We start from the raw sequence: 112,975 nt of genomic DNA, 5'->3' as shown, positions 1-112,975 counted from the left end.
GACCAATACCCACTGTTTTTAATGTAGTTTCAGTAAGTCAGCGTCTGGGAGTATGTCTTCCACTTTTGTTCATTTTCTTTAAGATGTTCATCTTTTTCGTTTTCTTGACTACTCTAGGTCCTTTACATTTCCGTGCAACTTTTAGAATAAGCTGAAAAAATTATTCTAAACTGATTATTTATTGACAAAAATAATCCTCCTGGGATTTTGAGTAAAAATACACTGAAGGTATAGAAAAATTTGGGAAAGATTGATATCTTAATATTGAGTTTTCCAATCCACAAACATGTCATATCTTTCCATTTATTTAAATCTTCTGTAGTATCTCTCAGCAATGACTTGCAGTTTTTGTAATATAGAGCTCTTTCACATTTTCTTTAGATTTATTTAAATTTCTTTATATTTATTTGTGAACTGAACTAGCAGCTTTTTCATGAACGTAATTTTTACTAGAAAGAATGAGGACATACTAATTATGGTTATTCAGATTTGGGTACTTGGCAGATATTTTCTTGAAAATGAACAAAGTGAGCCTGTCACTTACTGAAAAACTGACAGTATTTGTGGTCAATGATCAAATTTGAGTTTTCAAGTAAAAATTAGAATTTTAGAAAACTGTGAACTTGACAGTTTCCCAATGTTTAAAGACTTTGCCGATGAGATAGGTGTGATATTAGTAAATAGTTTTTTTGATATTCTATAATAAAATGTGTCAACTTTTGGATAGTCATCATAACTCATGATGAAAATAATAAGAATAATGAGAACTTTTCACATATTGAGGTATATAGGGAAGCCATTCTGGTTTCAATCTAATTTGGTCTAAAACTTGTTTTTCCCAGAGCAGCCTGACTTATGGCCCACCAAATGTACATTGTACATCTACTTCAAACATTTTCCCAAAGCAAAGAATGCACTCTTTAAAGATAGAGATGAATGTCTTCCTTTCTCCGATGCTGATAGCAGTACCACTTTGAAGACAAGCTTTTCTTCCCAGAAAATGAAGGTCAAGTTCACCTGCTGTGTATGTGCTAAACTGTAGCAAAACATCTTGTGACTCTGGAAAAAAGAATTATATTCCTGTCATGCTTGACGTATGTTGTTTGTTCTGAAAGAGTATATAACCATGCTGGAAACCATGTTTCCCCCAGAGTGCTTTCTTCCCTGGTGGAGATAGCACTTCCGGGCTCGTCCTCAGCTCATTAAATAGCACCCTTTCTTTGTTGACTATTTGCGTCAACACTCAGAAAACCAATCAACATTTTTGTAACGTATAGGTAAAAGATCCAATCGAATTTTAAGACAGACCAATGGATTTTAATAGAATAGAATTTGAAAAATTAATTGATATGATTGCAGATTTCAAATTGCAACCAACCTTTAAAAAAACACCCTTTCCCAGGTTTTGGTATAGTATCAAGAAAGAAAATCCACAATTATCTGAAAAGGCTCTTAAAATACTCCGTTTTCTACAATATAACTGATGGGGTTCAGGGCAGGCTGCCCCAAGATGCGCCACTCTGGTATGTGGATTATTGTGAGCTGAAGACAATAAAGGCTCAGAAGACTCAGGAAGAACATTTGACTTTCCCCCAAGCTGCGTAAAAGAATTTTATATAGAAGGCCTATTCCAGGAAGGAGTTAATACCATATGATAGATATAGTATAATGTAAAATAGGTGTGATAGAAAGACACCAACAAACCCATTTTTGGCCTAGTGGAACTTTAACAAACATTTGCATTTCCATCTCCATGAAAATTATCTTCCTTCCCTCCGAAATCCCAAACCACTACCCCCAACATCCACCGTGCCTTTAGCTGAAGATATTTAAGCTGACAGCTTTGGCCAGATGGCTGAGTTACTCAGTTTTTCTTGGGTTTCTCCCATGTATACATGTTATTAAACTTTGTTTGATTTTCTCCTGCTAACCTGCCTTTTTAATTATTTGACCAGACGTAAGAACCTTAGGGAAAAGCGGGGAGGAATTCTCCCTTTTCCCCTACATATCTCTGTAAGGCAAGCTTGTCTTCATGTATTTCAACCAAAAGAACATATTGTAACAGTTTGAATATAGAAATAGATATGAGACTCCACTTTCTATGAGTCATACATGAAAGAGATTTGCAAAAATGTAAAACAATGTCATTCTTCTCATTAAATTTTTTAATGAAAGAATTGCGTAAAAATTATATGTTAACATATAATTGGCTTGTCATTCCTATTTTTAAATGAACTGAATGTTTTAAAAATTTCTCCTTTTTGATTCTTTTTGTTGTTGTTGAGGAAGATTTACCCTGAGCTCACATCTGTGCCAGTCTTCCTCTATTTTGTATGTGGGATGCTGCCACAGCGTGGCTGACAAGTGGTCCGCACCTGGGATCCGAGCCCACCAAAGCAGAGCACGCCAGACTTAACACTACACCGTGGGGCCAGCCCCCTCGGTTTCAATTCTTAATATGGTAACTATTGAGAGCTATAACTCACAAAAACAAAGGCTCTTTGGGGCACTTAATAATTTTGAAGAATGTAATGGGGTCCTGAAATGAAAAAGTCTGGGAAACTACTTTATTGAGGTATGCACAGCAACATCTTTCCAGAAGGGGATAGGACAGGAGCCCGCTGGGGGCCGTGGGTGGAGAAGTGAGGGAGGGGTCACAGGTACTGCAAGTTTGTCTGTAATATTTGTATATAATATTTATAACTTATTAATAATATGTTACATTATATATAAATATTTATTTACTTATTTTTATATAAAGGATTTCAGCTGAATATGACAAAATGTTAACATTTGTCAATTCTGGCTGGATGGTGAGAACAGGTGTCTATTGTATTATTTTTATGTACTTCTCTAAATGTTTTTAAGTTCTCAAATAAAAAAATTTATACAAAAGACATTATTCTTAAGAATGTAAAATGTACTGATATTTTTACAGTCCATAATATCTCCTCAAAATGAAATGAAATAATGAAAATGAGATTTTCATAATGAAAAATGTTATGGGCTTGCAGAAACAAACTATTATGGAGCGTTTGTTATATCCCATGACTCATAACAAGTGCTTTACTCTCCTTTTCTCATTTAATCCTGATAGTATCTTACAAAGTAGGTATTATGACAGCATCTTACAGCTGAAAAAAGTGAGGATCAGAGAAGTTAAGGAACTTCCCCAAAGTCTCCCAGCAAACAATCCTGGTGAAGCCAGGATTTGGGCCCTAATTTGGGCTTCATTAGAATGGACCACCTTCCACTTGATAACTCTAAATGACAGTTAGACAATATATTGTATTTAAATTGATTTAATGTTCCAACTAAAACTTTTCTTGGAAGTACTTCACCACATTGAAAAACAGAAAGAGATGCAATGTGCTGCAAGTACCCAAAATGGCGCGCTTTCCGTAGGGCTGCTCCTGATGGCGCGTTTGCAGTCATCTGTGTGAGCTGCTTGTTTCCAAAGATGAGGTATTTTACATCAGAATCTTACTTGTCCAAATAAAATTACATGCCAGAGGAATTATACTTAAGCACAAATTCCTTCATTGCAACTTACAGGCGCTAATGATGATAGTGCCTATTCTAAATAGTTTTTTTTAAAAAGGGGCTAAGCAATTGTTCTAAGTTTCTGAAAGCGTGGTCCCTCTTCACGGGCTGTTTCTGCTTTCTGTCTTAACATCTGTTTAACTCACGTGCTCCTTTACGCTTGGACAGTTCTACCAATGTAGAATCATTTGCTGCTCCTAAATTTGGCAGAAGGGAATATAACCCGTTTCTGCATTAAAATTAATAGCTAATATAATACTTATTTATCATTTATGAACCAGGAACTGTGCCGAATATTTTACACACCATCTCATTTAAGCGTCATAACAACCCTACAGTAGGTAGGTACTATTAACAGTACTGTGCCCCTTTCGTAGATGAGGAAACTGAGTCTCAGAGGAGTTAAGTGACTTGCGCAGGATCACACACCTAGTAAGCAGTAGAATAGGGATTTGAGTCCCTATTTTATCTGATCCCAGAGCCTAAACTTACTATTCTACTTCATCAAGGAGATATCCTGCTGTCGGTTTTTCGTTTTTTAAATAGTAGTAAGTCCACAGAAAAGTTGCAAGAATAGTATAAAAAACTCTTACATCCCCTTCACCCAGATGTCTCTGTTGTTAATATTTTACTATACTTCCTCCACCCTCCTCTCTCTGCAACCCCTCCCTGGACCACCTGCTTTCTTGGACACCAGTAGGGTGAGCAACTCATCTTGGTTTGGGCAGGACTGTCCCAGTTTCGAGAGTGAAAGTCCTACATCCCATCAACCCAACCCCCATCCCCAGTTCCCCATTCTGGGCAAACCCTAACGCCAGGCATATCCCCTGTGCAACAACGCCCCACTTTGCCCCCAGTTGCTTGGATGCTGGATGCTGACATCTCCACCTAGAGAAGGAAGATGAGAAGGAAAAGGAAGATGGGAAGGGAAGGTTGTAGTTACTTATTAATTAATCAAATGGTCTGAAAGATGTCACAGGGCCTGAAAGGAACTAGAGTACTTAACTTTAGGTCAAGGAAAAATTCACAAATGAGATGGTACCAGATTTAGTAATATAATAAGAATAAGTGAAATTCAAGCAAACATTTTTACAATGATAATTATGTAATTACAGAGCACCTTTCAAGGTTCACCAATTATTCAAGTAGAAGTTTCGGTTTTATGTTGATAATAAACAGCAGTGCCTAGTCATTCTCTTCCTTCTTCATGATAGTTTAAAATATTTTCCCTTACATCCTCCCAGCATTCTTGTTCTTCAGGTAGATTATAAACCCTTCCCTTCTGAAATCTGGGCATCCTCCACTCACTATACGGTATAGGAAACTAGAGTCACAATAAAAAAAAATGCATGGAGATATTATTGCTATTATGCACTCTAAAGCTAAAGATTTATTTCATAAAGAGCCTCTGAGAATCACATAAATAAAAGCACATTTGAATTCAGTTGATTTATTTGAGGTTTTTTTTAAAAGCAAATGCAATACAATTCAATTATGAACAGATAATTTAAAACTTCATTCAAGTATTTTGGAGAGTAGGGAACTATGCTAATAATTACACTGCCATCTTGTGGCATTTTGCAGGTCGCATCCATATCTACCAGAAGTGTGAGATTCCTGATACTGCCCAGTGTGGAAGAAGGAATACGACGTGGGGCTTATGAGTGAAAGCAATCTGTTCCTTATATAAGTTATCCTGGTACACCCAAATGAATCATGTTTTCATAGGGACTTCCAAAAACAGATCTTTCGAGAGAGAATGAGTGAGTCCTATAGCTATCAAACTTTACTTCCCTATACCTGTATTTACTCTCTCTGACTCCTTGACCAGGTAGGCGCCCTGTTATATGCTGCCGTGGTACCGTGCATCCCCATCCTTGCACTCATCTCACCTCCTTGCAATTACTTACTTAACAGAATCTAACTTCCCTGCTAGAATCTAAGCTCTTGGGGGTGGTCTGGGGAGGAGCAGGATTTATTAATTTATTAAGTCCCTGTACCCCCCAAAATTTGCTAACTAAATACATTGTTTTATTGAACATTTAGCACCTACATTTCATGTGCATGCAAATGCATTCCTGTAAACCAGAACTACAAACCTTACTTCATCTCTCCTTTATCTGACCCCCAGCATTACTAAACTGCTCCTAAGTTACTTGCAATTCACTGTTATGTTCTAGGTTTTACAACCAGCAAGTGTCCATGTCGCAAACATCTGTCTTTGTATTACCCATAAGTAATTCCTAGCTGAATGGATAACTGAATGCAGTCACCTTATTTACCTAAGAAAAAGAACAGGCACATGCTAACTGCCACGATGGAGCCAGAGCTGAGTCCCCGAGGTCTTTCTGCTTTCACCTGGCCAACCTCACGCCGCCTTCCTTTATAACACTTTCTCCAGTGGCACACCTGGTTGGGGACTGGGCCTGACAGGTACCTCCATTTCTGCATTTCCAGGTTTCATGGGGAGAAGGGGCACAGCCCTTCTGACTGACTAGTGGTCTGTCACTTCCATTCTGTCAGCTGAGTATCTGGAGAACGAGAAGTCATGGGAACTTTCATTTTAGCCTTTCTTTTTGTTTTTACTTCCAGGTGCTCTACTATTACACCAAAGGCTTTAAAGCACAAACATCCCTCGGCATACAGATAGGACAGAAATTCAAGGTGTAGTTTTAGAAGTGGACCCCGGAACTTTACTGACCTTCTCAGTAGCTAGAAGAATATCATCATATTAACATTACCAACCCAGGGCACCACAGGCCACATTTACTCTCTATTTCCTCATGCTGTTAAAGAATCATAAGGAACTAAGGCAGAAGCTCAGCTCTTAGCAAGCAGTTGATTTCATTCAGTATTATGGCACAACCTGAGTTTCCAAAGTCTTATCCACACAATCTCAGAATTAGAACAAACGAAAATGTGGCAGCAAATAACGTGATTGCTTTAAATAACCTGCTTTCAGACCACATACACTCAAAATCAAAGAACAGAGATATTTAAAGTGTGGTCTGAAGCCTGGTGTCAGCCCACAAATTGCTTGTTACCAGCCTGAGTTGAGCTAAGTTCTGGAATTGAAAGCATGAGTTTGGAAATGCTTATAGCAATTTGACATTGTCCTGACCTTCAAGCCCGTGATCAGTGGCCCCAGCTAATTGAGCTCGTGTAGAAGTGTTTGGGTGCTACAGAACCTGGATGGCGAGTTCAACATGCAGTGTATGCTTCGAAGTAGACCTAAATGACAGGACCACATATCAGTCCATAGTGAATTGCAAATTAGAACACAAAACAAAAAACTGGTTCTTCACCACAGGTGGTTCAAGAAGCGCTGTTCTAGAACTTACGTGAAAGGAACTCTCAGCCACATTTAATGAGCTTGAAGTTCACTGTACCCAATAAACAACAAAATCCATAAAGGACCTCTGTAAAAGAAAAGTAATTCAGTTTGTCATTTCAGCAAAACCAGAACTGACACAGTGCCTTCATATACTTCTTTGCGAGCCATAGCACCTCTGTCTGCAGGTAAGGTTAGCAGCGAGGCAGGAAAGAAGGATGCTCTGCTCACCTGCACTCACGCTTTCTCCGCAAATCCACCCAGCAAAGAGGGCTGTGAGAGGACCTGGTGTGGCAGGCTGAGAAGTTGCAACAGCTGTCATGCCCTTGTCTGCCCACAGCCATGGCAAACTCCAAATTCTTACTGTTCAGAGGCAAATGTTTGCCATTTAGCTGTAAAACATGCGTGCAATCTATATTATGAGAGAAAAACACAAGGACTTGAGATTAGGAGTCACCAGACTGTCACAGGTCTCTAGTGAAACCTGGGTGCTGGAATGATGCCTACCCAACAGTACTAACTGTCACCAAGAGCCACATCCCTTTTGCAGACATGTAGGGAACCCAGCTCTTGGCTCTAACTAGGAATAAATCACTTGCTGTTTTGGTGATTTCATCTGTGCTGAGGGTAGAAGCAGGTCATTTGTGAGGCCCTGCCGTACCCTACTCTGACAGTTCAGGTGTTGCTGCCTCCCAAGGGCTCCTGAGAGAGCCAGGGATAGTCACCTGACTCCAAGGCAGGCATCCCTTAACTGACTGGCAGTGTATGACTTCTGCCACACGCCTTCATTAGATGAACTAAGGGGCCCAGAGATGAATGCTAGCTTGTGGTGGGCACTGGACCTGGCAGATCATGAGGACTAGGGGCTAGAAGCAGTCATTGGTAAGCAGAGGAAGTGGGTGTACTGAGAGAAGAGAATGGAGCAGCCATTTGAAAAGAAGCAGAGATAAGAAACCAGGTTTAGCTCCTACAAGAGAGAGTGGCTAACTGCCTGAAAATTTTTTTTAGTATCCGTTTCAGGCCTGTTACCGGGTCTGTTGCCTGCCCAGAGTTTCTGGTCCTCAGATTCCTTTCTTTCCATGCTCATGATGGGCTCTGTTCTTTACCATCCCTAAAAGTTTAGCATACCTCATTGTTGCTAGTTCCCACCGTGGGACACACATCACAGAGTCACAAGGATGCTTTGTGCCTGTGATATTTCCATTATCCATTTCCACAAGGCATTCATTGTACAATGCAGCATTTCATCATACACCCCTGGGCAAAGTGTCCAACCAACAAAAAGGCATGGCCTTTCTGAGGATGGTAAGACATCCTTTGCTTTCACGAGTCTGCTTTCCAACTAAAGGCGGCTCATTTTATTGCCACAATATGATTTCAGTTTCAAAATGCTAACACAATCAACTTAACTAAGTGATGTTAACATTATGGCAATGAAATTCCCATAGAATGTCCTAGAAAGTACTAGAATGCTTAACTTTGGACCAAGAAAAAATTCACATTGGAAGTCACAATTTTACCATAGAAGGAGAAAGATATATTTCCTTGCTGGTCAGTGAAGTTATCCATGGCTGAGGATAATTTATGTCTCATAATCTGCCTCTTAAAAGAAATTAAGTGATTTTAAACTGTGCTTCCTAGGGTGTGGAGTATGACCCAGCAGCCTCGCCCAGGGAGTCCTTGTGTCTCCTTAATAAACCGGCAGTGTTCACCTTCTCCCCTAAATTGACAAAATGGAAAAGACTGAGATACCCCAGCTCTTTAAACCAAGCATTCTCAAAAGGTGGTGATCAGCTCCAAAGGGGTGAACACTCTTTCTTGGAGGGGTGCAAAATTCTCTTTTTATGTACAAAGCACAATGGACATTCAGTTCATAGACAGATATACAGTATGTCTGTGGTATTAAATTTTCATGGGGGAGGCCATTCCAAAAATATCTAACAAGGCTCCTCATGGGAGCCTTTGTCTAGACTCAAGCTAAATTCTGAGTTTTCCACATGGAATGGTACAGAGAAGAAAATATTAAATTAGAAAGAAGCCAGAAATTCAATTCTGGTTTCAATTCTGGCATAGCTATGGAAATCACTTAATTTCTCTGAACCTGTTTTGTCATTTCTAAAATGAGGACAACCATGACTTTTATAGAGTTATTATCAGGCTCAAAAAAAAATGATGGGTATGACTGTCTTCTGCCCTCATTCTTAAGCCCTTTTCCCTGCCTTTCTGACTCTCTAGATCAAAATTCCTCTCTTCATTTCCTCCTGCAATTTCATATAATGCCACTGCTGTCAGGACCATAGCGTGGACAGTAGCCACGAAGATATTAGGACCAGCATCTTCTCAGAGAAACGTTTTATAACTAAAGGAAAGAAGAATGTTCAAACACCATCATGAGTTTTTTTGTGAGGACAGGAATCAATTAGTCTCAACAATGAATTGAGCTAACTTACGATTATAGGCTGCATTCCTTTGCGAATTTGTGATTTTTAGAAAAATGATTCTGGCTGGGATTTTACAATTTATAAAAACTCACTCATCTTGTGTGACTACTGATGCATACAATTTCCAATGTTCATTCATTCATCCCTCCACCTTGTTCCTACAAGGATTTAAGGTGGCTTCATATTCCAATGCATGTCACATACAGGCTGCTTGTGTAGTATCTTTTGGTCCAAGGTGCTATGTACAGTACTAATGCCCTCCATGTATTTGTGAGTAAGATGCTATACCATCCAAGGATTTCTTGTGCTTGGAGAGGAGCATTTACTATTTGTAGTTTGTTTATTGCTGAAGTAATTAAATCTGTATATCTAGTAAACTTTTGTTTTTGAGGAAGATTAGCCCTGAGCTAACATCTGCTGCCAATCCTCCTCTTTTTGCTGAGGAAGACTGGCCCTGAGCTAACATCCATGCCCATCTTCCTCTACCTTATATGTGGGATGCCTACCACAGCACGGCTTTTTGCCAAGTGGTGCCGTGTCCATACCCGGGATCCGAACCAGGAAACCCTGGGCCGCTGAGAAGCGGAACATGCGCACTTAATCACTGCGCCACCAGGCCAGCCCCTCTAGTAAACATTTTTGAAAACCAAGTTTTCTTAAATATTCATTACAATTTAATATCTTAAACAATATGAACTACAATTAACAAATTTAGTATGACTGATTCAAATGCTTTAGAAAGAGTTGGAAACATAAAACAATAACAAAATGTATTATTCCTTATATTTAAATCTATTCTAAAATATTAATACCATTGGTCTAATAATTTCTTCATTTTTAAAAATATTTATTTGTTCAAATATCTTCCTAGAGTTACTATATCTGTGTTGCTGCCTTGCTGAGGTTATAGAAATACTTATTTCCATGCCTCCTTGGGGTAACAGAAATCTGAGCACAGAGAAGGAAAAGAAAGAGGATCATCTCTGACCCCCTGAGGTCAAAAGTTTGGGGATGGGACCCCAGACTAGTTGCCTTTCCTTAGGTGATTCAAATGGAAGCTGCAATCATCTGTCTGGGCTCATTTGTATGCTTGACCTTTGTTTGTTATAAGATTTTTAAGCTCATGCCTTTCTCATAGGATGTGTATTTATATATGTATGTACACAACACTTTTTTTTTCTTTCTTTCTTCCTCTCCCCCCGCCTTCCCTCTTCTCTCCTCTCTTTCCTTATGCAAACATATCTTTTCTTGGAATGAACAGTTTACAACAAACTTTGATCATTCACCATCCTGGGTACATTGTTCTGACTCTTGCATTACTGCAAATTTGTTTATGCTGCAATAATATCTTACTATGGTTTGTACAGATTTCCTCTCTTGGGAGATGGACTCAATTCATTGCACTTAGCGCCCTCTTGAGGACATTGGCTGACCTACGATCTTGGAACACTGCTTTTCATGTGTGATCACGTGCTGATCAGTGGTTCCTGTTTCTGCTGTTTTCTGGGACTATTCTATATCACCAAATCTATGACATCATCTATTATAAGACGCATCCCACTTTTAGAGTTGTTAAAATGTGAAAAATGTGCATTTTAAAATGAATCGTTGAATTTCTATATTTCCTCATACTCTTCTTGATTAATAGAAAGAGTATATAACTACACATGACAGTCACAGACTTAATAGGAGAAGAAAATAAATACCTATACATTAACAGTCCCTTGCTTATTAAAACAATAACAAAGTATATCTTGCTACAAGCACATCCTATTATATTCATCCTTCTTTCATATCACAACTACCATACTTTGTTCTTTTCCCAAATGATTTTGTATTTTCTAGTTCCCTTTAATGTTTGTATGAATTTTAGAATCAGCTCGTCAATTTCTGCGAAAATGCTGTTAATATTTTTATAGGGTGTGACCTCCTGTGGGACATTTTCATCTTTTTTGTTGCAAACTTTCCTCATTTATATCAATACTTTCACGAAGTTCCTTTGACTGCATATCTAGAGTCTCTAACAGTGGCAGTGTTGCCATTCCCATGGTCAGGTATTTATTTTTTAACTTTGTTTACATTTGGTTCAAATTTCGTTCAAACATTATCGCTTTTTTTCTTTGCTATAGTTGTATCTTTTTTGACCAAGTCTCTCTTCCAACTACCGTTTCTGTAAAATGTCACATGGGTTTATCACTGGGAAACAAGGAGTCAACATCACTACATGCTTTGCTGTCTGTGTGTGAACTGAATAACAGAGGTGCAGTGACCAATCACAGACAGACTTTGAAGGAACTGACATGATTGGTCACTGATCATGATATTATCTGTTATTTACATAGTGGCTTGTGGACTAAAGAGCTGGCAGTGAAGTGTGTACTTTATATAATTACTTACAATTAATATATCATGGTAATTGAAATTTTATCTGTATTATTGGCGGATTGGCATTATTTAACTAAACCATGGTAACTGATGTCAGTGCATCTCAGAACCATAAAAAGCAAGGAAAGGCAGGGGAAATAGAGATTGGTAAATAGCTATAAGATGAATAAGGTCTGAGGATCTAATGTATAGCATAGTAACTATAGTTGAAAACTCTGTATTATATTGTTGAAATTTGTCGAGAATAGAACTTGAGTATTTTCTCACATGCACAAAAAAGATAAATGTGTGAGGTGATGGATGTGTTAATTAACTAACGGGGAGAATACCTTTCACAATGTACATGTATATCAAATCACCCTGATGTACACTTTAAATATCTTATAATTTTATTTGTTAATTATACCTCAATAAGACTGAAACTTAAAAAAATTAAAATTTAAAAAGAGGAAAGCTCATATATCCTTCCAGTCTTTTTTCCATTCATCTATGTGTATAATTCTTTCTAAAAATTGGATCATCTTTGTGGCATTTACAGTCTCTCATCCCAGTGACCTTCCAGTGGCTTCTTTTCTGTAGAAAAGCTAAAATTTACATTTTCCAGACTCCCATCTAGGGCTCTGCATTGTGATCTAAGTTCCAAGCAGAAGCGGAAGGGTTTATTCTAGAACACTACCATGGTGTGGTGGTTGTTTCTCCTGGCTATCTTGTTTTCAGTCTTCCTGAAAAATTTTAAGGCTATAAAGCTACAGTAATCAAGACAGTGTAAAAGAACAGACTAGAGAATCCAGAAATAGACCTACATAAATAAAGTCAATTGATCTTTGGCAAAGGATCAAAAGCAATACAATGGAGCAAAGATAGTCTTTTCAACAAATGGTGCTGGAACAACTGGATATCCACATGCAAAAAATTGAAGCTAGATGTAGACCTTACGCTTCCACAAAATTTAACTCAAAATGGATCATAGACATAAATGTAAAACACAAAACTATAAAACTTCTAGAAGATAACACAGGAGAATATCTAGGTGATGTTGGGTATGGAGATGACTTTTTAGATAAACTACAAAGGGCATGATCCATGAAATAATTGATGAGCTGGACTTCATTAAAATTAAAAACTGTTCTACAAAAGACAATTTCGAGAATGAGAAGACAAGCCACAGACTGGAGAAAATATTTGCAAAAGATGTATCTGATAAAGAACTGTTGTCCAAAATATACAAAGAATACTTAAAATTAAACAAGAAGAAATAAACAACCTGATTAAAAAATGGGCCAAAGACCTTAACAGACATCTCACCAAGGAAGATGTACAGAGGCAAATAAGCATATGAAAAGATGCTTCCCATCATATATAACCAGGGAAATGCAAAATAAAACAACAATGAGATACTTTTATACACCTATTGGATTAGCCAAAATCTGGAAGAGTGACACCACCAAATGCTGGTGAGGATGTGGAGTGACAGGAACTCTCATTCACTGCTGGTAGGAATGCGGAATTGTACAGCCACTTTGGAAAACAGTTTGGTGATTTCTTACAAAATTAAACATAACTTACCACACAATAACTTCTTTCAACAAGAAATTGAAAACTGATGTACACAAAACCTGCACAAAGATGTTTACAGCAGCTTTATTCATAATTGCCAAAACTTGGAAGCAACCAAAATGTCCTTCAGTAGGTGACTGTGGTACATCCAGACAATGGAATATTATTCAGCACTAAAAAGAAATAAGCTGTCAAACCATGAAAAGACGTGGAAGAACCTTAAAGGCATTTTGCTAAATGAAAGAAGCCAATCTGAAAAGGCTACATACTGGATGATTCCAACTATATGACATCCTGAAAAAGGAAAACTATGGAGAGAGTAAAACAGATCAGTGGTTGCTAAGGTTTAGAGATGAAGGAGAAAGGATGAATAGGCAGAGCACAGAGGATTTTTAGGGCTGTAAAACTACTCTGCATGGTACCATAATGATGGACACATGTCATTATACATTTGTCCAAGCTCATAGAATGTGCAACACCAAGAGTGAAACCTAATGTAAGCTAGGGACTTTTGGTGATAATGACATATCAATGTAGGTTTATCAACTGTAACAAATGTACTATTGTGGTGGGGGATGTTGATAATGGGGAAGGTTATGCATGTGTGTGGGGCAGGGGGTATATAGAAAATCTCTCTACCTTTCTCTCAATTTTGCTGTGACCCTAAAACTGCTCTTAAAAAAATTAAATCTTTTTTTTTTAAGATTGGCACCTGAGCTAACATCTGTTGCCAATCTTATTTTATCTTCTTCTCCCAAAAGCCCCCCAGTACATAGTTGTTTATTCTAGTTGTAGGTCCTTCTAGTTCTGCTATGTGGGACGCCACCTCAGCATGGCTGATGAGAGGTGCCATGTCCGCTCCCAAGATCTGAACAGGTGAAACCCTGGGCCGCCAAAGCAGAGCATGTGAACTTAACCGGTTGGACACCGGGCTGGCCCCTAAATCTTTTTTTAAAAAAATTCTCTAAGGTGACTACTACTCTAGAATAAACCTCTTTCCAATTAAACTAGACTGGATTCTGTTGTCTACAACCAAGAGCGATATAATATTTTATAGCATAACCTGATCTTTTCAATGAACTATAGACAATATTTTTTTTCCAGTAGAGACAAAATCTTAGAGAAACATGTTCATAGATATTTCAGGTGTCACATTGGAAAATTCCTCAAATAACAAGAGGGAACTCCTTGAGTCTAAGGCAGTGGAGAAAAATCTTGTCACCACCAAGGCCTTCATTTTTCCTTCTGTGGATCTCATATTTTGAAAGATTTACCCAGGGAAAGGGGGAAGAAAAGCAAGTATTGAGCACTTTTGGTTGGTTAATTTTATGAATCAACTTGACTGGGCCACCAGGGTGCCCAGATACATGGTTAAACATTCTGGGTGTGTCTGTGAGGCTGTTTCTGGGTGAGATTAACATTTGAGTAAACCGAGTAAAGCAGATCGCCCTCCCCAGTGTGGGTGGGCCCCATCCAAAACATATAAGGCCTCAATACAAGAAAAGGCTGAGCGAGAGAGAACTCACTCACTTTGCCTGACAGTCTTTGAGCTGGGGCACGGGTCTTCTCAGGCCTTCAGCTCAACCTGGAACTTATGCCTTCAGTACTGGAGATCTTGGGACCTCTCAGCCTCCATAATTGCATGAGCCAATCCCTATAATAAATCTCTCTCTCTCTCTCTCTCTCTGTCTACCTACATATATGTATACACAGGTAATACACATATAACATATATATGTGTGTGTATGTATATGTATACACATAAATACGTACATACATATATAGTCTACTAGTTCTGTTTCTCTAGAGAACCTTGACTAATACAAGCACCTACTATGGAGCAGGTGCTGTTACTCTGTTGAGTTGATAGAAATCCAGTCCAAGGGGAAAAAAAGACCATTTTTGTTAGTTATGATGAATTTATGATTTTCTTTAGGCTTTCTGAAATGTTGAAAATTGCCCACAAAACTTATAATTGTTACAACCTTTATGAGAAGCAATTTGACGGTATGTGTTAAAATCTTGAAAAGCAATCATACTCTTTTTATCCCAGTCATTCTGTATCTAGGAATTTATCATAAAGAGATGATTCTAGATTTAGGTATAGATATGCTATCACAGTGAGAGTTATAAAAGCAAAAGAAATAGTAAGAAAATAAATGAAATAATCACAATGTCCTACAGTAGGGGAATAGTTAAAGCAGTGTTTTTCACTACAAGATGAAACATTGCATAGCTATTAAAATTTGTGCTTTTGAAGAATATTTTATATCATAGAAAAATGCTCATGATAAAATACAAAACAAAAAAGCAGGACCAAAAAAGTATGCAGAGAATGATCCTAATTTTGTTAAAATTCAAAATACCCATACATTCTGAAGAGGCAGGAAGGAAATATCCCAAATGTACCAAACAACTCAAAATAGTGGCTACCTTTGCACAGGGGGATGCAACAGTGGGTGATTATATGGCTTTCCAGGACTCCAGGAAGCAGCTGGCAGAGATGCTTTTCTGAGACATGTGCAGTGAATCTGCTTTTTCCCCAGAGGAGGTTGTGACCCTGCTGATACTGAGCCTGGTTCATGAACCAGGAAAGGCCAGGGCTTGTAAATGTTTCCACCAGTGTTAGCGACTACACGGTTAGGTAGGTTCTCTCGTAGAGTGGGGAAGGCCCAGAGATGACTATGGTACAAAAGGAAATTTAGCCACTTGGGTCTGGTCACACTGTGCTTGGCACAGTGTCATTGGTGAGATTATGTGTTCACAGCTAAATAAATCAAGATCTCAATTAACCTTAAGGTGAGGGGTGTGTGTGTGTGTTTGCATTTAAATGGTTTCTTCCCAAAAATCTTCATCCACCTGAAATTTTGTACTTTTTTCTTTATAGGTTTCTCTATTTTCCTGTTTTCCTATACTGATCATGGATTGCTTTCAATCTCTACTATTTAATTACAGAAAGAACTAGCTAACAAAGGCAGGTCCACCATTAGGTGACATAGACAATCATCCAGGGCCGCCCAAAGCCCAGGGTGTTGCTAAACCACCGACTTCAGATGTTCAGCATCGTGGCATCTCAGCCTAGAAGCAAATGTGAAACAACCTGTTCCTGCTTCTCGTGAACGTGCTCCAGCTTCTCCCCTAAAGTGAACCTTGTTGTAAAACGTACAATATAAAAGTCTCCTTATTCAACTATTTGTAAACACGAGACATAGCATCTAGAGCATTTTCTCAGCAGAATTTGTTGAACTGCACTCTTTCGGCATTCACTAGAATAAATAAAACTATCACTTAAATGTATAAAAGATGAACTGCGATATAGTATAAAGTATATAACTTTATATGTAAAATGTAACTTTGCATGTAAAATGTAAAAAAAAAACCTGCAAGTATAAGTATTCCAACTATATTCTCAGTGACCTGGGTTAGGATTGAGAGAAGTTCAGATGAATTCAACCCATCAGAACTAGCAACGACCATCATGAGCCGGATAGAGAAGCATTTAGCAGGTGTCAGGGGCCACCTGCTAACGCATGGCAGAAGCTGATTTGGCACTTAATATGCAGCAAGAAATAATTGAAAAAGAAAATCACCAGTGCTCTGTGACTATAGAGCGTTAAATAAATATTAGATAATAGAATTATACACAATGCAAGCGTGCTTAAAAATAGGAGAGAAAACATGACAAGTGCAGGAAATTTGAATCAGATTGTAGAAGAAAGACTGAAATGAGACACCATGGATGAATACAATATGCCTCTTGTTGACTCTGCCTAGGCGCCTGCTGGCTCCAGAGCTTCTGTGCTCCATACATGCCCCCACCCCATGACCACCACCACAACACCACCTTGAGGACCCCTTGTGTTCAAGGACCCCACACTCGTAACTGGGATCTGAGGGATAATCCACAGTATTGAGCTAATTTCTGGCATTTCTCAAGCCAATATCCCTCTTCCAAGTGGTGCTCTAAGTTTCATTGACTTCTCATAGGAATTAAGTGGATTTTCTTAGGTAAAGGAGCAGGTTACATAGCAACAGCACAGGGTCGTGAACATAACTCACACTGCCTGAGAAAAGGCAGCACTTCATTGTCCCTATTGGCCACATAGAACTAGATGAAATCAGTGCCTGTCTGTGCAGTGTGCTCCTTTTCTATCACTAAGACAACAGACTCATACATGTGACTCACTCTCTTAAAGTCCAGCCGCCCGAGAGAACTGATGTTGCCCCAGGGCAGAGATGGAGAAATCAGCATTCTCAATGACGTGTACATTCTGAGTTGGAATCAGAGGCACAGTCTGGAACTACAGCTGTGAGAAAATAAGGAAGAGAAGTGTTTTAAACGAGCCCTAAAAGGATAATTCACTAAGTACCTCTGTTCAAAATGAATCCCTTCTCTCATAACTCCAAGCCACAATATAGTGAGACATTCATCATGAATATGAGAGCTAGTCATTAACAAAAGGGAGGCTGGCTGCATTGCCCAGTTGGTTAAGTTCAGCATGCTCTGCTTCGGCAGACCGAGTTTGGTTCCTGGGCACAGACCTACACCACTCATCAGTGGCCATGCTGTGGCAGGTGTCCCACGTACAAAATAGAAGAAGATTGGCGCAGATGTTAGCTCAGGGCAAACCCTGCTCAGCAAAAAGCTATGGAGAATATATCCTAAAGTTATATGCAAAAACTAAACATTCATACTTTCCTAAAAGGTCAATTATTTTCCTTCCTTGAGGCCTGGCAAGGGGTCTCCAGGAGGCTTTCCCTGGGTCCAGCTTTCCCAAGGTCACATGGCTAGGAAATGATGGAGCCAGGATTCAAACCGATGTCTCATTTCAAAGCCCTTGATTTTACTAAAGTGAGTTATTTATATTAAAAAGACATTTGAAAATTTAAAAATAAAGTTATTCAACATGCCACATCTTGAAAATAGAAATAAATAATTATCTGGATGTACTCTGAACTCGGATGCAACATTAGACTGTTTCCTGAAACTATCGAATGACTTCATTCTGCTTACTAAAAACTTAGCACTCATTTTGAACTCTGGCTTTCACTCGCAGAGCTATTTTCTATCTGACCCTGAAGATTCATTCTCCACTCTTCTCTGTCCAACCCAGCACCTCAAGAGGCTGATTTCTATGGACTATATAATTGGAGTCCCATTGTCTTTGGCTTCCAGTTGGATTAAGCCAGTGGGAGGCCCTGGCAGGAGGGAGAGAAGAAAAGGGAGAGAGGTCAAATACTCATTCCCGGCCCATGCCCACTGCACTCCCTTCTAGTGGTGCCTCACTTTGGGCAGTGGCTCCTGTCCAGTGGCGCCTCTTCCAGGCTGCAGTTCTCCCCAGATTCCGATAACACCCCTCCACCCATCCCTCTCTCCTTGCCTCTTCAGGGCTATCAGTGGCAGCCCTGGTACTTCCCCTTCCTCTGTGTATCCCTTATGGCTGCCCACACCTCTCTTCAATTAACTATTTGAGTGTGCCATCTCTTTCCTGCTAGGACCTTGACTGCTACAGTTACATCTCCATCACTAGTGTGCTGTCTGGAACAAACACACTGTAAGTCACATTCACAAGCTGAGGAGGCCTGGAACCCACCAAGGTGGAGGTGGATGGAATCAGGCCTCTGCTGCTGTGCTTGTCAGTGGCCTGGATGCCAACACACACTCCTAGTTCCAGGAAAGCAGTAGTCAATTGTGACAATGGTGCTGCGGGGGCCAATCACTTTAAATTATCCTTCACCCCCTTCAAGAAGAAGTCAGACCCTGGGATAAACCATCTCCACAGACTTAACAAGGATGAGTATAGTTGTGAAATCATAGGTGCTAATCACCACTTTCCTATTCTTTAGCAGTTTTCACAGTGTTTTATTTTTGAAAACAAAACATTTAATTAATATTTAGACACAGTGTAATAGAAGAGTCTTGGGAATGCAAAATACATATACGTTTATTTTCTGTGGGTTCTTCTCAGTTACATACATACATCCAGACTTATTGAGGTATAATTGACAAATAAAATTGTATATACTTAAAGTGCACAATGTGATGATTTGATACATGTATATATTGTGAAATGCTTACCACAATAAAGTTAGTTAACACATTTATCAGCACACATAGTTACCTTTTGTGTGAATGGCAAGCACATTTGAGATTTACCCTCTTAGCAAATTTCAAGTATACAATACAGCTTCGTTAACTACAGTCTATGCTGTACATTAGATCCCCAGAACTTCTTCATCTTCTAACTTCTAACTGAAAGTTTGTACCCTTTGGCCAACATTTCCTTATTTCCCCCACCCCTCGGTCCCTGGCAACCACCATTCCACTCTCTGTTCCTATGAGTTTGACTTTTTTAGATTCCACATAAGTAAGATCATACAGTATTTGTCTTTCTTTGTCTGACTTATTCCACTTAGCATAGCGTCCTCAGGGTCCATTCATGCTGTGAAAAATGGCAGGATTTCCTTCTTTTTTATGGCTGAATAATATTCGATAGTGTGTGTGTACACACACACGCACGCACACACACACACTCACACACATATATACCATATGATGAACACTTTGACTGTTTCCATGTCTTGGCTATTGTGAATAATGCTGCAATGAACGTAGGGGTGAAGATATCTCTTCCAGATAGTGATTTCATTTACACTGACCATTTAAATTACACTGACCACGTGCCAGGCACTATATTAAGTACTTTACATCAAACACTTGTTAAAAATCAACAGTGGAGGGGCTGGCCCCGTGGCCGAGTGGTTAAATTCGTGTGCTCCGCTGTAGGCGGTCCAGTGTTTCGTTCGTTTGAATCCTGGGGGCGGAGATGACACTGCTCATCAAACCACACTGAGGCAGTGTCCCACATGCCACAACTAGAAGGACCCACAACGAAGAATATACAACTATGTACCGGGGGGCTTTGGGGAGAAAAAGGAAAAAAATAAAATCTTTAAAAAAAATCAACAGTGGAAAGAATAAGAGATTTCATATGAAAATTCCCTCTCAAATATTTTAAAACAGCAGATTTGTCTCTATTTAAAATGGTGTCAAGAAGTTTTGTCTAAAGATAGGAATTCAGATGGATAAATGATGTGGGTCCTTCCCAGGTTTATTAATTAGGAGTAAGTTCAGCCGTGAGTGACAGAAAATCCAAAAACAACAAGAATCAATCAACACAGAAATTCATTTATCTCTCGTAGGAAAGAAGCCCAGAGGTAATTTGTCAGAGACCCAGGCTCCTTTTGTCTTTCTAACTCTCCTGTCCTCAGCATGTGGTATTCACCTCATGGTGCAGGATGGCTGCTTCATCTCCAACCATCATGTTCACCTTCCAGCTAGCAGAAAGAGGGATGGGGAGTGATGTCAGCCTCATGGTAGAGTGAGTTATTCTATTTGTCTCTTCCCTCTGAGTTACAACCAATCAGCTATCTGTTGACCAACAGAGGACTCCCTACACAGCACAACAGGATGCCTAAAGATCCATGCATCTGTATATCTGAAGGGGGGTGGACTGGACTCCCGAGGGGCAGTGGAACTAGGAGAGGTGCCTCCTCCCTCCTCACTCCCTGGTAGCAGCTGTCCAGGTGTGGATCCTCACACTGGCACTCATAACTGCAAGCAGACTCTGCAGGGGTGGAAACAACAGACACGGCTTGGTCCCTGCCCATTACCCAGTGGATCCAGTGTCCCTGCCTGTGAACAAAGACTGTGGGAGCCAAAACAGCAGGTGAAGCTTGGTCCCTGTCCCTCCCCCAGCACATCTGGCATGCATGCCCTCTCCCCCTTCCCTGGAAGTGGCCCCGTCTTTTCAACAGTGGGGACAGTATACAAAACTCAGATTTTCCCAGCTGGGGTGGGGTGCCCTGACCTGAGTTTTCAAAACAAACTTGCTAGTGCCAGAGATCAGAGGCTGTTTGAGTGAGAAGCAACAACAACCTCTCTCTGCTTAGCCTCTGCCTGCTGCCAGTGGTAGCAGGTGGAACTTGCAACCAAAGGCTTTAGGAATCATAGGAGAACCTGTGACCTAGTCCCCAGTGGTGGCACCCCTGACACTGGTTCCACTAGCAAAAGGAGCTACGTATAAGTCCCTGAGGTCCTGGGCCCCCAACAGTGACAGTGACACCTGTAAATCCCACACCTCTGGCAGTGGTGCAGCCAACATCCCCAGACAACCCCAGAGCAGCAGCATAGGTGGTGCATGGAGCAGCAGCATCCAAGCCCATGGAGAGCCAGAGGAGGTACATGAGAGCCAGGCAGCTCTGGAAGCAGCAGAAGTGGATACAGCCTGGTTACCCTGATGGCAACACCTGAGACTGCAGCAACATTGTAAGCAGCAAGGCACCAGCAACCTCAGAGGCACCATTGGCACAAGCTGACAACACCTCTAGCAGAGACAGTGGAGGGTAGGAAGCCCATGCTCTCACATACAACCAGAAGAGCTCAGACCAAAGTAACCAAAGCTGTACTCAAATTAAAAAGGTGGCTACTACAGCAAATGCACCATCAGAGGATGAATTCATCACATACAATGAAGAACTATAATAACACAGAAGAACAGAAAGAAAATGACAACTCTCCAGAAACCAGACTTGAAGTCACAGAAGATTACAATCTAACTGATAAAGAATTCAAAATAGCTGCCATGAAGAAACTCAATGAGTTACAAGAAAGCTCAGAAAGGCAGTTCAATGAGCTTAGGAATAAAATTAATGAACAGGAGTAATTCACCAAGGAGACTGAAACTCTAAAAAAACCCCAGTAATTCTGGAGATGAAGAACACGATTAAGGAGCTGAAAAATAATGTATAAAGCATTAAGAATAGAGTAGACCATATAGAAGAGAGAATTAGTGAGCTGAAAGGTAGAAATATTTCAGGTGGAGGAAGAAATAGAACTAAGGTTTTTTAAAAAATTAAGAAATATCTCACTCAATTAGGAAAAATAACATAAGGATCGTAGGTATCCTAGAAGGAGAAGAGAGGGAGAAAGGAAGAGACGTTATTCAAAGAATTAATAGCTGAGAACTTCCCAAACCTGGGGAAAGAACTGAACATACAAGTATATGAAGCCAAGAACTCCTAATTACATCAATGCAAAAAGATATTCTCCAAAGCATATAATATTAAAACTGTTAAAAGTCAAAGGCAAAGAAAGAATATTAAGGGAAGCCAGAAAGAAGGAAATAATCTACAGAGGAACCCCCATCAGGCTTTCAGGAGATTTCTCAACAAAACCCTACAGGCTAGGAGAGAATGGAATCATATATTCAAAATGCTGAAAGACAAAAGCTATCAGTGAAAATTATCCTTCAGATATGATGAGAAATAAAGCTTTCCTAGACAAACAAAAGCTGAGGGAGTTCATGGCCACTAGATCTGCCTTACAAGAAATGTTGAATGGAGCCCTCATACCTGAAACAAAAAGGCAAAGTTTTACAAGGTGATAAATAGACAGACAGAATCAGAAAATTGCAGCTCTATATCAGAATAGGTTAGTAAACACTTAATTATAACATAAAGCATAAAGGGAAAGAAAGCATCAAAAACAATTACTTCGATTTGATCGCAAATTCACAACACAAAAAAACGATAGTTTCTGACAACAAGAACAGAGATGGGAAAGAGGAAAAGGACAGAACCAGCAAAGGCTAATGGAGATAAGAGACTATCAGAAAAAGGACAATCTCATCTATGAGATCTTTTATACAAACCTCATAATAAACACAAAACAAAAAATCAGAGCAGTCACAAATCATAAACAAAGAGAAAATTGAGAAAAACACCACAGAAAACCACCAAACTGAAATGGCTGATGGAAATACAATGAAAAAGAAACAATGGAAATATAGCACAACCAGAACACAAAAGATAAAATGGCAGTATTAAGCCCTCACATATCAATAATCACTCTAAATGTAAATAGATTGAATTCACCAATCAAAAGACACAGAGTGGCTGGAAGGATTAAAAAACAAGACGTAAAAACATGCTGCCTCCAGGAAACACATCTCAGCTCTAAAGACAAACAGACTCAGAGTGTAGGGATGCAAGACGATACTCCACGCAAATGACAACTGAAAGAAAGTGGGTAGAGCCGTACTTATATTAGACAAAACAGACTTCAAGACAAACAAGATAACGAGACAAAGATGGACGTTATATAATGAAAAAAGAGACATTCCACCAAGAAGACATAATACTTATTAATACATAACCTATATATTTGGTACACCTAATACAGGAGCACCAAAGTATATAAAGCAACTATTAACAGAACTAAAGGAATACACTAACAGCAACACAATAATAGTAAGGGAATTTAACATCCCACTTATATCAATGAATAGGTCATCCAGATAGAAAGTCAACAAGAAAATAGTGGCCTTAAATGCAACACTAGGCTAGATGGACTTAATAGATATATAGAGAACATTCCATCCCAAAACATAGAATACACATTCTTCTCAAGTACCCATGCAACATTTTCAAAGATAGACCATATGTTGGAAAACAAAGCAAGCTTCAATAAATTTAAGAAGTTTGAAATCATATCAAGCATCTTTTCCGACCACAATGGTATGAAACTAGAAATCAATTACAAGAAAAAGCTGGAAATTCACAAATATGTGGAGACTAAGCAGCATGCTACTGAACAACTATTGGATCAATGGAGAAATAAAAAAATACCTGGAGACAAATGCAAATGAAAACACAACATAAGAAAACTTATGGGATGCAGCAAAAGTGGTACTAAGGGGGAATTCTAAAGCAATACAGTCCTACCTTAAGAAACAAGAAAAATCTCACATAAACGATCTAACACTATATCTAAAAGAACTAGGAAAAAAAAAGAACAAACAAAGCCCAAGTCAGTAGAAGGAAGGAAATAATAAAAATCAGAGTAAAAATAAATGAAATAGAGACTAAAAATACAACAGAACGGATTAGTGAAACTAAGAGCTGGTTCTTTGAGAAGATAAACAAAATTGACAAACCTTCAGCCAGACTCACTAAGAAAGAAAGAGAGAAGGTTCAAATAAATAAAATCAAAGATGAAAGAGGAAAAATAACAACAGATACCACAGAAATACAAAGGGTTATAAGAGAATACTATGAAAAGCTATACACCATCAAATTGGATAATCCAGAAGAAATGGATAAATTTCTAGAATCATACAACCTCCCAAAACTAAATCAAGAAGAAATAGAGAATCTGAATAGACCAATCACAAGTAAAGAGATTGAAATACTAATCAAAAACCTCCCAAACAAACAGAAGTCCAGGATCACATGGCTTCTCCGATGAATTCTATCAATATTCAAAGATAATTTAACGCCTATTCTTCTCAAACTCTTCTGAAAAATTGAAGGGGACAGCACACTTCCTAATTCATTTTATGAGGCCAACATCACCCTGATACCAAAACCAGACAAGGACAACACAAAAACGGAAATTTACAGGCCAATATTGCTGAGATGAACAGAGATGCAAAAGTCCTCAATAAAATATTAGCAAATCACATACAACAATACATCAAAAAAATCATACACCATGATCAAGTGGGACTTATTCTAGGGATGCAGGGGTGGTTCAACATCCACCAATCAATCAATGTACTACACTACACTAACAAAATGAAGAATAAAAATCCCATGATCATCTCAATAGACATAGAAAGCCATTTGACAAGATCCAATATCCATCTATGATAAAATCTCTCAATAAAGCGGATGTAGAAGGAAAGTAATTCAGCATAATAAAGGCCATATATGACAAACCCACAGCCAACATCATTACTCAACAGCAAAAAAGTGAAAGCTATTCCTCCAAGAAGAGGAACAAGACAAGGATGCCCACTCTCACCATTCTTATTCAACATAGAACTGGAAGTTTTAGCTAGAGCAATTAGGTAAGGAAAAGAAATAAAAGGCATCCAAATTGGAAAGGAAGAAATGAAACTCACTATTTGTGGATGACATGATTCTATGTATAGAAAACCCTAAAGAATCTACCAAAAAACTATTAGAAATAATTTAAAAATACAGTAAATTTGCAGGGTACAAAAATCAACATACGAAAGTCAGTTGCATTTCTATACACTAATAATGAACTAGCAGAAAGAGAACTCAAGAATACAATCCAATTTACAATTGCAACAAAAAGAATAAAATACCTGAGAATGAATTTAACCAAGGAGGTGAAAAAAACCTATATACTGAAAATTGTGTCATTGATGAAAGAAATTGAATAAAATGTAAAGAAATGGAAAAATATTCCATGCTCATGGATTGGAGAATAAACATAGCTAAAATGTCCACATTTTAAAGTAATCTAAAGTAATCTACAGATTAAATGCAATCCCAATCAGAATCCCAAAGACATTCTTCACAGAAATAGAACAAAGAATCCTAAAATTTATATGGAACAACAAAAGACCCCAAACAGCCGAAGTAATCCTGAGAGAAAAGAACAAAATTGGAGGTATCACACTCCCAAAATTCAGAATATGCTTCAAAGCTATAGTAATCAAAACAGCATGGTACTGGCAGAAAAACAGACACACAGCTCAAGGAACAGAATTGAGAGGCCAGAAATAAAACCACACATCTACAGACAGCTAATCTTCAACAAAGAAACCAAGAACATACAGTGGAGAAAGGAAAGTCTCTTTAATAAATGGTGTTGGGAAAACTGGAGAGCCACATGCAAAAGAATGAAAGTAGTCTATTAGCTCACACCGTACACAAAAATTAACTCAAAATGGAGTAAAGACTTATGTGTAAGACCTGAAACCATAAAACTTCTAGAAGAAAACATAGGCAGTACACTCTTTGACATTGGTCCTAGCAGTACCTTTTTATTTTTATTTTTTTGCTGAGGAATATTAGCCCTGAACTAACATCTGTTGCCAAACTTTTTTGTTTTTTTGGTAAGGAAGATTTGCACTGAGATAACATCTGTTGCCAACCCTCCTCTCTTTTTTGCTTGAGGAAGATTAGCCCTGAGCTAACATCTGTGCCAGTCTTCCTCTACTTTGCATGTGGAATGCCTCCACAACATGGCTGACAAGTGGAGTAGGTCCACAACCAGGATCCAAACCTGCAAACCTGGGCCGTCAAAGTGAGCACGCAGAACTTTAACCACTTGGCCACAGGGCTGGCCCCCAATCTTCCTCTTAGATGTTAGCCCTTAGCTATCATCTGTGCTAATCTTCCTTAATTTATACGTGGGTTGCCACCACAGTGGGGCTGATGAGTGGTGTAGGTCCGTACCTGGGATCTGAACCTGTGAATCCAGGCTGTTGAAGTGGAGCACGCCCAACCAGGCCATAGGGCCAGCCCCTTAGCAGTCTCTTTTTGAATACCATGTCTACTCAGGCAAGGGAAACAAAAGAAAATATAAATGAATAGGACTACATGAGACTAAAAAGCTTCTACATGGCTAAGGAAATCATCAACAAAACAAAAAGACAACCCACCAACTGGGAGAAAATGTCTGCAAATCACATATCCAACTAGGGGTTAGTTTCCAAAATATACAAAGAACTCATACAACTCAACAACAACAAAATGAAGAACTGATCAAAAAATGGGCGGAGGATATGAACACATTTTTCCAAAGAAGATATACAGATAGCCACCAGGCACATGAGAAGATGTTCAACATCACCAATTATTAGGGAAATGCAAATCAATACTATAATGAGATATCACCTCACACCCGTCAGAATATAATTAACAAGACAAGAAATAACAAGTGATGGAGAGGATGTGGAGAAAAGTGAACCCTTAAACACTGCTGGTGGGAATGTAAACGGGTGCAGCCACTATGGAAAACAGTATGCAGATTTCTCAAAAAGTTAAAAATAGAAATATTGTATGATCCAGCTATCCCACTAATGGGTATTTATCAAAAAAAATATGAACTTACTAATTCAAAAAGATACATGCAATGTAGTCATGATTCTGAGTGCCTAGGTAAAATACTCAGAGGTATTATTCTATTTTAAAGGAAGGAGGAAAGAATGGGAGTTGGGAGACAATTAGCAGAATCTGCCACACCAAACTAGACAGATTTTCTTCTCTACTCATTCTCTATTCTTGTCCCTTGTCTGCATCCCCAGTGCTGCTACCTCTGCCTCAGTTAAAGCCCTTATTCTATGTGACCTAATTGCTTCAATGACCAGCTCACTGGTCCACCTTCCTTCATTTTCACACATCCCCACTCTCCTTGAATCCAGCCAGCATTCTGCTGCCATAGGATCTTTCTCTGGTATTATTCAGATCACTTTGAATCTCCCTGAGGATAAAATCCAAAGTCCCCAGTGGGGCATGCAAGGCCCGTCAGATCTGGTCCATCTCTTTGATTTCTGGTCTTGCCACGTTCTCTACTTGTTATACCCTGATCCAGCCATGTGGACCTACCTGCAGCTTCCCATTGGTGCCATCCTTTCTCATCCTCACAGCCCCTTTGCTGGAGCACATGTCACTACCATGAGGATGTCCTTAAGACTCAGCTCAGATATGGCCTCTTCTGATCCTCTCCCCACTGGCCTGTGTCATGCCCCACCCTGTGCTTCCACAGTCTCCTCTATCAGAGTACTTACTACACTGTATTTAAAAGGTGTGTTTACTTATCTCCTCCAGATTTGGTCTCTCAAAGGGTAGCTCAAAAAAAATTTCCTGAATTTCTACAATGTGCTACCTGCTACGCTAGATGCCTGCAGTACAAAGATAAAGACTGGCATGAGCATTTGTTGCTTTTTTTTTTTTTTGGTAAGGAAGATTTTTCTTGAGCTAACATCCATGCCAATATTCCTCTACTGTATATGTGGAACACCACCACAGCATGGCTTGACGAGCGGCATGTAGATCTGCACCTGGGATCCAAACCGGCGAACCTGGGGCTGCCAAAGTGGAGTGTACAAACTCAACAACAACACCACTGGGCCCGCCCCAAGCATTGGTTGTTTTTGATGTCCCATAGCCACTGAACTTCTTTGGCCACAGCACCTCAACTCTCCTCTGGAGAACCAGGGACTCAGACTTCCCTCCGAGAATCAGGGCTGGGCATGTAGTGGAGGATGCTGTCAACAAATAAGAGGCATATACTGCAAGAGAAGCAGAAAGCTTATCTGGGGTCTCAAGAACTGCAACTCAGGGAGCACAGATTCAGGTAGAAATCCAAATAGTATCCCACTAAAGAGTGAAAATTAGGGGCTTTTAAAGGCAAAGAAGGGAGGTTGTATTACAAAGAATTTTAATTGGAGTTAGAGGCAAGGAACAAGTCTTGGCTAAACATTGATTGACTATTGATTCTATCTTCAGAAAGTCCACAATCTTCAGTGTTTGTGAACAGGATGTCCATTCCCCTGCTGACTTCTCAAACAATTGCTTGTAAAACAGTTGCCATTTTGGCCCAGTCCAAAGGTTTGGCCCAGTTCAAGTTTCAAGACATCAAGGCAGTTTCTCTGGAAAGGCAGCTCTGACTCTATTTTAAAACGGTTCCACTATAGTCAATTTTGACAACACTCAAGCAGTCCCTAGAAAACACTCATGTGGAGAGGAACTGAGGCCTTTGCCAAACAGTTACCTGAGTGAGCCATTTGGGAAGAAGATCCTTCTGTCCCAGTCAAGCCTTACATGACTGCAGTCCCTGCCAACATCCTGATAGAAACTCTGTGAGATCCTGAACCACAAACGGCCAGCTAAGCCACTATCAAATTCCTGACCCACAGAAACTATGAGGTAATGTTTATTTTCTTAACACACTAAGTTTTGGGGTAATTCATTACATAAACATCGGTAACAAATACAAGTCATGTTAATTTGATTTTTAGTTTTCCTGGAGAGGAAAATGAAAACTTGATGAAATAAATTTGTGTTGATATAAAACTACACAAAGGCTGTTTCTCAGCATTATTGTATTCTACCAGAAAACTGGTCTTACAACTTCTCCTCTTGGCCTAATACACTTAACACCGGTCTCTTGAGTTTTGACTCCCTGCAAGCATTTTGACAGACCTGATAAAAACAAATGAGCAAACTAATAAAACACACTTTAACTCCACAACTTTGTTCTCTAGCAAAAAGTCATTTTAGATTTAAAGAAAGGAATTTCTCTCGAGCATCGCTGAAATGTTTCAGATGACACTGAAATGGGCACCATGGAAACACAGCCATGTTACCCAAGTGATTGGATATAGCGCTGCACCATCCCCTACTCTTGTTACCATGGAATGTTGAAACTATAGGATGTGTTCAGTAGGGCAGAAGTCAGTCTGTGTTCCCTGAAGAATGCAATTTAAGAGAAAATCTCTGTGTGATGCAGTTGGCTCCTGGACTGACCAACTCAAAGGGAGAGTGGTGCCTTCTCATTTCATTCCTTCCACTATCCCAGCATTACCCAACATTTCCACTCAAATTATGAGAAATAAATGAGAAAAAGTGTTTCCAATGTCATTTCCTAATTTTTCTCCCTACTTTGAAACAGAAACCCTATTCACAACTCAGCTTTCCTAAACTGAATGTACTCTGCCTGTTTAGATACAACTCAATGAAAAGAGTCATCTGCTAGTTGTCAGAGGGCTGGTGTGGAAGGTAGAAGCAACTGGGTAGAAAAAATAGCTAACTGGCATCACTCTAACACAGTAGTTCTCAAAGCTTTGATCCTGGACCAGCATCATTAGCATCACCTGAGAACTTGCTAGAAACGCAAATTTTCAGGCTCCACCCCAGACCTACTGAATCAGAAAATTTGAGCATGGAACCCAACGAGCTGTGGTGGAACAAACACTCCAGGTGATTCTGATGTATATATTACAGCAGTGGGTCTCAAATTTTGATGCACGTTAGAATGACCTGGGGAGCTTTTATAACTCCTAATCCTCAGGTCAATTAATTCAAAATCTCAGTCAGTATTTTTTTTTAGACTTTATTTCTTTTAGAGCAGTTTTTGGTTCACAGAAAAATTAAGAAGGTACAGAGATTTCCCATATACCTCCTGCTCTGATACATGCATAGACTTCCCCATTATCAACATCCCCCACCATAGTGGTACATTGGTTACAATCAATGAACCTATAATGACACATTATTATCATCCAAAGTACATAGTTTACATTAGGGTTCTTTCTTGGTGTTGTACCTTCTATGGGTTTGGACAAATGTATAATGACATGCTTTCATCATTAAAGTATTATACAGAGAAGTTTTACAGCCCTAAAAATCCTCTGTGCTCTGCCTATCCATCCTTCCCCATTTCTCACCCCCAGACCCTGGCAACCACTGGTCATTTCACTGTCTCCATAGTTTTGCCTTTTCCAGGATGTCCCATAGTTGGAATCATATAGTATGCAGCCTTTTCAGATTGGCTTCTTGTATTTAGTAATACACATTTAAAGTTCCTCCATACCTTTTCATGGCTTGACAGCCTATTTCTTTTTAGAACTGAATAATATTCCATTGTCTGGACACACCACAGTTTATACAGCAATTCACCTACTGAAGGACATCTTCATTGCTTCCAAGTTTTGGCGATTATGAATAAAGCTGCTCTGCGAAGGTTTTGTGTGGACGTAAGTTTTTAACTCTTTGTTGATAGAAGTTATCGTATGGTAAGAGTGTTTAGTTACATAAGAAACTGCCAAACTGTCTTCCAAAATGACCGTGCCATTCCCACCAGCAATGAATGAGAGTTCCCGTTGCTCCACATCTTCCTCAGCATTTGGTATTTTCAGTGTTCCAGTTTTAGACCATTCTAATAGGCGTTTAGTGGTATCTCATTGTTGCTTTAATTTGCATTTCTCTGACGACATATGATGTGAAACATCTTTTCATATATTTATTTGCCATCTGTATATCTTCTTTGGTGAAGTGTCTGTTAAGATCTTTGGTCCATTTTTTAATCGGGTAGTTTGTTTTCTTATTGCTATTTTAAAAATTCTTTGTTTATTTTGGAGGTTTCAGTTGACATATTCTCAAGATCAGTGATTCTTTCCTTAGCCATGTCCAGTCAACTAATAAGCCCATCAAAAGCATTCTTCATTTCTGTTTCAGTGTTTTTGATCTCTAGCATTTCTTTTGGTTCTGTCTTAGGATTTCAATCTCTCTGCTTACATTGCTCATCTGTTCTTACATGCTGTCTACTTTATCCATTAGAGCCCTTAGCATACTAATCGTAATTGTTTTAACTTCCTGGTCAGATAATTCCAACACCCCTGCTATGTCTGGTTCTGATGCTTGCTCTGTCTCTTCGAATTGTATTGTTTGCCTTTTAGTACATCTTATAATTTTTTCTTGATAGGCAGACATAATCTACTCGGTAAAAGGAATTGCTGTAAATAGGCCTTTAGCAATGTGGTGGTGAGGTGTGGGGGAGGAGAAGCATTCTGTAGTCTATGATTAGGTCTCAGTCTTTTAGTGAGCCTGTGCCTCTGGACCATGACCTTCACAAGTGCGTCTCACTTTTCCCCTACTTAGGTGGGACAGGATGGCTAGAGTGAGCTGGGGCTGGGTAATTTTCTCCCAGGTCAGTTAGGCTTGATAAAGCCCAGCTGTTAAACTCGTGTTAAATAGTTTCTCCTGAAGGGAGAGCTTGTAAAGAACAGAGTGCTCTGTCATATTTCAAAATGGTTTCTTTTCCCCTCTCTTTGCCAAAAGGCCAAGGGAATTTTTCTCTGATATTTACTGCAGGAACCTCATCGAGCTCCTGGAGGTAAAACTCAGAAAAGTGTGGGGGGCCCTCATGGCTGGGTCCACCTGAAGATTTGGATTCTCAGAGTTGTCCACTCTGAGCTTCCAGCAATTTACCAATTATAGTTGAGATTGTCCTACCCCTAAACTGGTTCCTGGGTGAGGTTTCACCTCTTGAGGTTCTGCTTGGTAAGCTGTGATTCTCTGTATTTGCCTGGTGTTCCACCACATGCCTAGCTAGGTGAGCAGTGTGGGACAGGTTGCTGAAAGACTAAAGACCCAGAGACAGCAAACAAGACATATGGGTTTACTGGGGAGCTACTTACAGGGAAGGTCCAGTGGTGGCTGACTGGACACAGACATGCCTGCTGCTACTGCACCCTGAGAGAAGCTTGCTTAAGCAGGCAGGGGAAGAAAGGCTGCATGTTTGCCAATGCGGACTCTCCCTGTAGGACCTGCATTCAAAGGACCAGAGCCCCCTGGAAGGCCTCTGTGTTCCCTCACACCGCGAGGGTATTTGTGCAACCTATTCTACGAGAAAACAGCTGGGTTGGCCAAGCCCAGGGCTGTTATCATCATAAGTGCTGGCATGTAGTCCAGACAATGAGACTCAAGGACACATGGTTTTAAAGGGCACGTAGGCTAGTGCCCCTACACCTGGCCTGTCGGTCTCTCCAATTTGGGGAGCAGCAGTTTGCTTTGTGACCTCACTTCCCTGATGGATCTAAGAAGAAGTGTTGTTGATTTTTCAGCTTATTCAGCTTTTTACTTGTGGTTAGGACAAAATGGTGACTTCCAAGCTCCTGAGCCATTGGTATTTTCAAAAATTCCCCAGGTAATTCCAATGTGCAGCCAACTTGGAGAACCAGTGCTGGATCTTGACAAGAGATTTTCACATATTGAGGTATGGGGTAGCTATTGTGGTGCAAACCGGTTTGGCTTGAACTAGAGAACCCTGACTTATGGCCTATCAAACATACATTGTACATCTGCTTAACCATTAAAGTAAAGAAGGTGTTAAATATTATCTCAAACGCACTTTTTAAAGATAAGAATGCATACTTCCCTCCCAAGCCTACCAATATCAGTAATGCCCATATTAGTACTCCTGAACATAAATTCCCTTTCCTGGACATCAGAGTCATGTTGACTTGCTAATTTGCAATTGAACATCTCTTTGAAACTTTGAAGAATAGGTATCCTAGGCATGTTTAATGACTATTCTTTGTTCTAAAAATGTATAAAACTGTACTGAAAACCTTGCTTTTCTAGAATGCTTTCTTCCTTTGTGGCAACTGCCTTCCTGAATTATAATTCTCAGTCTGGCTCAAGAAAAACTCACCTTATCCCTTTTCTATATAGAATGGTTATTGGTTATTTTGTGTCAACAATCTCATCTAATATACGCTTCAGCACCCTCCTTCACCTTCCCAGCTAGGTCAGTTCTCCCTCTCTCCAACCCTCTGTCTCCCTTTCCCTTTTTTTTCTTCTTTTTTTGATTATGCTCTCTGTCCTGGTGTCTCTTTTCCTTGTTACTTACAGTGGCTATAAATTAAAACCGAGTTGTACTTTTATTATTTGTGTCTTTTGCTTAAATCTTACATTTGAATTTTTATGGTCATATAAAATAAAGGGCTTTGCTACTCTTAAAATTGTATTTCTTGCATAATAATGTAAATGTACTTAATGTCACTGAACTATATCCTTAAAATTATTAAAATGGTAAAAAATAACGATACTTCTCAAACTGGGTAGGATTTAAAAATTCAAATTTATTTTCTTTATATGTTACTTACTTCATAGTTTTTTCAGTCTATTCCAAAGAGAACTTGACGGGCCGTGTTGTCCGTGTGGATCAGCCTCAGCTGGGGGATATGGCAACCAGTCAGCAATCACCAGGCATCCAAACCAGTAGGAAAATGCCTCCCATGATGAGGAGAAAAAACAATCAATAGAAACAAACCAGAAATGACACAGATGATAGAATTAATAGACAAGGACATTGAAACAGTTGTTATAATTATAGTCCATATGTTCAAGAAGATAGAGGAAAGTGTGAGCATGTTTAAAAAGACATGGAAGATATTAATTTTTAAAACTCTTGATATTATATATTTTTCTTTTTTCAGAGTTAAAATATTCTTTTCTCTTACAAAATGATGTTGATAACAGACAATAGTTATCTTTTATAGTGTCCTTGTGTATCAAAATAAAAAGTTGGCAATCCAATGTCAATCCCCCAAATATATACTTTTAAATGCAAAAGTCTGTAAAATCCCTAAGTCTGGAAAGTGACTTACTGTTTATAAATTCAGCCTTTTTCCTTCTGACACCAGTATAGGGGGAAGCAATTGCCTGGGCCTGGCCAAGCACCGTATTCTCCTGGACTTTTGCAGGGGTTCTTAGGAAAGATGTTCCCTCCTTCTCTGGAATTGGGAGCTACCAGTAGACACTTTGCTGTGATGTGGAGAAAGCCTGACTGAGCATGAAGCCAGGCAGAGGTAACAGACTGAGAAATGGAAGAAGGGTGGAGAAATCCTGAAAACACTGGTGGAACCTCTGGATCCAAATTTTCCTGCAGCCATCTCCATTTCAGAATTCCCTGTTACAAAAACAAATAGATTTCATTTTTGCTCAAGCTAACTTAAGCTCAGTTTTTGTCACTTGCAGTCCAAGGGTCCTGACCTTTAACTCTGTTAAATAAATCCGTTCATATACATCACATAGCGTTAGTAAGATAGAAATCTACATAGGAGAAAACAGCTCTCAGAATAGGTTCTCTCCTGTGGTGAGAAGGAGCTCTGCACTTTTCTTCCATCACCTTCTGAAAGGGATGGAAACTCCCACTCCCACACTAATTTATCTGTTGTCTTTCACAAGACTAATAAAATCCAGCCTCCAAATTCTTCTCCCAGAACTGTGATATAGGTGATCTCTGCTAAGCACGTGCCCCAGCAGTCCTGGGTTACACTGAATTCCCACATTAGCAGGGAGCCTTGGTGTACCAACTCACAACTCGTTGCTTTCTAGTAACAGAGAAGAGGAAGAAACAAAATGTTTCCTTTTTATTTATATTTTAACTTGATCAACAGTTTGGGTTTTTAAAAAATAAGATCAGAACTGCAAATTATAAAGGTATAGTGGAAGGAAATTCTTTTTTGTTTTTTAAAGACTGGCCCTAAGCTAACATCTGTTGTCAATCTCTTTTTTTTCTTCTTCTTCTCCCCAGAGCCCCCCAGTACATAGCTGTATTTTCTAGTCGTAGCTCCTTCTGGCTCTGCTGTGTGAGACGCCACCTCAGCATGGCCTGATGAGTGGCACTAGGTCCATGCCCAGGATCCAAACAAGCCAACCCCTCGGCCGCCGTGGACCGTGCGAACTTAACCACTTGGCCATGGGGCGAGCCCCAGGAAATTCTTGACTTCACATAAACCTACCCTAAACTAAAACATCCAGATTCTCAGACCACAGTTGTATCAGGGTTCAACTCCTACAGAGCATTCAGGGAGAGTGAAATGGCACCAAAGGCCTTCTTTCCCATACCAGCTAGTCATGGTTATTGGTTATCATTTACAAATACCAGCATCAAACCATAAATCCAAATGCTGTCTGGGTGCAGGTAACTGCTTCCTTTTAAAGGCCAGAACAAAAAAAAATGCACCAGAAATAGAGGAAGCTCCCCTGTCAGGAGGTCCTACTCACCTTTCAGATCTCAGCTCCAAAGCTCCTTCCTCAGTGACCCTTTTCTGTCCTAATTAGGTCATGCGCCTCTCCTTACCATTACACTTGTATAGAATCCTGCACTTATTCTATTACATTAATGATGGTTTTCTTTCACAGACCAGTAGTGGGATCGCTGGGTCATACGGTATTTCTATTTTTAATTTTTTGAGAAATCTCCATACTGTTTTCCATAGTGGCTGCACCAGTTTGCATTCCCACCAACAGTGTATAATGGTTCCTTTTTGTCCACAACCTCTCCAATGTTTGTTACTTTTTGTTTTGGTTATTTTTGCCATTCTAATGGGTGTAAGCTGATATCTTAGTGTAGTTTTGATTTGCATTTCCCTGATGATCAGTGATGATGAGCATCTTTTCATGTGCCTATTTTTTGCCCATTTTTTAATTGGGTGGTTGGGTTTTTTGTTGTTGATATGTATGAGTTCTTTGTATGTTTTGGATATTAACCCCTTATCCGATATATGATTTGCAAATATCTTCTCCCAGTTGTTACGTTGTCTTTTCGTTTTGTTGGTGGTTTCTTTTGCTGTGCAGAAGCTTTTTAGTTTAACGTAGTCCCATTTGTTCATTTTTTTCTTTTGTTTCCCTTGCCCAGTCAGACATGGTACTTGAAAATATGCTGCTAAGACTGATGTTGAAGAGTGTGCTGCCTATGTTTTCTTCTAGAAGTTACATGGTTTAAGCTCTTACATTCAAGTCTTTAATCCATTTCGAGTTGATTTTTCTGCATGGTGTAAGACAATGGTCTACTTTCATTCTTTTACATGTGGCTGTCCCGTTTTCCCAACAACACTTTTTGAAGAGACTCTCTTTTCTCCATTGTATGCTCTTGGCTCCCTTCTCAAAAATTAGCTGTTCATAGATGTGTGGCTTTATTTCTGGCCTCTTGGTTCTGTTCCATTGATCTGTGTGTTTTTGTGCCAGTACCGTGCTGTTTTGGTTACTATATCTTTGTAGTATATTTTGAAATCAGGGAGTGTGATACCTCCAGCTTAGTTCTTTTTCCTCAGGATTCCTTTGGCTATTTGGGGTCTTTTGTTGTTCCATATAAATTTTAGGATTCTTGGTTCTATTTCTGTGAAAAATGTTGTTGGAATTTTGATCAGGATTGCATTGAATCTATAGATTGCTTTAGGAAGTATGGACATTTTAACTAGGTTAATTCTTCTAATCCAAGAGCATGGAATATCTTTCCATTTCTTTGTGTCTTCTTCAATTTCTTTCAACAATGTTTTATAGTTATCAGTGTACAGATCTTTCACCTCTTTGATTAAGTTTATTCCTAGGTATTTTATTCTTTTTGTTGCAGTTGTAAATGGGATTGTATTCTTAATTTCTCTTTCTGCTACTTCATTGTTAGTGTATAGAAATGCAACTGATTTTTGTATGCTGATTTTGTACCCTGTGACTTGACTGTATTCATTTATTATTTCTGAAATTTTAGTGGATTCTTTAGGGTTTTCTATGTATAAAATCATGTCATCTGCAAATAGTGACAGTTTCACTTCTTCTTTTCCAATTTGGATCCCTTTTATTTCTTTTTCTTGCCTGATTGCTCTGGCTAGGACTTCCAATACTATGTTAAATAAGAGTGGTGAGAGTGGGCATCCTGGTCTGTTTCCTGTTCTTAGAGGGATAGCTTTCAGGTTTTCTCCATTGAGGATGATATTAGCCATGGGTTTGTCGTATATGGGCTTTATTATGTTGAGGTATTTTCCTTCTATACCCATTTTAGAGTTTTTATCATAAATGGATGCTGTATCTTGTCAAATGCTTTCTCTGCATCTATTGAGATGATCATGTGATCTTATTCTTCATTTTGTTAATGTGGTGTATCATGTTGATTGATTTGCTGATGTTGAACCATCCCTGCACCCTTGGAATAAAACCCACTTGATCATGATGTATGATCTTTTTACTGTATTGTTGTATTCGATTTGCTAGTATTTTGTTGAGGATTTTTGCATCGGTGTTCATCAGTGAAATTGGCCTGTAATTTTCTTTTTTTGTGTTGTCCTTGTCTGGTTTTGTTACCAGGATAATGTTAGCTTCACAGAATGAGTTAGGAAGCCCCTCGTCCTCTTCAATGTTTCGGAACATTTTGAGAAGCATAGATATTAAGTCTTCCTTGAATGTTTGGTAGAATTCACCAGGGAAGCCATCTAGTCCCGGACTTTTATTTTTGGGGAGGATTTTGATTACTGTTTCAATCTCCCTACTGGTGATCGGTCTATTCAAATTCTCTATATCTTCGTAATCCAGTTTTGGAAGGTTGTATGGTTCTAAGAATTTATCTATTTCTTCTAGATTATCCAATTTATTGGGTATAGCTTTTCATAGTATTCTCTTCTAACCTTTTGTATTTCTGAGGTGTCCATTGTAATTTCTCCTCTTTCAGTTCTGATTTTATTTATTTGAGCCTTCTCTCTTTTTTTCTTGGTGAGTCTAGCTAAAGGTTTCTCATTTTGTTTATCTTTTCAAAGAACCGGTTCTTGGTTTCAATAAGTTTTTCTACTTTTTTTTGGTCTCTATTTCATTTATTTCTGCTCTGACATTTGTCATTTCCTTCCTTCTGCTGGTGTGGGGCTTTGTTTGTCCTTCTTTTTCCAGTTCCTTTAGGTGCACTGTTAGATTGTTTATTTGGGATTTTTCTTGTTTGTTGATGTAGGCCTAAATTGCTATAAACTTCCCTCTTAGAGCCACGTTTGATATATCCCATAGATTTTGGCATGTCATATTTTCATTTTCATTTGTTTCCAGGTATTTTTTGATTTCTCCTTTGATTTCTTCATTGACCCAGTTGTTGTTCAGTAGCATTTTCTTTAATCTCCACCTTTTTGTGGCTTTTCTGATTTTCTTCCTGTAGTTGATTTCTCATACCTTTGTGGTCAGAAAAGATGCTTGGCATTATTTTGATCGTCTTAAATTTATTGAGACTTGTTTTGTGGCCTAGTATGTGATCAATCCTGGAGAATGTTCCATGGGCATTTGAAAAGAATGTGTATTCTGTGGTTTTTGGATGGAATGTTCTACATATATCTACTTAGTCCATCTGATCTAATATGTCATTTAAGGCCAATGTTTCCTTATTGATCTTCTGTTTGGATGATCTATCCATTGGTGTAAGTGGAGTGTTTAAGTCCCCTACTATTATTGTGTTACTGTCTATTTCTCCTCTTATGTCTGTTAATAATTGCTTTACATATTTAGGTGCTCCTATGTGGGGTGCATAGATATTTTACAAGTGTTATGTCCTCTTGTTGGATTGTTCCCTTTATCATTATGTAGTACCCTTCTTTGTCTCTTGTTATAGTTTTTGTTTTAAAGTCTATTTTGTCTGATATAAGTATTGCGACTCCAGCTTTCTTTCCTTTGCCATTTGCATGGAGTATCTTTTCCCATCCTTTCACTTTCAGTTTGTGAGTGTCTTTAGGTCTGAAGTGTGTCTCTTGTATGCAGCATATATGAATCTCCTATGTTTTATCCAATTGGCCACCCTATTTCTTTTGATTGGAGCATTTAGTCCATTGACATTTAAAGTAGCTATTGATAAAAATGTCTTTATTGCCATTTTGTTACTTTCTTTTCTGGGTGTTTTAGTACTTCTTTTCTGTTCCTTTCATCTTCTCTTGTTCTCTTCCCTTGTGGTTTGATGGCTTTCTTTAGTAATATATTTGATTTTTTTTTCCCTCTTACTTATTTGTTTACTTATTATAGGTTTCTGATTTGTGATTACCACGAGGTTCCTATATAATATTCTACGTATATAGCAATCTATATTGAGTTGGTAGTCTCTTTAGTTTGACCTCTTTCTAAAAGCTCTACTCTTTTACTCCCCTCCTCCCATATTTTACGTTTTTGAAATCATACCTCATCTCTTGTTTTGTGTGTGTCTATCCATTACCCTCTTATCATTGAAATAGGTAATTTTAGTACTTTTCTCCTTTACCCTACATATTATCTTCATAGGTAGTTGATCTGCCACCTTTACTGCATTTTTGACTTTACTAGTGATTTTATTGCCTGTTTTTTTTTTTTTGATAGTTTTCTTATCCTTATTTGTGGTCTTCTCTTTTCCACTTAAATAAGCCACTTCAACATTTCTTGTAGCACTGGTTTCTTGGTAATAAACTCCATTAATTTTTGCTTGTCTGGGAAGCTCTTTATCTCTCTTTACATTCTGAATGATAACCTTGCTGGATAGAGTATTGTTGGCTGTAGGTTTTTTCCTTTCAGCACTTTAAATATGTCATGCCACTCTCTTCTAGCCTGTAGGATTTTGGCTGAGAAGTCTGCTGATAGCCTTATGAGCTTTCCTATGTCACTTGTTGCCTTTCTCTTGTTGCTTTTAGGATTCTCTCTTTATCTTTAATTTTGGACATTTTAATTATAATGTGTCTTGGTGTGGTCCTCTTGGTGTTCATCTTGTTTGGTGCTCTCTGTGCTTCCTGTACTTGGATTTCTGTTTCCTTCCTTAGGTTAGGAAAGTTTTCAGCTGTTATTTCTTCAGATAGATTCTCTGTCCCTTTGTCTCTCTCTTCTCCTTCTGGGACACCTATAATATGAATGTTAGTGTGCTTGATATTGTCCCAGAGTTCCCTTAGACTGTTCTCATTCTGTCTAATTCTTTTTTCTTTTATCTGTTCAGCTTGAGTGATTTCCTCTACTCTTTCTTCCAGCTTGCTGATCCATTCTTCTGTATCATATACTCTGCTATTGAGTCCCTCTAGTGAATTTTTCATTTCCAGTATTGTATTCTTCATTTCTGATTGGTTCTTTTTTATATTTTCCAATTCTTTGTTGATGTTCTCACTGTGTTCATCCAGTCTTCTCCCAATATCAGTGAGCATCCTTATGAGTTTTTGTTTGAACTCTTTGACAGGTAGATTGCTTATTTCTGTTTCATTTAATTCTTTTTCTGGGGTTTTGTCCTATTCCCTTACTTGGAATGTATTCTTTTGCCTCCTCATTATGCTTCTTTCTCTGTGTTATATGTATGTATTAGATGATGTATGTCTTCTGATCTTGGAGAAGTGGCCTTATGTAAGACATGCCTTTTGAGGCCCAGCAGTGTGCTTCCCTCTCGTCACCAGTCCAAATGATCCAGAAGTGACCCCTGTATGGGCTACTTGTGTCTTTCTGCTGTTGCAAGATTGCTTTTACTGCAGGTACCCAGGGGTCCAGCATAGACTTTCCCTCACTGGCTGGCTGTTTGTAAATCAGGTTTGGGGAACCCCAGCACCATGGGCTACAAGGCCTACTAGCACACTCCTGTTGCAGTTTTCCTGTTAATTGAGTAGGTACCTAGTGCAGCTAGTTGTTAGGCTCAGGGGCCTACAGTTGTGATAGGCCTCAGGCCTACAAGGCTGTTGTCAGCTCTTTTAGGAGTGCAGCTGAGTGGGGCTGGCCCTGGGCATGTGAGCACCCAACTGTTTCAGGCTTTGGAAGGTGGGGCCAATCTTCTTTGTGGCTGTTTGTGAAGCAGAGGTCTTCTGCCACCAATAAACCCCACCCCCCCACAGGTCCACACACACCATCAACATAGCCCTGGTCCATGCACACTTCCTGACCTGCTGGAACATACCAAGTTGCCCCACTGCAGGGGCCCCCACCTCTCCAACAACACCTCCCACTCTTCACCTGGTCCTCACACAGGTCCTGCCCCACAGAGGCAGACACACTCGCCTGCCTGTAAAGGATAAAGGCACCCAGTCTCTGCAGGCTAAAAGTAGCCTGAGGGCTTGCTGTTGCGTGGGGCTGGTCTCTAGGGCAGGCTGCCTGCCCTGGCTGAACTGGATTAAATCTGTGCTCTAGTGGGTGTGGCAGATCCCTGGGTTATCAGGCCAGAAGAAGAGCATCAATGGCATCTTCCAGGGTCTGTATCAGCACACCTGTACTACGTCACAACAATGGTGGCCACCAATGTCTCAGTCTCTGGAGAGGTCTCACTTCTCACTGAGATGCATCCAGAGCCTACCAGGTGAGTCTCTTTTCACCAAATGACTGTGCAGCTTTCTTTTTGGTGATGTTAGGTTGCTCTCTGAGACGTGAGTTTGTGTGTAGGCCCTTTATGAGCCAGGTTTTTCTGGCTTTTGTCCAATAGCTTTTCTTGGGGGTATTCCCCCATTGTAGTTAATAGCCAGTGAAGCCAGAGAGTTGGACATTCGTCTCAGTTGTGCTGAGTCTCAAGGGTGCTTATAGCAGTAATGTGCCCCTGCTCAGGTCCCCAGTTCTCCAGGGAGTGCTGCATACCTTAAGGTAGCTCCTGCCTGGCAGGCTGTGAAGCTCTGCCTCTCACAAAGGTGGCTCTTTTCTCTCCAGAAGGAATTTCTGCCTCTTCTGCCTCAGGCAGGACTGTCCCTTGTTGTGGGGGTTCTTTTTATTCAGTTTTCAGTTTTCTCTCCAAGGTAGTTTTTCCAAGAATAATTGTAACCTGGTTGTGTTTGTGGGAGGAGGTGAGTTCAGAGTCTGCCTATGCCACCATCTTGATGAGATCCAAGCTTTGGGTCTTAACGTGATGCCAAAGTCTCTCTCATTCCAGCCCACATGAGCTCTTGGCTCTGTGGCATCTGTGCCAAGCAGGATGTCCCCACCAATGTTCCATTCAGCCAGGAGAGGCTCTGCCCTTCTCCAGACCTGGCACAAAGCAAGCATCTACCTGACTGGGAGAATCTCCCAGTGGCCTCCCCACCCCACCAAAGAATGCATCATGCATCCTGCTGCCTGCTCAAATGGGAGACTGGAAAGGGGGAAATAAGGGATAAAAAACAAATTTCCCAAAAATCAGTCCCTCCACACAAAGTGTTTCCTAAGGCTCACTCAGATAGAAGCATGATAGTACCAGGAAAGGAGACCTTCTAGCAGCACACTTCAACAGCCAGCTGTAATACTCTAGGAAAAATATTGGCTGTTGTCGCTCCCTTCAAAAAAGTTAGTTTTTTTAAAACTAAGCTTTGACCACAAGTTAAACTCCTTGGAAATCATTTTCTCACAAGAGAAGCAAAAGAGAAAGTACCCAGATAATAGGGTATGTGTTGGAGAGGAAGGTGGTAGGGATCCACGATCCTGGGGAAAGTATCTCCCCTCTCCTAAAACCATCTACCTCAGGACTGTTGGAAGGATTCAAGGAGATTAAGCACATGAAGCAGACAGTGCTGGCTGCACACAGCTCAATCAATTGCATGTGTGCTAACATTGTTGTTATTACTGCAACGGGAGTCATCCCTAAAGAGAGCAACCAGAAACAGTCAACACCCAGCATTATTTTTCTTTCACTGTAAGTGCATATGGAATTAGAAGCAGTGTGCCCACTTCCACACAATTTTTTAAAAAGCCATTTCCTGAGATTTTTAAAGAAACACCCAAACCCACAATCTGACCCTAAAGGTTACATAACCTGACTTCCTTCCTTAAACCCATGTGGATAATCCAAGCTGTGACCTCAAACTCAGGTGCTGACAATACTGGAGGCTGAGTTTCCTAAACCGTGAAACAATTTCTTCTGGTCACAGCTCATGTGAAGAGCTAAGTGTGTGCATTAAGCTTACCCTTGCAGCTGTAAACCTCTGCATATTTAGCACTTAGAACTAAGAATCTGAGAAAACAAACACAGTGGAAGTCAGACGAGCATGTCGCTTGTCCAGAAAGAAAGAAACATAACCCCACTTAGATCCTCTGTGCTCCGCCTTCCCCAAATGGACAACGGAGAAATTAAGCTTTCTAAAGAAGCAAAACTATCAATAATAAGGATGCAGGAAGAACACCTTAAGTCTTGAAATAACAATAGACTCACAGTAAGTTGCAAAAATAATACAAAGATTCCCCTGTACCCTTCACCCAGCTTCTCCCAGTGGAGACATCTCATAGAGCTGCAGCACAACATCAAAAGAGGAAATGGACGTTGCTACATTGCTGTTAACTGTAGACGTCCTCCTTTTTCAGAGACTTTCAGAGGGAGACTTAGTTCCTGCTTTCAGGGAGAACAGAAAGAAGAGGGTCAAAACGCCATTTTTGCATTGGCTGTTTCTTCAGTAACTTTTTTTTTTCCTGAGGAAGATCCGCCCTGAGCTAACATCTGTGGTAATCTTATACCACTTTGTATGTAGGTTGCTGCCACAGCATGGCTGACGAGTGGTGTAGGTCTGCACCTGGGATCCAAACTTGCAAAATGAGCAGCCAAAGCTAAGCAGGCCAAACTTAAACACTGTGGCAGGGGGCTGGCCCCACAAGTAACTTTAGTTCAAAATAATCAACATACCATTGTAGGATATTTTGGAGCGGCCTAAATAATCAATATGCCATTGTGGGATATTTTGGGGCAGCATGCCCTGCGCCCCAGAAACAGGCTCCTGGCATACAACTGGTGCTCCATAAACATTGACTGATTGAATGAGACTTCAGGCAACTTCTCAACACTGGCTACCCACCCACCCTGGCCACACTGTAAGCCTATGAATATGACATGATGCTCAACAGTATCTCCACACACTGCAGTTCTCAGGCAAATACCTTGTGAACCTTTAAAAATCACGCAATTAGAATTGCCGCGTCGACGCAGCTACTGTTAGCCTGAATTAGTGGGCAAGGCAGCATTTACCTCATGGTGTCCTGAGAGAAGAGAATACACTGCAATGACAGCTCTCCAAAGTAGTGTGACTTCAGGCATCTCAAAGTCTGACTCCGGACCTTGCAGCAAGGCGCAATAAGAGAGCTGGCAGACAGACCTTCCCCCTGGCAGGGGCGCCCTCTCTCAACACTCTACGACTACACTTTGCTTCGACCTACCTTTAGGCTGCATCTTGCCCAGGTTTGCCTCTTATTCTCATCAGGGCGCCTTGAACTCTTCGCCAGGTGGTTACGGGCTCCCAAGTACACGCCAAATCTCCCCGATGCCCACACTTAGAAAATGTCAGGAACGCTAATTTACGAGAATCAAGACCTCATCCCCCTCGACCCTCCGTCGCCCCTGCAGTTCTAAGTATCTATAGTGGAGTTAGTCTCAGAGAAGAGTAACTTTACCAGGAGAGGCAAGGAGAGGGTCACAATGAATGAGCGCATACAAAAGAGTCCCTGACCCCTCGGGCAGAATGAGCACCGCAGAGTGCCCGGGCCCGGGGGGAGACCGGGCGCTTCACTCTCCTTGTATTTGTAGCTATGACCTAAACTTCTGGCTACTTGCATCCGCCCCATAAAATCAGAAACAACGCGTGCGAACTTTGTCTTCCCTGGGCGAGACCCAAAGAAAGGGCGCGAGCATCATCCACAGGACTCCAGGATACCGCGGGCTGCCTACCCGCGGCGGACCCCGCCCCCAAGGCTTTCTCTCTCGCTTCCTCCAGTCCCCATGGGCAGAAGCAGGCAGAGCAGCCGCGGCAACTCAAGGACCGTAGTCCGGGGACGTCAGACAAGAGCAGCAGTCTGCCACTGGGTATGCGGAGCTCCCAGGTGCTACGGGATGACTCCGCCCAATCCATTCCCCGCGGTTGGCGTAGGGCCCCGCCCAGCCTCCATTCGCTTCTCCAGCAGTTGGCGACCGCGCGACTGCAGGTGTTTTCGCTGGGGACCGGCGCGGGCTTCCCTTCCGTTTGTCAACTCGGTTTCCATTAATTGGTGCCAAGCAGTATTCTCCTCTAAATACTCGTCAGGGTCAGGATGCTTCCCAGGGGAACCGACCCTGGAGACATGGTCTCAACGCAGTCCACCTACCGGGGGACGCATTCCAGGGTGTGACCTTCTTTGCTGCAATAGCAGAGATCCCAGGCAGGGCGCCCTTTGGTGCACTGTGCAGCCCCCTCTCGGCATGAAGGCTCTAGAACTGCGGCACTGAGTCTCAAGTCAGCAGCTATCGCGTGGTCTCTTGGCTTCTGTTTTTTTTTTTTTTTTTTTTTTTTGAACAAAGCTTACACAGCTGAGTATGATCTAGAGCCGCTTCTGGCTGAAGTTGCGGCTCAGTTCTGCCAAAGAGGTCTCGATCTCCTCGACCCCCCGTTTCCATAAGACCAGGAAAAATGGCAGAAGCTAACCAAAAGAGTAATCCTAGCTTTAAATATCAGTTACAACATTTACTTGTTGCATAACTATTATTTGTAAAATGGGCATAATAACACTAATTATAGCGTTAAAAGATTAAAAGAATTATGTCAAAGCAGACGGCATAGTGTCTAGTACAAAGTAAATTCTCAGTAAGTTTATTGTTATTAGACATGGCCAATGGCCTAGTCCAAAAACTCAAGCTGGGCCAGATTCCCTCTCAGCAAATTGAAATAATAAGAGGTCAAGATGATTAATAATGGGAGTTGAAGCTGAAAAGATGCCATGATCTGGATTTAGAAATGGGCCAAGCCAAAGTAATAACGAAACAGGAAATGAACAGTTTTCAAAGAAAGTCAGTTCCTTTGTGAATTTAAATAAACATTACTTCAAAGAAGATACACAAATGGCCAGTAAGCACATGACAAGATGCTCAACAGCATTAGCCATGATGATGATTAAAACCACAATGATATACCACATCACACCCACTATGGTGACTATAATCAAGAAGGTAATAGCAAGTGTTGGTGACGATGTGGAAAAACGGGAAAACTCATACATTGTTGGAGATTGTAACACAGTAAGTCACTTTGAAAACCAGTCTAGCAGTGCCTCAGTTATCATAGTAATCGTATGATCCAGAAATTCTACTCCTAGACAAAGGAGACATACAGTCAAGAAAAATGAAAACATATATCCACCAAAAACATTCATAGCAGCATTATTCATAATAGCCAAAAAGTAGAAACAAACCAAATGTCCACGAATGAATAGATAAACAAAATGTGGTATATCCATACAATAGAATATTACTTGGCAATAAAAAAAGGTATACGCAACAACATGAATGAATGTTGAAAATGTTATACGAAAGAAGCTAGTCACATATATGTGAATAATTATAGTCGCATAGTATATGATTCCACTTATATGAAATGTCCAGAATATACAAATACAGAGACAGAAAGTATATTAATAGGAGTTGCTTGAGAATGGAGTGGATGGGGGTAACAGCTAAAAGGTATGGGGTTTCTTTTTGGGGTGATGAAAAGGTTCTAAAATTAATTGTGATGATAATTGCACAACTCTGTGCACATACTAAAAACTGTTGAATTGTACACTTTTAATTGGTGAATTGTACGGTATTTGAATTGTCTCAATAAAGTGTAACAAAAAAGGTTCATATATAAATAAAAGACAACTTAAAATTCTAAAAAGTTTTATTATGGAAACAAAAGGAGTGTAATTAAGCGTGAAATAAATCATTTCATTCTTGATAAAAGTACATTTAATGTTACAAAATCTTAAGTAAACTAGTTTACAACCCAACTCTCTTAAAGGATTAATAATTATTAATATTTATTGAAATTAACTTTTATTCTTTTGCAAAGATAGAACCTTAGTTACAGAAGGAATGCATTTAATCTAAATATACATTGTCATAGATATGATATGAAGCAATTGTATTTGTCCTTGTTAAATGGCTGTACAAAGCTATTAAAATATGAAAGGTTGGTTATGAGATATTTCAAACTATAAGTCTGGAATGCATGTTTCTTTCTGATACTATTATTCCATTAAATACAGTGGTCAGATGTTCAGTGTATCTCTTACAGAACTGCACATAGGATTATATACGTCAAGATTAAAATGCTATAAAACAGGGGCCGGCCCCGTGGCTGAGTGGTTAAGTTCTTGTGCTCCGCTACTGCGGCCCAGGGTTTCGCTGGTTTGGATCCTGGGCACGGACATGGCACCGCTCATCAGGCCACGTTGAGGCAGCATCCCATGTGCCACAACTAGATGGACCCACAACTGAAATATATACAACTGTGTGCTGGAGGGATTTGGGGAGGAAAAGCAGAAAGTGAAAAAAATAAACAAGATTGGCAACAGTTGTTAGCTCAGGTGCCAATCTTAAAAAAAAAAAATGCTGTAAAATATGAGACTTATAAACAGAAATGATTGAAAGATGTCTTTATGCTAAATTCAGCAAATCTGGTTCCAAAATGCCCTTTTTTATTATGGAAAACCAGTAAGTATAATGGTTAGAAACCTTAAGGGACAGAAAATAGTTGAGTCAAATACATGCCTTTGCATTTTTCACGTCTAATTTTATTTAAAGTGTTAACCCTACACATTCAAAAACTTACTAATGAGCTATTATTTCAATAAGAAATTTTTAAATGTTACTTGTAACTTTTCAGAGCTGTAAATTTAATACATACTGGGATCTAAAAATATTAGCAAATAGCAACAATAGAGACTATATTTTAAAAACTGGACAAATGGAGAGAATACACTGAGATGTAAGTCAGAAAGTACTTTACAAAAGGTTCTTCAATACACAGACTAATTCATAATATGTGCCCTTTAAATATTCATGCATTTAAAATAAACTTAACAAAAAAATCGACTTACATACAACTTTTAGAAACTCCACTGATTTGACAGAGAGGTGCTGCTTTTATCCATTAAAGGCATCAAAATGTTTTACAGTTCAAAAATAGAAAAAGACTACAAGGAATTTCTCAAAAACGAAAGTTTAATAAAATGGCTATTCCATGTGCCCTTCAAGAAATCAGTAATTTTTTTGTAAAGCATATTTTTCAGCCCTGACATGTAACAAACACACTGACCTCCAGTTCTGCTTTTCCTTAAATCCATCTGGACTGTACAGAAGCGTGCCATAACACTGAGGCCATCAACGATTTGGGTTAATATCCTGAAAAAACATGCTGTCTATATACAAACAAAGCAATGAAGAAAAAAGTTCTGATGTACAATACATACTGCCTAGGTTGTAAAACCCTACCAGTCTAAAAAAAAGCACCAAGATGCAGATGCCAAAGTTAGAAAAAATATAAACCAGCAGTCAATATCATATACTTTATCAATTAAGTTTTATTTGTTGGATTGTTTGGCATTTGGGAAGCTAGATAAATTAACTTAGCAGGCTAGAAATCCCATTGCTACCCTGAACGCTCGCTTACTAATGAATTAAAGTTAACAGTAAAAGTAGCCTAGTGAGGATTCTCTCTCTGTGCTTAATGATGAGGAAAACGTTACAAAAGTATTCTCATGGAAAGAAAGAAATGGATAATATTTTTTGGAAAATAAAAAGTAAAGTTTGAAATAAAGAAGTTAAGGCACTTAATTCAATGGTTTTGCAACATCAAGGGCAAAGTACATTTTCTATTTCTTGAGAAATCCTTCTACCCAAAAATCATAAACTTGGCTCCTTTCAGAGCAGATCTTTATTGTCATACATAACCAGCATAAGTTACCCAAATGGAATTCCTTGCACAATTCTTAATCATTTGTTACTCTATGAAAAAGTAAGGGAATTAATTAAATGCTCCTCACTCAAAGCTTTCTAGTACTATTGTTTTAACTAGAACTAAAATAGAAGCAAATAAGCTTCTCTCTCACATCTAATATTATTATTTCTATAATAAAGATCACACTTTCCTTTTCAACTGATGCTGAATGAAAAATTCATGATTTAAAAAATCAATGAAAGCCTTCTCTAAATCTATTTTATTTAAGAAATAAGTTGAGGGCTGGTCCCAGGGCCCAGCGGTTAAGTTCACGCACTCCGCTTCCGTGGCCCAGGGTTTGGCTGGTTGGGATCCTGGGCGCGGACATGGCACCGCTCACCAGGCCACGCTGAGGTGGCGTCCCACGTGCCACAACTAGAAGGACCCACAACTAAAAATACACAACTATGTACTGGAGGGCTTTGGGGAGAAAAAGGAAAAATAAAATCTTTAAAAAAAAAAAAAAGAAATAAGTTGACAGAAGCAAAAGAAACTACTATGTCAAAAACAACCCCCCCCAAAACAAACAATAATCAAAACTAATTCAGCATATCTGATCATAACGTAAATCAATAAAAATTCAATTAAATATTTCATGTTACATGGAAAGGAGGTTGTTCTATTTTTCTTTTCAAAATAGGGAAACGGACTTTTCAATTACATCGTTTTCCATGCTCTAATCACAGTATTACCATGTGACTATTCACTGTGTACTTAGGTAACTGTGGTAATATTTTCATAAGTGTTGAAGCTAAATACTAGTGACTCACTATTAAGATGTACAGAGAACCTGAAATACCCTGCCTGTAGTGATCTTAATTGTTAAAAATTATACAAAAGCATGAAATGAGAACCAATAAAACTAATGCACCAGATATGACACCTCCATTCAACAATCTTAAAATTCCAAAAAGCAAAGCATCCTAGACTAGTCTAAGAATGCATGTGGTTTTGTACTTTTAAAATAGGTATATATATTACAGAAAATAAAGATAATGCAAGTTGCTCCCTTTAATGTAGTAATTTAGAGTAATGAAACTAATTTTTATAGCACTCTAATAAGTGAAAATTTTGAAAACTTGTTCATTAAACAAATGTATAGACTAAAACTAAACATGCATCCCATCTTATTAAAATGATACATCTATCCTGGATCTCTTTATAAGGTCAAATTAATCATTTTAAAATTTCTTTTAATAAATGATTAAAAATATGAAAACATTTAACTTAAAGGAACATGGCATTTAGATTGTGAAACTGTGCTGTGAAATTTATTATAATTGTCATTTTGTCTCAATTTCGACGACTATATAACAGTTTCATAAATAATAGCACTTGTGTTTTATAATAAATATAACTGTATGCAGAGGTATATTTAACAGCATCTGCACATATCTCCAGAAACTGTTGCTCATTTTAGTGTACATATTCTTATTCTGATAAAAGATTTAATTTTTTACTTAACCTTGAGTAGAAAACATGTGAATAGATTATATACCCTCTATCCATATTTTTTAAAAACCTGAACGGCATTCTTTTAAATGTCTGTTTTAAAAAATATATAGATAACAATAGTTATTGTTTTATCATGATTAAGTTGGTATCAAATTTATGAGCATAAGCAAAAAAAGCTAACCACTTAATAGTCATAAAATAATAAAACGCAATATCATGCACCATATAGTACTAAGAAAGGGCTCATTTATATAAGCAGCAGACGATGACAGCAATATCATGGAAAACCTGGGTATATCTTTATGAATATCCTTAAAAGCACTTTCCTTTATCTAATTTTCATTTTAATTTAAATGCCACATATTTTCAGCTAACATTTAAATTAGTTTTTTATTGTAATATTTCAATTCTATTATAACCCATGAAGTATCTTCAGAAACTACCTTGAGTTGTAAGAATTCTTTTCTTCTAATCTAAAATTATATCACATTAAGAATTTATTAAATGCTATGTTTAAGAGATATACTCTGACCTTGAACATATTAAAATTCAAGATAAATGTTCTGATAGAATGAAGATTTATGAGGAAAATTTTACAATGGTTTAGAAGGTAAAATCTTGACAGACCACGTAACAATAAGGAAAACACCCAGCTGGACTACTGCAGAGTGGTAGATTTGACACTTTCCCAAAGGACAGTGATGCTCGCTCTTCTGTTCCTCACAGAACTCTGGATCCAGTTAAGAGCAGGAGAAAAGCAGCAGTAACATTTCAAATGTCCATACTCTGATTTCCAAAGATGCCACAGAGGTTGAAGAAAATCGCATTTTGCTGCAGGTGGTATAAGTCTTTGAAATGAAGACTCTGCTGTTTTTCAAGACTGAAAGGATATCACAGTGTTGATTTTATATACAAAATAAGACCTGTTCCAATATACTCTAGTGAAATAATTCACATATGGAGAATAGTTAATTTTGACCTCATGACAAAATCGCCCATATTTTGAGTAGGTTAACTTGTCACCTTCTTCACAAACCACCTATCAAAAGATATGAAACATAGTATTAAAAAGCTTAATAAACTTACAGGAGAAATGCAATCAATGTATAAATGATTATATTTATATGAAAACACATATTATTACTCAACATGGACTATCTTACATTGTTTAGCAAACATCTCACATTGTTAAGCAAATAGAAGCCTCTTCATAAGAGTCACGTCAACTAGACTCTTGAGGTTCCCATTGAGATTGAGAAACCAGTACAAAGTGTTGCCAATTTTTTAAAGATTTAACTCTAAAATTTAGAGGGCTGTATCTCCATAGTCCATTATCATTCCTGTGAAGAATCTTATCATGCAGCCTACCAAGGCTGAGAAATGAACATATTATATTCTTTTTTTTTTTTTTTAAAGATTGGCACCTGAGCTAACATCTGTTGTCCATTTTTTTTCCTTCTTCTTCTTCTTCTCCCCAAAGCCCCCTAGTACACAGTTGTATATTCTAGTTGTAGGTCCTATGTGGGATGCCGCTTCAGCATGGCCTGATGAGCAGTGCCATGTCCACCCCCAGGATCCGAACCGGTGAAACCCTGGGCCGCCAAAGTAGAGCATGCTAACTTAACCACTTGGCAACAGGGCCAGCCCCGAACATTCTATTCTTAATGTATATTCAAACTCTTCTCCTTTTGTGTAGAAATGACTCACAATTATCTAGCAAGCAAGTAAGTTTTCACGATTTATTCAGTGCAAATCTTTACATTCTCACTTTAATGATATTCACTAAGACAGCTTAGCTAGCTTGAAGGTTTTTCTATAATAAAACACTAAATATTACTCCAATGTCTAGGAAAGATGTCAGAGAGCCAACTTTAAAAGAACGGATTAGCTTTAAGTCCTTGTGCCTGGCATTACATGAAAGAAGTAACCTGATCTTCAAAATGGAGCAAAAAGGTAGCTAAGAGCAGAATAAAAAGGCTCCAGATAGGAACCAATAGAGTAGTAATTACTGAATACCTGATGTTTAATGAAATTTCATTTTGTCACCAATTAAGCCAAAGATCACAGACATCAAGTGCCAACAGAGAAAATTCAAAATACATTCAGCAGAAAATAGAATACGTTTATATTACGAGATTAAGGGGCCATGAAGAAAGAGAAACATGGAAATTATAAAAACTAATTTCTCACCTCCAACTGGCCTGGGATGATAAGGCAAAGAGCTATTTAGGAAGGAGCAGACAAAAATCTTGGCTGCAACCTGAAGAGAATATGCCGCTCCAACTTAGAATGCCCTACTAAACTTTCCCTAAAGTCCTCCACCCCCAACTTTCCCAGGAGCAAAGGTACCCATTGCAGACAACACTGATTACCAGATATACAAACCTCCCTGTCAGTCTTCTTAGCTGCCAGATATACCGTACATACACTGCAGGCTGACAAGTAAGAAAGCTTGTAAAATACTGGAAATCAATGAAAAATTAAGATAGAGCTAAGTCTGAACAACTAAAGTGGCTCTGAATACACTAATTTTTGTGACTAACAGGGACTCAATATACAGGACAGTGATAATTTAGTAAACAATTTTTCTAGCCATGTATCAAATTATAAAACATTTCTCAACCTAAAACATGACAATGCAACTGCTCTTGAGATTATCATGAGTTACAATCATCATTCAAGTCAAATTATGCCATCTTTTGCTTATAAATGTTGAATATGCACAAGTACAGGCAATGAATAAGGAAAAATTATATTTAAAACTATTATTTTTGCAAAAATATCCAACTTTTCTTTTGAAAAATACTTCAAAAATACTACATTGGAAAAATACTTCAAACTACTTTTAACAAACTCCCCCACTGATATCTTTTAATTATATTCTTAGTTAAGTTCCAAAAGTAAAGTTTGAAAATTACAAGTTTAAATAAAGTTAGTTTTCTCAAAAAGATTTAACTTTCTAAATGGTTACTTACGTGGCCATTTGCAATGTCTAATAAATCTTTAACCCTACAGCCTCTCGTGGTTCCCACCTCATTGCAGATAGCATCCTCTACAATTAGGTAATTAGTCTTGTAGGATGTCAGTATTTTATAAATATCCTCAGCAGATCGTTTTGAATAGATTTGATAGATCTGAAAGAATATAATTAAAACAGTAATTTCAAAAGACATTTAAAACTTCTGTGAATCAAAACTATACAATGAGCATCTACTATGTCGTTTTATTTTTTTTAAGATTGGCACCTGAGCTAACAACTGTTGCCAATCTTTTTTTTTTTCCCCTGCTTTTCCTCCCCAAATCCCCCCAGTACACAGTTGTATATTTTAGTTGTGGGTCCTGGTTGCGGCATGTGGGACGCCGCCTCAGCAGGGCCTGACGAGCGGTGCCATGTCTGCACCCAGGATCCAAACCGGCAAAACCCCGGGCAGCCGAAGTGCAGTGTGCGAACTTAACCACTCGGCCACGGGGCTGGCCCGTACTATGTTCTTAATACTGAGTACCATCTGTGGAAAATAAAGATATTCACTAAGACTTGATTCCTGCCCTTAGGAAGCTTATATTCATATGCTATTGGCCATTTGTCCATCTTCTTTGGAGAAGTGTCCATTCAAGTCCTTTGCCCATTTTCCCCCCCAGCTTTACTGAGATATAACTGGCAAGAACATTGTCTAAGTTTAAGGTATACAATGTGTTGCTTTAATAGACTTATATATTGCAAAATGATTACCACCCTAACCTTAGCTAACACCTGCATCATGTCACATAATCACCATTTTGTTTTAAATGGTGAGAACATTTCAGATCTACTCCCCTAGCAACTTTCAAGTATAAAATACTGTCTTATTAACTATAGTCAACAAGGGATGTTTGTACCCTTTAACCAACATCTCTCCATTTCCCCCACCCTTCAGCCCCTAGTAACCATCACTCTGTTTCTTTGAGTTCAGCTTTTTTAGATTCCACATATAAGTGATACCATACCACATTTGTCTGTCTCTGACATATTTCACTTAGCATAATGCCCTCAAGATTCATCCATGTTGTAAATGGCCTTTGCCCATTTTTCAATTGGTTTTTTATTACTGAGCTATAATAGTTCCTTTAATCTTTTTTATTACCGTATATCAGAGTATTTTATGTTCATTTTATACATGAGATAAAGTCAGCAAGGTTAAAAATAATTTGACCACTGTCACAAAATACTGAATAAGCCAGGATGCTTAAAACTCAAGTCTTTATTGTGTTGTTTTTTCATCACAATTTTGCTGACCTTATTAGATAATAAGCTCTGAATGTTATTAGATAATGTTTTTCAGTTTTTCTGAAATGCTAACACTGGACTAGCTCTTGTTACCCTTCAGAAAATAATGAAATCACAAATGTTAAGCCAAAAAGTACCACATACTATTTGTCCTAAATACTGAGACTTGAAATCTAGATTGGACACAATCCCAGTCTATTTGCTGAATATTAGTGGCCACCTACTCCATGTTATGGTTGCTGTCTATCCAGCACCTTTATGTCCAATGTCCACTGACATGCTAGAGATACTCGCTTGAACATTCTGTGGTACACAGAATGCTAATAAATCAAGAAGTTTCTCATTCATTTCACTTTGCTAAATAAGTGTCAAGAAGAACGGTTTTATTCTATCCAGCCTATATTTATTTATAGTTTTTTACATACATTTTTATTTATTTTTAAGTTTTGGGAACTGTAACATACCCTTGGGGCATTAAAAACACTTCTATGCTTCACAACAACATGGATAGACCTTGAGGGTATTATGTTGAGTGAAATAAGCCAGACAGACACAGACGAACTCTGTATGACTCCACTCATAGGTGGTAGTTAACATACGGACAAAGAGAACTGATCGGTGGTTGCCAGGGAAAAAGGGGGTGGGGGGAGGGCACTACGGGTGAAGTGGTGTACCTACAACATGACAAATAATGATGTAAAACTGTAATTTCACAAGGATGTTAACTTTCATAACCTTAATTAAAAAAAAAACACTTCTGTGCAATCGCAATAACATTACTATAGACTAAGGCAGGGTACCTCAACCTCAGCACTGTTGACATTTTGGGACAGATAATTCTTTTTTTTTAAAGATTGGCACCTGAGCTAACAACTGTTGCTAATCTTTTTTTTTTTTTCCTGCTTTATCTCCCCAAACCCCTCGTACATAGTTGTATATCTTAGTTGCAGGTCGTTCTAGTTGTGGGATGTGGGACGCCGCCTCAACGTGGCCTGATGAGCGGTGCCGTGTCTGCGCCCAGGATCTGAACCCTGGGCCGCCGCAGCGGAGCGCGCGAACTTAACCACTCGGCCACGGGGCTGGCCCCTGGGACAGATAATTCTTTGTGGGGACAGAAGGGAGGCTGTTCTGTGCATCGTTGGATGTTTAGCAGTACTCCTGGTCTCTACCCACTAGACTGTAAAACCCCTCCTCCCGTTGGAACAATCAAAAATGTCTCCAGACACTGCCAAATGTCCCCTGGGAGCATAATTATCCCAGGTTTGAGAATCAATGGCCAGGATATTATACAAAGATTAGTCACATGTTATGAATTATAGATAATGTCTTATTCAAATTATATGGTCTCATTTGTGGAGTTCAATCTGAATTTTAATTTCACAAGAAATTTATTCAGTACTTGCTATGTACTAGATACTATAGAGAAAGACAAAGGTTTGGGGAAAAAACACGGTTCCTACTCTCATAGCCAAGTCACATAAAACTCTAAAATGTTTAAATTTAATTAGAACTCTGACCTAATTATATGTGATTCTGAAATTCTATATTATGAAAATGACTAATCAAAAGACAACAAAGGAAACAAAGGCTTGTCAGAGATAGTTGGTTTAAATCCACAAAAAATAAGCTCAGAACTATGCTATACACATGCAGTCCAAGCGACAACAGCTTTTCAAATCAGGTACAGCAAATGCTAATGAGAGGCAGCTGCTGTCTCTCAGCCAAATCACTCCCAGGTAGACCTCCCCATCTCTGACTCTCCCCTGCTTCAATCTCTTCTTTCCGCTATGACCAAAATTAACTCTCTCAAACAGATCTAAGCATTCCACACTCCCAGGCTTATTAAAGATCTTTGATGACTCCAAAATGCCTCAAAGGCAAGTCTAAACTTTTCAGCATGACCTTCCAGGTCCTTCAGAATTGGCCTCATTTTGTTTTCTAGTCATGGCCATACAAATTTCATGATTCATGTTACTTTTTCAGCCTAGAATCATATGTATTCTCTTCCCAAACAAGTTTCTACTCGTTCTTCGAAGCCCAGATCAAGGGAATGCCCTTTATGAAGACTCGGATTTTTGTAGGCAGAATTGATTGCTCCTGCTTTTGAACCCCTCTTTGTACTTTGTATGCTGATATGTATATGTGTGTGCACCTACAATTACAATTTAATAGTACATAATAACAGCTAACACTTAAATTTGACTATGTTTCAGGCATAGTGCATTATCTTGTTTAATTTTCACAACTGGGAGGTGAGAACTATTATTATTTCAGATTCAGAAATTTGCTCAAAATTAAAGAAATTGAAGACAACACAAATAAATGGGAAGATATTCATTCTCATGGATTGGAAGAATTAATGTTATTAAAATGTCCATACTACCCAAAGCAATCTACAGATTCAATGCAATCCCTATCAAAATTCCAATGTCATTTTTCACAGAAATAGAACAAACAATCCTAAAATTTGTATGGAGCCACAAAAGACCCTAAATAATCAGAGCAATCTTGAGAAAGGAGAACAAAGCTGGAGGCATCATGCTCCCTGATTTCAAGCTGTACTACAAAGCTATTGCAATTAAAACAGTATGGTATTGACTCAACAACAAAAAGAAAAACAACTTAATCAAAAAGAGGGCAGAGGATATGAACAGACATTTTCCCAAAGAAGATATACAGATGGCCAATGGGTACATAAAAAGATGCTCAACATCACTAATCATCAGGGAGAAGCAAATCAAAACTACACTTAGATATCATCTTACGCCTGACAGAATGGCTATAATCACCAAGACAAGAAATAACAAGTGTTGGAGAGGCTGTGGAGAAAAGGGAACCTTCATACACTGCTGGTGGGAATGCAAACTGGTGCAGCCACTATGGAAAACAGAAGAGAGATTTCTCGAAAAACTTAGAAATACCATATGACCCAGCTATCCCACTGCTGGATATTTATCCAAAGACATTGAAATCAACAATAGAAAGAGACTTATGCACCCCTATGTTCATTGCAGCATTAGTCATAATAGCCAAGACATGGAAGCAACCTAAGTGCCCAAGAACTGATAATTGGATAAAGATGTGGCATATGTATACAATGAAATACTACTCAGCCATAAAAAAAGACATAATTGTCCCATTCGCAACCACATGGATGGTCCTTGAGGGCATCATGTTAAGTGAAATGAGGCAGACAGAGAAAGACAAACACTACATGATCTCACTCACACGTGGAAGAGAAACAAACTTACGGACAAAGAGAACAATTTAGTGGTTACCAGGGGAAAGGCAGAGGAGGGTGGCACAAGGGATGCAGGGGCACATTTACATGGTGTTTGACAAATATAATGTACAACTGAAATTTCACAATGTTATAAACTATTTAGACCACTATAAAAATTTTTTTTTAAATGGGCAGAGAATCTGAATAGACATTTTTGCAAAGAAGACATACAGATGGCTAACAGGTACATGTAAAGAAGCTCAACATCACTAATTATCAAGGAAATGCAAATCAAAACCACAAGGAGGGGGCGGCCTGGTGGTGCAGCGGTTAAGTTTGCACGTTCTGCTTCTCAGTGGCCCAGGGTTCGCTGGTTCGGATCCCGGGTGCAAACATGGCACCACTTGGCAAAAGCCATGCTGTGGTAGGCGTCCCACATATAAAGTAGAGGAAGATGAGCATGGATGTTAGCTCAGGGCCAGGCTTCCTCAGCAAAAAGAGGAGGATTGGCAGTAGTTAGCTCAGGGCTAATCTTCCTCAAAAAAAAAAAGAAAAACCACAACGAGATACCACTTCACACCTGTTAGAATGGCTATCATCAAAAAAGCAAGAAATAACAAGTTTGGTGAGGATGTGGAGACAAGGGAACCCTCATGCACTGTTGGTGGGAATGTAAATTGGTGCAGCCACTATGGAAAACAGTATGAAGGTTCTTCAAAAAATTAAAAAGAGAAGTGCCATATGATCCAGCAATTCCACTTCTGGGTATCTATAGGAAGAAAATGAAAACACTAATTCGAAAAGGTATCTGCACTCCCATGTTCATTGTAGCATTATTTACAATAGCCAAGACATGGAAACGACCTAATTGTCCACCAATGGATGAAGAGATAAAGAAAATGTGATACATATAAACAATGGAATATTATTCAGCCATTAAAAAAGAATGAAGTCTTGCCATTTGTGACAACATGGACAGACTTTGAGGGCATTATGCTAAATGAAATAAGTCAGACAGAGAAAGACAAATACCATATGATCTCACTTACATGTGGAATCTGAAAACAAAACAAAACAAAACCAAAACACCGAGCCCACAGATACAGAGAATAGATTGGTGGTTGCCAGAGATGTCGGGGGAGGGGTAGGGAGTGGGCAAAATGGATGAAAGGAGTCAAAAGGTACAAATTTCCAGTTACAAAATAAATGAGTCAGGGGATGGTGTATGGCATGGTCAATACAATTAATAATACTGTATTGTATACTTGAAAGTTGCTAAGACAGTAGATCTTAAAGTTATCACAAGAAAAAAAAATTGTAACAACTTACGGTAATGGGCGTTAACCAGACTTACGGTGGTGATCATTTTGCAATATATACAAATATCAAATCATTACATTGTACACCGAAACTAATAAAACGTTATAAGTTACTTATACCTCAATAAAAAAAAAGGCGTGGGAATCCAAAAAAAAAAATAAAAAACTTACACGAGGTCACAAAGCTAGTATGTGGCAGAGGCAGTTATTGAGTCCAGATACTCTAATTTCAGAGTCTGCATTTTTAGGGTCTAACCTCTAGACTAGAGACTAACTTCTATATTGCTATACTTCTTCCTTAGCTTAGAGTATACTTAAAAGCTCTATGAAATTCTCCCAAATTGAAAAACAGAATATTTGGAACTCAGGTTCAGTTGGTCATTGCCTCCATATATGGAGTTACCATTTAAACCCATATCAAACATTCAAAATAATATATTCTCTGAACAACAAGTAATTAGATACCATTCTAATGTTATACTGAGTTATTTATAACAGCCCATATTGAAAAATAAATCACAGGGAAATAGAATTTTAGCTTAGAAATACAAAGTGTATCAAGACATTAACAGCCTTCCTTCAATAATTCGATCAAGAACAATGGTATTTTCAGAAGAATGTTTCTCTTTGTGAAATATTACATATCAGTTCCCTTGAAACTTTGTGGAAAATTAAGTGTTTCTCCTAGAAACATATCAATACTACTCATAAAACAAGGAACTTACTATTTTGATTTTGGCTCTCCTCTTAGTTAAATGTACTATACAGGTTTTTAAAAATTAAAGTTGATTAACTCTTCTAAAATTGGTTGGATTTTCCTAGCTAACCAGGAACATATGCATCATTTACATAACTATACTAAAGAGTGATATAAAAAAGATTCAAATGTTAATCTAAAATGCCTTACATTTTCATTTCTCTTGAGAAGATCGTCATCATTGTAAAGAGGCAAGCTTGTTACCATCCATCCAGTGCATAATTTAATTGCACCCATTAACTGTGGACTCCCTGCAAACACAGCTGCAACCGGAGCTTGCCTTCTGCAAAGAACCATAAAGTTTTACACACTGAAAAGGTAAGTATACTATTTAGGTCACTGACTTATATCAACTCTGAAATACCAGGAAACTTACAATATATTGTACACTTAAGTTTCAATGTCAGCTTTCACTTCATTTCATTTATGGATTCATTAAAAAAAACTGAGCACATATTATGTGCAAGGAATTATTGTGAAGGCTGAAGATACAGAAATTTTTTTAAAAGGCGCAGTGGAGACAAGATCCCTAATCTTGAGAGGGAGCACAGGGAGGACAACAAACATGCAGGTCAGGTGGTAATAACGCTATTAAAAAATAATGCAGGGTAATGGGATATAGTGACAGGAATATATTATTTTATATTAGTATGGTCAACTCAATGGTGATACTTTGAGCCATGACCCAAAGTCCCAGATGGATGCCACTTAGAAGACTAGGAAACCTAGAAGCAGGCCCCAAAGGGCTGCTCTAACGCCTTCACTTATTTATTCACTCCCTGTATTCAACATTCAGGATCCACCTGCTATGTGCTAGAGATAGTGCCAAGCTCTGGAAATAAAAAGATGGTACACAGCCATTGTCCTCAAAGAGTACCCACTAATGGGGAAACAAACATCAAACAGAATAATTACACTCCAGTAACATAAATGTCCATTGTCTGATGTAAATGTCCAATGTTCTGCTTCTGAGAATATTGTGGTAAATCACACACACAGATGTAACTCCCTCTTTTGTTAATGACAACACAAAGCTACACAGTCAGTGTTCCACAATGGTAAATACAGTTCCCAAAAAGTATTAACAGGCAATGGTTAAGGGTGATCTAAAAAACAATTTTTATACATATGAGGGGGGTCATTATGTAACAAGATCTTATAATAGGACCTATTCTCATTTCTATATACCTATTCTATAAACCTATTCCTCGTTTCTAGAAACACCTTTTGTCTTATTTTCCCGGCCCTTGTTGATAGTGTTTCGACTCCTCTTTCATGGTTTAGTTTCTTCTTCTATGTCTTTAACAACTTTCAATGAGTTATTTCATAGTCTCTATCCATGCAGTAGACTGATCACAAAAATGGCTGTAATGACTCTTCTCCCTATAGCTATGCTCTTGGAAGGAACTCTGGCCCTGGTCATGTGCCTTGTTTTGGCCAACAGAACAACAGCAAACATCATGTGAGATGTAAAACAGGTTTGAAATTGAGACTTAGCCTCTCTTGCTGTTCTTGGGAACTCTACAACCGCAACCTTGTGAACAAGCCCAGGCTAACCTGGGCTGGATGATGAGAGGCAGGTTGCCAAGTCAATTTCACCCCTCAGCTGACACCTACCTAACCTTAGACATGTGGGAAGCTATGCCAAGCTATCCAGTCTCAGCTGAGCTGGCCCAGACCAGAAGAATCCTCCCCACTGCCCCCACTCAGCTGACCCTCAAAGTGGTGCAAAATAACAAATGTTTATTATTTGTAAGCCATTAAAAGTTTTGTGGTTGTCTCCTATGTAGCAAAAACTAACTGACACAAATTTTATTATCAGAAATTGCTAGAGGTCTAATTGTGCTGTTCATCACAAATGACATCTGATTCTTGCTGTGTTGGACTGTTTCCTCAAGTGTTTTGTAATCTTAGAGCTCATCTTCATGAAACTATATTTGTGGAATCCTGTGTAGCCTGGGTTGAGGATATTCAGGCAGTCCAGACCACTTTTTATGATAACTTCTTGATTTGGGGTTTCCTAGATTAGATAAGTGAAATTTCAAACTACAACCTCATGTGAATTCAGAACCACTGCTAGAAATTCAGAGGAGAGACTTTTTTTTGCACCAAGAACTGAGACCAAGGAAAGACATGGTTTCTTAACCCTTGATGGATATTTTGCTAGTCTGTCCTTTCACTGATGGTGTAGCCCTTCAAGGGCTCCTTAGTTATATATGTGTGTGTTGCAGGAGGGGAAAAGGTGTCTCAATTACAATTCCCTGCTCCCATAAGCCCAAGACCACATCTCCTGTCCTCCGAGGGCATTAAAAGCTGTGTGGGTATTAAAATTAATCTAAAAAATTAACCTTGGTTACTGAGATTAGCAATCTACCACTCATCCACCTCCAACCCAGGGCAAAAGAGGCATCCTCCTGACTATTTAAATAAAAGGATATTTGTTCCTTTTTATTCCACATTTCTAGGTGTTTGACGAAGAGAGTCTCAAATCTCAAAATTATTCATGCTATATTTTAAATGGAGAAGAGTTCAATTAGAAAATTAGAATTATAAATCCAATCAAAAACTAAATATCCCTAAAAACACAGGGTAAAATTCCTGAGTTTTATGAGAAGAATTTGGAAAAGCATTAATTTATTATTTCCCCTGAATCTATTAGATAGCATGCAAAGAATAATTAATAGCTTAGCAAGTCTTGGGCAGTTCAATTCTTACTTTATCCAGGTCATAAGTTCCACTGTATCTGGGTCATAAAATTCTTGTAGTTCCGTTAATTCTGTCATTAATCTTGGAAAAAACTAAAATGAAAAACAAAATCCCCAAAAAGTGTGTATAAGTAGCTAGAAAGCTTAAAACTGTTCCAGAGTATTTCAAAAGACTAAGAGACCACCTTAAGACAAACAATACTACAACTCTGTCCTTACGGAAAAAATGCTATGGATCTCTTTACTAACTTTCAGTAACCTGCTCATTCTTCTAGGGCCAAATATTCTAAATAATCTGTTTTACAGTTAATTTACTGCCTAGACTCAATAAATAATTTTATCATTACTGAACAATTAATCAGCAGCTGTATCTTTCATTCACATACATACTAAAAATAAATAAATAAATTCCAGGTCAAATAATTCACAGATTTATTGGCAAATAGTTCCATGCTATATTATGATAAGCCAAAGAATTTATATTATTTTATAAATATTTAAATTTTGGAGTTGCCAAAATAATTTTTTTATTTTTTGGTGAGGAAGATTGGCCCTGAGCTAACATCTGTTGCCAATCCTCCTCTTTTTGCTTGAGGAAGACTGTCACTGAACTAACATCTATGCCAATGTTCCTCTATTCTGTACGTGCGATGCCACCACAGCATGGCTTGATATGCGGTATACAGGTCTGTGCCTGGGATTTGAACTAGCAAACCCCAGGCCACTGAAGTAGAGTGCACGAACTTAACCAATATGCCACCAGGCTGGCCCCAAGCCAAAATGCTTTTTAATATTAACATTTATTTATTTAGCAATTTCTTTTGCCAATTATAAACTGAATTAATAACAGCATTAGACTATGGCAGATTGCATCAGATGGCATTCTAAAAATGTTTTAGCTCTTCTATCATGTTCCTAATGATAAAATAGAAAAGTTCCTAAGAATATTACACTTTATTTTGTTAGAATAGTGTCTCAATTTAAGTATACTGCACATACATATAAATTTATCACTACCTTGTAGACAAAGTACATTTTAATGATATAAAAATCTGATTTTCTTACCTCTTTCCATAAGCTGAGACCTATTATAGTGGGCACAGCCATGCTCAAAATAAGAGCCTAAAATATTAAAACAAAAATGGTTATGGATAAATACATTTCAGAATGTATTTAGAGGTACTAGACACTGACTTTATGCCCAATCACAGATTCTTACAGTTATAAAAATTTCAGTTTCAGAGAAATTGAAGTCAGCACAGAACCCAGTTCACAGAGTGAGACAGGTGAAGACTAATGAATTAAAGACACACTATGCTGAAGGCAGAGTGAGACATACATGTTTACTGTATAAATTTAAAGTAGGATATAAAAAAGGTAACACTCAGTAATATTTCAAATAGCAAATTAATATTTGACAATTTTGCCAGGAATTTAAGTTATGAAAGGCTTACAGAGAACACTGAACTGCTACCTAAAAAGCTAATAACAGCAGCAACAAAAAGATAATGAATTAACACAGGAAAAATAGCTAATATATATCAATATACTAGAATGCTAAAATAAGAATGTTTAAATTTCTCTGGAAAAAGATTTGCAAAATACATGACTATTATTAAAGATAATCATTCATTATCTTCCTGCTAATATCTGTTCTTCTTCCTGTTGTCCATGTCTGTGGGTGACGCCATGATGCATAGTCATACAAACCAGAAACCTAGGAAACATCTATGATTTCTCCCTCTTCCTCACTCTCCCATACTTAATCAAGCACCAAGTCTCATTAATCTTTTCTAATTATTTTTTTTTTAACTATAACTATAGCATAATATTAGTTGAATGGGCTTTGGAGTCAGAAAAACCTGAGTGAATCATGGTTTCTACTCTTATAATAAGCTACGTGATCTCAGGCAATTTATTTAACCAGTTCTAGCTTTAGTTTCTTTGTCCATAACATACAGATAATAAAATTTAGCCAATAGGGTCTTTGTAAGCGTTAAATAGTATGTGAAATGCTTCAAAGAGTACCTGAAGCATGGTGAGCACTCAATAAACAGAAGCTTTTATCACTTCCATCCACCGTGGCTTGTACCTGGGTGACAGCCTCTTTCCTAGCTTGAGTCTTTCACCCTTACACCTGTCCTTCACAGAACTAAAGGTGAGCTGAGAGGAAACGGTAAGTCTGACTCTCTCACACCCCCACAGAAATATCTCAATGCCTCCCTATGCCTTGGCATGAACTCAGACGCCTTATGACCTTACCCTCCTCAACTTCTCCAGTCTCATTTCTTGACCAAACCTCACCTCACATTTTATATGCCAACAAAACTAAATATATCATCCTTTTTCTTTGCCTCTGTTTTCTTTGTTTGATTACATCATGTTCTTTGCTGACCTGTGTTTATTCCTTCTACCATGAATACCTTTTCTTTCCCCGTCATTTGTCTAATAACTCACCATCTTTCAAATCTCAGTTTAGAGAGTATTCTTTGAATCCCTAAAAAAGCTGAATTAATAGCCCTTCTCTGTGTTCCAAGAGCACGCTATCAATACTTTTTTTTTTGGCACCTGAGCTAACAACTGTTGCCAATCTTCTTTTTTCTTTTCTTTTACTTTTTTCTGCTTTTTCTCCCCAAATCCCCCCAGCACATAGTTGTGTATTTTCAGTTGTGGGTCTTTCTAGTTGTGGCATGTGGGGGACTGCCTCAGCATGGCCTGATGAGTGGTGCCATGTCTGCACCCAGGATCCGAACCGGTGAAACCCTGGGCCACCGAAGTGGAGCCCGCGAACTCAACCACTCAGCCATGGGGCCAGCGCCATTAATACTTCTTATTGTTTTTACGACCAGGACACTGTAATCTACTTGATGAAATTAATCAAGTTTTACTTATCTTTGTATTTGAAGCACATTGCACATAGCAGGCACAGTGAAAATGTTCTATTCACATTGAAAACATATCATAGTTTTAAATCAAACCAAGAAAGATACCATAAAAATGAATTCTTGACAGCCTCTCACAGTACTGATTCCCTTTATTTTTACCTTTTATTTTTTAAGCTGTCAGCATTCAAATGCATTACTTTTATAATCAGAAAAAAAAAATTTTTTCACAAGATCTCTTTTTCTGCCTCTAAGTCATATAGTCATGCTATTTCAATTGTATTCAATGTGATTTCCATTTACATAATTGTAAGAGAAACAAGTACTTAACAGAAAATAACGACTCACCAATAACACTGGGTGTACAGTTCGTAATCGAAGCCACTTGAAAAGTGTCATCCAAAGTTCAGGAGAACATACACCAAATGCTGCCAACATGCACACGTACGGAGTCCAGAGGTATTTCAAGCTGGAAAGACAAAAGGAGGCACATAGGAGATATCCTATGACCATCATTACCTGATTTCTCTTTTCTGAGTTCTTTCCTACCACAATGTTAGGGAAGAATGAAAAAGCTCAGCCTCTAATTTTCAGCAGCAGATTGTTATTCATTTCCTAAATAATCAAGAAGACTAAACTGAAGATGAAATAAGAGCTTTAATATAGATGAGAGTGCAGTAAAATTACACTCTTGGAGAGAATGTTAACTGTTATACCTTTTCAGAAGGCAATTTGGCAGAACCTATAAAAATTTTAAATACTCCAAGGCAACCCCATCTCTAGCAATCTAGCCTAAAGATACATTGGCCTAAGTTCATAAAGAAACACACAAACACATACAAGGGTTTTAATTGCAGCATGTTGTTTTAATAGCAAAAAAATTAGAAACTGTCTTTCAATAGGTATTAATTAAATAAATTATGAAAAACAAAAAAGCAAAATGCGAAATTTCGTGTATACTGTTACCCTTTTTTTTGGTGATTTTAAAAAAAATGTAGATATATACAGTACAGTCAAAAATAATATCTGGAAATATATTGCTAACAGTGGTGACCTCTGAGGAATGGGATGGAAGGATTTTCATTTTTCACTTCATAGTTTGTTATAATCTCCATGATTACTTTTGAGATTAATTTTTAAAAAACAAGGGCTAAAAACTTAGGGCTCCTAAAAAGATTATAAATCCAGGTGTACAGAAAAATGAACTTGTGCAAATAGAAGACAGCACATTACTTTATGTTCTAAGTTGTAGAGGAAACAAAAGGAACCCATCATCCTAGGTGATGGTAAAAGAGGAAGAATTTAGAAAAATTTACAGATGTCATTGCTTCTTACAGATTATCAAGGAAAAACATTTCAGGAGATAACTTTTTTGTTTTTTTTTAAAGATTGGCACCTGAGGTAACATCTGTTGCCAATCCTCTCTTTTCTTTTTTTCTTCTTCTTCTCCCCAAAGCCCCCCAGTACATAGTTCTATATTCTGCCTGTAGGTCCTTCTGGTTGTGCTATGTGGGATGCTGCCTCAGCACGGCCTGACGAGCAGTGCCAGGTCTGTGCCCAGGATCCAAACCAGGGTAACCCTGGGCCACCGAAGCAGAGCACGTGAACTTAACCACTTGGCTATAGGGATGGCCCCCAGGAGATAACTTTTGTAATTAACACTAAGGAGAACAAGATCCTTTCATGACATTTCTTGATGTCAAACTCAAAGGAAACTAGAAGAATCTAAGGACAGAGTATAAATGTGAACTATTATGGTTTTATAAAACAGCAAAGCTATGGAATGGGGAAAATAAAGTAATATTCATTCATCTAATAAACATTTATTGATCATACACTGCAGGCTGACCAAAGTACTGGAGAGGAAAAAATAAAAATAAGACATGGCTACAGACCTCAAGGAGATCTTTATCACGATGGAATAAAACTGAACATTTGGGAAACAATTAGAAAATAGGTATAAAAATTTGATTTACAGTCTAGGGTTACGTGAAAGCAAAATGACCAATTTGAGAAGAATGTACTTATTGAAAGTTTTTAAAAAATGCTTACTGACTTGGGCCTTGAGAGAAATAGTGGACATATACAGAATACACGTTGCTAAGACACAGGAACTGCATTAGTTTCCTCTGGTCAACCAGTATTTCCTCCTAACTTCCCCATTTTTGAAAATATCAACCTATTCTTCCAATCAGCAGAATCAATACTAGAGTCTGGTTTATAGCTAGGAGACACCATTCACATTGAATTATATGTATATAACATCCCCTGGAACACAAACCCCCTGCTCTAGACATTAGACCATTGCACCAAGTCCACTGATTTCTCTCTATCCATCCCTTCCTTACCATTTTACTGCAATGGCTTGCTAATTAACACCTCTTCCTGTAGACTCTCCTCCAATTCCACCAAATGCCAGATGAATCTTCCTCAAACATAACTATGATAAAGACATTTTCTGTTCAAAAATCTTTATTGGCTCCCCAGTGCCTACTGAAATAAATGAAAACTAATCTAAATGTTTTCAGGACCCTCTAAAATATGGCCTCGACTTACCTTTTCAGTTTCTTCTCCTACTACTTCCCTAAATATGACTAATGTTTCAGCCAGAGTTTGCAGAACAATCAGTGTTTCCATCCCATAATGCACACGTTTCTCCCTCCTGGTACAACTGCACCCTTTTCTAGGACTTAAAATTAACTTAAGTTTTAAGGAGCTTAATAATTCCCCCTTTGGCTTCTGAGCTGCAACTCTTGCCAGCGTCCCTCCACCACAGTCTGCACTACTACTTATTCAGTTTCCAGTTCCCCAAAATTTTCGTTTTGGCCCCTTTCCTCCATCTCCACTGTTCCTTGCTTCTAGATTCTATTGTGACACTTTCTTAACTGGTTTATCTTCCTCTAACCTTATTTTTCTCAAACCTTTCTTAACCACTGCTGCCAGAGAGATCTTACTAAAAAGCATATCTGATCATGTCAAATTTCTGCTTAAAAAATCTGATCTGATCCTTGCTTATGTTTCCAGACATAGCCCTTGCTACTTCCCTCATACTGATTGCATACTATTAGTTCCAAAAGAACACTTCTTCTACCCAGATTTTTTTTTTTTTAAAAAAGATTGGCATCTGAGCTAACAACTGTTGCCAATCTTTTTTTTTCCTGCTTTTTCTCCCCAAATCCCCCCCCAGTACATATTTATATATTTTAGTTGTGGGTCCTTCTAGTTGCGGCACGTGGGACGCCACCTCAGCATGGACTGATAAGTGGTGCCATGTCCGCGCCCAGGATCCGAACTGGTGAAACCATGGGCCGCCGAAGCAGGGCGAGTGAACTTAACCACTCTGCCATGGGGCCGGCCCCTACCCAGATTATCACACACACACACACACACACACACACACACAGAGGCACACGAGAAAACCGACAGCCTGGCCAATCTTTATTTATCTCTCAAGACTGTCGCCCCATTTAGGAAATCTTCCTTAAACTGACTTCCCCTACCCACCCTCCACAACTGAGTTAGCACATCTCTTCTAGCTGACCAAAGGACCCTATGTATACCTTTCCCATAGTACTTTATTTTGCACTAACTCTTGGTTTACTTATCTAGAATAGGAAGCCTTTGAAAAGAAAGAGATTTTATACTCTTTTTTTTCCTGCTTTTTTCTCCCCAAATCCCCCCAGTACAGAGCTGTGTATTTTCAGTTGTGGGTCTTTCTAGTTGTGGCATGTGGGATGCCGCCTCAATGTGGCCTGACCACTGGTGCCATGTCTGTGCCCAGGACCTGAACCAGCAAAACCCTGGCCCGCCAAAGAGAAGCGCGCAAACTTAACCACTCGGCCCTGGGGTGGGCCCCTAGATTTTATACCCTTTAATCACTACTGCCTACCTAGTCGAGAGCCTGGCATCTACTAGGTGACCATGCATCTTATCTGCATGAACAGGCGATTATGCTTTTATAGGTCTAGAGAGTAAATTAAAGAATTAGGGACAAATGATAGAATAATGCAGATTGGACATTCAAAAAAGGATCTTGAATTTAAAATGGCAGATCCAATAATTAAAAATGATGGGAATGATAAAAGGTTCTTTTGCAGAGAGAAATAAAACTGACAAAGTAAAGGGGGAAAAAAGGTAAACCATGCTTCAAAATTCTACTATTACAAGGCGACGAGACTCAAAACATGAATCACTTATAATATTAATGGTTTAACACATTTCTTCATCCTACTTATTAGGCATTATGGAATGCTAACTGTTAGACTCAACCACTACTCTCGTTTCACGTTTCCATAAAGGGATTCCCACTAGTCATGAGTTTGGCAGTCTGATAAAGTCTATGGACCCCCTATAAGAAAACATTTTTAAAGGCATAAAATAAAATATACGGGCTTACAAAGGAAACCAATTATGTTGAAATATTTATATAAAATAATGAAAATAAATTTGTAATACAGCAATATTTGTACTTCCTTAGAACATGAAACACAGGTCTAATAATGACTAATTTTGAAGTAGTGATGTGTATAAACAGTATTTCAAGAGATCTGTAAAAAATTAATCTGTCAAAATAGCTATGCTTTCTGTTGGGAAAAGCACCACAGGAACTGCTAAAATTATGGTGATTCAGTATCTATAGTCATAATTAAAGAGAATTTAACTTCAGAAACCTCATACTAGATCAATATTCTTTACCTCTTCCTACTTCCACTCCCATCCCTCTCCTTCAGAGCCTTAATAGCTCCTGCTCTTGCAGTGATTTATGAGATCTGTGAGTGTGAGAGAAAGAACTGGGCACACACAGCTCAAACACTTCCAGGCTTCTATATTTTGTGTCTTCCTTCTGCTGAGTGAACGTATATAGGTGCAGCAGGCTTCCCAATGCTCTGCCCATTCAAGAGGCAAAGCCTGAGGTGGGAGCAATAAGCTCATTTGGAGGTGAAAGATATTAAAAGCCCTTTTGGCGCACATGAAGAAGTGTTCTCCAATGCAACTTTTATCAGAACCAAAGTTATTTTCCTCTCCAGCTGACTTACTCCTATGTCTTATTCCTCATCTGAGTCCAAACTTCAAAGAAAAGGGTATCATTTATCAAACCCTTACTCTCACAGCACCATTTACCTCTCCTTCACTTATCAAAGTCATAATTTTATTTTTGTGTGGTTAACATGTGTCACCTCCATTAGGTCATAAGTCATAGAAGGTTAGAGACTGTGTCCAATTTTGTTCACTGCGGTACCTCCAGCACCTAGTACAATGCCTGGCCCTTGAAAGACATTCAATAGTTTCTGAACAAATGAATGAAATGAATATGTAAACGTCAATTCGTTGTACTATAAACATCTTTGTAAATTCTAATTAGAGTAAGAAAGTTTGTAGATTTTGAGTTTTTATAAAGCAGATTTGGAGTTTTTACTAAATATATTCTTGAAAGTATCCACTTAATACCAATACAAAGGACAATTCTTTGTAAAAACAAATGGATCAGATAAAGTTCACTCACCCTTCTATAACCATTGCAAGAGAGCCCAATAAAATAGTGTGAATCACGTGATAAATTATTTCTGGCCTTTCTCCAATTCGTCCATCTTCAAGAGTAACAGTTTCTTTCAGGGACTTACCACTACAGAAAGAAAATGTGTTTTTTTTTTACTACTTCAAAAATATGTATTTGAAAAGCCCAAATTTCTTCCTAAAAAGAAATACAGGTGATTCTTAAAATGTGAAATTATATTTTTCTAGTCAAATACCTAACTTATCCATCCCCAAGTCCTTGAAAAGAGCTTTTAGAATTGAAGACAACTGATCAGAGAAGGCCAAATATGAAAGTTCAGGAAATACAATGAAAAAGATTTTTAGGTTTCTTTTCCAAGGTCAATTATCATTCAACTATTGATTGCTAAGTCAATATAGCTAAATCATAATTTGAATAACTAAGTTCTCAAAATTAAGATATTACATACAACCTCCTTTCAAATATGATAAAAATACTTAAAAATAGTCAAATTTTATAATTTACAATCATTTATACTACTAGCTTCATTTAAATTAAATAGAAGCAATTATTCTTACATTAAGTAAAAATTTGTAAAAAGTAAAAAATTAGTCAATATGTCTATAAAAGTTTAACTGATGATTTAAATATTACTCTTAATTATACCTAGACATTACATAGTTATTTATTTATTTATTTTTTGAGGAAGATTAGCCCTGAGCTAACTGCTACCAATCCTCCTCTTTTTTTGCTGAGGAAGACTGGCCCTGAGCTAACATCCGTGCCCATCCTCCTCTACTTTATATGTGGGATGCCTACCATAGCATGGCATGCCAAGCGGGTCCATGTCCACACCCAGGAACCAAACTGGTGAACCCCAGGCCACCAGATTGTTAACACAAACATGGAAAGTGAGTCCTGAAATCTGAACATGTGAACTTAACCACTGCACCACTGGGCCGGCCCCAACATATTTAGATGCATAAGCTTAAATTTGAAATTTATCTGGTTAACTTAATAATGATATTTTACATATTTATGAAGAGAGAATGAGATTAGAAGCCCTAAAACAAATACACAAATATTGGAAGGATAGTAAAATAAGTTATTTTATATATTTCCATAATATATCAGTTAGTAATGTGATTGATTCTCATAAGTACTTACTTAATTCTCCTAAAAATAACTTGTAGCATAGAAAAAAAACAAATGATTAACACTAAAGTATAGAAAGGTAGCACAGAGGACTGTGTCAGCCGCAAAAAGAAAGCTCGAGACGGCGCCTGCAGAGATTCTTGACACAGGAGCCAGTTCATCGTAAAGTTCCTGTACGAGACAAGAAGCGTGATATTAAAACCAAAAGTGTTTCAATTACTGAACATAAAAGTGTTTTTTATCTCAGTAAAAACTAAGACAAACAAAACACATTTCCTAAATCCATTTATTTATTACAACAAGGTACTAAAGGTATGAAAATAATAGCATTAGTAACCCTTCTCAACAAACTGCCCCAAAAATGTAAACCTGCTGCTTTTTATTATCAAGTACCACGACCATCTCTAGGACCCAATCAGTTTTAAAGAAGTTTCACTTTCTATTTTTGTCTGGAAGACAACAAAAAATTCAGCTGTCCAACCTCCACATCTACACGGTCCAGTATGGTAGCTCCTAGCTCCATGTGACCACTAGAACTGTGGCCAATGCAAATGGAGATGCACTTTAAGTACAAAACACATCCCAAATTTCAAAGATTAAAAAGAATGGGGAAAAAAGAATATAAAATAACTCATTAATAATTTCCATATTGTTTACACATTAATATAATGTTTGATACATCAGATTAAATAAAATGTATTACTAAAATTAAATTCACTTGTTTCTTTTTAATTTTTTTAATGTGGCTAGAAAATTACATCTTTGGCTCACATTATATTTTTATTGGACAGTCCTGCTTTATATTGATAAATGTAACCCAACTAGGACCCATTTTAAAAAGAGATATCTAGGGGCCAGCCCTTGGCACAGAAGTTAAGTTTACACGTTACGCTTCAGCAGCCCGGAGTTTGCCGGTTCAGATCCCAGGTGCGGACCTATGTACCTCTTGTCAAGCCATGCTGTGGTAGGTGACCCACATATAAAGTAGAGGAAGTTGGGCGTGGATGTTAGCTCAGAGCCAATCTTCCTCAGCAAAAAGAGGAGGATTGGTGGCAGATGTTAGCTCAGGGCTAATCTTCCTCAAAAAAATAAATAAATAAATAAATAAAAAGAGATATCTAGGGGCCAGCCCAGTGGCATAGTGGTCAAGTTCACGTGCTCTGTTTCGGGGCCCTAGGGTTCACCAGTTTGGATCCCAGGTGCAGATCCACACACCAGTCGTCAAGCCATGCTGTGGCAGCATCCCACATACAAAATAGAGGAAGACTGGCACAGACATTAGCTCAGCGACAATCTTCCTCAAGCAGAAAGAGAAGACTGGCAACAGATGTTAGCTCAGGGCCAATCTTCCTCAACAAAACAAAATAAAAACAACAAAAACATTTAAAAAAGAGATATCTAACTGTTAAGACAGAAATCATAAAATATGAGATGTAAACCTTTCAAGCTATAAGAATCAGGATAAACTTTTTTTTGACCCTGAGCTAAATATAGTCGGCCCTGCGGGTTCTGCATCCAAAGGTTCACTCAACCTTGGATTCACCCAACCATGGATCGCCTACAATGGGTGCATCTGTACTAAACATGTACCAACTTTTTTTCTTATCATTATTCCCTAATCAATACAGTATAACAACTATTTACATAGCATTTACATTGTATTAAGTATTATAAGTGATCTAGAGATGAGAAAGTATACAGGAGGATGTGCAAAGGTCACATGCAAATACTATGCCATTTTAGAAGAGACGAGCATCTGTGGATTTTGGTAACCAAGGGGTACTGGAACAATTCCCCTGCAGATACCAAGGGACCACTGCAGGATCAACAAGACTCCCAGTTATGTGTAGTTTTATCTGCATTCTCACTCCCAATCCATCTCCAAACTCCTTTTTAACCTTAATCCCTAGGCCTGGGGCAGAAGGTAAGAGATGGAGTGAGTTCAGGAGTGCTCATGGATGGCTCAAGAACGTCTGCCTCACAAATCACTGGGTTTAGAATAAAAGGTCAGAGTTTCACAATGGGTCAAACAACAATACAGTTTTGTATCAAAAAGGCTGGCATCAAAATATCTTGTACCTATGATGAATGCAACTCTTTTTTTATCTGCCTATTAATGTTTCTAATTCTACACTTGATCTTAGCCAAAAGGCCGAGAAGCGATTAAAGTTACTAATTCTATAAGCTCCAATTCAAATCCTAATTAAAGAAGCATTCTTTCCATAATCCCCCAGTCTCAATCTTTCCTTCCTCATATTCCCATGGCACTTTACTTATCCTTCTATTATAGTGCTTAAAGCAATCTGTCTTGTGTTAGACTGGAGTCATTCTGTATTCCCCAGAGTGCCTGGCCTATAACCCTGCATATCCAATAAATATTTATTAATATTTCTTTAGTGGTTCTTGAAGGTCTGTCTCAGACTTCCCTGAAATTCTGGTGAACTACAAATCCTAACATCCAATGGGCACATTTGAGCATAAGGCATTTACTGTTTATACTGCCCATGCCGTTATCTGTATAAACCCTATCTAATGAGATGGCAATATTCTTAAGGACAGGGACCACGTCTTATTTTTAAAACACCTAATGTGTTACCTTGTGAAGCAAATACCTGACATGCTGAACAAAGGGGTGCTACATTACATGAACTGAAGAAGTACTGGGCAAAAGCCACCCTTAATCATAGGCTCATTCTAGATTCTTCCAAAGTCAAAGGGAAAGTCAGTGGAAAAGCTAGTCAATCTACAACCAACTTTGACTAATTGCCTGCTATGTGTCAGGCCTATCTATAAACCTAAAAACGACATGGTCCCTACCCTTATGGAGCACAAGACCTCCTAAAGGATCCTTTTATCTTAGTAGATATCCATACACGATTTTTACTTCAGAAAATTCCTCCAGTGTTTAAACCATGTGAAACACTTTACTTGCTAACTGTGATATATCACAACATGAAATTCCATGCACAGTATCTACAATCCCATGTAATCAGAGCAAATGACAATAAGGTTCTAAGGTATATTATATGAACTAGAGAAATGTGTAGGAAAATACATATTTTCTGTCATGCAAGTGGATCTATCAGTACATAAAATAATTTCCTTTTAGATTTTAAAAATGGATTTAATAAACAAACCAAAAAAAAGGGCACCAACACTATTTTTGAATTTAAAAAGTCAGCTTCTGGTCCAGTCCACTATTATGACCCCAAGATGAGATTCTTTGCTCTGCAATAAACATCTTATTGCCCACCCCCTTTTTATGCCCGCAAAGTTTTTTTTGTGTGTGAGGAACATTATTGTTGGACTAAATCTGTGCTAGTCTTCCTCTATTTTGTATGTGGGATACTGCCACAGCATGGCTTGATGAGCGGTGCATAGGTCCGCACACAGGATCCAAACCCATGAACCCCAGGCCGCGAAAGCAGAGCGCATGAACTTAACCACTATGCAACCAGGCCATGCAACCACGCTGGCCCACTTCACCACATCCCCCCTGCCCCCGTCAACTTTTTTTTTTTTTAAGATTTTATTTTTTTCCTTTTTCTCCCCAAAGCTCCCCAGTACATAGTTGTATATTCTTCGTTGTGGGTCCTTCTAGTTGTGGCATGTGGGACGCTGCCTCAGCGTGGTTTGATGAGCAGTGCCATGTCCACGCCCAGGATTCGAACCAACGAAACACTGGGCCGCCTGCAGGGGAGTGTGTGAACTTAACCACTTGGCCATGGGGCCAGCCCCAACTTTTTTAATGCAAGCATTTTGCTGGTGTAGTCATTAAAATTACCTTGGTTCTTTAGTCATTTTAAATTTATTGACCTTAGATTGTATCATTATTCCTCATCAAGGGAGAAAGTAGCCTCAAAATATTATGATGCTACTGAGGCATAAGTATATGTACTTTACAAAAGACCTAAATGAGATATTTTTTTTTTAAGATTTTTTTTTTTTAAGATTTTATTTTATTTCCTTTTTCTCCCCAAAGCCCCCAGTACATAGTTGTATATTCTTCGTTGTGGGTCCTTCTAGTTGTGGCATGTGGGACGCTGTCTCAGCGTAGCTTTGATGAGCAGTGCCATGTCCGCGCCCAGGATTCGAACCAACGAAACACTGGGCCGCCTGCAGCAGAGCATGGCAACTTAACCACTCGGCCACGGGGCCAGCCCCCGAATGAGATATTTTTAAATGGAAAAAATATTAATGTTGTATTTCTTCTACATATTATAGTACCCCAAATCATTTATTTTCTAAGTGGTATGTAATTAGGAACATACTCTCTCCATTGATTATTTTTGCTCTTTATCTTCTAAGTGGTATAGAGTTAGGTAATCTTACATAATCTAAAACTTACTTAGTCATATTTAGTCCAAATTTTACTTCAAGGAATTTCAGCATATGCCCATGTTCTTTGTGTGGGACAAACATCTAGAGGAGAAGAATGCTAGTTACAAAAAAGAACTATTAGCCATGCTTACAGGAATATGCTTTTGTCCAATACTAGAAACAGAAAATACAGCAAGACTACAGAACAAAAAATATGAAATAAATAATAATACATGGTGTGACTACAAAACAAAAAGATTTATTGGCATAAGTCAATCATGTTACCTTATAGTTAAGGAAAAACTTATGAGGTAGTAAGAAGATTTCAACCTTTTCCCACCTGGATTAAAGAACTCACCCACTCTTCTGAACACCTTTTATTCATCTTAATTTATCCCTATATCATTTAATGTTAATTGGGTAATGATGACATTTTTAATTAAGTGAAAAAAAGTGTATTTCTTTTTTTAAGTGTATCAAGAAAATAATCAGAATCCTATTTTCTCACCTAATATACTAAGTATGATCATTGTTCAACTCAAAGTTTTACTGTACCAACTCTATTGCCTTGCTATCTCATTACTCTGATGAAAATTTAGTCCAGTATAATTTCATTACTCAATTTGCTCTGCTACATGAACCTCACACAGAGTTACTTACCTTCATTATAATATTCAATGTCACTGTTAAAGTACACACCAAGTAAAAATTAATCACTTTCATTATTTTAGCTATAAAAGTTCCTTTCTTCACCTGTGGGGGGAAAAATCATACGAACAAAAAAGTGAAGTATAAAAGACTAACAATTTAAAAATTAATCACAAGAATGACAAAAAGGCAATTCTAATTACCTGAAGGCACTTAGCAAGCATTAAGGCTACCACTAAACTTAACAAAGGGGACACCAACAATGCTGAGTTCTCAAACTGCAGTAAATATCCCAGAAAGAGAGAAAATATATAGATTTTATAAACTTCATGAACCTGTTGGGACAAAAACAAAATGAATGAGAATAAAATGAACTTTATTGTACATATTTTCATTAGTTTTAGAATAGATTTGATTACAATTATAAAGTAAATGTGCTATTATAATTTAGGAAAGTACTGTGCAAATGTTCGATTTGTATTTTTAATGTTTGGTATGTAATGAATTTATCACTTTCTCCTTAAAAAGAACTCTCACTAACAAAGCTAAAAGTTTTAAAACCATGGACGCCTAAGTCAGACTGGAAGAAACTTGTTTAGTCCGAGGCTCTCACTTAATTTCACTTGGCTTACCCCATTATTAAGTCCATCTATGCAACAGCAACCACATAGATCAAAGATCATAATCTTTAGCAGCAGTTCCCAAATCCTACCCAGTGAAAATGTGCTGCCACGAAGTGTAGCACCAGAGAAAAGTAACTTTGCATTTGGTCCATTTCACAGTAAGGATAAAAAAGTTAAATTCAATGTCCTAATAGAAGATCTCCCAGAAAATTTATATGTCTTAGTAGATTTCTTTTCTAAAATTCAACAGTATAATAATTTAACCTACCACAAAATTAATCCCTTTTAGAAAGGGAAAACTAAGACAAATATAGGCATTAGTTAGGGGGGAAAAATAAAGGGCAGAGTGTTAAAAGTAAAAAAATAAAAACCAAAAAACAGAAGGAAAAAAATCCCTAAGAGGACAGAGCCATTCAAAAAAGATACCTTACTGTTGGGAGGCTGAAGCAAGGACTGGGAGAGGGCACAAGAGGATCTCCTGGGCGCTGATAATGTGCTATTTCTTGATTTTGGATGCTGGTTCTACAGGTCTTGAGTAACTGTCTCTTAGCTCCAAATTTGTCCCTCTATCCCCTGCTTTGTAATGCTGGGGCTGGGAATCCACAATCTACATTTCTACTCCTCCAGTCGGCTCTCTATTAAGCTCTGTCAATACGAAATGCTAGAGAGAGATTACAAGGTTGGAGGAAAAAGGAGAACTTATCGCTTCCTGTCCGCTTGCAGTTCCTGTGAGCATCACTAAGGTGCTGCTTCACTCCAACAGAGCAATTTCTTCCTGCTGAAGCTGCTGAATGGAGCTGAAGTTTTTCCAACACTTGAAGAACCAGCTTTATTACATCCTCTTACCCCAGAGACCCCAAGAGCAGTTGGCCAGAGTCCCATCTGGGACTCTGGACTCTCAGAGGTCTGGATCCCATTTTCACAGGGCCCTTCTTTCTAGTTCAGTCAGAGACACCAGCAAAGCTGAGCAGAAGTCCCTCCTCAAAAGTCTGAGTCTCACCTCCACGGGGTCCCTCCTCTAAGTTTCTAAGTTTTAATAATTCCAAATTCTTCCTTTGTTCCTTCAGCACTAGGGGTGGTAGCTGCTTCCTACACTTGCTATCTCCATGATACTTTCAGGTTCTTATTACCCTTTCAATGAACAAGTGAACGCCTTTATACTTGGTTAATGACTCTATATTAAATTCTCTCTATTCAAATAAGCTAAACGTTGGTACTCATCAGGATTCTGGACCATCTGAGTATATGAGATAAAGAAAAGATAGAGAAGCGCAAGAAGATCCCCAAATTTCTGGGTGAGACAACACAAATACTTAATAAATGTTTATAAATAAAGAAAGATAAGAAAGGGCAAAAAATAAAAAGATAAAGAAACAGAAGGAACCAAACGTCGATGGGAACCTTTAACCACGACCAGCAGGAGTACAAATTGATATAATTTATAACCTCCATTCTGGAGAAAGCCTTGGTATCCAGTTAGGCTGAACATGCACATATCTTTTGCCTGGTAATTCCACTAGGAAGCATATCCTCTAGAGAGATCTTGCACTTATGTGCCAGGTGACAGTGTAAGAATTCTTACAGCAGCATACGAACAATAAACTAGAAAAAACTGAAGTGTCCATCAACAATAGAATGCATAAATACAAAAAAATGAATGAAATGTAGCTCTGCACATCACCGTGGATGAATCTCAAAAGCAAATCAGGAAAATTAAACAATACATTATTTACAACATATTTTTTAGGAATACATAGATAGTTAAAAACTACAAAGAAAAGGAAGGAAAGGATTAATGAGATTCAGGACAGTTAGCCTCTGTGGGAGAGAAAGCAGGATTTGACTGGGGAAGAGTTAGAGAGGGGCTTCTGGGGTATTCAAAGCCTCCACTTCATGGCTTGGTGGTCAAATTTTATTCTACACACTGTCTATACAGCATATATTTACTCTTTTGTACATGTTCTATATTTCACTTTTTTTCCTAAAAGGAACAGAAAGGGAAGGAGAAGCGGCTAGAATTGGAGAGGAAGCACAGGGTGACTTTGGTTAAGCAGACCATGTCTAAAGGAATTTCAAACTGCTTCTGAAAGGGCTAGAGGAGAATGAGTTTAGCAATCTTTTGAATAGAGGTATAAATCAGAACTTATTCAAACATTTTCAAATAAAGCTTAAAAGCTAAATGGTTTTAAGATACAATGCTATAAAAACATTTATTCTCCGGCTTTAAATCACAATTTCAAGATGCCATAATACCTTGTCACTTTGCTCTAGTGAAAAACTATCTAGCAGGAATAGAGATATTGCTTGAAGAAACAAGAGATAGTGGCTGTATTCCCACATCATCATAAAGGTGTAAGTTGAGGCACTCATCAATAAGTAGCAAAACCTCTAGGGAAAAGAAAAGAAAGAAACTAAACATCAATAGCTTTATCACTAGAAAAATTCATAAAGCTATTACCTCAAAGTGGCGGCTCTACTATTGCTTCATCTTTAAGCTATATAATTCTTGAAACTTTGTTTTTAAAACACACAATTATTAGTAAATACTTACATGAACAACAGATCTTAAATAAAGCACTCTAGAGAGAAATCAACCACTTGTTCTTCAGAGTTCAACACCATATTGAGAATTTCAAGAAGGGAAAGGGAAAAAGAAATTCAGTGCAATTTTCTTTCATCCCCAAAGAGGTAAAGTAAAAAATATAAGAAAATGATAGCCTTCTTTGGGTGGTAAACATGATGTAATCTACACAGAATTCAAAATATATTATGTTGTACATCTGAAAGTTACACAATGTTATAATCCAATGTTACTGCAATAAAAAAAATAAAAGAAAATGGTAGCCTTTACTAGACTTTGCTGGTGGGCTTTTGTTATTGTAAAAGTAACTCCTTTTGCCCTAGAAAATATTTTCACTTCCAAGTTGCTTCATATTTTCCTAAGAGCTTCTATTTAATTTATCTGTTTACAGCTCAGCCTATTTCATGGCCCATGGAAAAAAGTCCATAACTTTTTTCATTTCCTCTCAGCAAAAGTGTGGCCTTACTTTTCGCGAGTGCCTGTACCATCAACCAAATAAAACTCTCAGCTGTATTCCTCTGCTAAAGAACTAAATACAAGGATTTCATTGTCTTACCTGAAATATGCCTGGATAAAATGAGTCCTGTCCTTTTTTTTGGTGAGGAAGATTGCCCTGAGCTAACACCTCTGCCAACCCTCCTCTATTTTGTATATGGGATGCCTGCCACAGCATGGCTTGATGAGTGGTGTATAGGTCTGCGCTCGGGATCTGAACCTTTGAATCCTGGGCCGCCAAAGCAGAGCACACGAACTTAACCACCACACTACTGGGCCAGCCCTGGTAGTGTCCTTCCAAATGTCACCTCCCACATGATCCCTCAGTGAGAAACCAAGTCTGTGACAAAGCCACTGTCCCTTAGCATATTTCTAACAAGTCTCTACTTCCTCCAGGGAGTTACATTTGTATTCCCAATTCCTCCACCAGCCAGGATGGCAAATGATTTTGTGCTAATAAGAACAGTTAAGGACAATGATGATGAGAGTCAAGTCAAGAAACCTAAGAATCGTGTTCTCTAAAACTAAATCTTTCAGACTCAGCTGACTACACTCAATGATAAATTCCAGAGTCAGAAATAACTCAGGCCATCAGCAGATATAAAAATTTTCCAGCATCCTGAATAAGATTAAGACCAAAGAACAAAATTTAAGCGATGGAAAAATTCTACCAGTTGGTCAAAGAATAGCAACTGCAAGGCCCAGAAGGGCTCAGCACCAAAAGAACACATAAGCTTCTGCTCTTCCTAGCACCATAGCTCTAAGAGAACGCATCAGGAAACCTTCCAGCGTGGAGCAACCAGAACTGTAACAACCAGGCCTGAAACCATCATTTCCAGAGAAACCAGTTCCAGAAATCAATGAAGGCTCAGATCTAGATCCAGCCTAATAAACTTACTGGCCATTTGGAGATACTTTGGGGATACTGGAGAAAAGCTACAATATAATGAAACAAACTGTTAATCCCAAAGGTTTATTCTCAAACTACTCTAAGAACATGGAATGAAAACAACATAAACATATACGAAACACAATCTGGTCAATTAGCTAAGTGTTTCCTTTCTCTGAACATTCTCAAAATTCTGTGTACTCTTGTCTACCCCTTACCTTGATCACTTCATTTTCAACTATGCCTTTACTGTGGACTCTTTTATACATATTACTTAAGTAATGTACTAAATGGGTTTCAGTAATCAACCACAGATATCTCTGGATGGCTCCAGATAACTGCACAAAAGATTTGAGCTGGGATATCTGGATCCAACTGGGACCAAGAGATACAGCCCCTAGAATGGGAAGCATAGTACAAAATATGTGGTTAAAATATACACATTGCTGGAATACTACTCAGCAATGAAAAGGAGCAACCTACTGATACATGCAACAACTCCAATGGAGGATGAGGATATTAGGCTGAACGAAAAACCCAATCTTGAAGCATAATCCACTATATAATTCCATTTATATAAGCTTCTAAAGTGATAAAATTACAGTGATAGAGAACAGATCAGTGGTTGCCAGAGGCTAGGGTAGGGGAAAGTTGTGACCATTAAGGGGTAACATATGGGAGTTTCTTTGTAGTAATGGAATAGTTCTATATCTTGATTATAGTGATGGTTATTTGAATCTACATGTGATAAAAATTCACACAAATATATACCACTCCTCCCAAAAAAGGAGTGCACATAAAAAACTTAGAGTGAAAAACACATAAATTAGTTTCAATTACCTTTTTAAATATTTTAAAGATTGGCACCTGAGCTAACAACTGTTGCCAATCTTCTTTTTTGTTTCCTCTGCTTTTTCTCCCCAAATCCCCCCAATATATAGTTGTATATTTTCTTTTTCGTTGTGGGTCCTTCTAGTTGTGGCATGTGAGACGCCACCTCGACATGGCCTGATGAACAGTGCCATGTCTGCTCCCAGGATCCAAACTGGTGAAACCCTGGGCCGCTAAAGCAGAGCGCACAAACTTAACCACTCGGCCATGGGGCCGGCCCCAGTTTCAATTACTTTAAGATTCACAGGAAGTTGTATAGAGAATTCCCACGTAACCCCTCATCCGTTTTCTCCCAATGACAATATCTTACATGACCATAATACATTGTCAAAACCAGGAAACTGACCTTGATACAATACTATTAATTCAGGTACAGATCTTCTTTAGATTTCAACACAGAGCACACACATACACAAACGTGAGTATGCAGGATGGGGTCAAGGGAGGTGAATATGATTGAAGAATTGGGCAGTTTTGCTTTTTTAAAAAGTGAGTTGTTAGGCTGAAGGGTTAAGAATACACTATACTTAGCTTTTTTTTTTCCTGCTGTATGTTTCATAGAATCTTTAATACTGTCACTCTTTTAATATTTGCATATAGATATTTTGCTCTTTTTGTGTACTCTTGAGTACCAGATGAGTGGCTAGTTATAAATAATCAAGTAACTGATAAATCTAATTTTTCCCCTTTACCTTAATATTAAGAAAGAAAGAAAGAGAAGGAGAGAGGAAGGGAATGAGGGAGGATGTTATGGAGTACTTTCAAAATAGAGAAAAATAACTGTAGTAAATTTAAAAAATGAGAAACAAAATGTGACCTAAAATAAGAGTATAGCTATTCTTGGATCCCTTCAAAAAATACAGTGTCATTGGTAAATAATAGTGAACTGGAAGGAAATACATTTTCACTATATATCCACTGGCACTGACTGAACTTTTTGTTTTTTACCATATGTGTAAGGTGTATGTATTACTTTTTTAACTAAAAAAAAAGTTAGAATAAAAAAATTAGACAACTAGAAGGACCCACAACTAAAAATATACAACTATGTACTGGGGAGCTTTGGGGAAAAAAGGGAAAATAAAATCTTTAAAAAAAATTACAAAGAATAAATACATAACATAGCAATGAAAAAAGATACTCACAAAAATATCAAATGTGGTATAGAAGGGAAAAAATAATTTTACACTCGACACTACCTTTTCCAAAATTCCTTCTTTTAAAATAAAAAATAATAATTTTATTAAAAAGATACTTGATTAAACCTTTCTTAGGGAACAAAAATTCCATTTTAGTTCAAAATAATGGTAAATACAAAGAAGCTTAGGCAGTTCATTTTGCTATATTAAATCCTTTATTCAAAAATTGAGGAACTATCCTTCTCTTGAAGAAGGCTGCATAATCTAACAGGAGAACACTCATCATAGACTCCCTGACTATTGCAGAAAATATTCTTGCTCAGAAAGCTCTTTATACAAACACAACAGAAGGAAAACTACAAATCTGGAATGTGTTCATGTTATTTTACATAAAAAAGGAAACCTAGAATTATAAAAAACGAAATAAAAAGTTTGCTATGCTTGGGACAGTTGTCATCACTGAAAGGAGGAGAGAACAGTATATTTTTCAGAGATTTCAAAAAGGAACATAAGTGCATCTTATTTCCTAGCCAACTAGTTTTAATAGAAGCCTTTCCTTGGTCCCTATCGTCTCTTTTTCCAGCCAGGAATTCTTAACCCAAGATAGGCAGACTCTCAAAGGATTTCTACATTTCAGTCAACTTCAATATAACTGGTTGTCTTTATAATTGCATTTATTTTATGTTATGCATTTAAAATAATTATTCTGAGACAGAGTCTGTAAGCTTCATCTGATTGCCAAAAGGGTTTATGGCAACACCAACAACAAAAAAAGTAAGAATCTAAACTATATGGGACAGTCTCCTGAAACTCACTAACCTACCCATACCTCAGTCACAGAAAACATAAGGGTAAACAGAAAATATGCAGTGCTACCAGAAAAGTTAACACTGCTGTTACTGTAGTCACTTCTTACATCTTCATTAATATTTCTTTAACTTATGATGACTAAAGGCCATCAGTGTTTCAGAAGTGATAGAAATGGCAAAATTATGAGAATTTTCAAAATAAGATATTCTTCATATATTTGTCAAGTTACTGCATTAAAACAATGTAACATCTCCTTTCACTTAGAAATAATTAACTGTCAGATTACAGAGTACCAGTGCTGTAACAAGACTACTTAACTATATCCTTTATTATATAGTTACTAGGCTTCCTTGAACATAACTCTTAATATGGTTAGCTTTAAAATTATGTACCACATTTGCAATACATCAGAATTCATTGTGACAAATAAATTTGTATCTTACCTCTCCATAAGTATTTAAGTTGCTTTTTAAATAGCCTGTAAGTGCAGCAACTTGACATGCAAAATATGGTAGTGCCCAGTTTTCTCTTAAAGGAATGGAGTATTCAATTCTTGTTGTATCTACCCTAAAATAAACCACAGATGAACAGCAAAATAGCAAGACATTGTATTTGTAACACTGTACTTTTCAAAGCACTTTCACACATATCTCATTGTTCTCCATAACAATCCTGTGAGACAGGCATAGACAGAGCCACCACTGCATATACAGCGTCTGTGAGCAAATTAATAGTGTCTCACGGGCCCCCTCTTACCTCCCACCCAGGAAGACTCAGAGCTGCTGCGCACTGCTTGATGAATAGATGGGCCTCTGTGAGAATTTGAAAAAGGCATCCCTGTTCTGGGCAGACACAGCCTCAGGCTACAGCACACAGCTTGTTGCAGAGTACACTGAGTTCAGCTCACACTCTCCTTCCCTTAATGAGGTGGCTAACCTTCTCCAGAGGACAATGTACACTACATGATTAGCAGGACTGGCAGATCCAAAGTCCTTACCCCCCTCATATAAGGAATATGAAGCTCAGAGAGGTGATGTGACTTAATCAAGTCATATAGCTAGTAGATGGCATAATCTAGGATTACAATGCATATCTTCTAACACCCAGGTAAGTCTTTTCAATCAGCAGGTTGCCCAGAATTAACATTACAGTAGTCCTTTCTGTGATATATCTAGAGATCTTTGATAAGTCCCAGAATCACAAATACAGAATGTCTTCCTAGGCTCCTCCTAAGAGTCTCCTCAATCCACTTTCATGGAGAGCCTGCTGTCTCCAGTGCATATCCTCAAACTACAATGGGACTACCTTTCCAACAACCATTAAATTTGGATCTTGTACACTCAATGGCTATTTTCCACACAAGAAACAAAGGTGCTATTGCTTTAAAAACTTTCTGAAAATTGCTGCATAACTCTTCTAAGTAATGGAGATGGACATGCTTGCATACAATTTAATTCAAATTGTGGTACAGCCATAATATAGGATACTATTTAGCAAAAGAAAGGAATGAACTACTGATATATCCAACATGCCTGAATCTCAAAATAATTATGCTGAGTGACAAAAAGCCAGACCAAAAAGTACATGCTACATGACCACATTTTATAGAATTCTAGAAAATGCAAACTCATGTTTAGTGACAGAAAACAGATCATTGGTTTCCTGGGGACAGTGGGACAGAACTAGAAGTGGGGTAAGAAGAGGAAAGAGGGAAGGATTCCCAACGGGCACAAGGAAACTTTTGGGGGTGATAGATGTTTATATTAATTTTGTTGATGGTTTCACGAATGTGTCTAAATGCCTAAATTGACTGAATGGTACACTCTAAATATGTACATCTTATTTTACATCAATTATACCTCAATAAAACTGTTACAAAGTATTAGAAGAAAACCTGTCTTCTATGAATGTATACGTAATTGAATATATATATATTAAAAACAGGATCATATGTGAAGATCAAATGAAATAAAAGCTATAAAGAACTTAGCACAGTGTCTAGAACCTACTGAACAGTATTAGAGCTTAGCCCTTTCACAATTTTCTAACAAACTATTTTTTACTTAACAACGTATTATGAGCATCTTTCCATAATATATATGCCAATAAATATACTTCAAGAACATTGAATGGTTATGGCACACCATTGTATAGATCTATCATAATCTAACCAATTTCCTATTGTTATATGTTTAAATTGTTTTCAACTTTACCTATTACAGTTTTAAAATATATGAACCAATGCTTTTGTATAGTAATCTTTGGTTTCACTGTTTACTTTGACTTCTTTAATCCATTTGGAATTTATTTTAGTATGTGCACAATAAGTATTTATTTTCCACATTTAGTTGTTCTAATACCATTTATTGAACATCATGTACTCTAAAGGCTAGCTATTATCATACAATACTATTTCTGAAAAACTGTTGCAAAAGTTAACTTCCTAAAAGACAAAAAAAGAGATTCACATGTCGTTAAGATAGGCAGTGGGGAGGAAGGAGAGGATGTCTATTCTCAATTCAGAACTGTGCCAACCACTCCATCAGCCCAGAATTGGGAAACTGAACCTGGCAATCCCCATTCTAAAGGTTCACTCACCACCTCTACCCAACTCACTGATTAGTGCAGTGAAATCTTTAAAACTGCACCAGAAACACTGTTTGGAGAAGGGATAAAGGGATCCTCCTCTTCGAGTTACTGCAGCACAAACTGAGCAGGATCTCTGCCAGTTCTTCTCTATACCTGGACAAACCTCCTCATTGCTACCTTCTGCTACTGAACACCTGTGCTACTCACTCTCTTCCCCTCGCCATCCTTGATGGTAGTGAGAACCAGAAGGCTAACAGAGGGATATGACAAAATCAAATAAGACCCACTTTTTCTCCACAGTGGCAGTCTAGCAGATAGCAGCATAAACCAGCAGTTCAAACTAATAATTAGTTAAATCCATTGGGGTTCATAGACCTGCAGATACATTCACAGAGATCAGCAAGCTCTGAGTTTAATTTTGTGTTTTAATTTTAAACACACCATAATATAAGCATAGTCTGGATCACCTGGATGACTACCTTGTAACTTACTATGGCCGAAAGATTTCAGGACTCACTTTCCATGTTTGTGTTAACAATCTGGTTGGTAACATAGTACTACTTCAATTGGCTTGGGCTAATCAGAAAGTATGAGATGGTCTTAATACTAAATGATGTATTGCCAAACAAAAACAAAATGATGTCCTGATCACTATGGTAAAAAAAGATTTCAGAGTGGACTGAACAGAGTAACACGATGAGAACTGAGTCATCTCATGGGACTCAGCTGTGTAGGTTTGTCATACTCAAAAGAATCTGCTGGACTGGCACCATACTTAAGCTGAGAGTAGAACTTTGGCTTCAGGAGAACATAATTTTTCACATTAAATTAATATTTTCAGTTAATATTTTACTGTTTTGTTATTTCATTACTATATTGATTTCAATAGTAACATAAGTGCTTTTAAGCATGAGGAGCTTTACCTATTTTATGTTTTATATTTAAGTAGCAATATAATTCAAATTAAGTCAACACACAGAACCCATGAGAATTAAGTTTTAAGCATATATAGCTGAAGTTTGTGAAACACTGAGTTAGATTACATATGTAAGACAGTTTGGCACATCAATGTACAATGTGTGAAAGTTGAAAAACACCTACACAATACACTACCTAATGGCTGCATGTTCCCTTGTATTGATGTAGTACAACTTACCTAACCGCTCTCTCTATTTTTTTTTAAAGATTGGCACCTGAGGTAACAACCGTTGCCAATCTTCTTTGTTTTTTTCCTGCTTTATCTCCCCAAACCTCCCCCGTACATACTTGTATATATTAGTTGCAGGTCCCTCTAGTTGTGGCATGTGGGACGCAACCTCAACATGGCCTGATGAGCGGTGCCATGTCTGCGCCCAGGATCCGAACCGGCAAAACCCTGGGCCATGGCAGTGGAGCGCATGAACTTAACCACTCGGGCACGGGGCCGGCCCCTCGTCTAACCACTCTCTATTTAGGTCAATTAATTTTTCATATTATTACAAATACTAATACTATAATAAATAAGTTCAAGTAGTGAACTCTTTCCTTCTTTTCGGGATTACTTCCTTGGAATAAAATGGAATTCCTGGAAAAAACTAGCACCTAAAATTGAAAAAACTCACACTTCCACGAGCATCCTGAGTATACCAATATGATCAGAACAGAACCAGCATCATGGTTACCCTTACTTTCTGTTACTTGTACATCTGGGACATGTGCATTCCTTGCATCTTACCTCTTTATGATTATCAGTGTACACAGTCTCTTTTCTTTTTTGCCAAAGATTAAATTTAATATAGACTTTTAATCAGATATTTTCTTTGCTCTTCAAATACAAAGATGTTTCCAGTGAAAGTGATACTCAGGTATTTATTTGTAGATGAGAAGATCAGTGGGGGCCAAGAGCAATTTCTGTATTGTTTATATGTGAAGCCTAGGCTCAGGTTAGCCCATTTTGCTAATAAGTCTGTTCTAAAGGAATCATTTGCCTCTGATTTTTCCCTCCACTACTGTCTGTACAGTGCTGTTTCCTGAAATTTTCTTGAATTTTCTGTATGCCTACATCCTTCAGTTTGAACAAACAGGAGCTATGTTATTATTCTGCTTTCTCTCTCTGATGTTAAGTAATAAGTAACACAAAATACCATTAAGAACACTACTAATAATCATAATGTAATGGAATGACTAATATATTTTTATACTTTTCTAGGCAATCATATATAAATTCTAAAGCTGATGAATAAAAAGGAGAGCATATTCTTTCACAGCATTAAAATATATTTTGCAGTTTAAGATATCAAAATGCAAAATACACACATGAAAAAAACTGCTTGCTAAGAATGTTTCAATTGCCAAAAGATGCATTTTAGCAGAATACATCAGGTTAATTTTTCTAATTCTTACTCCAGCTACCTAGGATATACTTTGTCATTAAATAAGGCAATTTACTCACAATTCTCACTAAGATCTCTAAAATATTCTATTTGACAGAAGGTCTTATTATTCTTTAACACTGTTATTTTTACAGGGAAAAGTTGCCTGGGCTTCCTCTTTGAATTTCTGACAAAGAAAAGTCTGGGGATTAAACGGAATGAGTATCAAAAGTTCATTGCATGTGGTAGTCAGCCTCCAAGATGGTCCACAATGATCCCTGCCTCCTGGCATTAACACCCTCTGTAGTCACTTCCTACACTGCACTACAGTTAGTCTGTGACCAACAGAATACGGCGGAGCGATGTAATATCATTTCTGAGATTAGGTCCTAAAATATATCTGGCTTCTACTATGGCACTCACTCTACACTCTCGGATCACTCACTATAAAGGAAGCCAGCAGCCAAGATGCGAGCAGCCCTATGGAGAGTGATAAGAAACTCAGGCCTTCTAGGTCAAAAACCAGCAAGGAACCAAGGCTTCTTGTAAACAGCCACGTGAGTGAGATTGGAAGTAAATGGTCCAGGGCCATCAAGCTTTTAGACGTCTGTAGCCCCAACCAACTCTTGACTGTAACCTCATAAGAAGCCCTGAACCAGAACCACCCAGCTAAGCCACTCTGGATTCCTGACCTTCAGAAATTGTTTGAGATAACATCTATGGTTTTCAGTTGTTAAGTTTTGGGGTGACTTGTTATGCAGCAATAACTAATACATCACATAATCAAGTGATGCATTATAAAATAATGCTTGTTTTATACTAAATACCATTTCACTCTCAAAAGCAAGACCTAGTCTATAAATACTAAAATAACATTCTCTGAGTGTCCTATTAAATTTCCAACAATGAATCCCAACAGAATTTTAGAAAAGTATTATGTCAACTTAAAATATTCTCTAACAGGCACTTTCTGACATAATAAGAAATCATCTTAGCCGCCCTCAGCATCCATACCAATTCTTTAATACTATTCTATACTAAAAGGAACCAAAGCTCCATAGAGAAACGGCTAATTCCAAATCTTTCAGAGAATATACAAGGTGAGCCTGATGAGCCAGAAAACAAGAAAGCTTTCAAAGATGAATGAATTTGTGTCAAAAGAACTCAGAAGCCAGCCTGAAAGGATTCCTATTGACCAAAATTGTGACAATTTGAGCAACAAAAAGAATAATGATGGTAAAGGATTTAGTCCTACTAAATCAATGAAAATCCATTAAGTAGAGAAAGATATTAAAAAAGAGAACACACGACAAAGTTTTCTATCACTATCTGAGACAACTATTAAAACAATCTTACTTGAAAATTGGTAATTAAAGTGAAATTAAGCATTTGTCCTGACTTTCTAATAGTAGGTGAATTTAAAGATAAACAAAGAACCCTGGCTAAAGAAAAATTATACTCTTGAAGAATGAAGAATGTAGCTATTGAAAATAGAAAAATATAATTTTATAAACCCTAATGAAATTATTAATTTCAGCAAAGATTATCAACTGGAGTTACAACTGTTAGGTAAATGGTTATCAGGGAAAAGGACATTCATTGGGTGCCCCAAAACACCACACAGATTATTTTCTAGTCAAAAGAGGAAAACACAACTATTCAATGGAGAGATCAGACCATCACCCCTCAAACGAGCAGTACGTCTCAGCTTCACTAGGGGTAGGCCAAATAAATACCACGTAACTTCTAATGGCATAGAACATGAAAACATATTATCATTGATGTACTCAAACCAGAGTTGCTTATCTTGAACCCATTAAGCTTTTAGATACAACTTCCAACTTATAGAAACACAAGAAATAGAGGAAAAAGGTAGATGACACCACAAAGAAGCAACAAGAGAAATTCATACAGCGGGACATTCTGTAGGACAACTGACTCAGTCCCTTCAACAAACCGTTGTCATAAAAAAAGGACAACGTTATAGTTAAAGAGAATTAGGGAATATAATAATCAGATGCAATATGTGGTCTTGAATTAAATACTGGTTTGGATAAACCAGCTAAATAGGCTATTTTAGGGTCAACAGAGGAAAATATGGATTGAGTATTAGATAAGATAAAAAGTTGTCAAAATGGAAAGGCAGAGACTGGCAAATAAAGAAAACAGCACAAAAAACAGCATGTGCAATACACCACATTTTGGCAAAAAAAATACATATACAAATACATACACGCATACACATACACACAGACATTCACATAGAAAAAGATCCAAAAGAATAGGCACCAAGGTCTAAAAAATGCTGCGTGATCTCTAGGTGGTGGAAATGTGAAGTTATTATTTTATTGTTGCTGGTTTTAATTTTCTACAACATACATCCATTGCTTTTGTAATAATAAAGTTTGGTTCATCCCTGTATTTATAAGAAGAAATACACTTAACCCATAAACCTGGATAGCTATATTCGAAAACTTCTAAGGAAAACTTAAAAAATCCTTTATATAAAATTGTTGCCAGCATGTGACTCAATATAAACAAAGCCCAACAAGAGATACAGCCCTTAATGCTGAATCTCAATAACTTAAGGGTATCATATTTTTCATTTGGAAATTGTAGAAAGAAATGTGTAACAGAAGAAAAATTTCATTTTAAAAAATTTAATCATGTTAAGTGTTTTAGGCAAAAAAGTGCTATGGAGAGGAAGGAGAATATTCATCATTCAAAAAATAACTTTTTGAAACTGACCAATGACAAGAAAATTTTTGACATGTCTCAAATTAGCCCTCCATTTCAAAGAAGCCCCACTCCTACTCTCCATTTACTTGCTATTAAAGAACTGAGGCTGCTCTGGTCACCAAAAGGGACGGGTTTATTAATTCAAAGCACACTGTCATAGATTAACACAGAATCCTTGTCTGTGGTAGTTAACTTAATGATGTATCTGATGCCTCTTCCTTCTATTCATGAAGCTATGTCATCAATGTTAAATAAAAGAGGAAAGGAGGTTTATTCATATATGATAATGTTGCTACATCTGCAAAAAGAGAGACAAGATGGGTGTAATATTTTTCAATTGTTGCATGACAAATGACCACAAATGTAGTGGCTTAAAACAACACAAATTTATTAGCTCACAAACACAGCACAGCTGGGTGGACTGTCTGCTCAGGGTCTCCCTAAGCTAAAAGCAAAGCATCAGCCAGGGCTGCAGTTCTCATCTGGGGGCCTGCAGTCCTTTTACAAGCTCACTGGCTGTTGGCAGAATTCATTTCCTCCTCATTTCAATCCAGTAACGGCACAGTAAATCCTTCTCATGCTTTGAGTATCTCTGACTTCCCCTCCTGCACCAGTTGGAGAAGGCTCTCCACTTTTAAGGGCTCACACGATTAGATCAGCCCCACCATCTAATTTTCCTACATTAAGGTCAACTGTGCCATATAACATAATCACAGGAATGATACCTCACCATAGTCACAGATGTGGTTTAGGGTGTGGAATACTGGGTGGGGGAAGGGGGGTTATTTTTAGAACTGAATACAAAAGCCACAAAACATTGTAAAACTTAATTAAAAATATCTTTCTTACCTGTTAATAATGAACCATGCAACCGTTAGCATTCCTGCTAGCCATGTTCCACTCATAAGCCAACTTGTAACAAATAAAGCAGTAACATATATTCCTTGCAATCCAAAAACAATGCCAATATAGAAATACACTGGCTCAATAATCTCCTAATGGGAAGAAAAAAAGAGAGAGAGGAGATAATAGGATGACATTAAATAATTTTGAGGATTCATAAATATGTGAATAAATAAATATTAAAGTCAAAAGAAAAACACATACATTGCTACCAGTTGCTTGATACAAAACGCTGGCAATAAGTTCTGGATAGAGAGACATTTGCTGCACTGCATTTATAGTCTTCAGAGATACAGTTTTGTTATTGTGTGTCAGTTCATAAACACCTAAAGACAGAAAGATTTTTCTCCAGATTATTTATCCTGCTTTTATAATAATTAAACATGTCATTCAGGTCATTAAATATTTTAAATCATTATCAAGAAAGATCTCAAGATATAATATTCTGTGCCTCATTTTTCCAATTTTTTTATTAAGTACAAGAAAAAACAATACCTATATTCTGAGACAAATCTCCTCAATCATGGGCTCCCAAAAGATCAGTTTTATTTTAGAAAAATATTGTTATTAAAAATACAAATGTGGGGGCCAGCCCTGTGGGCAAGTGGTTAAGTTTGCAAGCTCTGCTTCAGTGGCCCAGGGTTCGCCAGTTCAAATCGTGGCTGTGGACATGGCACTGCTCATCAAGTCATGCTGAGGCGGCGTCCCACAGAGCACAGACAGCAGGACCACAGCTATGATATACAACTAGGTACTGGGGGGCTCTGGGGAGAAAAAGAAGAAAAAATACGAATGTGGCTATCATACCTCTTTCAAACGAAGGTGCCTTTAACATATCTTTATAATAAGAGTAATAAATGGCACTGTCACCTTGAAATGTGATTTCCCGTTCCAGCTCCTAAAAGAAAATGAAATGATTACTTAAATAGCAGTGTGCTAAATTTCAACTGCATTCTTCCTTCTCTCTCCTCATCTTCTAGATTAATACTATTTATTTATCCTTTTATTCAAAGATACGTTTGAACTTTCCTTTAATCACTAGTGCCTAAATTAATGAGGTTAAACTTTTTCAATAATCTGACAATCATTTTAATAAAACACCTAAGGTTTAAAATGGATTGTAGAGCCAGCCTTGATAGTCAACGGTTAAAGTTCAACACACTCTGCTTTGGTGGCCTGGGTTCTGTCCTGGGCGCAGAACCACCCCACTCTTCTGTCAGTAGCCAGGCTGTGGTGGAGGCTCACAAAGAAGAACTAGAAGAACTTACAACTATACACAACTATGTACTGGGGATCTGGGGGGAAAAAAGGAAGAAAAAGGAGAAGACTGGTAACATATGTTAGCTTAGGCTGAGTTTTCCCCTGCAAAAAAAACAATAAATAAATAAAATGGATTGTAACTCCTAAGTAATTTACCTATGACTTATAAGGAAACAAGATTTAGGAAACAGGTTTTCCTGTATAAGGAAAATCTAGAAGGAAAAGGAAAAGAAATGCCCTAAGGACAACAAGAACAGTAAGGCAGGTAATAAAAAATGATGGTTGAGGTGTTAGAACTCCATAACAAAAAGTTTAAGAAGAAAGTAGTATTTTTTTTCGAGGAAGATTAGCCCTCAGCTAACATCTGCTGCCAATCCTCCTCTTTTTGCTGAGGAAGACTGGCCCTGAGCTACATCCGTGCCCATCTTCCTCCACTTTATATGTGGGACACCTGCCACAGCATGGCTTGACAAGTGGTGCCATGTCTGCACCTGGGATCTGAACCAGCAAACTTAACTGCTGTGCCACCAGGCCAGCCCCCAAAAGTAGAATTTTCTATTGCAATTCCACTTCCCTATGTATCCAGAAAAGCAAGCCCTTAATTAGTACTTTTCAAGAGCAGCAGATACCTAATCAGTGCTTTTCAAATGAACTTCCAGAAATATAAGCAAATCTTAATATTAGGATATACAGAACCAACAATACAGGTAGTCAAGACATTGAAAAACCTTGTGCTTTTCACTGTGAATCAAGCTTTCATAAATCTATATTTTTAAATGAAATTCATTTATTTTCACGCATATTTATCAATTAACACAAAAACAAGGTTATCAGAGCAGTTTCCCCAAAGTTTGATCAACAGAACTTCCTAAGATATAAATGAGTATTACCTAAAAAAAGTTCTATAATTAAATAAGTTATGTAAAAGGCTGGATTGAAGAAAGTTAAAGTATAATTAAATAAGTTATGTAAAAGGCTGGATTGAAGAAGGGTTTCTTTATTGCAAGACTTTTCAGAGTTTCAGTATACATTACGCACTGTGAATCTCCAAGAGGAAGTCATTTCCAGATTTATTTGACCAGTGAACCCTATTTTTCTCATTTAGAGCTTATTAATCTAAATAAATTTTCTTAAAATGATTTTATTAATGGAAACATTTGTTTTTTTCTAAGATTTCAAAGATGTAAATTGTTGTTTTTTTTTTTCAGGAAGATTAGCCCTGAGCTAACATCTGTTGTCAATCCTCCTCTTTTTGCTGAGGAAGACTGGCCCTGAGCTAACATCGTGCCCATCTTCCTCTACTTTATATGTGTAACGCCTGCCACAGCATGGCATGAAAAGCGGTGTGCAGGTTCCCACCCAGGATCCGTACCAGCAAACCCTGGGCCGCTGAAGCGGAATGTTCGAACCCACCCATTGTGCCACAAGGCCAGCCCCAAAGATGTAAACTCTTAATCAGCACTTCTCAAAATTTAATGTGCACATGAAACTCCTAGAGATCTTATTAACATGTATATTCTGATTCTAAAATGGGACCTGAGAATCTGCAATTCTGAAAAAGTTCCCAGATGATGCCAATGTTCTTGGCTCATATACAATGCTTTGAAAAACAAGGTTCTTGATGAATGCCTTCTGTATTTTCAAATCTTTGGTTGTTCTCAATTCTGCCTATACAACAGAAGTTGCCTGGAAATATTCTGTGCAATACTGATCCCAGGTACTCCGTAGACCCCCACCTAAGAATCTGTGAGGGACAGATGCAAAACAGAACAAAATCATTCCATTTGCAATAACATGGATGGACCTTGAGGGAATTTTGTTAAGTGAAATAAGCCAGCTAGAGAAGGATAATCTGTGTATGACTCCACTCATATGAAAAACTTAAAAATGTGGACTAAGAGAACAGTTTAGTGGATACCAGGGGAAAGGTGGGGTGTGGGGGTGGGCACAAAGGGTGAAGTGGTGCACCTACAACACGAATGACAAACATTAATGTACAACTGAAATGTCACAAGATTGTAACCTATCATTAACTCAATAAAAAAAAAGAAAAAACAAAAAGAATCTGTGAGGGAGGTTATTTTTTGAAAGCTCCCCAGATGATTCTATCATACATCCAGTGTTGAGAACTACTAATAGTTAACCTGCATAACATATTCAAGGAAACAGGATATGCTCCAGTAACAGCTTTTGTCAAATCGAAACAGGTAAGTAATTATTCAGTTACACGTTTTGGTGTTGTCAGGTATATTAAGGGCTTAGAAACATTTAGTCAGCTTGACTACTTGCTCAAAAATAAGAACAACAGTAGTTTGGGCTGAGAAAAGAAAACCCTTAGTGGCAAGTGGCAACACTGTGAACTTTACCATTGCCTATTATATCTGATTGTGAAGCTAAGTCTGAAAACAAACTTATTCAAAGGCCAAATGAATTATGAATATAATTATAGTGATTAAAGAGTCTGTGGAATATACATGATTTAAAACCAAACATTAGGGGCCAGCCGAGTGGTTAAGTTCATCTCCATTTTGGCGGCCCAGGGTTTCGCTGGTTTGGATCCTGGGCGCACACATGGTGCTGCTCATCAAGCCACACTGAGGTGGTGTCCCACATGCCACAACCAGAAGGACCCACAACTAAAAATACACAACTATGTACCAGGGGGCTTTGGGAAAAAAAGGAAAAATAAAATCTTTAAAACCAAACATTAAACATACTACTATGTGGCAACATCTTAATAAATACTGTTATGCCTGTTAATCATTTTCAAACCCCCAAAACATTCAATTATGTAATCGAAAATCTATTCTCATGCTGAAACTTCCACAGATTGTTTCTGAAATGTAAACTACCAAAACTACTAAAAAGCTGCCTCAATTCCACAACATTTCACTGTCATCAAAAGTGCCTGATAGGGGCCGGCCGGGTGGCCAAGTGGTTAAGTTTGCACGCTCACTTTGGCCATGCTGAGGTGGTGTCCCACATAGCACAACTATGTACTGGGGGATTTGGGGAGAAAAAGCAGGAAAAAAGAAAAGTCAGGAAAAAAAAAGTCCCTGATAAATTAATTGCACAAAGAAAAGCATCCTCATAGTCTCTATTCTATGGATTTGAAATACATTCTATTAAATTTTTCAAGGTTGATACTGCGACTGTGCTCTCAAAACAACTTCTCTACCATTTTGTTTCTAACGGCTGTAAATAAGAGAGCCCTTATACTGATCACACATATATTTTGGCTCATCGGAAAACATATTACTTAAATATATACTAAAACAACTTTCACATGCTCAAAATTCTTTCTCCTTACCTGCCTGTTGGAAAACCAGAATTTCCGTTCATGGTAAGCTGATAAATAGAGAGCATACATCATACCACTAGTAACTGCTGCAAGACAGCCAATGAAAATCTTTGCAAAGCGCTGAAATAATACATCTGAAAAAGCACATTAAAAGTAATCAGATGTAGATGATATTTATGGACTTTTATTAAAAAGGAAAAAGTAACCAAAAAGTAGTATGTACTCTTAACACAATGTGATGAAAATGACTAACTCTGTGGTCTTCCTCTCCAAAACCCATAACCCCAGTCTAGTCATGAGAAAAACAGCAGACCAATTCCAATAGAGGGGCATCCCACAATACACCTGACCAGGACTCCTCAAAACTGTCAAGGTCATCAAAAACAAGGAAAGCCTGAGAAACTCCTCACAGCCAAGAGGAGCCTAAGGAGACATGATGACCAACTGTAATGTGGTCTCCTGGATGGGATCCTGGAACAGACAAAGGACATCAGAGAAAAACTAAGGAAGTCTGAATAAAGCATAGACTTTAGTTAAAAATAATGTATCAGTATTGGTTCATTAATTATAACAAATGTACTATACTAACATAAAATGTTAATAATAGGGAAATCTGTAGGGGGGTGGTAACATAGGAACTCTGTCCTATCTGTTCAGTTCTATAAATCAAAAATCGTTTTTAAAATTAAAGTCTATTGATTTAAAAAAAGGAATAAAAGGAACGTACTACCAAATATCTAAAGAAAAAATACAGGTTAATTCAAATTACTGTTGAGATTTTCTCCTTATCAAGGAATTTTTTTCTTTACTGAGGAATAATTTACCTACCATAAATTACAGCCAGTTAAAGTGTACAATTCAATGACTTTTGATGATTATGTATTTAAAACACCATATACAACTGTTACGTATATGTAACTACTTGATGAAATAACATAGAAAACATTTGGATTTTCTACACACAGGACGATTTAGTCCTGCAGAGCTATTAAGATTAAGTACATGAGCAGAGGTCTAAGGGGCAAAAGCCCTGTGTTGTATTACTGAACTACTGACAGATGCATAAAAATCAAATTGTTGATTTACTAGTTTAGCTAACCTAAAATCTTGGCTATTTTCAAAACATTATTTAATAAATATTAGTCTGCATAGCATAGTAGAGATATTAAATAGACTAATTAGTTAGATATCACTAAATTAATAAGAATTATATTCAAAATGCTTGAAAAACACTACCCAATAAAGGAAATATTAGCATGAGTATGATGCAATTGCTTTAAAATTACTGTTTCCAATAGCATGTAGAAAGCATTTGGCCTGGTACATAGCAAGTGATCTTAGCTACCACCATTGAGCTACGGCAGCGTACTTGCAAAAATCTATGATAGTTAATTAAAGCAATGTTCACGTGATATGAACTACAAAAAACAAATAAGAAAACTTATCTATGGTGGCAGTTTGACAAAAGTGCTTCAAAGTTTCTAAACGTATCTATTCCTGTTTTTTTTTCATTAAGTCTTAGATAATGGCAAATTAATCCTAATTATCAGAGGCTATTATAAAAAATATATTCAACCAAATCCTATATATAAATGCCTTGCCTTAATACTAAATATTTTGTTTTTGAAAGTTTGTTTGTAAAGAGTCAAAGATGGAATCAAGCTATCAGCGTTTGGTATTAGTGCATATATTTTGGAGAAAATAAACAACTCTAGGCTTTGGAAATTATTGTCTTAAAAAATTATCATTTGAATTGGAAAATTGAAAAATAAAGGACCTGACTTTTAATTAAGTTATATTAGTCATAAACCAGCCTAATCAGATAACTTCTGTGTTATCTGTGTTACCCCTTCACTTGTAAAATGTTAATCATGCACACAAAAAAAGAAAAAAAAAGAACCCTACATAAGAGAAAGAAGAAAAAGAAAAATGTAAGTACACTGAAAGCAATACTTGCCAAAATTTTAAGAGTAATATATCTACTGGAATTATTCATACATCTTATTTTTATTATACTTTTCTCTATGTCCTACATTTTCTACCCTGAAATAATTTTTGCAATTAGGGAGAAAATACTATTTTATAGTAATCTCTGGATTGTTTATTATCTTTTTTATATTGTATTTTCCAAAATGTTTTAAATGACCACTCTATTAGTCAGCTTTGCTGTGATAAAAAAGTGGCCTCAAACTATCAGTGGCTTAACAAAACAAGGTTTATTTCTCACTCATGTTACTTGTGGGAAACTCTCCACCCAATTCTAAACTTCAGATTAGCTGTGGCTCTTCTCCATATACCTTCTTCAGAGTTCCAGATTGTGATCAGTCCCTGTTTGGGACATGCTCTTCTCATGAGAGGCAAAGAAAAGGAGAACAGGCAGAAGCATACAACGCCTCTATAAGTTTCTGGTCAGAACTAGTACACTGCTTCTTCCACTCATTCCACTGGCCCAGGTAAGTCACATGGTAAGCCTGACAATAGGCAAGGGAAGAGGCACCCAAATCACACGCCAGTGGGAAGTGATATATAATCCACTTTTAATTGAGAGGGCAAACATTTGGGAACAATAAAAGGGAACAATAAAATCTCTCAAAAGCTCAGCCAACAATTCTCCTAGGTGCTTACCTAAGAGAAATAAAAACAATGTCCACAAAAAGATGTGTACAAGTATATTCATAGCAGCCTTATTCATAATAACTAAATACTAGAAACTACTCAACAAGAAGAGAAGGGTTAAATACTTATAGCACCATGAATCTCAAATGATCATATTTTCAAAGGACAACATACTGAGCTAAGTGAAAGAATCCAGATACAAAAGCATACATGTTGTATGATTCCATTTATATGGAATTCTAACGCATGTAAAGTTAAACAGTCAATATTGAAAAATATCAGAAGAGTAGTTGTCTTAGGGGGTACAAGGCAAATCTACTTTCTGGAAACCATACAAAGGAGCTGTCTGGGAAACATTTTGTATCCTATTTCAGCTGTATTCAAGTGTTAAAACTTATTTAAATAAACACAAGATTCTGTGTATTTTATTATATGTTAATTATACATTAATTTTTTAAAATTCAATCACTCAGTTTTGCAAAGGAAAGAACAATTTTGTTGGCTTTTACCTAATTGATTCCAGTCAGCTGCACATTCTAACAACTACACTCACAACTTTTTCTTCTAGATATGCCTCTCTCAAAGATTTAATTACATGTATTTTGAGCTTATCAAGCTTCTGTGGGACTGCACCCTTTGTCTCTTTTCCCTGAGAACTTTGTCCAGCTGAAAGGACTTACCAGCAACTACCTTGATCCATTCACACATTTTTACAAACCATGCTGACAGCCTTGCCCTTTGATTTGGTCATTGCTCTGAGGATTCATCTTAATCAGCCTTTGTTACTCAAAGTATTTATTTTATTTTTTACTGGTTGAAAAAAATAAATAGTTCTAACTTCAACAAGTCTCATAAGTTTAGGATTCTCTATCTCCCTCTTCATTCCTGCTTGCAAATAGGCCAATTCTGTCCTAAATTCAGTTCTTTCCTGTTATCAAATGCAGCTGATAACTAAGTCACTCTAGTGAACATTCTGTTTTGTAATCTTGTTACGTAAAATAATAAAAAATTAGTATTAATGGGGCTGGCCCCGTGGCCGAGTGGTTACGTTCCCATGCTCTGCTTCAGCGGCCCAGGGTTTCACTGGTTCAGATCCTGGGCACGGACACGGCACTGCTCATCAGGCCATGCTGAGGTGGCATCCCACATACCACAACCAGAAGGATCTACAACTAGAATATTCAACTATGTACTGGGGGGCTTTGGGGAAAAGAAAAAAAAAAAAGATTGGCAATGGTGTTAGCTCAGGTGCCAATCTTAAAAAAAAAAATTAAAATTGCAACTATTCACAGGAAATAGTTTCATAAAATGTTTTGTGACTGTACAATACGGATTATTATTTTTCCAGCTTCCAAAACGTTTTCTTGCTGCTAGCCCCTGAACTAGGTCTGTAGATGACCCCAATGTGTTATCTTATTTGAGCAAACATACATAAATGGGCCCTCATCTCTCTATGGGCAGGAAGCAATTTGAGAAAGCTGTTCAGCTCCTAAAGATGGCATATTCTCCAAAGCCATCTTCAGATATGGTTTAGAAGAATATGGAAAAGGAAGGATCTCCAGAGGGTGGAGCCAAGGACCATGAACAATGAACTAGGAAGCTACTCCAAAGGCAAACAACTGGGGCCTAATCAAGAAACATTCTCTACCCCAGAGTAAGGAGACTGCATATTTATCTAGTCAGATTTCAGAATTGCTATGGACCAGTGGCTAATGTATGTCTCTCACTCTTCCTCTTTCTGAATGGAAGCATTTATTTTGGTTATCCTGTCCCTGTCCAACAATGTACAATGGGAGAGGAGGCATATGCAGAAAAAAGAGTTAGCATAGCAGGCCTGCAACTGATTTGTTAAGAAAGGCCTGCTTGCCTTTCTGCTCTTTCTTGCTCTTGGCTGGCATCTGGGAACTTGGTTTGCACGAGGGTTCCCACCATTCTCTAACTGATAAGAGTAGCTTACTGTACCTAACTTGCTTGTACAGACAATGTGGTTCATGTTGACTGCTTTCCTTTTGGGAGTCTAGAATTTTGGTATGTGGTAGACAGAGTGCACATGACCAGCTGCCAATAAAAACCCTAAGCAGAGTCACTATAGCTTCCTTGGTAGACAAAACAACAAATGTCACAATTTGATGCTGAAGGAATAAAGCACGTCCTGTGTGACTCCACTGGGAGAGGAATCTTGGAAGCTTTGCCTAGTTTCTTGTGAACTTCAATCCACAGGCCTTTTCCCTTTGCTGATTTTTACACTGTTCACTGTAATAAATCATAGCTGTGAATACAACTATATTGTGAGACCTGCAAGTCCTTCTAGCTAATCTGAAAAGATGGGGGTGGTCTCGGGCTCCCGTGACACAGAGCAGATAACTTGTCTTTTTAGTTCATAAGTCAGAACTAAAACGATCAGAATGGATCAGAATGAGTCATAGCTATCCCTCACGTAGATAAAAAAAACCTTGGGCTTCAAGACTGATGCCATGACTGGATAAAACTGGGCATCTTCCTTGGGGTGGGGGAGGTAGCAAGTATATTTTGTCTGAGGGAGAGAAGTAAATATTTATGACCAAAAGGACAGAATGTGGTAGACTGTTATTATTATTCCCAAGTTTTGTTTCCTTTCCTATAGAAAGATTACTCATCCCTGCCCACTACCATGTGACTTACAATACTTCCCTGTAGTAAGAGTATACTTCTCCATCCCATGTGTAGATTGATTATACGCCTTGCTTTGGTCAACACGATGTGCGTACAAGTGACAGTGTGTCAATTCAGCAGAAACTTTAGGAGGCAATGCCTGATTCTGCCTGCTCTCCTGCTCTTTTCCTCTGCCACAAGAAAGCATGTCCCAAATAGGGGTTGTTGCTTTATGACACATGAAGCTACATCAGCCAACCTGTAGCCACAACATGTAATGTTAATCAGAAATAAATGTTTGTTGTAAGCCAGTGAGATTTAGGGATTTTCCTACAGCAAAACCTAATGAAAGTTGACCAATAGCACCACATACTTAATCACAAAATATGTTTACTCATTTAAAACATTAATATAAAATATATTACCTAGCATAACTATTTTTGTAGTAGCACAAAAACTCCAAATCTATCTAACTTACATTTTGGAGCTCTTTCAGGAATTGGAGTGTCATTGATTTTCTCTTCTTTGGCAGATTCTTTATTTTCCGAAGACTTTGGCTTTTTTCTTTGGCGTAGTTCTATAACTGCTCCTTAAAATATTTGAGAAGTTATTGCAGCGTGTGTACCAAATTATTCTGTCTGTATCCCAAAATGATTAACTTTTATTATACTAAGACAAAAGTAACATGGAGACCAATTAGTACCAAAGATAATTTTTTCATAATTATTTTAGCACTTCCTACAAAACTGTCTTTCCTACAGACAAAGACAATATAGGCTAAACCTCCAACCAGTGCTTTCAGAGTCCTACTGATAAACCAACGAGCTCTTCTCCTGAGACAATGTTATTTTCAAACTATCCCAAAATAAGTAAACTCTTTTCCAGAATTATCGGGGGACAAAGTATTATTTAATAAATTAGCTTATTATCTTCATTACCTGAGAATATCATATGTATCATTCATGGGTTAACAATTTTTTAAAAATCACAATATAATAAAATACATTAGTCATAAAACTATACTTCAGTTTTTTAATAATCCTGAAAGTTCTGTAGAATTTCACAATGCCATGGTATCATTACCGTTCAACAATCATAGATTTACATATTAGAAGATAAGCTGAATCTATAAATATCCCTATATTTGGGAAGCTCTCAGAAAATTCCCCAATATTAGATACCCTTTCTATATCCGATAAAAAAAATGTAATACAGAAAGTACCTCAATACAAGTAAACTAAATTCCAAATTAAATAGGAATTTACTATATTCAACTTAACTACTTTTCCTCTCTAGAATTAATTATCTTATGGGGTAGACTATGACTGTCATGCAGGTACACAATGTCCTGTCAAGTTTATAAGGTGGTACAAGAATTTATCTCCTCCTTACAGAAGCAGAGGAGAGATTTTTTCTTTTCTCTTAGTAATGACTTTAGTCTATGAAATATCAGCCTAAAAAGAAGAGTCAAAAGAGGAGAAGGGAATCAGCTACTGTTACTGATGATCAAATGGATGGTTCTCTAACTTTACTGTGCAAAATGAATACAATAAATATTTTTAAATAGCTTGAAAGGAAATTCATGCTTGCAAAAATATTTTTAAACGCTGGCCTAGTGAGAATAAAACTACTGTACGTTTAGTGGATTCAGTCTGACTAGCCTAATTTTTAACCATTTCTATACTATCATTTATTTCATAGTCATGTTAACTAGTGAAGCCAAAGAATACATTAGAAAATGACGTTGTTATTAGAAAAGCCATACTGTAGATTTTAAGTATTTTTGCATGCAAATCTGGGTCAACTAATAAATATTATTATATTCTTTCTTCATGATGCTCTTTTAATTTTCCCCTGCTATGGGTTAAAGAAAAAATTAGAAGCTGTCAACAAGAACGAAGATTTATGTAAAGCCAAATAAAGTCTTCAGATACAAGTTATTATTTTTAATTTTATTAAAAAAGAACACAAACAAAAAAATATAACCACAAGAAGAGTACTTAATAGTTACACATGCGGGGCTGGCCCCGTGGCCGAGTGGTTAAGTTTCCACGATCCCCTTCAGTGGCCCAGGGTTTCACCAGTTGGGATCCTGAGCACGGACATGGCACTCCTCATCAGGCCATGCTGAGGAGGCATCCCACACACCACAACTAGAAGGACCCACAACTGAAAATACACAACTATGTACCAGGGGTCTTTGGGGAGACAAAGGAAAAATAAAATCTTAAAAAAAAAAAATAGTTACACATGCATGATTAAACATGAATAGAATTGGATTTTTGAAAAAAATGACTTGGGGGTCCAGCCTGGTGGGCAGCGGTTAAGTGCGCACGTTCGGCTTCTCGGTGGCCCGGGGTTCGCCAGTTCGGATCCCAGGTGCGGACATGGCACCGCTTGGCACGCCATGCTGTGGTAGGCGTCCCACGTATAAAGTAGAGGAAGATGAGCACGATGTTAGCTCAGGGCCAGCCTTCCTCAGCAAAAAGAGGAGGACTGGCAGTAGTTAGCTCAGGGCTAATCTTCCTCAAAAAAAAAAAAAAGAAAAGAATGACTTGGATAATTTTAGCAATCAAGTTAATAGATTTATTGAGGTAGTTAACAAATGTATGTGACCACTGGGTTAGATAGGTCTCTTTTATTAGAGTCTAAAAGCACACATTTAAGATAAAGATAAATTGGGAAGGGAATATTCACATAAAAAGTGTTCTTTATAAAAAGCTATCATTTTTCTTTTTAAAAAATTTCTTTATAAAATGAATCACTTTACAGGGACTTTAATAAAGTGTTCTCTGTGCATATAAATGGATTTTATTTATAAAAGTACAATTTACACAAAAATTTTGCACAGATCCCCAAATAATTTATGGGGTATACAAATCTTAAGTCATCTCTCAAGAATTTATATTAGCAATGACAAAGGACCATACAAATAAATAATCTATAAAGGATTTGTAATATTTTCTTGATTTTAAGATGCCACACATTTTAAGATACTATTTAATAACAGTTCTTTAGGGAAAAAAAAACTACTATATTAAATTCATACACTGAATTTAAGACATGCCCATTTCAGTGGCATTAAACTGTGGGAGCAAAAAAGTACACCTTGGGAAATACAGTATTCATTTTGGCCAATTTCTTCAATCTTGTCCCCAAAATTAGTTTTTTGCCTGTCACCAAGAAACAAAACACGGATGCAAATTTCACCTCATTTCCTTTATTGATCTTAAACTTCACAACTGATAAACAAAGTCAGGACTCTCTGTCTACGTGGATAAGCAGTGAAGGCCAAAGCGGTGGACAAGCTAGATTATTAATTTCGATAGGAAAGCTCTGGAACAGCATTCAAGTTTCTGTTTCACTATCCTATATCTTTAGCATTGTAAAGAAAAAGTCAAACTAAATGAACATAACATAGCTACAAAAATAACCTGCTATTTCAGTCTCCGGACCAGTGATCATCACATGAGATTGTTAGTCAGGCTACAAACAGGCTTGCAAATGTCCATGCAGACCATACCTAGCAATTTCCAAGTGAAGTTAATACAGCTCTTCTCAAAGTTGTCACTTCTTTCTTTGCTCTAACATTTCTTTCAGGAAGCATAAATATAAACACCCTGACCCTCCATAGCATCAAGGAAGACCTTTTTAGAAGACGAGATTCCCAAAGAGTATTTACTTAGAGAAAAAGTGAGACAAAGAGGATCCAAGTGGAAATGTGAATGATAAGCAAAAAGGGATACAGAGAACATCAGGATACAAGTAAAATAGACTATTCAGTCTCATTTTAATACACTGAATACAAGATAGCATGTGTTTTGAAAAAAAGCAGAGTGCCAAGTAAATGTAAAGCACTCAGAATAACGCCTGGCACACAGACATGCTTGCTACAAATATCATTACTAGCATCAGCATCATGATGAGAACTGACTCATTCACTGTTGACTATTATATCCCAGTATCTAACACAGGAAGCTCCCAAATGTTTATGGAATTAAAAAATTTGTTTGGGCCAGCCCTGTGGCCTAATGCTTAAGTTTGGCACACTCTGCTTCAGCAGCCCAGCTCAGTTCCCAGATGTGGATCTACACCACCTGTCAACAGCCATGCTGAGGTGGAGACTCACATACAAAATAGAGGAAGACTGGCACAGATGTTAGCTCAGGGAGAATCTTCTTCAAGCAAAAAAGAGGAAGACTGGCAACAGATGTTAGCTCAGGGCCAGTCCTCCTCAGCAAAAAAAAAAAAAAAAAAAAAAAGCATGAAACTATATTTTAACAAAACTGCAACCCATTAATTGTTCCATATAAGATATATTTCATTGCTTTGGATGATCTATAATTGTACAACCAAAAACCATTTTTCACTTTATATCACAGAAGCAAATTTCATAAAACTTTATGGTATTTTTAACTGGTTCCACATTACATCTTTTAATTGGGTGTTAACTATAATCTCCTAAAACAATTTCTCATTTTGCACTATGTATAATATTAAAGACTTTTAGTACAGTGGTATTAAATTTTTTCGTGCTTTAACTGAAGCACAAAAGTGCTCATGGAAACATACAAGCTAGCTTATCAACCTAACCCCATAGATTTGCAATTAGTCAGAAAAGGAAAAAACATCAAGCAACGTTTAAAATAATATACTACAACCAAGATAAAACCAAGGCAACAAATGGAATTACATTCTTCCTTACCAACTACAAACAGCTTTGGCTTTGAAGCCGCTTTTAGGTAGAGTGTCTCAAATTTAGATCAGTTTTAACACTGAAAACTCAAGGAAGAGGAAGCAAATATGAAGCAAGCATGAGCGCAGGGGCAGAGCAGCAAGTCACAGAGCAGCCACACTTCTTACCATTAATTTTTTCAAAATCACTTTCCACTAAATTCTTGAAAGTCTCCCTTGCATTCTTGGTTCAGTAAGGCTTAAATCTAAATAGACCACATTCACAACTCCACTCAATCAAGTAAAAAGTCATGCTTTCCACCAGAATGAAAAAATCTAACTGCTCAACCAAATGGCACCATCCTGTATTCCTGTTCCTGAAACTAGTACGGGTATCATGAAGTTACTATGCCATGAACGTTTCCTATAATACTGTATCTATCAGTAGCTAAGTTCCTCCCAACTCCCCATTTCTCTCTCATATCTACCATTTTCTATGAATAAATACTGCCGAATGAATTAATTTTCTTGGCATTGGCTCTGAAGGAGCATGGACAGGTTTCCCAGCCCACCCACTTTCACCCTCAAACACTCCTGGCCTCCTGATCCTCCAAAACTACTTACACCCCTTCGCCCAAGGCCTTCTCCCCCTAACGTTTAAGAGAACTTGGCCGTCATCAGTTTCCGCTTGTTCATCCCCTCCCAATTCACCTTACCATGTCTATCCCAAGCCCCTCTTTACACCCTGGGCGCGCGGCTCCTCTCACCTGGTGACTGTATCTGTCGGAATCCACAGACCTTTAAGGAGCGCGCTCAATGAGGGGCATCTGGTTAAAGACTATCACTTTCTAATATGCACTCAGTCCCTACACCTTCTAACCCAAACCATGTCCCCCACCCGATCAATCATCTGGTCTTAGCCCTCCCTCTCAACCCACAGCTTTTTCTCTTCCTACCCGATTTCGAACTTTAAGCTCCACCTTTGCTTCCCGCTTGGTCAATGAAACTTCGGGCTACCCACTCGGCTCCCTGTGAATTTCGCCGCAAACCTCCCCCCGCCGCCCCGCTCTTTCCCGCCCTCCGCGCGGGGCCGCAGCCACCCGCCCGGGCCTCCGGGCCCCTCGCGCCCCTGCCCCTTTCCCGAGACCTCCGGCGACAGTTGGCGCGCGAGACCGCGGGGCAATCACCTTCTTCCTCCGCCATGGTCTCCGCGGAGGCCGGGTCGCCCCTCCCGCTCCCCAGCGGCCCGGAGTCTCCTGCCCTCCGCGTTGCGGAACCCCTCCGCTGCCCCAGGCCCGTTCCTGGCCGCCGCGCCCCCACTTCCTGACCCGCCCATCTCCGGTGTCGCCGCCAACTGCGTCCCCCTGGGCGGCCGGGGAACCAGAGTGCCGGGAGCAGAGGGCGGCCGGAGCGTTTCGCTGGGGCGCCCGAGCCTGCGCAGGCAGGAGGGCGACTTGGCGTCGGTGGCGCCGCCCACGCCGGAAGTCCCCCACCAGCTCGCCTGGGGAGAGAGAGACCCGTGGGTCCCGCGGCAGGCCTGCTTCTCGCCGGTCCTTACAAGAAAGGTGGGAGCCCGACAGTGCTTTCCGGGACTTCTGTGATTCGACTCAGGGAGTCGGAGAATATCATCAGTTACACCTTCCACCTTCAGCCACTACACCCGCCTCATTTTACAGAGAGGAAACTGAGGTCCGGCGAGGTGTGAGTCACAACGCTAACCTCCCCTTCCGAACTGGAATCCAGGGCTCCGAACTCCTAGCGGTGCCTGCCGTCTCGGGGTGATTTCAGAGCGCGACAGAACACTCTGGGCTGGCACTTTGGTTTAGTGGGCCACGACCATTATGGGAAAGAAACTTGTACTTGGAACTTAGTGTTTTCAACCACCCAAACTGGTTAAACAAACACATTTGCATTTCATGAAATTATTTTAAAAGACAGTAATATTGTGACCCGTGCGGGGGGCGGGATGTATTTACATATTCCACAGCAAGGGAACATAATTTTAACTTGTTATACTGTTTGTGTCTTCACTTTTACTATATCTGGCATTCTCCAACAAATACTAGAACCTTTCCCCCAACAGCACTTAGAAGTACATTTAGGAACTGACAAATGCCCATTTTAGAGTGAGAGAAGAAAGCACAAGAACTCACTGAAGTCATGGCGTAATTACGGATGTCCCATTCTTAGCAGGGAGCAAGATTCTCCTAATAGCACCTTTATCAAGTTAGGATATTCGGGGAGAAGCTACCAATTTTCAACGCTGTGCAAAAACAGTTCCACGAACTGTTTTTAAGCCTTTGATTGCCTGTAAGTTTGTCTTGCTGTCAAACAACACCGGACTAGGAATTAGAAACACCATGGAGGGTACCAGTGAACCACAAAAGACCTGGGCCAAAGCAGAGAGAGAACAGAATGTACTGACCTTGAAAACTGCAAGATATGAGAGGGCCCATGTACATGGACAGCAGATACCAGAGTGACCTGTTTATCAGGTGAGCTGCACCTCAAGAGCTCCACCTCATGGGAGAACAACACAGTGGCCACTGAGGACAACTGTTTTCCAAGTTAAGGGTCTGGAGGTGATATCCATTCCTCCTATAGTTCCTTCATGATCACCTCAAGGTGACTGATGAACTTAATTTTATAATTTATATTTGCCTGCTCTATACAGTAGTGGAGAGAAGAAATAGCTTCTTAAAATGAAATGGACATAGAAAAGAGATATTCAATCTTTAGACAGAAATCAGTGGAATCGTGATTTTGTTCCTTAGTAGAAACATTCTTCCCTTCAACCTGTGTAAATTCATAAACAGAAACCTCTTTAAAATGGAGTCTGGAGGCCAAAAGGAGGAGCTCTGATGCCTTACCTCCATAGCAGAGCCTAGCCGGGAAGTAGGAAGATTTCCTCTTTGATGAGCCAAGAAGCTCAGCCAATAAGAGACTGTCACAACTCAGCCCATGGAAAGCCACCACACTTGGAACTCTCAATTCCTCCAATGGACTCTCTGTTTACAACAGTTCTCTCAACTTCTTCTTCCTCTCTATAAAGAGTTTCTTCTCGCCTTGCTGCTGGGGACCCAGACGTGGCTGCTTATGGTGGCAGGTCCTCAATTGTGGTTCTTTGCTGATCAGGAGGAGTAAACCCATTTCGCTAAAGAAATAACTGGCTGTCTATTTGCTTAAGGAAGACAAACCCTAAAACCTCCACATAAGGATGATAAGAGTGGATCATTCTATCCTTGAACCAGTGTAGTTTTGCATTTTGACAAACTGACCATTTTTGATTCAAAATGTGTGCTACATCCAAAAAAGAATCTAAAGTGCTTCCAGATGGTAATGCACATATCTAGTGGACACGTGGTCCTGAGACAACTTCCAGTGGTAACTCTATTAACTATTTTGCCATTGCAAACTATGGGCTTCTAGTTTCCAGACCAAAATTTGAAACGTCATTTCATTACCCTTTGCCACACCTTGACTAATCTTAAACACCTCATTTCTCAAATGGTCTTTTATTTGCAATTTACTCTCAAAGAACAAAGTGATTTTCGGCCACCTCTAAAAATTTGAGGACTGCTTCTGTAGGCAATGGATAGTTTTAGAAAGTGATATGAAATATTCTTTGTTTTAAGAAGTTAAGTCTTTAGGAAATGTAGATTAGGAAGCTATTGTAGTAAAAAATAAAGGCTTGGCTTAACGCGATGGAAAGAAAAATGTTCAAAGAGAATGGATTCAAAAGGTGCTGGAGGTAAATACTACAGAGCCTAAGGACAAATTGGATATGATAAATGATGAAGATGATTCCTGAGATTTCTTTCTTGAAATTACTCTTGTGCTTTCTATGTGCCAGGCACAACGCACTGCCAGAATATGAGAATATGAAACAAAAGCCCCTGTGGACTTACCTACTTGAAACCAAGAAAAATACAAGCGAAAGCTATGTCAAAAACATTCTTCTGTCAAATGCTTCATCTTATTAGCAGTAACAGAATAATTAGCATGAAATCTTTGTATCAGTTCAGCTTTCTATTAAAGATATGGAATTTTGTTTCATCTTTATTATGTAATGTAAAAGATGACATGAATGGATCCGTACTAAAATAGAGCTGGAGAAGCGATTTCAGAGGAATTGCCTTGCATGTCTTGTTTTCTTTGTCTCCCAAACTGGACCAAACCACCAACATTCCAAGTCAGTAAAGATAAGAATAGCTTGTTTGTAAGGACTGATAAAACTGGAGTGCTGACAATTGAATTTCTAACCAATCAATGAAGTACAAGTCTAACCTTTTGCCTGATGACCAAATCTCAAGCCAATCTATGAAGTAGAAACCTAGCCTTACCTCATCCAGCACCAATGAAATTTCCCTTAATAAAATTTACCTCATCTTCCTCCCTTTTTTCATAAAAACTCTGAGTCCCTCTCCTTTAATCAGAGCACATTTGAGTTTCTACTCAAATCTGTATCTCCCAAATTGCAGTTCTTGAGACCTCAAACTTTTTGCTTCTCTTGCAGTTTATGCCTCTTATTTGTTGACAGTAATAAAATCTTGACTATCCATTGGTTGACATCTTTATATTATTTTCAAATCTCCTTTGTGAAGTCTGAACCAAATGTGATCAGTTCATCTTCAAAAACACCAAACACCCATACCACCGTTATATCCTGGCTTGTATTTTGGTCTTGTTTTAACTCCATGCTTTCTTCTCTTTGAAAATACATTGTAGGGGCTGGCCCCATGGCCTAGTGGTTAAGTTTGGCGTGCTCCACTTTGGCAGCCCAGGTTCATGGGTTTGGATCCTGGGCACAGACCTACACCACTTGTCAGTGGCTGTGCTGTGGCGGTGACCCACATACAAAATAGAGGAAGATTGGCATAGATGTTAGCTCAGGGAAATTTTCCTCAGGAAAAAAAGAAATACATTATAGACAGTTATTTTGGGAATTAGAAATTGTTGATAATAGTATTAGCTGTAGGTGTGGCTTAGAAGACCAACCTAAGTTGTATATTTTGCACTATCCATGAGAACTGTCCTTTGAGTTGAAGTTGTTTTGTCTCAGTTTGTCACTAGTTCTCTTGTGACCATGGATCAATGTTTGGTTTTTTTTCCCTATGCCTTTTATGTAACAAGAGGAGATAACGGGGTATATTGTCAGTTCCTCCTGCAGCTGTTTCTCAAGCAGGCCACATTTGTTCCTCATTGTTTGATGCTG

General features: G+C 38.1%; 1 protein-coding gene across 14 annotated transcripts; it reads right to left on the bottom strand.

Annotated features, from left to right (window-relative positions):
- Window positions 1–46,928: 46,928 nt before the first annotated feature.
- On the bottom strand, window positions 46,929–112,323 carry DPY19L4 (dpy-19 like 4). Of its 14 annotated transcripts, none has more exons than XM_008540124.2 (19): window positions 108,948–112,323; window positions 103,565–103,675; window positions 97,849–97,973; window positions 94,086–94,176; window positions 93,483–93,604; window positions 93,225–93,370; window positions 85,140–85,263; window positions 80,145–80,279; window positions 77,472–77,603; window positions 77,281–77,373; window positions 76,649–76,722; window positions 72,313–72,471; window positions 71,155–71,274; window positions 66,000–66,120; window positions 63,835–63,891; window positions 62,780–62,862; window positions 60,215–60,347; window positions 53,477–53,635; window positions 46,929–51,540 (listed from the first exon to the last, which is right to left on the bottom strand). In XM_008540124.2, exons 1-19 carry the CDS (start codon window positions 108,961–108,963, stop codon window positions 51,376–51,378), a joined length of 2,166 nt encoding a protein of 721 aa, XP_008538346.1. In that variant the 5' UTR covers window positions 108,964–112,323; the 3' UTR covers window positions 46,929–51,375. The 14 variants fall into 14 exon arrangements, with proteins under 14 accessions (XP_008538346.1, XP_070487854.1, XP_008538340.1 ...); XM_070631753.1 differs by lacking the exons at window positions 85,140–85,263; window positions 108,948–112,323 and adding exons at window positions 106,610–106,767; window positions 107,950–108,026 and having other exon boundaries at window positions 80,145–80,277; XM_008540118.2 differs by lacking the exon at window positions 71,155–71,274.
- Window positions 112,324–112,975: the final 652 nt, after the last annotated feature.

The sequence above is a fragment of the Equus przewalskii genome, chromosome 8, assembly GCF_037783145.1.
Source record: "Equus przewalskii isolate Varuska chromosome 8, EquPr2, whole genome shotgun sequence".
In the NCBI taxonomy this organism is placed as follows: Eukaryota; Metazoa; Chordata; class Mammalia; order Perissodactyla; family Equidae; genus Equus; species Equus przewalskii.
The sequence above is the reverse complement of the archived record's forward strand: the minus strand, read 5'-3'. Positions and strand labels throughout refer to the sequence as shown.

Excerpts from the sequence above, each read along its gene's own strand:
- DPY19L4 (XM_008540124.2), bottom strand. Across the intron at positions 93,605-94,085 it reads GGCACCTTCGTTTGAAAGAG|GTGTTTATGAACTGACACAC; the intron begins GTATGATAGCCA and ends TTCTGTCTTTAG. Across the intron at positions 66,121-71,154 it reads CTTGCAATGGTTATAGAAGG|CTTGAAATACCTCTGGACTC; the intron begins GTGAGTGAACTT and ends TTGTCTTTCCAG.